The 118,132-nt window shown below is 46.9% G+C and overlaps 2 protein-coding genes and 1 non-coding gene across 4 annotated transcripts; all 3 read left to right on the top strand.

Moving 5' to 3' along the window:
* Nucleotides 1–1,695: 1,695 nt before the first annotated feature.
* On the top strand, nucleotides 1,696–46,014 carry GPATCH1 (G-patch domain containing 1). Of its 2 annotated transcripts, XM_025425212.2 has the most exons (20): nucleotides 1,696–3,091; nucleotides 8,376–8,510; nucleotides 10,525–10,610; nucleotides 12,540–12,700; nucleotides 13,793–13,890; nucleotides 15,771–15,829; nucleotides 16,202–16,444; nucleotides 18,071–18,218; nucleotides 22,133–22,212; nucleotides 25,010–25,214; nucleotides 26,532–26,831; nucleotides 27,759–27,937; nucleotides 28,202–28,329; nucleotides 29,539–29,675; nucleotides 30,003–30,169; nucleotides 37,038–37,251; nucleotides 38,572–38,679; nucleotides 41,314–41,411; nucleotides 42,516–42,664; nucleotides 45,734–46,014. In XM_025425212.2, the coding sequence occupies exons 1-20, from the start codon at nucleotides 3,019–3,021 to the stop codon at nucleotides 45,762–45,764; spliced, it is 2,799 nt and encodes a 932-aa protein (XP_025280997.1). In that variant the 5' UTR covers nucleotides 1,696–3,018; the 3' UTR covers nucleotides 45,765–46,014. The 2 variants fall into 2 exon arrangements, with proteins under 2 accessions (XP_025280997.1, XP_048951873.1); XM_049095916.1 differs by lacking the exons at nucleotides 37,038–37,251; nucleotides 38,572–38,679; nucleotides 41,314–41,411; nucleotides 42,516–42,664; nucleotides 45,734–46,014 and adding an exon at nucleotides 31,579–31,764.
* Nucleotides 46,015–48,178: 2,164 nt separating this feature from the next.
* On the top strand, nucleotides 48,179–93,371 carry WDR88 (WD repeat domain 88). The gene is made up of 11 exons (XM_035706655.2): nucleotides 48,179–48,510; nucleotides 61,914–62,024; nucleotides 66,778–66,866; nucleotides 67,798–67,861; nucleotides 69,350–69,488; nucleotides 70,405–70,534; nucleotides 77,349–77,536; nucleotides 79,060–79,142; nucleotides 80,389–80,478; nucleotides 90,766–90,858; nucleotides 92,988–93,371. Exons 1-11 carry the CDS (start codon nucleotides 48,214–48,216, stop codon nucleotides 93,174–93,176), a joined length of 1,473 nt encoding a protein of 490 aa, XP_035562548.1. The 5' UTR covers nucleotides 48,179–48,213; the 3' UTR covers nucleotides 93,177–93,371.
* Nucleotides 93,372–95,099: 1,728 nt separating this feature from the next.
* Nucleotides 95,100–95,173, top strand: TRNAT-AGU (transfer RNA threonine (anticodon AGU)). The gene has a single exon. It is a non-coding gene; the product is annotated as a tRNA-Thr (tRNA).
* Nucleotides 95,174–118,132: the final 22,959 nt, after the last annotated feature.

Raw genomic sequence — 118,132 nt, 5'->3', positions numbered from 1 at the left:
ACTCTCAATAATGGCCTTATTGGGTTTTTCTTGCCTCGTTAGAATCTATAAACTGTAAGAAAATAGGTTGGAGTAATTTAGAAATAAAATCATGGACCTTCATGATTTGTCTGGGTGAATGGATTAGCCACCAATCTTCCTTATTGTCAATATTGACATTTATACTCACAATGGCAGTTGATGGGCAAATAACCCCAGGGTCCTGTGGGGCTTCAAGAAAAAATGATGCCTTTAGTATTAGTACATACTAATATACACACTGAAAACCAAAACCAAGCCACTGACATAAAAATGTTTTGGAAAATTGGGGGGAAAACCCCCCAGGGACGTAGCTACCTGGTTTCCTTTGATGGGTGGGCCAGCATTGTTACTGGTTTCCTTGAGTTTACTGGAGATACATGATGCATGTTGCAATGTCTATGTGAACGTATCCACACTGTATCCACACTGTGGATACAATAGCCACAATAAATTTGGCTATTTGTGTTTTCTTTCAATATTACTGGCAGTACCCCGCCTACTCTGTCTCACCCCGTTTTGCTCATTTAACAACACATGTTGGAGATCATTCCTCACCGACACTTTATTTAATTTTATTTTTAAATTCTGTTTTGTTTCCCCAGAACTTTTTTTTAATGTTTTATACTCTTCCATCATATACGTTGTTCCAGTTCCCTATTGCTGTTAACAAATGACCCCAAATCATAATGGCTTGAAATAAGAACAATTATTTTATTGTTATCTCTCATGGTTCCAGAGGGGACTGAACTCAGCCAGGAGGTCTTGTTCCGGGCCTCTTATGTAGCTGCAGGCCGGTGGCGGTTGCTGGAACTGGAGATATTTTAAATATCCCTCCCTCATGTATCTGGCCAGTGGTGCTGACCTTTAACTGGGGCCTGGGGCCTGTGGCTTGGGGCCTGTAGGTCACATAGCTACACAAAGCCTCTCCTTGTGGTCTGGGCTTCCTCACAGCAGGGAGGTTGGGTTCCCAGGGCCAGCATCCCAAACCGAATCTGCAATTTTCTTTTAAAGCTTGGGTAAGGGAGATGTAATATTAGCACTTTCACTGTAATGTTTTGAATATTTTATTTTTTAAAAAGATTTTATGTATTTATCTGACAGAGAACGCACAAGCAGGGGGAGCAGCAGAGGGAAAGGGAGAAGCAGCCTCCCCACCGAGCAGGATGTGGGGCTCAATCCCAGAACCCCAGGATCATGACCTGAGCCAAAGGCAGATGCTTAATAGACTTAAACCACCTGGTGCCCCTCACTGTAAATCTTTTGGTCCAGGAACCTACATTCAGTGGGAGGGGACACAGACTCTATTCTCAATGGGAGATGTCAAACAATACTGTGGCTATTTTTAAAACTTGTTTTAAAACGCCTTTTGTTTTTAAAATCATGTACCATGATTTATTTAACTATTCATTCCTTTTCTTCCCCAAAATTATTTCTTCAGTGCTTACCATGTGCCAAGCACTGTTTTAAGCTCCGAGGATACAGCAAAGAAAATAAGAAAAATTGGTCTGAATCTATGTCCTTGTGGAGCTTATAGTTTCGATAGAGAGAAAGACAATAGACATAATAAATAAGTGTATCAAATTATACGGTGTGTTAAAGGTGATAAGTGTCCTGGAAAAAATGTAAAGTGGGGTAGGGAATGATAAGGAGTGTAGCAAAATAGGTTTGTTTTTTTTTTTAATTTTTAAAAGATTTTGTTTATTTGAGAGCATGAGTGACCCTGCTCTTGTGCACAGGGGGAAGAGGAAGAAGCAGACTGCCCACTGAGCACAGGGGAAAATAGAAGCTGTTTTCAAAATAGGGTCAGAGAAGCTCTAAGCAGATAACTGAAGAAGGTGAGGGAGTGAGTCATGTGGCATCTGGGAGAAGGACATTCCAAGCCAAAGGAACAGTGAATGAGTGAATGCAAAGGCCCTGAAAACAGACAATGCTGAGAGTGAGCGCCCACGCACCAGCCCCACTCCCAGAGATCCCGATTTGGAAGCCCTGGGCGATGCAAAGGGGATTTTTAACAACATCCTGGTGATTCTGACTCATGCCAACTTCTGACCCTCATTTTCATTTTGAAAACCTGGGCTTCCAGATCTGGTTTTCATCTCAACCTCACCCCCCGCCCCAGTAAGCTGAGCTTCGTGTTTCCCTTCTGCAAAAAGGAGTTTGGGAATGGGATTACAGCAGCCCAGCGGGGACAGGGCTCTCGCTTTAGGTTCAATAGGGACGTCCTGAGCATCCCCACCCCACCTCACCGCAGCCTTGTGCCAATCCTGTGGCTTTTTGTTTCCGCTTTCTTGGCTTCTTTCTTTTAGTCTTCTTCCCCCTTTTTCTTTTCTTTTTCTCCCGAGCCTTGTCTTCTCTCTTTTTAGTCTTCTTCCTCCCTCCCTTTCGTCCTTCCTTTTTTTCTTTTTCTTTTTTTCTTTTTCTTTCCTTCCTTCCTTTCCTCTTCTCCCGAGCCTTGTCTTCTCTTTTTAGTCTTCTTCCCCATCTCCCCTCCCCTCCCCTCCTCTCCTCTCCTTTTCTCCCGAGCCGCCTTAACCATGCACATTGGAGCTCCAGGGTCCCTGAATCCTTGCAGAGGTTTGGGAGGACTGCACCTGTGCCAGCCTAGGAGCGACCTGCACAAAGCGCGCGTGCGTGCGCGCCCCGGGAAGCTCAGGCACCTTCCAAGCAGGTGGCGGGTGGGGGTGGGGTGGAGGTGGGCTGCGAGGTTGCAGGCCGGGAGAGGGGGTCGGGGGCCAACAGGTGCAGGCGGCGGGGCGGAGCCGACGTCCCCCAGTGCCAGCCCCGCGGCGGGACTTCGGGGCGGCGTCCAGCTCGTCCCAGGCGCCTCCTGCCGACGTAGGATGGGGCGTCGCGGCTGCCGGGCCTGGCTCTCCCGCGACGACTTTGCACGCCCCGGCGCAGACCCGGGCCTCATCGGCTCCGCGGAGCAGAACGGGCTGCGGGGTTTGGCCCTTCGAGGCTTCCGTCGCGAGGGGGCGGGGCCCGGGAGGGAGCGCGATGGCGGCGCCGGACAGCGACAGCGACGAGGACCTGGTCAGCTACGGGACAGGCCTGGAGCCGCTGGAAGAAGGTGCGGGCCGCATTGGCCGCCGGGCTCCGCGGGAAACAGACCCCGGGCTCGGCGGAAACGCGCTCCGCCCTGTGCCGCGCCTCGTGCGGTCCCGGGAGCTGCGCGGGCTCAGGGTCTGCAGGGGCGGCTGGGAGACCCCGGAGGGCCGGGAACAGGAGGGCGGAGCGGGCTCGCGTGGGGTGGGGGTGGCCAGGACGACCGAGGTCGGACGTGAAGCCGGGGGCCGGTGGGGTGGAGGGAGCCGCGAGCGCACAACCCCCGGAGTCGGAGACCGCTGTGGGTGGAGCCGCCGGCGCGGGCGGGATGACGTCACAGGCGCGGGGAGATGGCGTCAGAGGCAGGGGCTGCACCTGCTCCGCACGTCTGGGGTGTCTTGGATTCCGCTCCGTGTAGAGGAGCCATTGCGGGTTTTTTTTTTTTTTTTAAGATTTTAGTTATTTATTCATGAAAGACACACAGAGAGAGGCAGAGACACAGGCAGAGGGAGAAGCAGGCTCCATGCGGGGGGCCCCATGTGGGACTCGATCCCGGTACCCAGGGGTCACGCCCTGGGCTGAAGGCAGGCGCTCAACCGCTGAGCCACCCGGGCTGCCCCACTTGCGGGGTTTTACACGAGGGAGAGATGTACGTTTGTATGATTATTCCCCAATATTAAGATTTTGGGGGGGGGGCAGGTGAGTTGGGGGTGGTGGGCAAGACCGAAGGAGGGAGATGGTAAACAGAAGTCTGGAGCCGAGGATGGCTTGGACTGGGGTGTTGGCGGTGGCGGGGACACGTGGTGGTCCGGGTTTGGGTTTGGGTTTGGGTTTGGGTTGAAGGCAGAGCGGACTGGACTTGCTGGTGGGACGTGGGGGCGGGGGCAAGGGGAGGTAAGGCTCTCGCCCATGTGTGCTTCCGTTCTGATCCCTTAATGGCTTGGTTTGTTCAGCGGCGTGCTGAGCGCCCAGTAAGGGCTGATGGCAGTGCTTAGCCCTGTGGGAAGGACATAGGTGGTCAGGAGTCCCTTGCAGGCCTCCTGTGCTTCGGATCTTATTTCCCACCCTGACCACATCTTGTCAGGTCAGTTGTACTTAGGTACTATCCACTGATGACCCTTGTGTTCCCTACAAGCAGTTCTAAGCATTAGAAACTTTTGGGGGGATCCCTGGGTGGCTCAGCGGTGGAGCATCTGCCTTCGGGTCAGGGCGTGACCCCGGCTTCCCGGGATCAAGTCCCGCAATCCAGCTCCCTGCAGGGAGCCTGCTTCTCCCTCTGCCTGTGTCTCTGCCTCTCTCTCTCTCTCTCTATGTCTTGAATGAATAAATAAATAAAATCTTAAAAAAAAAAAAAAAAACTTTTGCCAGACGCTGGCCCTACTTCTACCCTCTGCTTACAAAACACAGAGGGACACTAGTCTCCTGAAAGCTTCTTTTGTGTTTGAAGACAGCTCTTGCATTTCTTCTAAGACAACTCCGTCCTACAGTCTATCGACATCCTCTAATATATTCAGTTAAAAGTCCTTGAGACCTCAATGTGTCGGAGCCTTTCCTCCAACTATGGGACCAGAGTGTGGGTAGAGCAGGGCTACCATTAGTATGACCTTCGTTCTAAATTGTAGTTCTCGAATACAAGCTAAGATCACGTCAGCTTTACTGGCAAACGCATTACCTCATGATCTCAATTTGTTGACAAAGATCCTGTATTTTTTTTTTAAGATTTTATTTACTTATTCATGAGAGAGGCAGACACACAGGCAGAGGGAGAAGCAGGCTCCATGCAGGGAGCCCGATGTGAGACTCGATCCCAGGACCTGGGGATCAGGACCTGAGCTGAAGGCAGACGCTCAACCGCTGAGCCACCCAGGCATCCCAAAGATCCTATGTTAGAGGAGTTTCAAATCTAGCTGAGAACAAAAGTACAAGGTTTGCAAGTGCTGACTTAAGTGATGTAGACAGGAAATAGTCTACACAAGTTGGCAGAGAAGCCTGAGAGGGCAGGGTGGGACCCCTGAAAACCGGTTAGATGTCATTACGCAGGAAAAGGGCAGGGGTTAAGTATGCACAGATGGAGGTTATCCCAGCCTGGTTGGGCAGCCATTTACACATTTCTGTATTTCTGGTCTCACACCTGTTTCCTTGTGAGTGACATATTGTAAGCCATCAACCATTCGACCTACATTTTTCTAATTTTTCCTCTTCAATGATGCACAGAATCTGAAATGAAGCCTAATGGCCTTATCATGCTTTTGAAATTGGGTTTGTAGACCACCCCCCTCCCCCACCTGGGTCTAAGATCATTCTTTATAACTTCTCAGCATTGGCAGTTTTTGAAGATTGAGTCATTGTTTCCTATGCACTTTGAAGTGTAAATGCACTGAGTACACTTTACAGTATAACACACCAAACCAATAATCACTTGTGCTTCTGCTTTGAAGTGTTAGTGACAGGTTGGACAAACATTGGTAGAGGAGGGACTCCACTACTTAATTAAAGTTGCTGGCCCTGATAGAAGGGTTTACTGGTTAAGAGACAGTGGCCAACTGTCACACACAGACCCGTAGGTACATAAGCCCGGAAACAGGGACAGAGTTGTGTTTAGTTTTCTACACCCAGGGTCTAGTACAGGGCTGCTTCCATGCGAAGGGTAGTATGGGTGGTATCCCTGGCTTGGAAGCGGAACTGAGATCTGGTTTCACCTTTGTGCTTATTGCTGTGGACATTACGGCAGTTACTTAATCAGGGCATCCTTATCAGGTATGATGAATGAGATAATATGTGTGAAAGGAAGGGATTAGTCGTTATTAGTAGCAGTAATTATAAGAGGGCCTGGCTAAAATGTCACCTCCTGCCTCGAGTTTTCTCCTGATGTGATTAGAGGTGGCGCCTCCTCCTCATGAGCACTATGGGAGCCGGCTGGCCATGCTGGCTGGCCCTCATTATCTGCCCCCATAGGTTCCACTTAGCTGTCTGCAGATCTTATCTCCCCGTCCCCATTAAGAGCACCTTGAGAACCGGGCAAGAATAGCGCCTAGCGCCTAGCGCGGCAGGTGCTGCCCTCTCACCTTAACCCAGTGGTTCTCAATCGGGGCTGATTTTGCCCCTCGGTGGGCGTTTGGCAATGTCTGAAGACATTTTGGGTTGTCGTGCTGGGTGGGGGAGCAATGCTTACTGGCTGGCATCTGCTGTTCCAGGCCAGGGATGCTGCTAAACATCCTACAGTGCACAGGACATTCCACAGCAAAGAATTATCCAGTACAAACTGCCAATAAATAGTGAAGTGGAGAAACCCCACCTTAGCTAAGAATCATGCCAGGTGCACGAGTGGTGGTGGATTGTGTGTAATGCATTTCTTAGAAACAGTGAAAATCTTGGATGATGGGACCCAGGTTGTCATTCAGCTTTTTAGAGTGAAGTGAGATTGGAGCTGGTATTAACTGAGCTTCACTATGACTGGACACTATGCCCAGGTCTCTGCGTGTGCACCACCCCAGCAGGTAGGTTCTGTTTATTACTCGACTTCTACAGTTGTAGAGGCTGAGGCTCGGAGAGATCGAGTAACTTGGCCAGGTTCACAAAGCTAGCAAGTGGTAGGGTAGGGGGATTTGAACCCAGCTCTCCTGGTCTTCAGGACCTGAGCTCTTGACTGTCCTGCTGTGGGTTATACTCCAGAAATGACTTTAAAGACCTCACAAGCTACCAGTAAGAATTTAGGATTGAGGCTAGAAGTTCCTCTATTTTTTGTTCCATCTTCCAAAAGTAGTAACTGGCTTAATTATTGAAAAAACAGGTACACATGGGCTTACCTTCTGTATATAATAATAATGGCAGCTTGTATTTTATTTTTATTACTTTATTGTGTATCTCTCTTCTTGCTAAATGCTTTATAGGCATTATCTTCCCCAATTTGCATAACAACTGTATGAAATAACTATTAACTATTTGCATTACCCCGATTTTATGGATGAGGAAATCGAGGCATAGAAAAGTCAGACTGAAGTCCTGGTACTGGTGAAGGTGGGGTGGGAGTGCTGTGACTCGCAACTCTGTGCCTTTAACTGCCATATAACTTGCTTTCTGTGTTGAGTATTTGAAAATAACTTGATGGTTACTTTTTGTTTTAAATAGATTCAGAATTCTGATTTGTAGTTGATAAAATTAGGCAGTAATTTGTGCCTGGAAGTTTAAACCTAAGGAACTTTTGGACTTTATTAAGTTCCTTTTTGCTTATGTGTTGTAGCGACTTACCTCTGTTCAGCAGAGCAGGAGAAGGAGTAAGTTTAAAGAGCACTAACTATGGAATCAGGAGATTGCAAGAAATACAGAAACTCTTAAGATTTGGGGAGAATGGGCAATATCAAGTGAAAAATCTGGACTTGGGATGCTCTGAAGTTCTAGAAGAGATACAGAAATGTTCCTTTTGTCACAGATCTCTGCATGCCATGTGCCAGCCCAGCGACTTGCCTCCAGTGCTACCAGTAGAGTTTACCTCCATCTGTTTGAAACCCCACCTCCCACCACCATGTAATTTAGTTATGTGATGGAATTTAGTGGGAATCAGTCCATTCTTGCTAAAATGTTATGTCTAAATATGAATAAGAGATATCTATAATTGTCTTGGAACTATAAAGAAGCTTGATAAAAAAATTAAAAATAAAAATAAAAAAAAGAAGCTTGATACAACGTGTTACTTTCTAAACTATATAAGCTAGTAAAGTCTAGGAATTAAAAACTTAGTTAAAGTTGTTTTTTTGAGGGATGCCTGCGTGGCTCAGGTGGTTGAGCTTCAGACTCTTGGTTTCAGCTTGAGTCATGATCTCAGGGTCATAGAATCGAGCCCTGCATCGGGCTCTACACTGTGTGGAGTCTGCTTCAGATTCTCCCTCTCCCACTGTCCTTCCCCCTTGGCATGTACTCTCTCTCTCTCAAATAAATAAATAAATAAATAAATAAATAAATAAATAAATAAATATTTTGAAAAAATGGTTATATTTGAAATTACAAGAAGAAAACAATTCATTATGTTTAAGAAATGACATTTTCAGGGGCACCTGGGTGGCTCAGTCAGTTAATCATCTGCCTTCAGCTCAGGTCATGATCCCAAGGTCCTGAGATCAAGTCCTGAGTTGGACTCCCAACTCAATGGAGAGTCTGCTTCTCCCTATCCCTCTGCCTACTCATTTCTCTTTCTCTCTCTCTAATAAATAAATAAAATCTTAAAAAAAAAAAAAAAAAAAAGAAATGACATTTTCCCTAAATTTTTTCTAATCTCCCAACCATTCCTCTCTCATTCAAAATATTTTTTTCAGGTGAAAGACCAAAGAAACCAATTCCCCTTCAGGATCAGACTGTCAGAGATGAAAAAGGAAGGTATAAACGATTTCATGGAGCCTTTAGTGGAGGTTTCTCTGCTGGGTACTTCAACACTGTTGGTTCAAAGGAAGGTATGATTTTCCCGCTTATGGCTCTAATATCACTGAAGCAAATGACTGAAATATCATCAGTTTCTCCCCCTCTTCCACCTCTCCCTTTTTTTTTTAAAAAAAAAAACCAAACTTCTTTAAACATTTTAATATACCTTAGACTTTTGTGTTCTTTCAGTGTTTGGCATGTTTGCAGTCTATCGGTATGTTGTTCATTACAACCTGAGAGTGAAAGTTTTCTTTTACTTAAAGAAAAAACAAAGATACATTCTCACCAGATGGCTAGATGATGATAATGACTTCCGTTTTACATCACATCTTGCTACACACAAAGTGCTGTTACACAGATTAACTCAGGGAACCTTCGTCTCACATGACTCAGTGACTGAGGAGGACAGGTATCATAGTTGCTTTATAGATGAGGCCTCTGAGGGTCAGAGCCGCTCTCTCCTGACCCCAGGGCCCACCGCAGCACCAGTCAGTGCATGCTCTCGACCTGAAGAAAAATCAGTTAAAACTTTCACGTTAAAAAAAATACTAATAAAATAAATAAAATAAAATAAAGCTTTCACGTTATACAGTATAATAAATTCTGCATTGTTTAAAGTAATGCATGATTTTGAAATGTTTGCACATAGAAACTGGAAGAACATTGCTTTCCGTGTCAGATCTGAGGGAAAGATGAACCTAGTAACTCATGTAGCAATTGTTAAGAACGAGATCAGGCGCATCTTTTATAGATATACAATAACTTATGTAGACCAATAGTAAAATAAAGATGAGAAAAGCAGTGCAAGAAAGAACAAAAAGCCGTGTAAGAAAAAGAGTTGGGGTAAATAAAGTGGTTTGAAGTTCAATGTCCAGAATGTATGAAGATCAAATGATCGAAGTATTTGAACACTTTACTCCAGAGGAGATGGAAATGCTCTATGGAATATTCAGCGTTATTATTAGGAGAGGCAAAAGTTAACTAAGGCACTACTAAGTTAGCACACTTACAAAAATGTTAAAAATGATGGTAGGATTTATGACGAAGGAAGAACACTAATCCAGTGCTGGCTGTTGCAATTACAGCTGTGCCGTCTACTGTAATAAGACCAGCTCAAATGATTGTCAGGGAGACTGGGATAGGTTAATATACTGGAGTATCTCTTTACCATGAGGAGGACTGTGCAGAAATTGGGCGAAGACTGCAGAAATCCAAAGTGGAGGAAGGCTGTAGCTTGGAAGAGCTGATCTTCACTCCTGGATACCCCAGGGATGTCTCCCAGGCCTGCCCAGAAACCTGCTCCACCCACTGGCCAAGAATAGGTCTCTTCCATCCTTCTTAGGTCCACCAGACTCTTGTAGAATTTCAGAAGGGAGGTGTGTCAGTCTTAGAGAAAACTAAAAAAGTGTGTCTTAGAAGGTTACAGATACATTTGACCTCCAGTGCCTCACACGGTAGGTGTGGCTCAGGCTTGGTGGCCATGGACAGGGAGCAGGAGTGGTAGTTATAGGACTCAGGTGTATGACGGAACTGGGGACCTGGGATGGGCACTGCCTGCCCTTAGACCAGCCAGGTTGAGTCCTTGGGCCAGGGCACCCTGAATGTTGTCTGCACTGCTTCTGTGACTCCGGTTCTAGCCACGCTTTCATAGCTGACTCATGCACCCTGACTTGGTATTTCTGTGCTGTGTTAACAAGTTGGTGTCTACGGCTGTTCTGCTGGTCTCAGAGTGGTCCTGCTTTTTAAAGTGACCTTGCATTTTTTTTGCACACATCTGCTTGTGAAAAGAATGCCAATTTCAGTGTAATTATTTCATTTCTCTTGGTTCCATATTTTTAGGGAGAAACCTCATGGCATCTACTAAGTTCTGACAACAGGAGATGGGGGCATTGATATGTTTATGTCACTTAATTATGTCTATGACCAGGGAGATGGGAAGGAGCTAAGAGTTTATAGGTATTGGGGGTTTCAGGTTCATAATTGCATTATTATTTAATTATTTAGTTATAAACCAAAATTGTAATATTCTAATTCTTTTCTTTCAAGGATGGACACCCTCTTCCTTTGTGTCTTCACGACAGAACAGAGCAGACAAATCTGTTCTTGGTCCGGAAGATTTTATGGATGAAGAGGTGGGTATGCAGAACTTTAACTGCCACTTAGCCAGTGGGAGGTGTGCAGTTGGCTGTTGCAGCACCTTTACTCCCCCCGGAAAGTTCAGTGGACGATGCCTTCTTTGTTTGCCAGGCTTTATCTTTTAGGTATTTGGACTAGTGTGCTCTGTACATCAATGGATTCTTGTTCACTGGGATAACATCTTATGCTGGGGCCAGTTTCTAAAGTTAAGAGTGGAGAGGAAATTTATTTATAGGCAAGTTTCTTTGAAAAAGCTCCATTTGCCCCCAAGGTGCAGTATCCATGGAGCTGAGTCTATAGCCCTTCACAGTAACTGCTGTGCCCCCTGCAATTTAAGGAACAGTGAGCAACTAGACCAGGAAGGAATGAAAGGGAGCCACATGCAGGCATCTACATCATTAAAGCAATGATGACCACCAATTTCTTAGGAGTAATTGAGGGCTGGTGAGGAAGTTCCTGCTGGCCTAGGGATGTGTTCCATTTTGTTCTAAAATTAAACCAAAACCCATTTGTGGACTCATTTGCAGTAAAGATTAAATAAAACACTATATTAACATGCTTTAGGCTGCAGAGAAGAGGCAAGCAGAGGTCCTCTTCCTATTTGACTAGCATAATGTATAAGGAAACGTGACTCATGCTGCGAGAAGTCTATATGTCAGCGAGGCCCAGGTCAGTCGTCCCTTCTCAGCCATCTTGTGTGAGTCAGCTTCTTACATTAGCTCTCCCTGTGGTCCCAAGGTGGCCGCAGTAGTTCCTGATGGCACATCTGCGAGGGCATTAGCCAGTGGAAGGAAGACTTTTCTCTTGTATCTTTTCTTGAGAGCAAGGAAACCATTCACATGAGTCCTGCTGTGGATTTTCCCTCACATCTGCTTGGACAGATTGTTGTTTTGTTTCACTTTGTTTTTTAAGATTTATTTATTTATTTATTTTTAGAAGGGGAGTGTGTGGGGAGTGGAGGGAGGGGAGAGAGAGAGGTAGAGAGAGAGAGAGGGAGGGAAGGAGAAAATCTGGAGCAAACCCCCCCCCCCGCTGAGCGGGAGCCCAGTGTGGGGCTCGCTCTCACGACCCTGAAATCATGACCTGAGCCAAAACCAAGAGTCGGACCGTGACTGAGCCACCCAGGGGCCCCAGGCAGATTGTTTTATGTGCTCATTCTTAAAGCAGTACTTGGCAAAGAAAACGGGATCAAAGGACTGTCATAGAAATGACATGAACCTCCACTCCCTAACCCTTCTCTGATCCCAGCATGCACACCAGGACCCTGCTCCAGGAGTGCATGGTAGCACGGAGGAAGGCAGGGGCCTACACAGCTTCAGGGCTCTGTGAGGAAAGAAGAAGAGGCACTGGGTGTTGGAAAGTGAAAGGCAGCCAACAGGAAATGCAAACACACTTAAAGGAGCACGTAGGTGCTCAGGAATGCTTGTTGGCTGTGACTCTAAGATTTGCCCCCTGCACTCTGACCTTTGAAATATCATCCAAGAGGAACATACTTACTTACTGTAGAAGTAATTACTAGATTTTAATTACTTCCTGTCTTCCTAGCTTGGCTGTACCTGATGTGACCTCACCGAGTGGTTATTGTCATGCCTTGTGCTCCACCACTGGCCTTAGCTTATGTGAAGTTCCAAAGTCAGATGTAAAGTCAGCTGCTCCACTGATTCCTACTTCAGTTGTGTAGTTTTTATTTGTTTTTTAAAGTGTTAATTCATTTATTTATGTAATCTCTATACCCAACATGGGCTCGAAGTCATGACCCTTGAGGTCAAGAGTTGCATGCTTTTCTGAGTGAGCCAGCCAGGTAACTCAATAGTTGTGTAGTTTAAACTTTTTTTTTTTTTTTTAAAGAAATAAAGCTAGGTGATGTGTTATGGTTAATCACCAAACGATGTAAGCAATTCTGTTTGAACTTTTTTTTTTTTCAGGATCTTAGTGAATTTGGGATAGCACCTAAAGCAATTGTTACCACGGATGATTTTGCTTCCAAAACCAAAGATAGAATACGAGAAAAGGCCAGGCAGTTAGCAGCTGCTACTGCCCCCATTCCTGGAGCTACTCTGCTTGATGACCTCATAACACCAGCAAAGTGAGAATTTATTTATTTATTTATTTGAAAGATTGTGTTTATTTATCTGAGAGCATGTGAAAGAGAGAGAGAATAAGCATGAACAGAGGGAGGGGCAGAGGGAGAAGCCGACTCCAAGCTGAGCAGGGAGCCCGATGCGGGGCTTAGTCCAGGATCATGATCTGGACCAAAGACAGATGCTTAACCGACTGAGCCACCCAGGCGTCCCAAAGTGAGAAGAATTTAATTCTTACTTTTCTGATCTTGGCATCAGTGCTTTGCATACATATAATGATCTTAATTACAGATAGTTTGGTTACGAGTAGGAGAAACCTAGCTGGAGTGCAAAAGGAGTTTTTGCCAAAAGGATCTTGCACTTTTATTGCATGGTATGTTCTAGAGCTCCAATGACTAGCTGTGCTGCTGGGCTTGTGGAGGCTGGTGAGCTGTTAGGAACTGGGGTACCTTCCCTCCCACCCTTTCCTTCAGCAGCCTTAAGGGCTCTCTCCTGTCTGCCTCATTCTATCCTCTCTTTCTATGAATCTCCTTGTTCTGCTCCTGGGCCTGTGGCCTGATGTGACAGCTTCAGACTTCTTGTTTTCTTCCTTCCTTTCTTCTTCTTCTTTTTTTTTTTTTTTTTAAAGATTTTATTTATTTATTCATGAGAGAGACACAGAGAGAGGCAGAGACACAGGCAGAGGGAGAAGCAGGCTTCATGCGGGGAGCCCGATGTGGGACTCAATCCTGGGACCCCAGGATCACACCCTGAGGCGAAGGCAGACACTCAACCCCTGAGCCACACAGGCATCCCGACTTCTTGTTTTCTAGATCACAGACTAGACAAGGACCATTTAGAGTCCCCAGGTGGCCATTCCAAAGGCCCAGCAGAGAGGGCATCAGATCAACTTTCCCAGGTCGAGTGTGCACCCAAATCCAGTCAGCTGTGGCCGGATCAGCAGGGCCATGCAGTTCTGAGGTGGAGCAGGGCGGGCTGTGTTTAGGGCTCAGGCAGGACTTGGGTGTTGGCTAGACAGGGACTCAGAGGCTGCTTATTTCTTACTGTCCTCTAGTGATTATAAGAGAAGGTTCACGTTCAGTGTCTTGATATCCTAGATTATCTATTGGTTTTGAATTGCTAAGAAAAATGGGTTGGAAGGAAGGACAAGGAATCGGCCCTCGAGTAAAGAGAAGACCACGCCGACAAAAACCTGGTATGTCTATCAATTGTCATCTGTTCTGTAGTATACTTTTTTTTTTTTTTTTTTTTTGAGAGAGTAAGAGTGAGAGAAGGAACATGAGCCAGGTGGGTGGGGGGCAGAGGGAGAGGGAGAAGCAGACTCTTCGCTGAGCAGGGAGCCTGACCCAGGGCTCCATCCCAGGTCCCTGGGATCATGGTCTGAGCTGAAGGCAGATGCTTAAGGCCCAGGCGCCCCCGTAGTATACTTTTTAATGGCTAGATGTTTCTAGAAATAAAATTGCTGGATCCAGTAGTATGGGTGTACAGTTGACTCTTGAACAAAGGGGTTAGAGGCACTAACCCTGGGGGCAGTGGAAAACCACGTGTAACATTAATTTGTGTATTTTCAAGTATAATTAACATACAGTGTTATATTTCCACATGTTACTTTTTACTTTGTCAAAACTTAACTGTTGGCCAGGAGGCTTACCTATAACAAAAACAGTCAAGGAACATGTATTTTGTATGTAATATGTATTCTATGCTATATTCTTACAATAAAGTAAGCCATAGGAAAGAAAATGTTATTAAGGAAATTAGAAGGAGGAGAAACTATATTTACATTAATGGTACTGTAAAAACTCTGTGTATAAATGGACCTGTGCACTTCAAAGCTGTGTTTTTCAAAGGTCAACTGTATTTTTTTTTTAAATTTAAATTTGAGTATAGTTGATGCACAACGTTACATTAGTTTCAGCTGTACATCCTAGTGCTTTGACAAGTCTGCACTATGCTGTGCTCTGTGGCATAGCTACCTCTGTTGCGACACTTTTACAGTATATTGACTCTATTCCTTATGCTAGGCCTTTTTTTTTTTTTTTTTTTTTTTTAATGCTAGGCCTTTTACTCCTGTGACTTATTCCTTCTGTAACTCCAGGCCTATATCACCCACTTCCCTTCACCTGTTTTGCCCCCTTCCCTCTAGGAATCATCAGTTTGTTCTCTGTATTTATAAATCTGATTCTGCTATTTGTTTACTTGTTCATTTATTTTTTTTAGATGTCACCTATGAATGAAATCATATGATATTTGTCTTTCCCAGTCTGACTTATTTCACTTAGTGTAATACCCTCTGGGTCTGTCCATGTCACAAATGGCATGATCTCATCCTTTTTTATGGCTGTGTAATATTCCATTGGGTATTAGATATACCCCATTTTTCTTATCCATTCATTTACTGATGGAAGCTTAGGCTGCTTCTATATCTTGACCATTGTAAATAAAGCTGCAGTAAAACATACGGGCGCATGTATCTTTTCATATTAGCGCTTTTGTTTTCTTTGGATAAATACCGGTTGTGGAATTATTGGATCATAAGGTAGTTCTATTTTTAATTTTTTGAGGAAAATCCATACTGTTTTCCACAGTGGCTCTACCAGTTTACATTCCCAAAAGGTCAACTGTATTTTTTTTTTTTTTTAGGTCAACTGTATTTTAAGGCTTTTTTGTGTGTCACACATAATGGCCTTCTGGAAGAATTGTACTAGTTTATATTCCTGCTAGCACCACGTGAAGCTGTTTCTTACTCTTGTCAAAACTGTGACACAGTTTAACAGGATTATTTTGTTTCTTGTCCTTGATCTCTCTAGCCAGACAAGGAACTCATGGAGGCAGTAACGGTTTCCTTCAGGTTTTCCGTGATGCTGGGGCGGTAGTGGTTAGTTGTGGAGCACATTATTGCGGAGTGTGGATGGGGTAGGGGCTGGTGAAAACAATTCCTGAGTGAGTAGACTCTGACCGTAAAGCCAGAGCACCTTTCATAAGGGCTGTCGCGAACCCCTAAAGAGTGTCAGCAAGTCAGGTTTCTGGATTTTCTGTGGCTCATGACCAATGTATTTGAAATCGCTTTTATAGATCCTGGAGTAAAAATCTATGGCTGTGCACTACCCCCCGGAGGCTCTGAAGGATCTGAGGTATGGTAAGGCATGACTGACCTCGAGTTTGGTACCGAAACATGTTACTTTACGAACATGAAATTTGAGGGTCCAAACGATGTTAGAAATCAGTTGGATCCCATTACAGTGAAGCACTCCTACCCTAAAACTACCTTCACGTCAGAGAATGTATTCAGCAACATGCCAACACCTTAGATATCCCAAGTCTGTCAGATTCTTAAAGTGGTGTTATTATTTGTGTTAGTATCAAGAACTTGATTTAGTGATTTCTGATAGAGGGAATGGAAGTTTGGTCAATGTTCTGTTTGGAATTAATAATTTGAAAATAGCATTTACAGGACTATGCACCAGTGAGTCACCTTCATTCCACTTTTGCATCATTGTGAATAGGAGGAAGATGATGACTATGTGCCTGAAAATGTGACCTTTGCCCCCAAAGACGTCACACCTGTGGATTTCACACCTAAAGATAATGTGCATGGACTGGCTTACAAGGGTCTGGATCCTCACCAAGCATTGTTTGGAACTTCGGGAGAACATTTTAATCTTTTCGGTGGGGGATCCCAAGGGACCAGCAATCTTCTTGGAGAGATTGGAGTGAATAAAGGAAGGAAATTGGGAATTTCAGGCCAGGTAAAAGTTTCTGTTTCATGAACATGGCACCGCTGATGAATGAGAATGCTTTTCACATCATATTATGTATATAGTAGGTGCTCATTATTCGTTGACTGCATGGAGACTTTGAAGTGGTTCTGTTTTCCTCAGTCTTTTCTGAAGACCTGTCAAGCACACCTTCTTGATTTTTTTAAAAAATATTTATTTATTTATTACTTATGATAGACATAGAGAGAGAGAGAGAGGCAGAGACACAGGAGGAGGGAGAAGCAGGCTCCATACCGGGAGCCTGACACGGGACTCGATCCTGGGACTCCAGGATCGCGCCCTGGGCCAAAGGCAGGCGCTAAACCACTGAGCCACTCAGGGATCGCCCACTTTCTTGATTTGATTTGATTTGATTTTTTAAAAATTTATTTATTTATTTATGATAGACATAGAGACACAGGAGGAGGGAGAAGCAGTCCCATGCCGGGAGCCCAATGTGGGACTCGATCCCGGGACTCCAGGATCGCGCCCTGGGCCAAAGGCAGGCGCTAAACCGCTGAGCCACCCAGGGATCCCCACCTTCTTGATTTTAATATGTACTGCTGACATCCTGTGACCTGATGTTCTTGGAATTTGTGTGTTTCTAGGACTGAGGACTGCTTTCTCACACCCTTGTGAGGCCGAGCAGAAAACCACACCTCCCCCTTTGATTAAGTTAATAGTTGAATTGCAATCTGCCTCTCCCAAGTTCAAGTCCAGATTTTACTGCCTCTCAGACTGTTTCCTAGTGCTGCATGACTCAGGTTGGAAACATGAATATACATTTCACGTGGGAGGCTGGCTTTTTACCTTTAGGGAGATGGAGAGCTTTCATAGATTGCCTGTGCTCTCAAATTGATTCAGAGGCTCTTTCTTAAATTACATTTAGAGTGTTGTCATTACCTTTCTTTCCCCAGGTTTTTTTTTTTTTTTTTTTTTTTTAACAAAAAGTGATACTTGTTAGAGGCCACGTTCCACAAAGATTAGGAGTTCTTACAATAGCAGTTTCAGAAGTGGTGGCCTTCATTTTTTTTTTTTTTTTTTTAATTTTTATTTATTTGTGATAGTCACAGAGAGAGAGAGAGAGAATGAGGCAGAGACACAGGCAGAGGGAGAAGCAGGCTCCATGCACCGGGAGCCCGACGTGGGATTCGATCCCGGGTCTCCAGGATTGCGCCCTGGGCCAAAGGCGGGCGCCAAACCGCTGCGCCACCCAGGGATCCCAGAAGTGGTGGCCTTCAGATCTTGGTCACCAGCCCTGGCCCCAGGCCACACTGAGCAGTAGATGAATATCCTGCCTTTCTCCTTTTGGAGACCCTCTTCTCCTACTGCATTGCTGCTCGGCTGTGTTCTCCACCCCTCCCTGTGCTGGGACCCAGACCTGTAGCTGCTGCTGGGCCCAGAGGGAGCTCCAGCACTGGAGGCATGGCATTCACTTCTGGCCAGTGTCTCTAAGAGGACTTGAGTCTGTGTGTTAAGCTGGTCTTCCACTTCTCTTTTGGTGATCTTGTGGTGCTAATGTGGTCTGTTCAATCACATCCTTAAAGTAGCTTTGTCCTTCAGTGGAGACACACCCTAAAACCTGTAATTATTCAGTTCAAAACCTTGTTTTTGAAGGCTTTTGGTGTTGGTGCCCTGGAAGAGGAAGATGATGACATCTATGCCACAGAAACTTTATCCAAGTATGACACCATTTTGAAGGATGAGGAACCCGGAGACGGACTCTATGGCTGGACAGCACCCAGGCAATATAAAAATCAGAAAGGTAATCCCATAGATTCACAATTGATGATAGGACCAAATGTCGGGGTATTACAGGAAGAAGGGGTTGCAGAACCAACACTGGAGTGTCAGCCTCTGTGGAGTTGGGTTGTTGGTGAAAGATGCAGGGTGAGAAACAAAGTGAGGAGAAGAGAGACTCAGTCGGGGGAGGGGGGTGTAAGGCAAAGGTAGATGTAGACTGGGTCGGAGCCAGAGCCAGTTGTCGAGACAAGGTCAAAGTAAGGAGAGAAAAGACGGCTGGAATCGGGAGGGAGCAGGTATAAGGCCAGGAGCTTGTGCTGCAGGGTAGAGGTAGCACGGGGTCAGAGGGAAGCCTGAGGCCCTGGCCAGCTGGCCAAGGTAGGCCAACTCAAGCATCAGGCCAGAGGCCAGGTGTGGGGACCCGCAGCAGGAGGGAACTTGGCACCCAGCCTGTCTCCTTACTCGAGTCCCTGGCTCTTAGGCCGCTCTTCTTGGGTGAGGAGATGGACACCTCTCAACACAACTTGGATTTCTGGTCAGAATCTATAGGGATTCAGATCCTATGGTTCTAAGTAGTATTTCAGTGTTTCCAGAGAAGGTGTGGGTAGCATGTGATTTGGAGTCATGTGACTGAATTTGGCTCACAGCCGTCTGCTGCTCAACAGCTGGGCCTTGGGTGAGGCTTATGACCTCTCTGGGCGTCATTTGTAAAGTGAGGATCAAATCCACTCTGAGGGTCATTGTGAGGATTAAGTGGCATAACTTCATGCTGGGCACAGTACCTGCCCAAAGACTGAATAAATAATGCTGCTCTTCTTTGGTTATAATAGTAAGAAGCACCTCAATGAAGTAAGGAGGTGGTTGCCGAGATAAAACAGTGTATAGAGATTTCTAGTTGTCTTCACGTAAAATCTGATCAAACTGTAAAATACATCTGAAGCATACGTGTTGAAATAATCTAAGTAATAGAAGCGTAACTTCCCAAAGGATGCCTATTTTGCATGTCTGGCAGAAAAAAAAGGAGGCGCAAAACAATTTTTAGGGGTAGTTTGCTTAATGTCTGTGAACACACGTTCTGAAGACAGACCGCCTCCACTCCGGCCCTGTCATCTACGGCCTTGGGCAGACTGCTTTATCTCCCTGTGCCTTGGCATCCCTGCCTGGACTTGGGCATGACCGTGGCACACCCATGGGCATGTTAAAGTATGAAAATGGTTTAAGAAATCCTGGGCACATAGCAAGCACTCTCTACGTGTCAGTGGCCTCTGTCCTCATCACCAAAAAAAGAATCTAGGGTTTTACACAAGATGCTAGAAGAGTGTGCACCTAAATGTTAGTTGGTGTTACCACTTCCTTTTAGTTACCTGTATTTTCAAAATTTTCTACTAATACTATGTAATTTTATAACTTAAAAGAAAATGTATGGGGTGCCTGGGTGGGTCAGTCGGACTCTTGATTTCTGCTCAGGTCATGATCTCAGGGTCGTGGGATGGAGCCCCAAATGGAGGCCCTGTGCTGGGTGTGGAGCCTCTTAAGATTCTTTCTCTATCCCTTTCCCTCTGCCCCTCCCCACCCTGTCTCTTTAAAAAAAAAAAAAAAAAGAAGAAAAAAAGATGTGTATTAATATGTTATAATAATATCATAGGTTATACTAACATGTTAATTATTGGTTATGTTAATGCACCAACACACTATTAATATATATTAATTACATAATACTAATATATTAGTTATATAATAGTTAATAAACTATAATAAATATATATATATTTAAATTTGCCTCCTGGGCCAAATCCCTGGCTTTTTCTTTATATAACACCTTTGGGCCTGTTGACTCAATTCCACCCTTCCGTTCGTCAAGTCTGACCTCCCCAGGCTCCCCTTATTCCTTCTCCTCTCACACCAGGCACAAATTCTATAGTTTTGACTTGAAGGTTTTTCACTGAGTGAATCTAAATTTAGTCAGTCTTCATGGTTGATTTTTAAACTATTCTTATTTTTTTTCATGATCCATATGGCTATAATAAATATTCTGTGGCTCTGCACATTTGCTTTTTATTTCTTCAGAATAAATTCATAAAAGTAAAATTGCTGGGCTTTAAATGAAAACAAAAATTTTAAGAGTATGAAGGGGTTTTAAATTTTAATTTAATTCTAATTCCAAAAAAAAACAAATTCTAATTCCAGTTTAGTTAACATACAGTGTAACATTAGTTTCAGGTGTACAATATAGTGATTCAACAATTCCATACATAACCCTGTGCTCATCACGACAGGTACAGTCCTTAATCCCCATCACCTGTTTCTTTCTTTTTTTTTTTTTAAAGATCTATTTATTTGAGAGAGTGAGCATACATGGGTGTGGGTGAGTACATGCAAGTCGGGGAAAGGGCAGAGGGAGAGGATTTTCACGCAGACTCCCCACTGAATGTGGAGCCCAACATGAGGCTTGACTCCACAACCCATGAGATCATGACCTGAGTCGAAACCAAGAGCTAGAGACTTAACCGACTGAGTCACCTGGGCACCCCAGTCCCCATCACCTATTTCACCCATCCCTCCATCCACCTCCCCTCTGGTAACCATTAGTTTGTTCTTTGTAGTTAAGAGTCTGTTTCTTGGTTTGTCTCTTTCTCTCTTGGTTTGTCTCTTTCTCTCTCTCTTTTTTTTTTTCCCTTTGCTCGTTTGTTTTCTCAAGTTCCATATATGAGTGAAATCATACAGTATTTGTCTTTCTCTGACTGACTTCTTTTGCTTCACATAATACAGTCTAGCCCCATCCATGTTATTGTAAATGGCAAGATTTCATTCTTTTTGATGGCTGAGCAATATTCATTGTATATATATACCATGTCTTTATCCATTCATCTATCAATGGACACTTGGGCTGCTTCCATAGTTTGGCTATTGTAAATAATGCTGCTATAACCATAGGGGTGCCCGGAGTGTGAAAATTAATCCCAAATTACCCTGGAGAATTTTAAGAACTTCAGAAGCTGGTACAAAAGTTCCACATGAGTTGAGCTGCAAAGAATGACTTTGTGGGGGAGGGGTAGTTACAGGGCTGGGCTATGTTTTACGTGGCTGCAGGGCTTCAGCCCCATCTGCACAGCACGTGGCCACATCTTCTTCAGACCAGCTAGCCAGCTTGTGTAAGCACTCACAGTACTCGTGCAGAAGGAGCTTTTTGCTACAGAAAAATGCAGTCCGTGCTTATGGATTTTTGACATAACCACTGTGCTCAGGAAATCCTTGAGAATCAAGAGCCCCTGCCCATGAGGCTATCTCCGCAACCAATGGCCGATCCCTGGCTCCAAGGCAACAGGGCACTGGTCATTCTGTTCCATGAGTGATCTTTAGCTCTTGTTAGAATTTCGTTTGAGGAAAAGACAAAAGTACCTTTTAATTTGAACGAGATTAGATTACTGGCTGACCTGGTTGTATTGCCTTCTGTGCTTCCTTTGGATGGTTGCTAAGGAAATTGGGGGGGTGGTAGTCTGCCCCTAGGTCCTTGCCTGGTTTTAGGAATGACTCCCTCATGGTTATGATTTTCTTTTTAACCATACTTGTCCCCTTGATGGTTTTTCTTAAGATCTTTTACTCCACAGAGTATATTCTTTGGTGTCCCCAAGCGTAGCTTAAGACCTAAGTAATTTTTCTAAAAACAACATTGAGGCAGTTGTCATGGAGAGCCATAGCCTCACATCCGGGGCCACCTAATCAGCTGAGGGTGCTGCGGGGCGGCCTGCCAGTCACTGAGTCAACAGAGGTGTGAGGGCTTTACTGCCATTCTTCCCTCTCCTTTACTGCTATCTCTGCGAGATAATCACGTGTGACTTGTAGTATGTATGTTCTTGGAGATTAAAAAAACTGACGTCTTTTGTCTTATTCTAATCTTTTCTGCTTCTGAAATTAATCAACGACATCATTTTGTAGAATCAGAGAAAGATCTTCGATACATTGGCAAAATTTTGGATGGATTTTCCTTGGCTTCTAAACCTTTATCTTCTAAGAAAGTAAGGAAAAAATTTATTTTTTAAATTTTTTACTGGTTTAGTACTTAAAATATTTGCTGCTATGTAATCTAAGTTATTATATTACCAATTGAAAGTAAGTAAATTCTGTTTTCAAAAAGCAACAGTATAATTACTAGTGATTGTCCAGGAAAACATACTCTGCATTAGAAATTACAGTTGGTAATCACATTTTACCCAAAATATCTAATTGCTGATCTTTTTTTTTTAAATCACTCATCTTTTTTTTTTTTTTTTAAGATTTTATTTATTTATTCATGATAGACGTAGAGAGAGAAAGAGAGGCAGAGACACAGGCAGAGGGAGAAGCAGACTCCATGCCAGGAGCCCGACGTGAGACTCGATCCTGGGACTCCAGGATCGCGCCCTGGGCCAAAGGCAGGCGCTAAAACGCTGAGCTACCCAGGGATCCCAATCACTCATCTTTTAAATCCAAGCTCCACGTAAGGGGCTATTTCCATTAAAAAAAAAAAAAAGTTGCAGAGATGCCTGGGTGGCTCAGTGGTTGAGCATCTGCCTTTGGCTTAGGGTGTAATCCTGGAGTTCCAGGATCGAGTCCTGCATTGGGCTCCTACAGGGAGCGTGCCTGCTTCTCCCTCTGCCTCTCTCTCTGTGTCTCTCATGAATAAATAAATAAAATCTTAAAAAAAAAAATAAAGAATTGCATTTGAAACTGGTGGGAAAATGGAATTGATAGAATTCCAAGGGCAGTGTAACTTAAGGAAAAGTAGAAAATTTCAGGAAGTCATAAGCCCCGCCCCTGCCCTCCTGCCTCCTGAATGCCATGAAAGGTGTTGACCCGTGTGGACAGGGTTCCCTAAACTCCTTGTCTGGGCAAACAGACGAGAAAGAGGCTGCATGCATGCTGGTCAAGCCCCATGGAGAACTCTGCATGCCTTTCCAGACAGTCCTGTTTTTGAGATTGCCATATGGCCTAGGCCGAGTGGTACTCCTTGTCACCCATCAGAGCCATGTGCTCACAGGCAGGCATCACCAGGTGATAGGTCCTGGTAGCTCAAGTGTGGCTCCTGGCCATTTGCCTTGTTGACATCCCTCTGTAGATTGTCCCATACTTCAGTTCTTTGTTTTTGTATTCAGCAAACGTTTGTTAAGTGCCTCTGTGGCTTGACCTGTTGGTTCTTCAGAATAGGGAAGGATGGGGGTGGTGCTGCTTAAAAAACCATATTCAGGGTTACTGCAGCTTTGTTTAGTTGGTATAATGTGTCATAACAGAAAGTGGAATATATTCAGAACGGCGATGGGCACATAGTACGCTGCTGTTATTTCCAGAAATGTCAAGTAATGTCGAAGGAGAATGTGAGTTTTTTTATGTGTGTGAAAGGAGAGCATAAAAAAGGCTCTTCTCAGTACTTCTGAGTACTTCTGAGTACTTCTCAGTACTCGCTTGACTCTGGGCTCAAGGACTCCCTCCCTCCAGGGCTCAATGGGACTAAGTCCTGGCCCCCAAGTCAGCCCTTTTACAGCAGGGGCACCAGAAGCACAGATTCCCTCTAGTGGGCCCAAGGGCCGTGACCAGGGTGACAGGCACTGGGGGCTCCCGAGGTGCTGCTTGCTGGAGTAGTGCTTTGTGCTCTGGTCACCTAGCCTTTCACAGACAGGTTTTCTACAGGTGTGGCCCAAAGCCAGCCCCTCTGCATCCAGAGGCTGAACAGAACAGTGATTTTGCAGAGGGAGGGAAATGCTTTGAATCTGATGGAGGATATTAAGAGTCGTGGCTGTGCACCCCTCCTTTCTGCCGTGCTCCTCTGGATTTTTGTGTTATGGCCATAAAGAAGTATCTGCCAGCTGATCTGGGAGTCCATGTGTTCACAGAAGGTGGTCAACCTAAGACCGTAAAAAAAATGGGATTTCCCAGCAATGATGACTGTCATTGTGCCAGGTGCTTACCCAGGCTGCATGTTTCAGCCACCTGGGGAGCTTGGGAGACCCCACCTAGTGCCAGCTTTATGGGGTGGGACGCGGGCATCAGTGTCATTAAACCCTCAGGGGAGCCCTGGGGACAGCTGCTCCCTAGAACCACAGCCAGAGAGCATTCGGTGTTGGGTTGGTTACAGAGCTCAGGGTTTCAGGTAGCTGAAAAATCTAGAAAATGGCTTCAATAAGACTGAATTCATGTTTGTTAGACTCAGAGCAAGGTTTAGCGAGTAATTTAAAAGTAGCTAATATAAATAATAAATAAATAAATGTAGCTAATACTTTTCTTTTAATTTATCTGTTCTGTCATCATCAGTGCCTGAATTTCTCAAATATATTACAATTTCAGTTTAGTCTGCTCTTGAATTAAAAAAATCCCTCAGGTCAAAAATATAAGTCTTGAAGCTCTATTTTGGAACTGAAACGTAACCAGAAAAAGAATTTTGAATTTAAAAGCAACTTGTTCAAAGTTATCATTTTTTTTTCAAAGTTTTAATCATACTTTTCTAAGTTTTCTGATTTACACTAAGCCAGTTGTGCGTGTGGGCTAATGCATTGTGATAACTATTATTGTCCTTCTTACCACATGAAACATGCATGTTAGCATCTCTCTGCAGAAGTGGGCAGGGGGACCATTAAAAATGTGTGGCCATTAGAATGATGCGGTCCCAGTGGCCCTCCAGATCCGGAATGGATGTGCCCAGTGTGACCTCCCTGCTGGAGGTTGGCCTGGCGAGGGCAGGGTTAACAATATTCACAGGTTATGGGTTTTCTGGGTTAGGTCAAACGTGGTCATCTTGCAGCCTGTCTTTTCTGAGTTTTTGTTTTTTGGGTTTTTTTGAAGACTTACCCACCACCTGAGTTGCCAAGAGACTATCGACCTGTGCATTACTTCAGGCCTGTGGTAGCTGCAACCTCAGAGAACTCCCGCTTACTCCAGGTGTTATCGGAGTCAGCTGGAAAGCCCGTGCCAGACGCAGGGACGCACAGTAGGCACCAACTGAATGCCTCCAAGCGGGGGGAGTTGCTGGGAGAAACACCTGTGCAAGGTAGGTGCCACGAAGGAGATTGAGAACATCACGTTTATAATAATTGGAGTTGCCAAAGTCAAAATGGAAAGTTGTTTTCTCAGCGACACCGTTTAGCTGGTTTAGTATTCCCACACGGGGAGAACAAAATTGTGTATTGTGACTGGCACACGTAGCAGTGTATGGATCTCTTACTTCTTGAGACTTGTCTTCTAACATAAGTTTGGGTTGTGCCATTGAAACCACAACCCTGGGCAGCCCTGGTGGCTCAGCGGTTTAGCTCCACCTTCAGCTTGGGGTGTGATCCTGGAGACCCGGGATCGAGGCCCACATCGGGCTCCCTGCATGGAGCCTGCTTCTCCCTCTGCCTGTGTCTCTGCCTCTCTCTCTCTCTCTCTCTCTCTCTCTGTCATGAATAAATAAATAAAATCTTTTTTAAAAAATTTTTTTTTTTTTATTTATGATAGTCACACAGAGAGAGAGACTAAAGGAAAATTCAGACTTCCCACTAGGCCACGTGCTACAGACCTATCTCCTCCTTCAGGCCATGTCTTACCCCAATCTGTCTTAAACCCCCTGGGGTGAAGCCCTGTGGTCCCACTTTCTGCCCTGTGCCCTGTCCACCGTGACGTACCACATTGGGCCTTGACGTTCACTGTCTCCTCTGCCCCTGCTCTTTCCTCACGCTTCGGCTCCATGTTTTACTTAATTCACCACAAATTATCTCTTTGGAGGGAACTTCCAGGCTTTCCCTGCCCTCCCGCCCCCCCACACTAGTGATTCCCCATACCCCACTCCCAGGCCTCACTTCTAAGTCTCCTTCAGTGGTGTCACCCTGTTTCCTTTATGGTTCTCCTCTCGTACCTAGCCTCTGGGTTGACTTTGGGCTTTGCTAATGCCCACGCCCCCTGCTAGCAGGAGTGGGGCCTTGTGTGCAGTGTCCCCTGGCCCAGGCCGGGGCTCTGGGGGTGCTGTGACGGGAGTGAACACTGCAGGGGCAGCTGGCTCTGAACCAGGGCTTGTGCTGGGGCTGGCCGCCGAGCAGTGGCTGCCTCAGGCTGGAAGCCCGGAGCCCGGGATGTCAGCTTCCTCATGCTAGGACCATTCACTTACCTGATAAATATCCTAAAGGCCTCCATTTTTGCCCGCCATAAAACTAGAGTCTTATTATTTCATGGCTGTCTGGTTCACAGGGATGCTATGAATACAGGTGAAAAACTAAGTGTAAAAGACTCCGGTGACATGCATTTGTGATATAGAACACGAAGGTACCCCAGGAGTATCAATATAGTTGTCTTACGATACTTTTCATCTCTTCCTATTACTGTTTTTATTTAGGTTCGGCTACTTCAGTGTTGGAGTTTCTGTCCCAAAAAGATAAAGAGAGGATCAAAGAAATGAAGCAGGCAACAGACCTGAAAGCAGCTCAACTCAAGGCCAGGAGTCTGGCCCAGATTGCCTCAAGCAGCAGATCCCAGCCCTCCTCTGCAGACGTCGGACACTGCTCGTCATGGCACATGGCATTGAGTGGTAGGACAGCCACCACCAGAGCCAGCAACTTCAAACCTTTCGCAAAAGATCCAGAAAAGCAAAAACGATATGAAGAGTTTTTAGTAAATATGAAGCAGGGTCAGAAAGGTAGGTGCTAGGCCTGGGTCTCCTCTTTCTGAGCCAAGGGAAGCAATCTTGCTATTCTGGCCCTAGTCCCAGATTTAAAGTTGAAGTGTCCCATTCTGCTGGTGTTTGGCTTTGGCCTGCTGCAAACAGTGCCAAGATTGTAGTCCCTGGCTTTTGACCTTAGAAAGTAAGAACAAGTAGCTTGTGTTTCTCCCTATCTCAGGTCCCAGAGATAGCTGTTTTGAGTAGAGAACATGCTTTGGCAATGGCTCATGTTAACCCACAGACCGTTTACTGTTTGCAAATGCTTGCCTTCTGTAAGTGTTGCATTTCACACCAAGGGAACAAGGTCATCTCCCACTTTATCTTAAAATCCTAATCAACCAGCCCTATATCACGGTCTAAAATTTGATTTAAGAAGGTAGTTGGCTGTTGAACCATTCCAAGGGGAAAAGAAGTCACCCTCCGATCTACTGAGTAAATATGGACAGACTGAGCAGGATTGCTGTCATTCAAGTCGTCAGCAAATCTGAGGCCTTGGTCCTCAAAAGCAGATCTTGGCCTACTGTGCTTCACTCCTTACTAAGAACCCACCCTCTATGTTTATTTGTTAAAAAAAAAAAAAAAAAGGTTAGAAAAAGGAGTGTTTTTCTGCCAAAACTGAGCAATATACAGTTGGGATGAACTTATCACTGGCTGGGAGTGAGAGCAAGTTCCTGGCTTTGAAGATTTAATGAGCATTAGTCCCCAAATGTTTCTCTCTGTTCTGTGCCGTAGACAGAATTCAGTAAAAGAACTATGTTGAGGGGGAGAGCACTGTTACCTGACAAGTACTCCCAGGGTCAGGATTTGTGTCCCCTCTGGTAATCTACAGGCATACAGTGTGGCCCACTGGATAAGCCCTGTGTTTTTCCTAAGACAAGCAATGTTTTGTTCCTCGTATCATAGATGCCCTGGAACGTTGCCTGGACCCCAGGATGACAGAGTGGGAGCGAGGCCGCGAGCGGGATGAGTTTGCTCGGGCAGCTGTACTCTATGTGTCTTCCCACTCCACCCTGTCCTCCAGGTTCACGCATGCCAAGGAGGAGGATGATTCAGATCAAGTGGAAGTCCCTCGAGACCAAGAGGTCTGTGGCCATCAAGTCCCTACCTGACGAATTTTACAATTAGAGCAAATATTTTCGATGTCTCAGTGGAATGATCACAATAGACAAGCATTATTAGAATAAAACTGATTTTATGCTTTTAGCTTCCAATGTCAGTTAGCGAAAGCATTGTAGCATAAGAGCTGTTTTGTCCTTTTGGAAAATTGCTTGAAAGCTTTTCAGTGGAAGAGCAGTCAGGTCAGTGGTGAGACCACTTGATGAAACGGAATAAATGTCTTTTCCCAGAATGATGTCAATGACAAGCAGTCGGCTGTGAAGATGAAGATGTTCGGGAAGCTCACCCGAGACACATTTGAGTGGCACCCTGACAAGCTTCTATGTAAGAGGTTTAATGTCCCTGACCCTTATCCAGAGTAAGTTGGATAAATCTGCCCTTACATCAGTATTCATTCTCCCATATTAAAGCTAACTTTCCCCCTTACCTACTCATATAAACTCCCTGTTTCTAAAAAATTTTTTTAATTTTTATTTATTTATGATAGTCACAGATGGAGAGAGAGAGAGAGAGGCAGAGACACAGGCAAAGGGAGAAGCAGGCTCCATGCACCGGGAGCCGGATGTGGGACTCGATCCCAGGTCTCCAGGATCGCGCCCTGGGCCAAAGGCAGGCGCCAAACCACTGCACCACCCAGGGATCCCCAACTCCCTGTTTCTAGATGAATTTACTTGTAAATGCAGAATTGCAAATTTTACAGATTTAATTTCCATTGATTTGCTACTTAAAAAAAAAAAAAAAGCAAACATCCGGGAAACAAACTGTATTCCATGTCAGATATGAAGCTCAGATATGTCAAGTTACAAAAACGTAATGCTTGACTAATTTGTCACCTTTTTAATGATGCACATATAATTTACACTTAAAATATGACATGCTAATTCTTTTTTTTTTTTTTTAATTTTATTTATTTATGATAGTCACAGAGAGAGACAGAGAGAGAGACAGAGACAAAGGCAGAGGGAGAAGCAGGCTCCATGCAGGGAGCCTGATGTGGGATTCGATCCCGGGTCTCCAGGATCGCGCCCTGGGCCAAAGGCAGGCGCTAAACCGCTGCACCACCCAGGGATCCCTGACATGCTAATTCTTTATAAACGTTTTACATTTGATTATAAACACTACAAAAAAGCATATATGATTGAATCAGAGGTTTTGTCAGAAAATTTAGGTATATTTTTAGCAGTGGAATTTTTCCTTCATGGAAATACATTTTCTTTTTCTTTTTAAGTAGGCTCTGTGCCCAGCATGGAGCCTAACTTGGGGCTTGAACTCACAACCCTGAGATCAAGAACTGAACTGAGATCAAGAGTCAGGTGTTTAACGGACTGAGCCACCTAGGTGCCCTGGAAATACATTTTCAAAGTTAAATTCTCCCTCTTACTATGATAGGAAAAACCTCAGGGACCCTGAAGTCAGCCATTCCAAATTCTTAAACTGCCTTGAGAAGCAAAATCACCTTCGGGGACCTTTTAGCAAGTAGAAGAGCTAGTGGTGAAAAACATGAGATGGAAAGCTTCACAAGAATTAGATTTTAAAATTATATACATGTTTTCTTTTCAACCCACAGTTCAACTTTGGTTGGCTTACCAAGAGTAAAACGTGACAAATACTCAGTCTTCAACTTTCTGACCATCCCAGAGACAGCATCCTTGCCTACAACTCAAGCATCAAATGAGAAAGTACTACAGCACCAAGGTCCTGAAAGTGAGTGGGGCTTCCTCGGGTCCATGTGCTGACTGTGGTCTCAAGCCCTATCCCGTTGGGAAAACAGAAGTCTTAAGGGTACACAGAATATGTGCTTTCCCTCCATTAAGAGACTTGTTCATATGAATACATTAGCTCATGTGGTAAGAGTCCACGTGTATACTGTTAGGGGTTGGTGCTCTGCCTCAGCATCTGCCACATTCTCAACACCTTGCACCGGGCCTGGCCCATAGTAGGTTTGCTTCTGGAATGAATTAAAGAGCCATAATGGAGAGCTTGCCTTTTGCTTGCTCATTCTGATAATTACATCCGTGTTCTGCCTTTCAGAGTCAAGAAAACCATCCAGATGGGATACATCTAAACAAGAAAAGAAAGAAGATTCCCTTAGTGAATTTTTAAGTTTGGCTAGATCAAAAGTTGGTCCACCTAAACAAGAGTCCGGTCCATTAGTAATCAGAGAGGAAGAGCCTGTGACGGAATCACTCTCAAATAAGGTATGTGGGGCTTCCAGGTTTTCTCTGCCAGGCTGACTGTGGCATCATAGTCCTTCTCTTTGATGGTGCTTTGTCATCACATCTTGGAGGGGTCTGCAAACTTTCTGTGAAGGGCCTGGTACTAAGTATTTTAGGCTTTGTTACCATATAGTGTCTCTCGCAACCACTCAGCACTGCTGTTGAATGTGAAAGAAATCACAGGCAATATGAAAAAAATAAATAGGTACATCCATGTTCCAGTATTTACAAAGCAGACAGTGGGTTGGATTTGGCCCATAGGCTGTAGTTGCTGGGTTCTTCCACTCAGTATCATACCTCTGAGATTCATCAGTAGTGTATTATCAATAGCTCATTCCTTTTTATTGCTAAATACTATTTTGCTGTGTGGCTACATCACAGTTTGTTGGTCAATTACCCTTTAAGGACGTATGGTTGTTTCCATATGTCCTTTTGGCTTTTGGCTCTCATAAATATAGCTGCTATGAGTGTTCATGTGCAGAATTTTGTGTAAATATAAGTTTTCATTTCTCTGGGGTAAATACCTAATAACGAGATTGCTGGGTAATACAGAAATGTAGATTTAACTTTATAAGAAACTGCCAACTTTATACCAAAGTGCTTGCTTCATGTATTTTGAAACTCTCTTGTTAGGTGTGTACACATTTATTTGTATTGTTTTATCTTTTTGCCGAATTGAACTTTTTATCATTATGTAATATTACTCTATCTCTGGCAATTTGCAGAGTATGTATTTTTTCATCTTTTTACTTTGAGCCTATTTGTTTCATTGTATTTAAAGTGGATTTTTGATAAAAAGCATGTCATTGTCCTTGGGTCCTTTTTATTTTTTTTATTTTTTTTATTTATTTTTTTGTTTTTTTTTGGGGTCCTTTTTAAATAGTACATTTAGATAATCTATATGTTTTACTTTGTGTGTTTTAACCATTAGCATTTAATGTAATTTGTTGATCTAGTTGGATTCAGGTCTACAGTTTTGTTTTCTGTCTGGTCCCACTCCTTTTTTGTTGCTCCCTTTTTCCTTTCCTACCTTCTTTTATATTGGTTGAATAATTATCAGTATGCTATTTTATCTATTACATTTTTAAACTCTATTACATTTTTAACTCATTATTTTTTTTTTTAATTTTTTTTTTTAATTTTTATTTATGATAGTCACAGAGAGAGAGAGAGAGGCAGAGACATAGGCAGAGGGAGAAGCAGGCTCCATGCACCAGGAGCCTGATGTGGGATTCCATCCTGGGTCTCCAGGATCGCGCCCTGGGCCAAAGGCAGGCGCCAAACCGCTGCGCCACCCAGGGATCCCACTCATTATTTTTTTAATGCTTACTTCAAACAGTTAATTTATTTATTTATTTTTTTTTAATTTTTCTATTTATTATTTATGATAGTCACACACAGAGAGAGAGAGAGAGGCAGAGACACAGGCAGAGGGAGAAGCAGGCTCCATGCACTGGGAGCCCGACGTGGGATTCGATCCCGGATCTCCAGGATCGCGCCCTGGGCCAAAGGCAGGCGCCAAACCGCTGCGCCACCCAGGGATCCCCAAACAGTTAATTTAGAACTGATAACTGTAGCACCCTAAGTGGAATGTGGAATCTTTACTGCTCTCTAGGTCCCTTCACTCTCCCAGCTTTGTGATGTCACCTATATTATGTGCAAACACACTGAAAACCTCATGAGACAGGATTGTAATTTTTGCTTTCAGTTGTTGGACGTGTTTAAAGAACTGATGAGCTGATAGTCCATTTTATTTACTTGGATATTTACCGTTGCTGTTGCTCTTTCTTCCTTCCTAAAGAGGTGGCTTTCCCTCCTATCATTTCTTCTGTCTGAGGATCTCCCTGTATTTAGCTTTTTTTTTTTTTTTTTAGAGCAGTTCCAACCACTGGTTTTCTTAATTTTCCTTCATCTGAGAATGTCCATGTTTTATCTTCATTCCTGAAGGATGTCTTTGCTGGATATAGAATGATGGGTCAACAGGTCTTTCCTTTTAGCCCTTTAAAGAATGTTGTGCCACTTCCCTCTGGACTTCCTGATTGCTGATAAGAAATCTAGTTATTCAACTTGTCCTTCCTCAGGATGACATGACTTTTCTTCTGGCTGCTCTCAAGATTTTTATTTGTCTTTGTTTTTTTGCTGTTTGATTATGATGTGTCTGAGTGTGGATTTCTTTGAGATTCTTTTGTTTGGGGTTTGCTGAGCCTCCTGAATCTTGTCCTTCACCAAATCTGGGACATTTTTAGCCATTATTTTTTCAAATAGTTTTTTCTCCTCCACTTCTCACACCTCTCCTGGGACTCTGGTGACATAAACTTTAGACCTTTCAATATTGCCCCATAATTCAATTCTCTTTTCAATCCTTTTTTTCTCTCTGTTCAACTCAGATAGCTTCTATTGATCAGTCATCAAGTTCACGTACCCTTTCTTCTGTCGTTTCTATTCTATCAATCCCATCCAGTGAATTTCTTGTTTTGGTTACTGAATTTTTCATGTCTAAAATTCTCATTTGGTTTGTCTTTATATCTTTTATTTCTTTGCTGAGATTTCTTTCTTTGCTGAGATCTTTTTATCTTTCCACCTGTTTTTTTGTTTGTTTGTTTTTTTAAGATTTTTTATTTTATTTAATCATGAGAGACACAGAGAAAGAGAGAGAGACAGAGGCACAGGCACAGGCAGAGGGAATAGCAAGCTCCATGCAGGGAGCCTGATGTGAGACTCAATCCCGGGTCTCCAGGATCACACCCTGAGCTGAAGGCAGCACTAAACTGCTGAGCCACTGGGGCTGCTCCTTTCCACCTGTTTAACCTTATTCTTGGACTGTAGCTGTAATAGCTGCTTCAAAATCTGCCATACAATTCTTTTTTTTTTTTAATTCTGCCATATAATTCTAACATTTTTGTCATTTTAGGTTTAGAGTCTATTGATTGTCGTTTGCAAGTTGAGGTTTTCCCAGTTGGTTGTAACCAAGTGGTTTTGCATTATATCCAAGACATTTTGATATTTTGGACATTATGTTATGAAACTTTTTTTTTTTAAGGTTTTATTTATTTATTCATGAGAGACACAGAGAGAGAGAGAGGCAGAGACATAGGCAGAGAGAGAAGTAGGCTCCATGCAGGGAGCCCGATGTGGGGGACTCAATCCCGGGACTCCAGGATCACACCTTGGGCTGAAGGCAGACGCTCAACCACTGACCCACCCAGGCATCCCTATGTTATGAACTTTAAGTCTTATTTGAATTCTAGGGAGAATAGCGAAAGTTTGTTTTGTTTTGGCAGATGGTTGACCTAATTAGGTTTAGGCTATATGTTCCAAGCCATCTGGGTTCAAATGTCATTGCAGTTTTCAGAGTCTTTATAGTACTATTCAAATCTTTCCTGCATGTGTACTTCCCAGCAGCTGATCTGGGACCTGGCTGGTAGTTAATCCCCTAGTTCTGTTATCAAAACCTTTGGTTTGCTGTTTAGAGTCAGATTTACACTTGCATGGCTCAGAGGTGAGCCAGAAGCTCACAGACATTCCATAGGATTACTCTTGAGCTCCTTTTCGTGATCTTCTTGACTCTGTCTGACTTTCAGGCTGCCCCTCACACCCTCCAGTCTGAAGGCTGGCACTTAGTTTCCCTGCTCTGGGTTGTACTTCCTCTGACTTTATCTGTGGCTGGATATTATTTACTTTATCAAGTGGCAAGAGGGCAAGAAGGGGGAAAAAGCAGTGGGGTTTGCTTCACATTGTTGAGACCACAGCTGCTCTGGTCAGAGAAAAAGGTTCCTTTCCTTCAAAGCCTGGCAGTTGCTGCCACCACCTGTGCCACCATGGATTTGGAACCTCCCCATGGGGTTTCTACTGTTATTTTTAAGACAGCATAAAACCTTACTCAGAGATTCTGACTTTGCGATGTGGTCATTGGATTAGAAAGACTTTTAGATTGTCTCAGAAATCATGTTGAGATAGTATTTAGATAATTTTGCCCAGAAAAAGTCTTAGTTCTTTCTTGCTTTTTCACTTCTTAGCCAGGTGACCTTAGGAGTCTCACTTCTAGTCTCTGGGCTATTTAATTTCCTTCCTTGAAAACTTTTTCTGAGTCAGCACAATGTTGATGGCCAGAACTGTCTATAAACACGAATATCAGCCAGCTGCCATTCAGTTATGGCCTGTGCACATGACATTGGTATCTGTGGTTTGTCATAAAGACATCAGATTTGTGAGTTTTCTAGAAGATGTTTGAGTTTGCCGTGATTTCCTGTGCTTCACTGTTAGCCTCTCTCTCCTGACTTCATGTATACCTTTGAATAATTTTGAAACACTGTTAGAAGTTTAAATATAATTTAGATAATTTTGTCTCTGAGCCACTTGAGCATAAGTTGGCAACCAGTATGCCTGGCTGTCCTGTGTTTCCTTCAAGGAAGGGTGTTCCCCTATATAGCTGCAGTACATCCATCAAGATCTGGAAATCAGCATTGATGCATTACTGGCGTGTCTAATCCTTGGACCCATTCAATTTCCACCAGTTGTCCTAATAATGTCCTTTATGGCAGGAAATGCAGCTCAGGGTCACTTGTGACCACTTAGTGGTCACGCCCCTTTAGTCTTGTTTAGTCTGGTACAATTCCTCAGTCTTCCAGGATCTTGATACTTGAAGATTATAAGCCGGTATTTTGTAGAGTGTCCTTAGTTTGGGCCTGTCTGATGTTTCCTTAGGACTAGATTCAGGTTGTGCCCTTTCAGCAGGAGCACCTCAGAAGGGCTCCGGCTGGGCTCTCACTTTATCCTGTCAGGTGGTGCATGGTGTCAACTTGTCCCATTGCTGGTATTCACTTTGGTCACTTGAGTAACGAAGTATCTGCCAGTCTTCTCCATTGTAAAGTTAGTTTCTTCCCCTCTGTAATTAGTAAGCACTTTTATTTACCGATTTATTCCGAATTTTTACTTTATTATTATTTTATTTTTTTTTAATTTGGTTTTTATTTTTATTTTTATTTTATTTTATTTTATTTTTAATTTTTATTTATTTATGATAGTCACAAAGAGAGAAAGAGAGAGAGGCAGAGACACAGGCAGAGGAGAAGCAGGCTCCATGCACCGGGAGCCCGATGTGGGATTCAATCCTGGGTCTCCAGGATCGCGCCCTGGGCCAAAGGCAGGCGCCAAACCACTGCGCCACCCAGGGATCCCTTATTATTATTTTATTTTATTTTTTTTTAATTTTTATTTATTTATGATAGTCACACAGAGAGAGAGGCAGAGACACAGGCAGAGGGAGAAGCAGGCTCCATGCACCGAGAGCCCGATGTGGGATTCGATCCCGGGTCTCCAGGATCGCGCCCTGGGCCAAAGGCAGGCGCCAAACCGCTGCGCCACCCAGGGATCCCCCCTTATTATTATTTTAAAAAAGATTTTATTTACTTGAGAGAACACATGAGAGAGAGAACATAAGAGAAAACATGAATTATGGAGAGAAGCAGAAGGAGAGGGAGAAATAGGCTCCCTATTGAGCAGGGACCCCCCCACCCAGGACCCTGGGATCATGACATGAGCTGCAGGCAAATGCTTAACCAACTGAGCCACCCAGGCACCCAAAATTTGTACTTAATTATTTTTAATAAGTATAAAGGAGCTCTGAAATATATAAGCATCCTGTTCTTCATCAAACTGTGGACTCACAGTTTCCTATTCTCTTTAAAGGCTAAATCAGTACTACCTTTATTTATTTAATGCTCTGTCTTAGTTGGCTGGTTGGAGCACCTTCAGGTTGGCTTCTGTGTTTTTCATGTGTCCCTCTTACTCTGTGAGCATGTCTTGGTGGTCTGGGCACAATGATTTCTGGGCTCATCTTTATGTTTCTCAGCCCCAGCTTTGGAATCAATCCTTTCTCCAAGGTGCCCTGGTTATTTTTAGTTGGGAATGGTATACTTTTCTTCTTTAATTTTTTTCTATGAAAAGAGTTGACTTTAAAACTACAGATGTCATGTCTTGCACTCTTTTCCTCAGTGTGGGTATTTGTAACTCTGCTCCAGAAACTGGAGGTGATATGGTAGGGGAGTGACTCTGCTGAGAGTGAGGAGAACTTTGTGGTGGAGTCCAGACCCACCCCTTGGCAGACATTTGCACTGTTGAGTGCATCCTCGTGTCTCTGGCCGGGTTCTTCAGTTGAACGGTGGAAGGACAGAAGTGGATTCTGATCTAGGCCAGTCTTGGCGCTCTCTCATCACTGCTGTTTGCATTTAGCACATTAGATTACCCCATACCCATTTGGGGAGAAGCTCTTGGCCAGGAAGGAGTCGTGTCTTCTTCATGCCTTTGCTCCCTGTGTATGTAATTGAGTTTGTACAAAGTTACTGCTTGTTTGTTTGGCTAATCTGATTGTCCATAGCTGGGCTTTTTGTACCAATGGTGATATGTAATTGCAAAGGGAAGTTCCGTGACGATGGTATCCATGTGCTCCCGGCTCTCTCCCCACCATGTGGAGGGCTAGTTTTCTCTTCAGCATTTTATCTGAGTAGAGTGCCTTCATTAACCTCTAATCTTGGACCTCTGAAGGCTCCATAGACTCCTGTAAACAGGACAGGCCCTGTGCTAGTTCCTACTGCATTTCTGCGGGTCCTTTGCAAGTCTGATGAAAGACCTATCTCTAGGAGAGGCTTCAGCTGCTTCTACCAGTGGGCTTGTTCTGCAGTTGGTGAATCAGAAACCTCACAAAAATAAATGTCATGTGATCTGTCATTGTGTAGTTTGGCAGTACGTGGGTGTGGAACGATGTCCCTGACCGTAGGTGTGTATGTCTAGACAGTCTGACTCCCTCACCTTTGCTTCTTCATTCCTGACTCTTATTTCATTGTTAATGCAGAATATAAGCAAAGGTGTGGATTCACAGACTGAAGAAGGGAGCCGCCCATCCATGGACTTATTTAAAGCCATCTTTGCCAGCTCTTCTGATGAGAAGTCCTCATCCTCCGAGGATGAGCAAGGCGACAGCGAGGATGATCAGGCGGGTCCTGGGGAGGCTGACTTCAAAAGCTCCCAAGAGACTAACTCAGTGGAGACACCATCTGTGGCACACGGTACATGGATACTTTAGATTTGGGGATCCAAAGAAGAAAATGAAGATGTCTCTAGAGAAGCTGCTGCTTTGTTTCGTGTGCAATTCTAAACCAGGATAATTAGCAAGCAATGACGTTTTAATCTTTTACATTTTTAATTGTGATATCAGATATAATTTCCAATGTATTTTCAGGATAGCTATGTTTGAGAATATTGATTTTCCTATGGATCCTAGTTGAGAAGAATTTAAAACTAGTAAAATTTGTGTTTAAAAAATAGCTTTTTTTTTTCTTCTTTTTTTGACCTGGTTGATGATGAGGTGCTAGGATTATTGGCAAATTTGGTCCCGAGGTATACAGGGCTCTTCCCCGAGCCCAAAGTTTTGCCATGGAAAAGGAGGCCATTTGGCGCTTGCAAGGGTAGGAGACTTTACAGATGGTTGAGTGGGTGGACAGAATTTTCTATCTCAGTCTTTGGGTGGTCTGTTTGCCCCTGTTAGTCTGTGGTAGACTTGAGTATAATTTTTTAATGCCTTTAACCAAAAAGTTACATTGAAATATAAAAAACTGTTTATTCTTAGGTGATTTGCAAATGCCTATTTCATATTTCTATGGGAAAAAAAACTTCCCAACTTATTTTTTATTTCAGTGATATATACTTGAATTTTAAAAGTTTAAAAATATAGAAATGTAAAAAGCTTAAATCCCTTGGCATCTCACTTCCCCGAGATGAACATTATTGATACTTTGATCCATACTTTTTGTGTTCTTCTTTCCACTATCTGAAAACATAGTCCTCTGTTTAAAAAAATGAGATTATTAATATCACCATAATAATTTGTTTATATTCAGTACCCCCTCCCTTTTTAGCTTTCAGTTCCCTCTCTTTTTTTTAAACTTTTCGCCCTCATTGATAATTTATTTTGAGTAAAATTAAACTTTATGAGCTGGGACATTGTCTTAGATCCCTGTTTGTAAGTTTTATTCTTCTCAGAGGACATCTTTCCTTGAGGACATCTTTTAACCCTTCAGGTCTCAGTGGGGTGATGCGGAATGTGTGCTATACACACCCCTGTGTCACAGCCACTGGTGCACTTGGCTGCAGGTGCCTGTGTTGACAGGACATTGCTCAGATGTCCACGAGTTTGGAGGTCAGGTTCGCATGCTCACGGCTGTGTCCTCAGTGCCCGGCGTGAGCTAGTTAAAGTGGTGAAGAAAAGCACACATTATCTGGTGGCATTATCTGGTGGTATTAATTGAAGAATCAAACACATTAATATTAGTATAATATTAATTACTGTTAGTATAAATAGACAAAATTAATACCCTGGTGTTTTTCAGCTAGCGAGCCGGCACCCCAGGAGCCTGCACCTTCCTTCCCGATCCAAAAGCTGCAGATAGATGAAAGAGAAGCATTTGGCCCACGGCTGCCGCCTGTCTTCTGCCCCAGTGAGTCAAGAGCTCCTTGGTTCTCCTGTTTGCATTGGCACCAGCATCTCCCTTGAACTGTGACAACTCAAACCATGTTTTCACCTCTACCCATAATCCAACACAAGGCCAACCTCATACATACAGTTGACCCTTGAGCAAGGCAGTGTTTAGGGGCCCCAACACTATGCACAGTCAAAAATCTGCGTATAACTTGACTCCCCCCCCCCCAAAACTTTACTAATAGCCTACAGTGGACCTGAAGCCTTACCAATCACATAAACAATTAGCACTTTTCATATATGTTATATTGTATTATATACTGTATTCTTAAAGTAAGCTAGGGAAAAGCAAATGTTCTTAAGAAAATCGTAAGGGAGAGAAAATACCTGCACATTACTGTACTTATCGAAAAAAATCCACACGTAGTGGCTTTGCGCAGTTTAAACTCATGTTGTTGAGGGTCAACTGTATACACATTTGTTCCTGGTGTATTTGTTCTCAGCCACATTTGAATCCCATCACTTCCACCTAAACGATGGTTCTTGCTTTATAGCCTTAGAGACCTTTCAGCTTTTTTTCTTTCTAGCATCTCAAATGTTGTCACTTCAAGAAATAAAAAAAGTAAAAATAGGGGCACCTGGGTGGCTCAGTCAGTTAAGCGTCTGCCTTCAGCTCAGGTCGTGATCCTGGGGTCCTGGGATCAAGCCCCATGTCGGGCTCCCTGCTCAGTGGGGAGTCTGCTTCTTCCTCTCCTCCCCACTCTGGTCTCTGTTGCTTTCTCTCAAATAAATAAATAAAGTCTTTAAAAAAGAGAGAAATTACAAATCTAGGACACAAAGATGGGTGAGGAATTACAGGGAGAAGCCTATTGGGAGACTTTTTTTTATACTTTGGCTCATGTAATGAATAAAGTAAAAGTAATTCTTTCAGGAGTAAACACAGTTCATTCTCCTTTCCCAATATCAATCAACAACGTCTGAAGTGGACATATTGTTAAAATGTTTAGACTGGCTTATTATCTCCCTGAAGGCTAGGTTAGCAAACATCTGATAACCTGGCCTAGGTATATAAATGATGTAATTCTATTATCTACTTTATATAGCACCTGCATATTAAATATTGGTTTGGTTAATGAAGCCAGCCTTCAAAGAGGTGATAAAAAAGTATAAGGCTTTGAAAAATGGCAGGGAGTATATTTCCTATTTGCTTTGGTTCAGATCTTCAGCTTAAAATAAGTGTATCAGCATCTAAAAGTTGTTGGTTATTAGTTGCTTAAGTTATTTATGCCCATTTCCCAGACCATCCTCAATGGCCTTGTAATAGTTAACAATTTAATTTTGTCTATGGATTATTGAGGGAAAATGTTTTTTTTTTAAAACAAGCATTAAAAAAAAAGTTTGGGAGGTCAGATTTTTAAAATATCTGACTAGATGGGACTGGAGAGTTATAAGCACCTGTTACCTGGGTTTGGAAAATATTCGTGCTTCTGAAACACCTTTTCTGTAGGTGGAAGAAATTGATTTAATGATCTACATTGCTTCTGCCGTTGTTAATTTTTGCTGATTGGTTACCTGGAAATTAATGCCCTGTGAAAACATTTTGGTCAAGGTTTGGAGGTTGAGAATTTAGGCCTCTGCCCCTTGTTTGGTCTTTTTTTTTTTTTTAAGATTTTATTTATTCATTCATGAGAGACATAGAGAGAGAGGCAGAGGCAAAAGGCAGAGGGAGAAGCAGGCTCCTTGTGGGGAGCCTGATGTGGGACTCGATCCCAGGACCCCGAGATCACAACCTGAGCCGAAGGCAGGTTCGGCTCGCTCAACCACTGAGCCACCAGCCAGGTATCCCTTGTTTGGTCATTTTTAGTGACTATGTACATTATTTTTTTTTTTTAAGATTTTATTTATTTTACTCATAAGAGACTGAGAGAGAGGGAGAGAGGCAGAGGGAGAAGCAGGCTCCATGCAGGGAGCCCGATGCAGGACTTGATCTCAGGTCTCCAGGATCACGCCCTGGGCTGAAGGTGGCGCTAAACCGCTGAGCCACCGGAGCTGCTCAACATTATGTTTTTTTGATGCTAGTTTTCTAGCTTATAAGGCAAATGCAAATATAATGTGCTTTCATTAAGAGAGGATGATGTGAGAAGGGCTGACATTTATTAGCCAGATTCTAGGCTGTGGGATTCATGTGCATGGTTCCATCTAATCCCCTATGTCCCTGAGGGAACAGAGTCTTACTATCTGTATTTGTAGTTGGGGAGACTGAGGCTTGGAAAAGTTGAACAATGAACAGAAGATCATGGAGCCGCCACTGGTGACTGAGGGGAAGTTCAGCCTCTGGTCTGTCTCTGAGCTTGCCCAAGGATGTTAAATTATAAAAAGCTTGTGCAATCTGGTCCACCTTTATCTTCATCTGACTCATCAAGCAGATAAGGCTGTGGCCAGATACTGGTTGGATCACACAGGTCTTGCGAGGTTTCTGGCAATTTCTAAATATAGAGTGACCAGGTGACATGCTAATCCGTGTGTTTATCAGGGAGGCAGGGCAGGAGTTCCGCCTGAATGTTAAACATTCCATCTACGTCACGTTTCCAGTTCAACAATTTAGTCTTTATTTTCCCCAGTAGTTCACGTGTTTGTTACATTTGTGTTTCAGATGTTCGTCAGAAACTTGAGGCGCCTCAAAAGGAGAAACATAAAAAGAACAAAGACAAACACAAGACCAAAAAAGAGCACAGACGGAGGAAAGAGAAGGTGAGTTCCTTCTGGGTGTCTTGGGACAGGAGGCAGGCTCAGGTGTCCCCGCTTCTATCGAGCAGAAAAGCCCCGCCCCCTGCCAGGTGTGATCCCAGGTGTGAAGCCAGTCACAGAGATGGTCTGGTGCCAGGATGGGGGCACGTGGGCCTCTCCATACCTTGGCAGAAATGTTGACAGTCACGTAAGCCTTCGATTTTCTTGGCTTTTCTTTGGGGCAGAATATTTTAATTACTCAGTTGGACCTAAAACAATTTTTATTTGTGAACATTAAGAAGTAGGAAAAAAAAACATTTAAATGCTTTAGAGTAATGGTCGAATATTAAATAATAAAATAGATTAATTGTTATTCAATATTGAATGAAGATATTATTTTGAACATTGTTTTTCAACAACTTTGTCATCACTGCAAGCAGAGATTTGGGTCCATAGCTTGCTATTTGAGGTTCGGGAAATCCCACGTCCTTGTATTTTCAGCGATGGCACAGGCTTCCGATTTGGTTAATGTTGGTGTTGGGTCTCAGAGTGGTCGGGGTGGTACCAGGGTTGATGACAAACAGTTCTGTGATTGGCTTCCTGAGAGAAAGGATTCCTGAGCATGGAAGATGATGAAAGTTCTCTTGTGGTGACAGGTTAAAAACAGGTGCTGCCGGGTTCAGAAACCAGATTCATTTGCTTCTTACCAGTGCATCTGCTCTTTTCTGACCTTCTGCTGGTTTCTCTGTTGTGCTTTTCCATCGTGCTTGCCATCCTGGTCCATAGTTTATCATCATGTGCACCTAATGACATGGACCAGTGAGTTTCATGGGAGGTGCAGCAGTCACCTTGGATAGGATGGGGGCTAAGTGGCGAAAGGCATCCTCCTGCATCAGACTGGTTCTGCTGCGTCTGCCCTAGAGGACTGGTTCTGAGGGGGTGTGCGGTGCAGAGTGCACACAGCTGTATGTCCCGATCTGTCCCATGGGAGGCTTACTCCGAATGAGGAGTTTTTTCTTTGTTTTTGTTTTTGAACGATTCCAGCAAGCACATGCCTCCTTAGCTTGTCATCGCTCGAATCGAGGAGAAACATCCATTTGTCATCCCCGCCCCACTCTTCTTTTTCAGAAAAAGAAACACCGGAAGCACAAACACAAAGGCAAGCAAAAGAATAAAAAATCAGAGAAGAGTAGTAGTTCTGAGAGTTCGGACAGCAGTGATAGCCAGAGTGACGAAGAAGGGCCTGCAGACCTGTCACCCCAGGAACTGCTGAGAAGGTAGGCAATGGGGGATAGGGGTTTTCAGACACTTTCCAAACGCTGGTTGGAATATTGATGTCTTTGCTGAGAGGCAAATGTCAGAAATGATCAATTTGTGTATTGACTAGGCCTTTTAGAAGTTCATTTTTTTACTTAGACAAGAAATATGTGAGTATATTATTACTGTGAAAATTTGAACCTTACAGATAAAGCTTCACGCGGTCCTTGCCCAGTTCCCCAAACCTCTCTCTCCAGCAACCCCTGCCATCAGCTTCATGTGTAACTTTCAAAACTCTTTTGTTCAGTCTTTCTCTCTCTCTCACACACACCCATTTTGTTGCTGCAGACTTTTAAAATAAATATTTTATGTAGCATAAATCTATAGAGTATGAACATGTAGAATGAATAACTGCTGCCAGAGTATTTTGTATCCATTTAAAACATGAAAGCACCTTGTTATTCCATCAGTTACAAACGGTTCAGAAATGATTGCCGGCAGGATGGGCGAAGCATGGCATCTCACTTGAATCTGTATTTCTTGGACTGGTAGTGAGGTGGAGTGGCCTGTGCTGTGAGAGGCTGGAGGACAGCCTTGCCCGGGGCTCTCTTGTGAGTGGTTTGCTCACATTCTCTGCACAGTGTTCTGTTTTCTGTTACATTGTCTGTTTTTCTTGTTTCAGTCAAGGTACTATTTTACTGATTTTTTAGGAATTAAAAAATAATAATTCTGGATATTAATCCTTCTGTTTTAGTGTGTTACCGCTCATGTGGCTTTTAACTATCTTTGTTGCACAGAAGCTCTAATTTTTGGTGCCCTCCCTTTTGCCAGTTTGGCGGGGGGAGTATGTTTTATATTTTTGTCTCCTACAGGCCTTCCCTAACCCAAGATTTTATATATGTATATGGGCTATTCTCATGCCTTCATAGATTTATTTAATCTATTTGGATTTTTTGGTTTTGTTTTTGTGAACAGAGTAGGCACCTAGCTTACTTTTCTCCAAACGACTAGCTAGTTGTACTCATCAAGGGAGTGAGCTAGTGCTGATGAAGAAGAACCTTCACATCCCAGTGGCATGGAGGGTGGGGGGTGCCCAGCCAGCTCTGTCGGTTGAGTGTGCGGCTCTTGATCTCAGGGTTGTGAGTTCGAGTCCTGCATTGGGTATAAAGCTTACTTAAAATAAATATTAAATAATTAAAAAAAAAAAAAAAAGAACACCAAGTAAGTTTCCCAGGACACCAGTTTGTTCCACTTGAGTGCATGGCCCTTATAGGAGGGGGAGGGTGGGAGTGGAGTGCGAGGGGTCATCATGGTTCTGCCTAGATATCACAGTCCTCGCAGCTGCATAGCCTGGCTACCGTGGGGCCGGGGAAGAGGAAGTCCAGCCACAGGCTCAGGATGAAGGGGGAGAGGCACAGGTGAGCTCTGGCCATGTCAGCCCTGCACGCGGCTCATGGAGGGAAGAGTAGCTTGGTCATGTACCGAGTCCCCATATGGGCCGGCTCCTCCAGTCTCTCCTCTGGTTTCCTAGTCATTTGGTATTGTTCTGTCCACACTGTTTTAATGACTCTGGCCTTGTAAGCAAACATATCTTGCTGTCTGGAAATACAAGTGCCACCCCCTGATTCTTTTCCATTTAGTTCTTCAGAATGGACGATATATTTGCATGATTCAAAAGTACAAAGGTGAGCATTTCAGTTTCATTCCGAGCCTCCTGAAGTGGCTGTACCCACTCCTGTTTCCCCGTCCTCCGGCACGCCAGCATGATGGCGGGGGGGCCAGGGGCTGTGGGGGCACCCTGGGCATGGCTCATTTCATCCTCATGCACCCCTGTGAGGCCCGCACCTGGGGCCCCTTATCTCGTAGGTGGGACAGCCAGGCCTAGGGAACCTCGCCCACACCTGAGGCCCTCACCCTTGAGCATTTGGTGCTATCTGATGAATCATTCCTGCAGGGGAAGCCCCTCAGCACCCGCCACCTCCACCTCTTCCCCCCGAGACACTGGTTTACGTCCTGTGTCTATCAGTTTGTCTTATTCTAGAATTACACAGACATAGATTGACCCACGGTTTAGTTAAGTGCTGTAGTGCACACACATACATACATGTGCACAGACCAGAAGCTTCCCCTGATACATTCTTACTGCCCGACAAGGGATACACCAGCACCTGCAGCTGGTTGTGTCTCCTCCACTTAGCATGCCCACCCCCATTCCCAAAGGTACCCCTCTGGCTGGCCTCTGTCACCACTCTCTAGCGCTTGGACTTTACTTAAAGGAACCTGTAATGTGACTCTTAGATCAACTTGTGAGAACCCCTCCCTTATTCCTGCAGCAGCAGCTGGCTTGTCCTCATTGCCATGGGGTGTCCCTTTATGGGATCACACCAGAGTATTCATCTCTTCTGCTGTTGGGGACATCTGGTTTCACTTTGGGGCTGTTGAGCAAGGATCTAGAGCCAGTATGGCCTAGATCCTGCTCAATGAATGCCCCTGTGTACACTGAAGCTGGGATTTAAGACTGCCAGCTCGGGAGTTCTTGGCCCTGGAGCAGATGGTTTTTTTTTAACTCTCTCCCAGAGGTCTTACACGAGACAGGTGAGTGGAACCAGGATTAGAACTTGTTTTATAAGGGATCCCTGGGTGGCGCAGCGGTTTGGCGCCTGCCTTTGGCCCAGGGCGCGATCCTGGAGACCCGGGGTCGAGTCCCACGTCGGGCTCCCAGTGCATGGAGCCTGCTTCTCCCTCTGCCTATGTCTCTGCCTCTCTCTCTCTCTCTCTCTGTGACTATCATAAATAAAAAAATATATATATTAAAAAAAAAAAAAAAAAAAAAAGAACTTGTTTTATAAATAGGTCCTAATATGAGATGTGGGGTGTGAGTCTTCCCATGTGTTTTGGGGGCAACAGAAAAGCATTTTTAAAAGGCAAATTAAATGATGCTTTCGTGGTTTGTGGTCATCCTTTGTGTCATGTGGGTACCCGTGTGCCCCTGTGACTCGGGGAGGTCTGGCATGCTCAGCCCCCACGGAGCTGTCTCGCTTTCAGTTCTTACCTAATTGTCCTTCCCTCTCCTTTATGTCCTTTTCCAGACTGAAAAGTCTCCCACTAAGGAGGCAGTAATTGAATTCTGCACTGACCTGTCCCGGACCAGATCTCCTCCATGATGGAAGCTCTTCGATTGCTCTGTTAATACATTGTACAGATTGTATTTATATGTAAATTCATGCTGTAAAATAATTTTTAAAACCTTGACATTTCAAAGGCTGCCTTGGAAGGTTGTAGAAATTGATTTCTATTTTTAACTTCAGTTGGTGTCAGAGGAAATAATTCAAACTGTACAGTTTAATTAAAAATGGAATTTTTCTATTTTCTTCTTGGTTTTTTATTTCCTGAAACTTTTACAAAGAAATTTAAAGTGAAGGGTTTTCCCTGGTTTTGCCCATGAAGAAGGCCTCGTCCAGATAAGGGCGGTTGGACTTAATTCAGGACCTGTAAGAGAGACGGAATGGGCATGTGGCTGCTGCGTCTGGTGGTTGATGGTGGGGCCAGGAGCGCGGCAGGGGGCCTCAGCCTTTCGGGGTGGATGTCACCAGAGTGTCCCGGACAGTCTGCAAGACCAGGAGCCGGAGCCTGTGCGCCCATGTCTGGATCCGCTCCCACGCTGCCTCCTCTGCCCTGATGACACGTCTGAGCAAAGTGCAGGAGTTCAAAGGATCAGAGCGATTGTAAAAGCAAGAAGGAAGAAAGCCGCTTCTCCTTCTACTGCCCAGAGGTGATAACCCTTAGTATTTTGTAATCTCCACCCCGTCATTTCCTACCGGTGGGGCTGCTACCACCCTAGAGGTGACACTTGTTCTCCGTCACTCACCTTGTGACAACTATTTCCTTCATGCTCTGATACATTAGGTGTCCCCGCCCCTGACAGCTCTATCTTACTTCACCCAGGGCCCATCCTACTCTGGCGCTGGCAGGACAGTGGGGTGGGTCAGGAGCCCCTGCAACCTCCCTGTAGATGCAGCCAGGAGGAGCCGATGGGAGGCCGAGGGGAGGGGGTTGCCGGCGCCACGCGCTTCGTCTCAATCATTCTGTGCCCAGGGCTGGAAGCCCGTTTTTCTGGGCATAAGCGTGCTCGGCGTGGACGGCAGGCGAGGAGACCACAGTGCCTGGGAGAGCGGGGGACGTGTCATTCCTGGGAAGTGGGCACAAGGCGCAGGTGCAGGCCACAGGGCACAGAGCACAGGTGCAGGGCATAGAGCACAGGGCGCAGGCCGCAGAGCGCACGTGTTGGGCGCAGGCCGCAGGCGTAGCTGTAGGGCACAGGTAGGGCGCAGGCCGCCAGTGCAGGGCACAGGCGTGGGCTGCAGGCGCAGGGCACAGCGCAGGTGCAGGGCGCAGGTAGGGTGCAGGCCGCAGGCGCAGAGCACAGCGCAGGCTGCGGGCACAGGACACAGGCGCAGGGCGCAGGCGCAGAGTGCAGTGCAGAGCGCAGGCGCTGAGTGCAGTGCAGGGCGCAGTCTGCAGGTGCAGGGCGCAGGCGCAGAGCCTAGTGCAGGGCGCAGGGCGCAGGTGCAGGGCATAGGCCGCAGGCGCAGAGCCTGGTGCAGGGCGCAGGGCGCAGGTGCAGGGCGGAGGCGCAGAGTGCAGTGCAGGGCGCAGGCCGCAGGTGCAGGGCGTAGGCCGCAGGCGCAGAGCCTGGTGCAGGGCGCAGGCACAGAGCCTGGTGCAGGGCGCAGGTACAGAGTGCAGTGCAGGGCGCAGGCCACAGGCCGCAGGTGCAGAGCACAGGCGCTGAGTGCAGTGCAGGGCGCAGGCCGCAGGTGCAGGGCGCAGGCGCAGAGCCTAGTGCAGGGCGCAGGGCGCAGGTGCAGAGCGTAGGCCGCAGGCGCAGAGTCTGGTGCAGGGCGCAGGCCGCAGGTGCAGGGCGTAGGCCGCAGGCGCAGAGCCTGGTGCAGGGCGCAGAGCGCAGGTGCAGGGCGGAGGCGCAGAGTGCAGTGCAGGGCGCAGGCCGCAGGTGCAGGGCGTAGGCCGCAGGCGCAGAGCCTGGTGCAGGGCGCAGGCACAGAGCCTGGTGCAGGGCGCAGGTACAGAGTGCAGTGCAGGGCGCAGGCCACAGGCCGCAGGTGCAGAGCACAGGCGCTGAGTGCAGTGCAGGGCGCAGGCCGCAGGTGCAGGGCGCAGGCGCAGAGCCTAGTGCAGGGCGCAGGGCGCAGGTGCAGAGCGTAGGCCGCAGGCGCAGAGTCTGGTGCAGGGCGCAGGCCGCAGGTGCAGGGCGTAGGCCGCAGGCGCAGAGCCTGGTGCAGGGCGCAGAGCGCAGGTGCAGGGCGGAGGCGCAGAGTGCAGTGCAGGGCGCAGGCCTCCGTGCAAGGCGCAGGCGCTGAGTGCAGTGCAGGGTGCAGGCCGCAGGTGCAGAGCGCAGGCGCAGGGCGCGGGGCGCAGGCGCAGAGCCTAGTGCGGCCGCAGGTGCAGGGCGCAGGTGCAGGCCGCAGGGTCGAGGCCTCAGCGCGTGGCGCCACCGTTCGCGGCCCCGCCGAGGTGCCGGGGGTGGGCGTCCCGCGGGCCAGGCTCCGAGATGGCCTCGCAGCCAGCGTGCGCCCCCAGCTGCCCGGAAACCCCGGACGAGGGCGGGAAGGCAAAGGTGCCGCTGCCCCCGGTCAGCTCCGGCGACCTCGAGCGGCCGCCCCACGAACTGCCCTGTGCGGCCCCGGTCAAGGCCTACGGGCGCTTAAAGCTGTCGATGCTGGAGGCTCGGCAGGGCCGGCCGCTCGCTCCCGTCGACTCCCTGGGACTCACCCGGGCCTCCCCGCCACCCGAGGAAGAGCCGACGCCTGAGAGGAAGTTCTGGGGCGACCAGGAGACCCTCTCCAAGGTCAGACCAAGGGCGCGAGAACGCAGGCCCCGACCCCGCCGCGGGGAGGGCGCCGAGAGCCGGCCCAGGCAGGGCAGCCGTGAGGCCCCTTCCACAGTGGGGGGTCCTGACCCAACCCACGTGGTGGTCTCGGCTGCGCCTCCCAAACCAAGTGCATGCCCCTGGGTCAGTGAAGGAGCCTCTGCGCCGTGAAACAGCTCCAGGAGCAGCAGAAAACCCAGAATTAAAACAAACAGGGAGGGGCACCTGCGTGGTGGCTCAGCGGTTGAGCATCTGCCTTGGCTCAGGGCGTGACCCTGGGGTCCTGGGATCGAGTCCCGCATCAGCCTCCCTGCAGGGAGCCTGCTTCTCCCTCTGCCTGTGCCTCTGCCTCTGTCTCTGTGTCTCTCATGGGTAAATAAGTAACATTTTAAAGAAAAAAAACCTCACCAACATCATCTTGCCTTGTCGGTGATACTTGAGAGAGACATTGCCTTCAAACAAAGGCTGGGAGGAGGAAATAACCTGTGAACAGAGAATTCTTGGGGATGAAGAAGGATTTTCCAAATCAGAATCCTCCATGGAGGCTTTAAGACCAGAACAGAGAAGTGAAACAGAAAATTAGAAAACAAGCCCTCTGTGACCCGAAGAACATATACAAAGGAATAATATCCAGGAGAGAGAACGTGTGCCAGAGACATGCAGGAGAGGGGGTCTACACGGAGGAGGTGTCGGAGAGGAAGAGGGAGCACAAGGAGGCAAGATACAGAAGGAAACTGAAGAAAATCGCCCTCAGCTCAGGAAGGCGGTGGTGGTGCCCCCTCGGCAAGAGACCATTGAGTTCCGTGCAAGGTTGCAGGCCAGGACAGCCGCGCCCCCCCCCCTCCCCCCCCCCCCCCGTAGGTAGTGAAGGCCTGCATTGCAGGGGTGGGGGCAAGGCATGGTGCACACACTGCAGACGGAAAAGCCTGCGATCAGCTTGGATTGCTCGACCTCCTGGCCAGGCCTGAGAACACACCCGGGAGCAGAGCCCACCGGGAGGATTGCCGGTTGGCTGTGCGATCTCTAAAAGCAAAGCGTCAGGGATTTTAGTCATATGTATAATGATTTTTTAAAAATATTTTATTTATTTATTTATTTATTTATTTATTTATTTATTTATTTATGAGAGACACAGAGACAGAGAGGCAGAGACACAGGCAGAGGGAGAAGCAGGCTCCATGCAGGGAGCCCAACGTGGGACTCGATCCCGGATCTCCAGGATCATACCCTGGGCTGAAGGTGGCACCAAACTGCAGGGCCACCGGGGCTGCCCAATGATTTTTAAGTCAAATGAAAGGACAGCACAAAAATTATTTTCTCCATAGAACCTCCCTAAGATTCAGATTCAATAGATATAAAACAATTTTTTTTTTTAACCAAGTCTCCCTAGCAGCCTTGCCCCCCACCAGCCTCAGTTCTCTCTGCAGAGGCAAGAAACGTTTCTAGTTCTGTAGCCTTACAAAGATAATTAATGCATTTCCCAGCACATACACGTGTATCTCCCTTCCTTTTTTTTTTTTTAACATAAAAGCATACTTTAGACCCATTATGCACCTAGTTTTAAATTATTTAGTGTATTTTAGAGATTTTTCTATATCATAAAGATACTACATCCTTCTTTTTTTTATGGATTGCTCTGTTTTATGGATAGGCTCCCACTGGCTGGCCATCTTCTGATGACTAATCCGTCTCCTGTGGCTGCACATTCAAGTGGCTTAATGATTTTATTTTTGGCCTAAGGTTTTTATGACCCATTAAGATGACAGAAGTTGAGAAGTCCTGTAACTTCTCCCAGAAGAAGGTTTCTGACCTAAGAATTCTCTACTTGGCCAAACTGCTGATCTGCAGCAAAGGCGACAGAAAGACATTTCTTCAGACCTGCAAACACTCAGAAATGATACTTATTTTTGAGGACAAAGTTACTCAGGGGAGCACTCCAGCAAACAGAAAAAAAAAAAAAAATCCAAATGAACTCCTGTAAAACAAAGAGCAGTTTAGAATAAATAGAGGGGACCAGTGACGGAAAACAATACACTCTGGCTAAAGTGTCTTTGCAGCTTAGTGAAGATGTTAACAAATGATCCTTTAAAATGAAGGTGCACAAAACCAAAACTAACAGTGTTCCAGATGATTTCATCGAAATCTCTGAGATGGTTTGCTGAAGCACTTTCTCAATAGATAATGTTTCATTCCTAGTGTTTATTTAGTGCACACTCACACACGGATGTGTCACAGTATTTTAAAAATAATTGGCTCAGGGCGCCTGGGTGGCTTAGTTGGTTGGGCGTCTGCCTTGGCTTAGGTCCTGATCCCAGGGTCCTGGGATTGGGCTCCATGTTCAGCCTGGTGTCTGCTCCCTCTCCCTCTGTCCCTCCCCCTGCTTGTGCTCTTGCTCGCTCACTCTCTTTTAAATACATAAATAAAATGTTTTAAAAAAGGTAATAGTTGGCTCAAGAGCACCCCACCCCCCTTCCTCTTGCTTTTAAGATGAAGTCCAGAGATCTGACCATGACCTCCCAGGCCATTTTGCATCTGGCTCATCTCCCTGTTGCCCCCCTCTCGTAATATGTGGACCTCCAAGCGGGCCCACTCCCCCATCCCCCACCTCTACCCCCACCTGGAGGCGCACCTGCTGGCTGTTGGACGGCCTCACCCACCTGCCCTGGCCAGAGAGGCCCCCCACCCCAGGCCCGCTACCGCTTTGGCCTGGGGTCTTTGCTGGCCCTGCAGCACCTGCTTCAAGGCCCAACGGAGGCCACGATGCATTTGTTGCTCAAGTGTAGTCCCAACTCTACATATATATATATATAAAAACAAAAAACAAAAAACAAACTTTGTTTTTTGGAATGTCTCTCCGCAGCGCCCAGGGTGCCCACTCCCTTGGTGAACCCCAAAAGTACTGTGCCCGGAAAAAAACTCAGAATGGACATGCCCAGAAGGATGATGGGGTTGAGGCATGGCCCCCACTCCTGGAGCCGGAGGCAGCTTCACAGTGGGGAGCTGGGACCTGAGCCGCCCGGCTGGTTCCCCAGGGCCGCTGGACACCAATGCCAACCCCCTGTCCCGCCTCTCAGCACTACTGGGTGGCTGTGCCGGCCTCCTCCTCCACATCCCCACACCCCTGTGCTCCCTGCACAGGTGCGCGTGCCTCCGCTCACCCCTGCACCTGCAGCTGAGCCCGCCTCACTCTGGCGTAGTGCCCATCCAGAGTCCCTGCATCCCCCGCACTACCTGGCGGCGGAGCCCCAAACCCTGGCTGCCGGGTCCCTCATTCCATCCCTCCCCACAGCTCAGCACCCCCACATCCCCAACACACACCCGGGCCAGGGTAATACAATGGGAGGAGGTGGCGGGAGTGAGCAGTGGGCCATTTCAGGCTTGCTCCTTCTATCCCCCCCTCCCTTTAAAAAATACTGCTTTATTGAGATGTAATTCACCCATCCTACAATTCACCTATGTTAAAGTGTGGGGTTTTAGCTCTTGGCAGAGGTCTGCAACCAGCACCACGTCATTTTAGGACAGTTCATTGCCTGGAAAAGAGGCCCCCGTACTCACTAGCAGTCAATCCCCACATCTCCAAGCCGTCCTCCCAGTGCTAGCCAACTACTACTGATTTACTCTGTCTCCACGAATTTGCTTGTTCTAGACCTTTTCCAGGAGAATCAAATGTGTGGTCTTTTGTGACTGGCATCTTTCCCTTCGTGTGATGTTTTCGAGGTTCATCCACATTGCAAGACGTCCCACCGCTTCATTTACTTAAAAGTACATATATATGCATATAATAGACATGTGTTCTATGCATCATAAGTAGCCTGTGCTTTAGAGCAGTGTTGGGTTCCCAGCAAAGCTGAGCAGAAGGTGGAGAGATTTCTCGTACATCCCCCACCTTCATACAAGCGTGGCCTCATTATCAACAGGCTCCACTAAATGAAACATTAAAAAAAAAAAAGATGATCCTGCGATGATACCCAAGTCCGCAGTTCGCATTATAGTTCACTCTGGGTGTTGTACCTTGTATGGGTTTGGACAAACATATGATGACGCGTACAGTCTTTATGTTACCATACAGTTATATTGCCCTAAAAACCTTCTGTGCTCCGCCTGTTATCTCTCCAAACCTCCCAACCCCTGGCAACCACTGATCTCTTTACTGTCTTTATAGTTCTTACCTTTCCCAGAACGTCATATATCTGGAAGCATACAGTATTTGATCTTTTCAGGCTGGTTTCTTTCACTTAGTAGTGTGAATTTAAGTTTCCTGAATATTTTTTTTTTTTTGTCATGGCTTGTGTGTCTTTTCATGGCTTGGTGGCTCATTTTTCTTAGTGCTGAAAAATATTTCTTTCTTTGGGATGTACCTTAGTTTATTTATCCATTCACCTACCGAAGGACATCTTCAGGTTTTTCAAGGTTACTTCCAAGTTCTGGCAATTACAGATGAAGCTGTAAAAACATCGGTGTGCAGGTTTTTCTGTGGACATAAGTTTTAGATTCCTTTAGATAAAAACCAAGGAGTAGATTGTTGGATTGTGTGTTGAGTCTATGTTTTGTTTTATAAGATACTGTCAAACTGTCTTCAAAGGTGGCTGCACCATTTTGCATTCCCAGCAGCAGAGAATGAGAGGTCCTGTTTCTTCACATTTTTGCCGACATTTGGTCTTGATAGGATTCAAGATTTTTGTCATTAAATATGCGTGTAGTGGTATCTTATTGGTGTTTTAATTTGCAAACCCCTGATGACAAATGATGTGGAACACCTTTTCACTTGCACATATATTTTTTGGTGAGGTATATGTTAAGGTCTTTGGGTCATTTTTTAATTGGGTTGTTTATTTTATTATTAAGCTTTCATAATTTTGGATGATGATCCCTCATCATATGTGCCTCTAGCAAATGTTTTCTCCCAAGTCTGTGGTTTGTCTTCTCATTCTGTTGACATTGTCTTTCATAGAGCAGAAGTTTTACATTTTTATGAAGCCCAGCTCATCAATTATTACTTTCATGGATTGTGCCTTTGGCATTGTACCTAAAGCATCCTGGCCATACCCCCGATCACCTAGATCTTCTCCTATGTTATTATCTAGGAGTTCTTTAAATTTGCATTTTACATTTAGGTCCGTGATCCATGTTGAGTTTTTGTGAAGGTTGTAAGGTGGATGTTTGGATTTAGTTCTTTGCATGTGGATGTCCCAATTGTGTCAGCACCATTTGTTGAAAGACTGTTGTTACTTTGCTCCCTTATCAAAGAGCAGTTGATTATGTGGATCAATTCCTGAGCTTTCTGTTCTGTTCCATTGATCTATTTTTCTATCCTTTAACCAATACTACACTGTCCTGATTACTGTATCTTCACAGTAAGTCTTGAAGTTGTGTAGTGTCAGTACTTTGTTCTTCTCCCGAATCTTTTGCCTCTCCATATAAACTTTATAGTCATTTTGTCAATATCCACAAAATAACATGCTGGGATTTTGATTGGGATTGCATTGAATCCATAGATTGAGCTGGGAAGAACTGACATCTTGACAGTATTGAGTCGTCTTATCCATGAACATGGAATATATCTCCATCTACTTAGTTCTTTGATTTTGTTTATCGGAGTGTTGTAGTTTTCCTCATATAGCTCTTGTATGTATTTTGTTAGGTATATGCCTAAATATTTAATTTTGAGGGGTGCAAATGTAAATAATACTGTTTTTTTAATAATACTGTTTTTAATTTAAAATTCCACTTGTTCATTTCTGGTATAGCATAAAGTTATTGATTTTTGTATTTCATGTCAACCTCATTTCCTGCAATCTTGGTAAAACTGCTATTAGTTCCAGGAGTTTTTGTTGATTCTTTTGGATTTTCTACATAGGTGCTAATATCATCTGTGTGTTACAACAGTTTTGTTTCTTCCTTCCCAACTTAATACCTCTTATTTCCTTTTCTTGTCTTATTGCATGAGCTGGAAGTCCAGTACAGTGTTGAACAGGAGTGGTGAGAGGGGAAGTCTTTGCCTTGTATCTGATCTTAGTGGAAAGACTGAGCTTCTCATCACTAAATATGTTACTTGTAGGTCTTTTTTGTAGATAGTCTTTGGCAAGCTGAGAAGTTCCCCTCTATTTCTAATTTGTTGAGAGTTTTTATCATTAATGGCTATGGAATTTTGTCAAATGCTTTTTCTACCCCTATTGATATAATCATGTGATTTTTCTTTTTTAGCTTATTGATATGATGAATTACATTTAATTGGTTTTTGAATATTGAAGGAGCTTTGCATACCTGGGATAAATCCCACTTGTATATGATGTATAATTCTTTCTGTACATCGTTAGATTTAATTTGCTGGTATTTGTTGAGGATTTTTGCATCTGTGTTCATGAGAGATATTGATCTGTAGTTTTCTTTTCTTATAATGTCATTATCTGGTTTTGATATTAGGGTAATGCTAGCATCATAGAATGAGTTAGGGAGTATTTCCTCTACTTACATCCTCTGAAAGAGATTGTAGAGAATTGGCATAATTTTTTCCTTAAAGTTTTGGTAGAATTCACCAGTAAACCCATCTGGTACTGGAGCTTTCTGTTTTGGAAGGTAATTAGTTACTATTTCAATTTCTTTGTTAGATAAATGACTATTCAGATTGTCTATTTTCTCTTGTGTGACTTTTGCCAAATTGCATCTTTCAAGGAATTAGTACATTTCATTTCAAACTTGAAATTGGTCCATTTCATTTCAGGTGATTAAATTTGTGAAAATAAAAAAAATTGTGAAAATAGAGTTGCTCAGAGTATTCCTTGATTATTTTTTTATTTTTATTATTATTTTTTAAAGATTTTATTTATTTATTCATGAGAGACAGAGAGAGAGAGAGAGAGAGAGGCAGAGACACAGGCAGAGGGAGAAGCAGGCCCCATGCAGGGAGCCCAACGTGGGACTCGATCCCGGGTCTCCAAATCACACCCTGGGCCGTAGGCGGCACTAAACTGCTGAACCATCCGGGCTGCCCTGATTATCTTTTTAACATCCATAGGATCTATATTCATTTCTGATATTAGTATTGTGTTATCTCTTTCTTTTTCTTAGTTAGCCCAGTTAGAAGCCTATCAATTTTATTGATCTTTTTTAAAGAACAGTTTTTGGGTTCATTGATTTTCTCTGTCAGTTTCCTGCTTTCAATTTCTTTGATTTATGCTCTAATTCTCATTGTTTCTTTTCTTCTGCATACTTTGGATTTAATTTGCTCTTCTTTTTCTGTTTTCCTAAAGCTCAGGTTTAGATTATTGATTTTAGATCCTTCTTTTTTATATATGCATTTTTATGTTATAAATATTCCTTTAAGCACTTATTTCTTTGCATCCCACAAATTTTGGTAAGTCTTATTTTAATTTTGTCTAGTTTGGAATATTTAAAAACTTCTCTTGAGATTTCTTCTTTGACCCATGTGTTATTTAGAAGTATGTTGTTTAGAGGTGCCTGAGTGACTCAGCTAAGCATCTGACTCTTGATCTCAATGACTCTTGAACTCAATGCAGGGGTGAGTTCAAGCCCTGCATTGGATTCCATGCTGGACATGGAGCCTACATTGAAAAAAAAAAAGTGTGTTGTTTAGTCTCCATGTATTTTGGTATTTTCCAATCATCTTTCTGTTATTGATTTCTAATTTAATTCCATTGTGTTCTGAGAGCATTGTATGATTTCTGTGTTGTTGTTGTTGTTGTTTTTTAATTTGTTAAGGTGTGTTTTATGGCCTAGAGTGTGGTCTGTCTTGGTAAATGTTTCATGTGAGTTTGAGAAGAATGTTTATTCTGCTGTTGTTGGATGAAGTAGTCTGTAGATCTTCATTGTATCCAGGTGACTGATGGTGGTGTTGAGTTCCACTGTGTCCTTGACAATTTTCTGCCTGCTAGGTCTTCCTCACAGGGATGCTGAAGTCTCCAACCATGATGGTGGACTCATCTATTCCTCTTTGCAGTTTTAATAGCTGTTGCCTCACATAGTTGATGCTCTGGTGTTGGGCACATATATGTTAAGGATTATTATGTCTTCTTGGAGAATTGACCCCTTTGTCATTATGCAATGCCCCTTTCGACCTCTGATAACTTCTCTCACTGTGAAGTCAGCTCCACCTGAAATTAATTTGGCCAGTCTTGCTTTCTTTTGATTAGTGTTAGTATGATCTATTTTCCTCCATCCATTTACTTTTTTGTTTGTTTGTTTTGTTTTAGAGAGACAGTGATTGGGGAGGAGGAGCAGAAGGAGAGGGAGAGAGAGAGAATCTTTTTTTAAATTAATTAATTATTTTTATTGGAGTTCAATTTGTCAACATATAGCATATCACCCAGTGCTCATCCCGTCAAGTGTCCCCCTCAGTGCCTGTCACCCAATCATCCCAACCCCTCACCCACCTCCCTTTCCACTACCCCTTGTTCGTTTCCCAGAGTTAGGAGTCTCTCATGTGAGAGAGAGAATCTTAAGCAGGCTCCACGCCAGCATGAAGCCCAATGCAGGACTTGATTTCACGACCTGAGCTGAAATCAAGAGTGAGACACTTAACCAACTAAGCCACCCAGGCGCCCTCATCCATTTACTATATTTTTTTCTTTTTTTCTTTTTTTTTTTTTTAGAGAGAGAATGAATGTGAGTAGGGGTATGGGGTAGAGGGAGAATCCTTGTGATTCTCTCTCTGGGTGTGGAGCCTGATGTGGGGTTCTGTCTCATGACCCTGAGATCATGACCTGAGCCAAAATCAAGAGTTGGATGCTTAACCAACAGAGACACCCAGTTCTCCTACTTTTAATCTCTATGTCTTTATATCTAATGTGGGTTTCTTGCAGACAACTTATTGTTTGGGTCCTGTTTAATCATCCACTCTGACAATCTTTGTCTTAACTGGTGCATTTATACCATTCCAAGTGCTTATTGATATAGTTAGATTAATATCTGCCATGTTTGTTACTGTTCCCTGTTTGTTGCCCTTGTTTTTTGCTTCTATTTTGGTCTTCCATTCTTCCACATTTTGTAGTTTTAATTGAGTATTCCATGTGATTCCATTTTCTCTTTCTTAGCATATCAGATATATTTTTTGTGTGTGTGTGCTTTTCTTAGTTGTTGCCCAAGAATTTGAATACATGTTTATAGTTATCTCAAATCCACTTTCAAATAACACTATACCACTTCATGGGTAGTGTCAGTAACTTAAAATAACAAAATATTTCTAATTACTCCCTCATGTCCATTGTATCATTGCTGTCATTCATTATGTATATACATACACACACATATATAAAATATACATAATTAAATTTTAATTATATAACATATTGCTATTATAATAATATATATAATGTATAATGTTATAGCTATTATTTTGAAAAAAAACTGTTATCTGTTAAATCAATTAAGAACAAAGTTTTTATTTTACCTTCACTTATTCTTTCTTGCGTGCTCTCCTTGGTTTGTGTAGATCTGAGTTTCTGACCTCTCATTTTCCTTCTCTCTAAAGAACTTTAACATTTCATGCAAGGCAAGTTTACTCGTAACAAGTTTCCTCCATTTTTGTTTGTCTGAGAAACAAATTTGTCCTTCACTTTTGAAGAATACAAATTTCTGGGGTTTTTTCCCCCTTCTAGTACCTTAAATGTTTCATGATAGTCTCTTGTGTGCATGGTTTCTGAGAAGTTGGATGTGATGCTTATCTTTACTCCTTTATCAATCAGGCATTGTTTTCCTCTAGCTTCTTTCAGGAATGACCTTTTATCTTTGACTTTTTGTAGTTTTTTTTTCTTTTTTTTTTTTGCATTTATCCTGTTTGGTGTTCTCTGAGCTCCTTGGATCTGTGGTTTGGTATTTGAAATTAATTTGGGGGAAATTCTCAATGATTATTGTTTCAAATATTTCTCTCCCATTCTCTTGTCTCCTTCTGGTATTTTTATTATGCATATATTAAACTTTTGTAGTTGTCCCACGGTTTTGGCATATTCTATTCCATTTCTTTAAGTCTTTTTTTTTCTGTTTTTTATTTTTTGGAGGTTTCTCTTGATACATCCTCAAGCTCGGAGAGTCTTTCCTCAGCTATGTCTAATCTAATAATGAACACATCAAAGATACTCTTTATCTGTCACAGCGTTTTTTATTTGTAGCTTCTTTTTGGTTCTTTCTCTGAACCTTCATCTCTCTGCTTACATTGCATACTGTGTACTACGTTCATTAGAGCTGTTGGCCTATTAACCACAGGTGTTTTAAATTCCTAATCTGATAATTCCAACATCCTTGCCATATCTGGGTCTGGTTTTGTTGTTATGTTTCTGCTTTCTCTTCAAGCTATGTTTTCTGCCTTTTAGGATCATCCTCTTTTTTTTTTTTTCTTGATAGCCAGACATGATGTGCTGGGTAGAAGGAACAACCATAAATAAGCCTTTAGTCATGTGATGCTAAGGTGTAGGACGGAGAGGAGAAGTCTGTAGTCCTACGACTAGGTCTCAGTCTTCTGGGGGGCCTATGCCTCTGGATTGTGAACTTCATACGAGCTTTCCAGTCTGCACCCACCCCCCATGTGCTACCCTTAGGTTAGGTGGAATTGGATGGCTACAGTGGCCGGAGCTGGTGTTTCCTTTCTCCCATGTGGAAGGCCAGAGCTGGCTGGGTTTGGATATTTTGGGTCAGTGAGGCTCCAATAAAACCCCAGCCGGTTATGTCCTGGTTAAATAGTTTCTCCTGACAGTAGACCTTGTTAAGTAGAACAAAATGCTGCTGCGGAATATTTCAGAATGTTTCCTCTCCCCCTTCTCCTAGCCAGAAGCTGGGATTTTTCTCTAATATTCACTGTAAGGGCGAGGTCAGCTATTGGAGGTGATACTGACATAACTGTGAGGGCCCCTCACACTTGGGTCCCCCTGGAGTTTTTAACTTTCAAAGGTATCCACACTGTGCCTCTAGCAATTTGTCAGTTATAGGTCAAAGTTTCCCTCTCCTGGGCCTGGTTCCCATGGAGGTTGCGGCTTCTGGATTTCTGTTCTGTAATTTGGGTTTTCTTATAGTTGCCTGGGTCTCCAATTTGGGGGGGAAGCAGTCAGCTCTGTGACCTCACTTGTCTTAAGAATCTAGGAATAGTTACCAGTTTCTCAGTTTGCTCGGCTCTTGATTTGTTGTGAAGATGGAGTGGTAGCTTCCAAGCTGCTTACATGGCAGACTAGAAATGAGAAGTCTTTCATTCCTTTCGTATTACCCTAGTAATAGTTCATTGTGTGAATATGCCTCATTTTCTCTGTTCATTCATCAGTGGATGGATATTCGAATTGTTTCCTTTTGTTGTTGTTGTTGTTGTTGTTTTAAATTATTCCGGATAATACTGCTATGAGCACCCATATTCAAGTTTTTGTGTGGACATATGTTTTCATTTCTGTTAGGTATACACCTAGCAGTGAAGTTGCTGGATCAGATATGAGCACATATGTTTTAACTTTTTAAGGAATTACTGAACTATATTCCAAAAGGGAGGCACCATTTTACATTCCCACCAGCCACATGTGAGAGTTCTGAGTCCTCTATGTTCTTGCCAATACTTGTTATTATCTGACTATTTGATTATAGACATCCTAGTGGGTATGAGGTGGTAACTCAATATGGTCTTTTTAAAAAAAGATTTATTTATTTATTCATGAGAGACACAGAGAGAGAGACAGAGAGAGAGAGAGGCAGAGACACAGGCAGAGGGAGAAGCAGGCTCCATGCAGGGAGCCCAATGTGGGACTCGATGCTGAATCCTGGGATCATGACCTGAACTGAAGGCAGACACTCAACCGCTGAGCCATTCAGGTGTCCCTATATGGTCTTTTTTTTTTTTTTAATTTTATTTATTTATTTACTTGAGAGAGAGAGAAAGTATGAGCAGAGAGGGGGATAGACAGAGAGGGAGAAGCAGACTCCCTGCTGAGCCGGGAGCCTGACGCAGGGCTCCATCTCAGGACCTGGAGATCATGACCCGAGCCAAAGGGAAACACCCAAACGACTGAACCACCCAGGCACCCCTCAATTTATATTTGATTTATATTTTCCTAACGGCTAATGATATTGAGCACATTTCCGTGTGCTTAGAGCTCATTCATATATCTTCTTTTGAGAAATGCCTATTCAGATATTTTGCCTATTTTAAAATCAAGTTTTTTTTTATTGTTGAATTTTGAGTGTTGGTTATGTCTTCTAGATACAGAGCTCTCATCTGAGAGCACCTGGGTGGTTCAGTCAGTTAAGCGTCTGCCTGTGGATTAAATCTTGATCCCGGGTCCTGGGATCCAGCCCCACGTCGGGCTCCCTGCTCTGCGGCGAGTTTGCTTCTCTCTCTCCCTCTGCCCCTCCCCACTGCTCATTCTCTTTCTTTCTTTCTCTCTCAAATAAATAAATAAAATCTTAAAAAAAAACAAATCATTCATCTGATACATGATTTGCAAAAGTTTTCTTCTGTTGTGTGGGTTGTTCTTTCACCCTCCTGATGCTGCCTTCTGAAGTGTAAGAGTTTTTAATTTTGATGATGCCCAGTTTCACATTATTGCTGCTGTTGCTGCCTATGGCCTGTGTGTGTGGTGTCGTAGCTAAGGAACCAATGCCTAATCCAAGTTCCCAAAGATTGACAACTATGTGATCTTCCAAGAGCCTTGTGGTTTTAGTTCTCACATTTAGGTTTTTGATGCGTCTTGAGTTAATCTTTGTAGATGGCATGAGGCAGCGGTCCAACTTCATTCTTTTGCAGGTAGAGTTTATTTGCCTCAGCATGATCTGTTGAAAAGACTAATCTTAATCTCTCAATTTTTAAGTGTTTGGCACCCTTGTTAAGGAAGCAATTGACCTAAAATATGAGGGCATATTTCTGGATCCTGAGTTCTGTTCCATCGATCTATATGTCTGTTCTTATGCCAGTACTATAATGCTTGATTCCTGTCACCTTTTGTATGTGGTAAGTTTTGAAATTGGGAACTGTGAGTACTCCACCTTTATTCTTTTTCAGGGTTGTTTTAGCTATTTTGCTTTTGTTTAGTAGCCATATAAGTTTTAGGATCAGTTTGTCAATTTTGGAAAAGTGATGGGATGCTGCTGAATCTGTAGATCATTCTGGAAGGTATTGTTACCTTAACAACAGTAAGCTAGTAGTGAATCCATGAATATGAGATGCTTTTCCATGTATTTGGTTCTTCTAAAATTTCTTCCAACAATGTTCTATGGCTTTCGGTGTATATGTTTTGCACTTTTTTGTTAAATGTATTTCTATTTTGATGCCTTTATAAATGGATTTTGTTTAATTTTTCCCCCAGAGTGTTCATTCCAAGTGTATAACAAGACAATTGATGTTTTGATATTAATCTTGTGTTTTCTAACCTGCTGAACTTACTCAATCTTTTTTTCAGATCCCATTTAAAATTATGAAGGGACACCAGCACATTGTCACTTCCTGTAACTTCTGTGTGGATGACACAAAGCTCCTCAGTGGGTCCTATGACTGTACTGTGAAGCTGTGGGTAGGTGGCCTGGTGTAGCTGGAATGACAACATCCCAGGAGGGGATGTATCTTGTGGAGAGTGCGCCAGTACTGAGTCCCCAGATATTCAAGGATCCAAAAGATTCAGAGAGAACTTTCTGAGCAAAATGCAATAAGGAGAAGCCCAGGGAGGGTCCAGCCCTAGTGTCAAGTCACTGGAGAGAGATGGGTTTAGTGTAGTTGCTGCCAGCCTGTTGACTTGGAAACAGTGGGAAGGGGGAATGGGGATCTCTTGTTGGACAGGTCCAGCTGTGCCTAGAGCTTACCTGGGACCTCTGACCTGTGACATCTCTTTGGGTCTCCTCCCCACTTTAGAAAATTCACTTCCATCCCCAGAGATGGTCTGGCCAAGCCTAAGTGGTCACAGTGGACAGAGAAGTGGCCAGGACTGGGACCTGTCCATGAGGGGTGGTTGGGAAGGGCAGGCTTAAGCATGGGTCAGTGCCCCCAACATGCAGGAAGCAGTGGTACAAGGAACAGGGGTGTGATGAGCAAATGAGGTTGCTGAGACGTGACCCCTGAGAACTCTTCCAAAGCCACTGGGCATAACCCACAGATGCTGGAAGGCCTGTCCGGGGGTTTTGCTGGTCAGTCAGGGGAGAGTGATGAGGGAGTGGAGATGGGAGATGGCAATGGCCATCAGGGGCTGGGCCACAGATGGCTGTGTGGCTGGGGCTGGGCCCATGGGGGACGACAGTCCATTCTGCATTTTGCCATCTCCTCTGGCTTCAGGGGGGGAAGGGAATAGAACCTGAATCTGGGCTGGTTCCTGGGTTCAGGTGAAGGATATAGCTCCTCACTCTCCAGATGACCACAGAGGTCATCTTCTGTGTCATCAGGGGGTACCAAGGCCAGGCACACTAGACAGGAAGGTTTGGGGGTTGTCCAAGTGGTTCAGCTGTGTGACTCTGGGTGGTTACATGACCTCCTGGGCCTCCTTGAAACTCCCCAGGTCCAGCTGCATGCTGGGGCTACCGTGGGGCGGGCCTGCCTGGCCCGTACCTGGCTCTAACAGGCATCCATCCTCACCTCTGCTGTGGCTCATGATCTCCTTCTGGAGCCTTAAACCCTTTCCCAAACTTCTGGGGTGACTGAGAAGCCAGGGGCGAGGGGACTTTGCTGGTTGTCATCACCCAGGGGAGGGAGAGGACAGCTTCCCCATGTGCATCCTGCTTGGCCAACTCAGATCCCCCTCACATTCTTCTCTCCGTTTGAATTCACAGAAGGACTCACAGGGTTTCTATCTGTTTGGGCCAAAAGGCTCTTGACTCTAAAAAGGGAAATCTGCCTGTTTTCTCCTGTCCCAAAATGAGAGACCATCCACCGAGATGTCCCTGGTTCCCCACAGTGACCTGGCTGCCTCGTCCATGCTGCTGTATCCAGGATGCGGTCACTTTGGCCTTTCCAAGTGTCCTGATACCAGCCTTGCTCATGGCCTTGCCTGCTTGTGCCACTTTCTCCAGGTCCCTCCCTGCACCCCTCCCTGCCCAGAGTCTCCAGTTGTCTACCTTGGCTGATTGCACTTCCTCCAAGAAGTCCTCTTTCCTCCTCCTGGTTCTTTTTTCCCCAATTTTGCCCTTTGGCTGGCTCCCCCTGTGGCTCTCCCTGCCCTGGCACAGCTGCCATTCCCGAGCACTCCCTGGAGAGATGACTCAGCCATTACCCAGCATACTGCCCTCTCCTGTCGCAGTATCTTGGCCAAAATGTCCCTTTGCCTCTCCCTCCACTCCCCACTCCTGTTACTTCCCATCACCTGTCTCCTCCTCTTGGGTCTCCCCTGGAGCCCAAGCATCTGATTTAATCTTTTGGAAGTTCCCTTCACCCTCGCTGTGGACCCCTGTGAATGATTTGGAAAGTCCATACGTGTGTGAAGAAGCTGGGGGGAAAATCTTTTTTTATTTTGAGAGAAAGTGGTAGGGGGAAGGGACAGAGGGAAAGAGTCTCAAGCAGACTCCGTGCTGAGTGTGGAGCCTGAAGCAGGATTCAGCCTCATAATGGTCAGATCGTGACCTGAGCTGAAACTAAGGGTCAGATGTTTAACCAGCTGAGCTCCCCCAGGAGCCCTGCAGAAAAAAATCATTCTTAATTCTGCACCTAATATCCCTCTACGATATCAGCATGCCTCTTCCAGTCATTAAGAAATAGCAACTTTGGTGGATTTTGTCACGGCACAGAGAGGAAATGAGAGCCATCATTTCATGACCCTGAAGCTAAGTGCTGTGAAAATGTCGGAATATATGTTTATTTTTCTTGTTTTCCCACGTATACATGGGTTCACAAAATTGAGACCATAAAGGAACACTGTTTATATAACTGTGATAAGCTTGGCCTGGGGATATTGTCACATTTCCCTATTTTCCCAACTATTCGTTGGAGCCACTCTTTCCCATTCATTTAAGGTCTGACCAGCACCCCTGCCTTGAATTATCTGAGTCCACAGAGGGGTTCCTGGCTCCAAGTGCCAGGTGAAGGGGGAGCGTCTTTCACTTATTTATTTCAAGAAATATTCAATACAGGGACACCTGGGTGGCTCAGCGGTTGAGCATCTGCCTTTGGTTCAGGGTGTGATTCCGGGGTCCTGGGATTGAGTCTCTCATTGGTTTCCCTGCAGGGAGCCTGCTTCTCCCTCTGCCTGTGTCTGCCTCTCTCTGCGTCTCCCATGAATAAATAAATAAAACCTTTTTTAAAAAAGAAACATTCAATACAAAACAGAGACATTTCCACTGCCTCTGAAATTTGCTAACAGAATCTGGCTTGTTTGCCATCCATCTCCTGTGGAGGGATTCCTTGACAGCAGTGCACCTGTTCTGGAGGGTGCTCCTCTGCGGGCGCTGTTCCTTCTCTTGGCCATAAGGTGTCACTATCAGATGCTGAAGATGCCCAGGATCCCTGGTGGCAGTTCCTTTCCAGGGCTGCCCTTAGCCGGCCCGGGGGTGGGCTCCCCGCAGACTGCGGTTCTGGGCCCCACAGCGATGGTTTTCTTAGTTCTGTGTTCGTGCTGGAGCACGAGCCAGGGAGGCCGGATCGCAGGCTGCCCGGACCGGTTCTTTCCTCCAAAGCCACTAGACTTGTGAGTCCAGGCTCGCAGTATGGATGTGTCCTGTCCTGGTGAGCTCCTCCTTGGATTCCTGCTGTCCCCTCATACTGCTGATCAGGGCCTGCTGTGCTACCCAAACGTGACCCCACTCTTTGATGTCTTAGGGAAGGAGGGTTGAGGGCCTGGGTCGTGCAGAAGAGTTCACCTGGCGGATCTGAGGCCACCAGCGAGGATGGCATTGGCCAGCATCTGGGAGCTGGACTGACCCATGGTGTCCTGCAATCCACTAAGAGATAAAGGGGGCTCAGCATACCCAGACTGCGGCATAAGCCATGTGGTTTATGCTGAGCACCTGCTTTCCTTCTGGGAGTCTGCATTTTGGTGTACATGAGAAAATCCCCCAAAAAACCCTGGGCCCCAAGGCTCGGGCACATCTACCCAGTAGAAGACACGTCACAGGTGGCTGGAGGAATTAGTCGTGTCCCATATGTCCCCCTGGGAGAGACTCTTGGAAGCTTGCCTGCCCCCCCCTCCCGCCCCCGGTCTCCTCTGGGCTCCACCCCAGGCTCCTTTCCCTTTGCTGATTTTGCTCTGTCCTTTGCTGTAATACAGCTCAGCTGTGGGTCTGTCTGTGGGTCCTGGAGAATCACCCAGCCTGGGGGGCGGTCTTGGGGACCCCTGACACAGGGTCCTTCCCACCCCACCCAGCACGATTGGGCTCCTAACGCGGAGTGGTCTGTGCCGTCACAGGCCCGCCCGGCTCGGCCAGAAGCTCCTGAGCCCGGGGCACCGCATTCTTACCCAAGAGCTTTCTAGGAATTCATTGTCTTACCAGCCACCCGTTTTTCAAGGGGACTTTTCCACCCCAGCTTATCCTGAAAAGCTCTTGGCACATTTCTAACTGGAAATACTTCATCTCTGCCGCAGCGGGCACTTTTCACTTTGGCACTGTGTTTTATTCTCTTCACCTCATTCCCTTCATCTTATTGAGTTATTCCCTGGCGTCGATCTCGGCACATTCTCTAGGTACTAAGGGCCAGCTCGCTCGCAGTGGCTGTCACCCCGCTGTCGCCCCGGTGCCGGCGTTTGGTTCACCTGCTGCCTCGAGGTGGCCAGTGCCAGCGTGTCTGCTGTCCTCCCGAACACGTGGTGAACCTTCCCACGCACAAGCCTTTGACCTCAGTTCGTTAGGAGAGACCCCTCGGAGCAGAGGTGCTGGGTCGAAGGGTGTGAATTTTTTCTTTTTTAAGATCTGATTTATTTATCTGAGAGAGAGAGAGAGAGAGCACAGGGAGGGGCAGCAGGAGAAAGCTCTCAAGCCGAGTCTACGCTGAGTGTGGAGCCTGACGCAGGGCTCGATCCCAGGACCCCAGGTTCATGACCTGAGCCACCCAGGTGTGCAAGGGGTGTGGACTTGTAAGAAGTTCTTGAGAGCTCTTGCTGGATCCTGCAAAGCCTCTTCATCCAGTAGAGATGGACAGAACTGTCAGCAGCGCTGCCCGCAGAGTGGCCTGGTCTGGGCTGTGCTGGTGCCCTGGAGGGGGCGCTCTCCAGGGACCCCACACTTGGGGAGGCCAGGAAGCCCTTGTGGCCTTTGGGGTGGAGCGAGGGTTGAGGGGCCCGTGGGTTGTCGCACTTGGCTGTGCTCCACCGGCTGCTCAGCGGCCTCCTGCCCCCTGTCCCCCGTTGCTCCGAGGATGCTGTGGATGGCTCGGTGGTCCGGGATTTTGAGCACAGGCCCAAAGCTCCTGTCTTAGACTGCAGCGTGACGGCCGACAGCAGAAGGTGACCTTCCCCGCGCCTCGCCCTGGGCGGGCGGCCTCTGGCTCCCACCTGTGTCCCCAAGGTGTCCACGTTCTGTGTGAGCGTCAAGGGGACGTGACCGCTCTTTGAAAACATAAAGTGCTAAAAAGACAGCACGCATCGAGGCTGCAGTCTGCCTTTCCTTCGTGGACCTGCCTTTCCGTGGCCCCCCAGTGGCCTGCTACATGGCAAGGGGCCCTGGCGCTGGAGGCCCAGGTGGCATCTCACAGGGGAGTCGGAGGCCCAGGGGTGCCCCCCCCCCTTGGGAGGCCTTGGCTGGAGCTCCTCGTTTTCAATAGGACACAAGGGCTTTGCATGATAATAGATTTGCTGGAGCTTCCCGCCCCTCCCTGCAGCTACTACAAAGCTAAGAAAGACTTGGGTGGGAATTCATCTCACACGGGGGGGGGGGGGGGGGGGGGGGGGGGGGCACTGAGGGCCGTGGAAACACGCAACGGGTGGGCGGTACACGTACAGTGTTATGTACAAAGGCACATGGCTGCTGTGTTGCTAAGCGTCCAAGAAAACATTCCAGAACAAAGGGAGCTGCCCAAGTGTTTCTGTAAAACAGACAGGTGAGCAGAGAAGGAAGGGGTCGGTCCGTGTGAGCCGCATGTATCTCCTCAGCAGAAGACGGTCGTTTGCAGAAGGGAACGGTCCCATTAATGCCCCGAATGTGGGAGAAGCTCCCTGGGTGGCGGGGGGACTTAGCAACGGCGGGCAGCGGTGCCTTGGCGTTAGGTTCCATCCGTGTCCAGGGAGGAGCATGGAGGGGGCTTGGGGAGCATCTTGAGAAAAATTTGGGTATTTACGTACAATCTTGGTCCTAAATTAGAGAGATTTTCTATGTTTTTTTTTTTTTCTTTTTTCATAGAACCCATAGCTATAACTGTCTGGATCATTTTCTTGGCAGATTTGTCACAGCGTCCCACGACAAAGCGGTGAGGGCTTGGGACCTTGAGACAGGCAAGCTGCTGGTGAGTGTGGCCCCCCTAGCACGCAGCGAGGTCTTGACTGGGCATCTTGGGGGGGGAGGCTTGGGCCAGGCCCCTGGGGGTAGGAAGGGAAACCAGGCTCTCAGAAGAGGAGAATTTTCTCAGGGACACTGGGTGATGGAGGTCGGGCATTGGGAAAGAGAGCTTCTTGGGGCAGGCAAGGGAGGGCTTTGGCTGGAAGGACTGGATACACGAGAGGGGGCGGAGAGGGCACGGCATTCCAGGCTCAGGGAAGTGCATAGGATCAGAGACCCGCCCTGTGGGGTGTTGGGATTCGATGGGACAAAGACCACGTGGTCAAAACACCACGAGTGTTCTGGGGAGCGGCCTCTCTGCAGCAGCCTGGAGGGGCCTCCGTCCATCCATCTGTCCAGTCCATCGGGGACCAGGCTGACACTCCGTCTGTCTGTCCCTTGCCCAGGCAGCCCTGGTTCTGTCGGGGTTTGGGGAGGCTCCCCAGGGAGCTCCTCATCACCTCCCCTTTCTCCTCTTTTCTTCTCACTGCAAAGAGCAGTTTATATTCACTGTAAGGAGCCCAGAAATTATAGTCAATACCTTGGCATCTCTTTTCCTACATCTGTGTGCATTTCCCTCTGAGCACAGGTGAGTATGTGCTGCTAACAGCCCAGTGTCCTTCTGTGCATCTTTTCTGGATCTTGACTCTGTTTTCACTCAAAAATAAATGGTGGGTAGGGTTACATCCGTGTCATCCTTTTTCAGGGATGCATAGATATCAGGCTGTGTTTCACTATTTTTTTAAAAAAAGATTTTATTTATTTATTCATGAGAGACACAGAGAGAGAGAGAGAGAGGCAGAGACATGGGCAGAGGGAGAAGCAGCTCCCTGCAGGGAACCTGCTGCGGGACTTGATCCTGGGACCCCGGGGTCATGCCCTGGGCTGAAGGCAGGCGTCCAACCCCTGTGTCACCCGGGTGTCCCTGTAGGCTTACTTTAAAACGGTGACAGTGCCAATACCGTAACAGTAACATACAGAGAGGCCCTCCTTTCCTGGAACGTTGATCGGCTTGTTGTCCCCTCCCCGAGGTCGGGTGCCAGCCACTCCAAGGGGACAGTGAGTGACCTGAGGGCCTGGGCTGCAGGGTCTCATCTGTGGTGCGAGGCGCAGGGAGGTACTTAACGAACCCCCGTTTACTGAACTGGGTAGGAGGAAAGTTGGCCGTTGCCAGAACTGCGCTGCCCGTCCTGCCAGGTGCTCTACTTGGCCTCGTCGCTCTGGCCTGGGCACAGCCTCGCTAACTACATCTACTAGTCAAACTAGGTGAGAGGAAACCAACTTTGAAATTGGGCTCCTTGGCTGCCCTGGCCCATTACGAGGACTCAGAGGCCATGCGCAGCCAGAGGCTCACGGACTGGACGGTGCACAGATGGGGCGTTTCCATCATCACAGAAAGTTCGCCTGGACGGCGGGGCTAGAGAGAAAACAACCTTTTGATTGTTGCCCCATTCAGTGGAAGATCAAACACAAAACCTTCATAGCCTCCTGTAAGCTTTCTCCCGACGGCAAGTACGTGGTCTCGGCCTTGGACGTGGACCGCGGAATCTGTATAACAGATGCGGAAACTGCCACCACCGTGTCCTACGTCAAAAGTGAGTCTGCACGGGCTCCCCGCTCTGTTCCACCTGCCGGGGCAACAGCCTCTTGTCACTTGACTGACAGTGGCCTGCCTGCCTGCCTGCCTTCTTTCCTTCCTTTCTTTTCTTTTTTTTTTTTTTAAGATTTTATTTGTTTATTCATGAGCGACACACAGAGAGAGGCGGAGACAGGCAGAGGGAGAAGCAGGCTCCTTGCAGGGAGCCCGATGCGGGACTCGATCCTGGGACCCCGGGGTCACGCCCTAGGCCAAAGGCAGGAGCTAAACCGCTGAGCCCCCCAGGGATCCCGGGATGTCTGTTCTTAATGACACATCACTGGATGGCCTTCCTGACCTCCGAGAGAGTGTGCACACCATGTGTGTGTGTTCGCACGCCTGAAGCCCCCTCCCATGTGTACCTTCTGTTTCTGCTGCTGAGCACGGACCTGTGACACGGGTGCTGCCCCACGGCCAGCACCTCTCCTTCCTGGGTCACCTCACACTCCACCTGCTCTCATGCTCCAGGGTTTAGTGGCACACCACACTCCTGCACACGCTCTGGCCCACCTCCGGGCCTTTGCACGTGCTGCTCCTGCTGCTGGGGGGCCCTCTTCCTACTCTGTATCTCCTGCTGACTTTGGGGGCCACTCCTCGACCTCTCAGGGCAGGGCCAACCTTCTGCGGGGCCGGGAGCCGTGACCTACAGCCCCCCTCCCCCCCGCTGTGTGGCCCCCTGTGTGCTGTGGATGGTTGCTGGCACCAGGCCGTCCCCGTTGGACGGGAAGCTCTGCGGGGACAGGGAGCGGGTCAGCTGTGCTTCTCGGTCTGAGCCTGGCATGTGGCTGGCCCCCCGGGAAGATGTCTGGGCAAGAGTCCCCAGTGAAATGCGGGGCCGGAATGCTGGGTGACCAGCTGCTTTCCCTGTGCCGCAGATCATCACGCCCGCTCTCTCACCGCGTGCTGCTTCGACTCCGACAGCCAGAAGGTGGCTTCTGTCTCCCTGGACAAAAACATCAAGATCTGGGATCTTGCGTCCCAGGCCACGCTGCTCAGCATCACCAAGTGAGGAGGGGCCCAATCCTGAGGCGGGGAGGGCCCTCGGCGCACCCCCTGGCTCGGCCTGCATGCCCTCAGCGACCTGGTTGCCGCGCGGGGCATCCCCTGGCTTGGTCCCAGGGCTCAGAGGAGGCCAGAGCTGGAAAGGTGAAGGAGGGAGGCAGCTGGGGGCACAGCATGAGCCTGGCTCAGGGGCATTTGTTTCCATGTGAGCCAACCCTGGGACACACGGCACAGGGGTCCCCTCCTGCCTCCCAAACATGAATTTCCAGCATCTTCTGTGAAGTGGTAAGATGTGATAATCCAGGGCCATGTGAGGATTACAAGGCAGGTGGCTGCCCCGAGCGCGCCGGTCCTCTCCAGCAGGCACCTGTGCCCCGTCACCCTGCCTGCAGCACTGTCACGAGCCCTGCTGGCCCCTGGGGATCTGGCCAGGGATTAAGAGGGCGCAGGTACCTATCCCGAGTGACCTTGGACCTTACGTTCTGCACCTGCAAACGGAGCACAGGTGTGGTCTGAGCAGGTTAGCACAGGCAGGTCCTTGGCTGGGGCCACACAAGCTCTGTTACTGAGAGGGACTCCCAGGGCCACCCGGATGGGGGGTGCCGGCGGCCACCTCCCTAGGGTAGCGAGGGGTGTGGGCCACAGAGGTGGTCACAGTTCCAGCGGTGGGCAAGCGTCACAGTCCACTGTGCTGTTTTCCCCACGGGGATGGAAGGGGAGATAAGCAAAGTGTGTATTGGTATTTCCAATCAACCCAAATGTGTGATTTTTATTTTTTATTTTTGGAAATGTAGCTTTCAGGGGCAGCCTGGGTGGCTCAGCGGTTTGGCACTGCTTTCAGTCCAGGGTGTGATCCTGGAGGCCCGGGATCGAGTCCCACGTCGGGCTCCCTGCATGGAGCCTGCTTCTCTCTCTCTCTCTCTCTGTGTGTATGTGTGTCCTCATGAGTAAATAAATAAAATCTAAAAAAATAATAATAAAAATAAAATCAAAATCTTTAAAAAAAAAAAAAGGAAATGTAGCTTTCAGAGGCAGAGGTTTTGGGTGCCACATGACAGGGCTGGCTTCATGGCCTGCAGCCTCTGGAGTTACCCAGGGCCCCCCCACCATGGAGTTACCCACACGGGATTTCATGCTCTGCTGTCAATGTCCCGAAATTCTTAGTTTTTGAACAAGGGGCTTTGTGTGTGTTTATTTCGAAAATATGTAAGTTACTTTAAAAAAAAAGATTTTATTTATTCATTCATGAGAGGCACAGAGAGAGAGAGAGAGGCAGAGACACAGGCAGAGGGAGAAGCAGGCTCCATGCGGGTAGCTCGACGTGGGACTCGATCCCAGGACCCCGGGGTCATGCCCTGGGCTGAAGGCAGACGCTACACCGCTGAGCCACCCGGGTGCCCCCTCTAAATTACTCTTTGAAAAGGCAAAACGTGAAACATGGAACAAAATTAAAAAGCGAAAGGATCTCTAGTGAACAATCTCTCTTACCTGCCTCATGGTCATGCGCTTCCCGCTTTTCCTCCTTCCTGCCTGTCTTCCGTTCTCTCTTGGCAGCTTTATTGAGAGATAATTCACACATCAGAGAACGCGCACATTTCAAGTGAACAGTTCAGTGGTTTGGAGGATATCACATTATGTTTTAAATTTCAGCAAAACTAATATACAAATGTAAACTTTTCCTTTTTTTAAAAGATTTTATTTATTCATGGGAGACACAGAGAGAGAGAGAGAGAGACTGAGGCAGAGACACAGGCAGAGGGAGAAGCAGGCTCCATGCAGGGAGCCCGATATGGGACTTGATCCCGGGACCTCAGGATCATGCCCTGAGCTGAAGGCAGACACTCAACTGCTGAGCCACCCAGGTGTCCCAACAACGTAAAATTTCATTTTGACCATTTTTAAAAAATATTTGTTTATTTATTTTAGAGAGTGCATCAGGGAGGACCACAGGGAGAGGGAGAGAATCTCAAGCTTGAGTGTGGAGCTGACACAAGGCTTGATCTCTCCACCCTGAGATGGCACCCTGAGCAGAAACCAAGAGTCGGATGCTTAACCAACAAAGCTACCCAAGTGCCCCTCATTTTAACCATTTTAAAGTTAATCCCTGGCACTAATGACATTTACAGTATTGTGCAACCATCACCACTGTCTATTTCCAAAACCCTTTCATTACCCAAGCAGGAACTCTGTGTCCACTAAACCATAACCCCCACTCCCTCCAACCCCAGAGCCTAGTAACCTCTGTTCTACCCTCTGCCTCTGGGAATTTGCCTAGGCTGGATGTTCCATACAAATGCCATCGTACATAATTTGCTCTTTCGTGTCTGGCTTATTTCACTCAGCACACTGCTTGCAAAGTTCACCCATGTAGCATCTATAAGAAAGTTCATTCCTTTTTATGACCTAATGATATTCCGTCGTATGGATCAACCACATTCCGTTGATGTGCTCATCTGTCGAGTGACCCTTGAGTTGCTTCTGTCCTCAGACCATTGTGAACAGTGTTTCCAAGAACATCAGCAGACGGGTATCGGTTCAAGTCCCCACCTTCAGTTCTTTTGGCCTAGGAGCGGACCTCCAGATCAGATGGTAATGCTATACGTGGCTTTTTAAGGAACCAGCGCCTTGCATTTTAATTTTTCCCTGGGTCCTGTCAATTATAGAGCTGGAGGATTTTCAAAATTCATCATCTTAATGGATTTGGAAGCTTGCAAGAAGTAAACATAAAATAAAAGAATGAACATAAATAAATGATTTTGGGGGGTGGATTTCAAACGTCAAGCACAATTTAGAAAACTCAAGAAGTCTATTGTATTTACCCATACTTTCGCTTATGTTCTTCCTTTCTGATGTTCCAGTTTTCCTTATTTCACCACTTCCTTTCTGTCTAGAACAATTCCTTTCAGCTATTCTTTGAGGGTACTTCTGAGAGCAACAAATTCTTAGAGCTCTCTATTCAGAAAATGTCTTGATTTTTCCTTCCTTCCTCCCTCCCTCCCTCCCTCCCTCCCTCCCTCCCTTCCCCTTTCTTTCTTTTCTTTCTTTCTTTCTTTCTTTCTTTCTTTCTTTCTTTCTTCCTTTCTTCCTTTCTTCCTTTCTTCCTTTCTCTTCCTTTCTCTTCCTTTCCTTTCTTTCCTTTCTCCTTTCTTTCCTTTTTTCCTTTTTTTCCTTTTTTCCTTTCTTCCAAGAGAGTGCATGCACAGGTGGGGGGAGGGGTTGAGGGAGAGAGGAGGGGGGAGGGGCAGAAGGAGAGGAGGAGGGAGAATCTCAGACTCCATGCCCAGTGCAAGCCCCACGCAGGGCTCGATCTCACAACACTGAGATCACGACCTGATCCAAAATCAAGAGTGGGACACTTACCCACCCAAGCACCCCTCTTCATTCCTAAAGGATATTGTTGCTGGATATAAAAACTGGGGTTGACAGGTTTGCTTCTTTCATTATTTAAAATCTGTCCTGTCACTTCTCATCTTAATGGTTTCTGATGAAGAATCCACCGCCATTCAAATTGTTTTTCCCCAAGGTAAGGTGCCATTTCTCTCCTGCTGCTTTCAAGATTTTTTTTCTCTGTTTTAAGTTATCAGAAGTTTATGTATTTAATTTCATTTTAAAAACATAATCTCTACCCCCAACATGGGGGCTCGAACTCATAACCTAGAGGTCAAGTGTTGTATTTGAAGTTTAATTATGATGTGTCAGGGTGTAGATTTCTTTGGGTTTATCCTACTTTAGTTTGTTTGTTTGTTTTGTTTTGTTTTTTAGATTTTACTTATTTATTCATGAGAGACACAGAGAGGCAGACACACAGGCAGAGGGAGAAGCAGGCTCCCTGCAGGGAGCCTGATGTGGGACTTGATCCCGGGACTCTGGGATCACGCCCTGAGCCGAAGGTAGATGCTCAACCACTGAGTTACCCAAGGTGTCCCCCTACTTTAGTTTCAGATGGCTTTTTGAATCTATAGGTTTATGTCTTTTGCCATATTTGGTAAGATTTCAGATATAGTCTCTGATTACTTTTTCAGCGATACCTACTTTTCCTCTGGAACTCTGATGACACAAATTTCAGATCTTGTGTTATAGTCCCACAAGTCTTTCAGGTTTTTTTTCCCCAGTCTATTTTTTGGACTGTTTAATTTATATTGTCTGTTTTGATATTTACTGATTCTTTCCTCTGTCCATTTCATTGAATATTTAATTTTGGATATCATATTTTTCAGTTCTGAAGTTTCCATTTGGTCCTTTGTCACATCTATGTCTTCACTGAGGCTTTCTATTTTTTCATTTGTTTCAAGCATGATTATACTTGTTGAAGTATTTTATGGTGACTGCTTAAAAATCCTTGTCAGATAATTCTAATGTCTGTGTCATCTCATTGTTGGGGATCTGTTGATTATCTTCTCATTCACAATGAGATTTTCCTGGCTCTGAGTATGATGAGTGATTTTTCTTTTGTGTCATGGACGTTGTGTATTAATTACATTAGGAAATAGTCGTATTTTTAAAAAGATTTTATTTATTCATTCTTGAGAGACACACAGAGGCAGAGACAAAGGCAGAGGGAGAAGCAGGCTCTATGTGGGGAGCCTGATGCGGGACTCGATCCTGGGACTCTAGGATCACACCCTGAGCTAAAGGCAGACACTCAACCACTGAGGCACCCAGGCGCCCCAATACTCAGTCTTAAAGCCTGTCCTCGCAGGCCACTTAAGCAGAGCCTAGCAAACACGGCATTCTAGGCTCCCGTCTTGGCCCTTGCTGACCTGGGTGGGATGGGAGGCAGGTTTTCCTGAGATGTTTGGCTGGAATATGGTGGGTAGTGTCTAAAGGTTTTCCATCTTGCTCAGCTATCCATTTGGTTAGGGAGAACAGGCTTTTCTTGAGGGCCTTTTTATGGTCCCCATTGTTTTGGGGGTTACAGGCTTTTCACTACAGGATATATGAAGAAAAATAAACTCTAGGGACTCCCAGCACACCATTCTTGGGTCCCAAGATATCTTGCTGGTCTGCCTTTTTGTCTCCATCTTTTCTAGTCTCCTCTTTGCTTTATAAATGCCCAGGATTGTTGACTGCTCTTAGCAGGAGGTATAGGGAGAAGTGCATTGATTCTCCCTATACCTGTCCAGAAACAGGTACAATGTAAGCTCTTTCCTCAAACTTTTGTACTAAGTACAACAGTCTCTTATGAGAAGTGGAATTTATTTGAAATGAGAACCCCATCCTGGAAAATAGAGATAGCGCTGGCTTAAATCCCAACAACAGTGTTTGGATTCTGGGGAAGGCTTTTTATCCATCTCCAGTGAATGCTGGGATAGCTCTTAGCCTAACAGCCACAGGAATTTGGAAAATTTTACCCTGGACACCCCTGGGACATTGACGTTTCTTCTCCTTTGCTCTTACTCAGTCTGTGCATTACAAAGAACTGAAACAGAATCCAAAACTCTGACCTGAGCTCTAGAAAAAAGTTTTTTCCAAGCCTGCTTTCAAGTAAAATGATTGATTTTATGATCCAGACTACTCAGAGATGCTCATTTATGTTTATAGGTTCTCTTGAAAGCTGTTTATAACAGAAGATGAAATTCACAGGGAAAATACTTTGAGGATCACAAAGAAAACAAAAATAGCAAAGTTCTGGGATTTTTTTTTCTGTCATAAAAAGAGACATAAAAATTGAGAATGGATGACTCAAAACTTAATTGAACACACAGCATTAAGCTATGCTTTAATTACACTGAATACAGATGACGAGAGAGGGAGTAGTTGGGAAGGGAAGTAGGAGGGTGTGGTAAGAGAGGGCTGGGGCAGGAGTACCGGGTAGAAGGAGCCAAGCCCCCACGTCTCGGAGAGAAATGAGGCAGAGGGTGAGCAGGAGAAGCCCACCTATTAAGTGTGGTCACAGTACCAAACCTAACATTATTCTTTTGACCACCACTAACGGATTTTCTGACGCTCTTTTTTCTCAAGGGTGAGGTAGCTCTAAGTAGTGCCGTGGTTCTCAATCAGGGGCAATTTTGCCCTCCGCCCCCAGTGGACAATTTTCCAATGTCTGGAGACATTTTTAGTTGTCACAGCTAGGTGTCAGGACTACTGGCATCTAGTGGGTAGAACCCAGGGTTGCTGCTAAACATCCCACGATGTACAGGGCAACCCCCTACCGCAAAGAATTGTGAGTGGCACAAAATGTCAATATAACCATGATTGAGAAATCCTGGGATAGTGTGGCACAGTCAGAGCAATTAAGATCTGGACCATGGTAACATATACATAATGGAATATTACTCAGCCATCAAAAAGAATGAACTCTTGCCATTTGCAATGACGTGGATGGAGCCAGAGTGTATTATGCTAAGTGAAGTAAGTCAGCAAAAGACAAATACCATAGGACTTCACTCATGTGGAATTTAGGAGGCAAAACAGATGAACACAGAGGAAGGGGGGAAAGAGAGAGAAAGAGGGAAGCAAACCATATGAGACTCTTAAACTGAAGGTTGATGGAGGGAGGTGGGTGGGGGATGGGCTAAATGGGTGATGGGTAGTTCTAAGGAGGGCGCTTGTTGTGTTGAGAACTGGGTGTTGTATATAAATGAGGAATCACTAAATTCGACTCCTGAAACCAATATTACACTGGATGTTGACTAACTAGGATTTAAATAAAAACTTGGAAAAAAAAAAAAAGATCTGGACCACGGTAGGCAGAGATGGAAGGAATGATGTCCATTCGGTCATAGGGGATCAGCTACAGGGCCCGTCATCCTGGGTGTGTCCTCACATCCTCCAGGCATGAAGTGCTAATGTGTGCACCCTTCCATCTGTGTTTCAGGGCTCATTCCAGTGCAATATCAAACTGCTGTTTCACCGTCAGTGGCCATTTCCTATGTACAAGCTCTTGGGATAAAACCTTAAAAATATGGAATGTGCACACAGGGGAGTTTCGAAACTCTGGAGCCTGTGTGACTCTAATGCAGGGCCATGAAGGTTCTGTGAGCTCCTGCCACTTTTCCAGAGACAGTGAGTAATTAACCCGTGGAAAGATTTCACACCTGTGGGAATGCTGGGGGTGGCTCTCTTCACGTTCCACTCACACGGGTTTTCCGTAGGGTGGACAGGCAATTTTTAATGATGCCAATGGCGAGGGTGGATTTATTTTCAAACAAAAAAAGAACAAAAACCGAAAGGGACATTCACAGGCAGAAATGTGCAAGTAACAGAGACTCAGCTTACTGTGGCTTAGCGGCCAAAGATAGCTGTTCACCCCCATAATGGGAAAGTCCAAGGGCAGGTCTCAGTTCAGGTGTGGCTGGGTCCAGACACCAGACAATGCTGTCAGGGAGCCAGTCCTGGGAAGAGCGAACCATCTTTAAGATGCTCCCAGCACAAGTCCCATGGAAGTTTTTCATTGGCTCAGCTTGGGACACACCCACCTCTGAGCCAATCACTTTAGCAGGGGAGGCCTCTGATTGGCTAGGATCGAGCTCCCCCCCCCATCGGAGTTTACCCTCCAACCACAGGGACTTTCCCCGTGGGAAATCGGGGCGCTGTTGCCAAATGAAGGGTCGGGAATGCCAACGGGTGATGACGGGAAGCGCCCTCGGGCCACTAGCCTCGGCGAGGGAAGCGACTGCTCCCGACACTCAGGACCCAGTGGCTTTACTCCTCCTCCATCGTCAGGAGTGGGGTTCGCTCTGTGTGTGTTTCAGGGGCCCCCAGCCAGCACAGAAGCAACCAGAGCCTGGCTGGCGAAATGCTGGGGCGCTTTTGAACAACTTCTCTCCCCCGGTGGCCTCTGTGTGAGTCAGGCCCCGTTATGAGGGCTCCCACCAGTGTCCGTCCTTGCAGTTTGGGGGGTTCGGGGCTGCCTACGGTCAACCAGCACTATCCTCACATTGCACATTTGTGCATTAGCATCCTGGGTAAAATTTACCCGTGACCCTGAAATCAGCAGGTGCGGCGCCGGCGGGAGGCCGCAGGGCCCGTGGACCCGGGCCACGCTGCAGGCTGCCTGCCGCCGAGCTGGGCGGCGCCCCGTCTTCTTGTTTCAGCTCTCTTCTTGTAAAGCGTCCCTTCTGCGGCCTCTGTGGTGCCCAGTCGTTTTGCATGTTGTGGCGTGGGTTGCTGCTCCTGCTGCTTACGGAGCCCCGAGCCCGCCGGGTGCGGGGGGTCGGTCCGGGGGGGGGGGGTGGCAGCTGGAGCCCTGAAGGGCACGCACTTCATGGTGATGGACACACAGTCCGGATCAAAGAGAGCAGGTTTCAACAGAAACAGACCCCGAACCAGGTCACGTACCGCTGGCTTCACGGATCGTCACAGCCCTGAGTACTGAGAATTGGCTGTGACGGGCTGGGGGTCATGGAGCTGCCCCAGGAAGGGGCTGGGGTGTCCTCGGAGCCAACCACGGTGGCACCTCACAAATGCAACCTCTCAGCCTGCTTTGACCTCGCGGAGGGAGGAGGCGCTTGGCTGGGGAGGATGAATCCCCCCTCCCTCCCGCCTCCCCCCACCACCCCCTGAAACTCTGTCATTTTGTGTCCTAGCCTCTTTTCTCGTGTCTGGAGGGTTCGACAGGACCGTGGCCATCTGGGATGTAGGAGAAGGCTACCGGAAGCTCTCCTTGAAGGTATCGATGGCAGTACCAGGTAGAGGGTCAGGTGGGGTGCTGGGTGCTGGGGATACAGCAGCCAGTGAGACAGGCCTAGAGGCGCCCACTGGAGCTGACCCCTCTGTGCAGAACTGACGAGGAACCGACAAGCAGATCACTGACAAGAAATCACAACAGGGTGATGTGATAGCAACAGACCCCAAGGACTAATCCACAGAGGGTGGGCAGGGAGGGCTTCTTGGAGAAGGTGGCACTTGAGCTGAGAACTCGATGGTAAGGAAAGAGCGGGTGAATGGGGGAAGGGTGTTCTAGGCAGAGGGAACAGCAAATGCAGAAACTCAGAGGTGGAAAAGTGTGGGCTCCAAAGTGATGGCGACCCACCCAGTGCTTCTGCCTCCAATTAGAGGAGACAAAAAGCAAAGTGGCTCTAACGAGGGGATGGAGTCTGACACTGCGAGAGTGCAGACGGTAGGCGGGCCCAGGGCTGGCTTCAGCTGGGCCTCGGTGAGCGCCTGGCCCGCTCGCCCGAGGTCCCGCATCCTCCCTGGTCTTGTGATCTCGTGGTCTGGCTGCGAATGCTTGCCTCCACCACTCAGGCCCCTCTGTCCCCGTGGCCCCAACGTAGACTGTGTCCCCTTGATCACCACAACATTTGGGCTCCCAGGCCGGGTCTGTCTCGAGTGCTGTTCTGCAGGGGTTCTGGGGGGGCCAAAGGGAGTTCACATCACTGCAAATAAATGGCTTAAAGCTGAGCATTCAACCTCCCCGTGTTAAAAAGTCCCTTAAAAGACCTCAGTAAGTGTCTGAACCCACAGTGGTACCTCCCTGCTGAGCTCCCTTTTACCAGAGGAAAACCACCCCCCATTTGCTTCCTCTGGCTGCAGCGGATAGGTTTGCAGTGACTTGAAGCAAAAGCCCCCGCACCAGGAGGGCCTCAAAGAACGCAAACAAGAGCCTGCAAGAGGCCTCTGGACCAGCTGGGAATATAGTCATCGACCCCCGCCCCCGCCCACCCCTGCCCCACGTTCCTGCTAGACACTTCAGACAGTACCATTTAACACACACACACACACAGTGCCAGAATGCACACTTGCATCAACCACCTTTACCCTTCCCGTTCCACCTTAGATGTCATCGGTGCCACCAGGGAGGCACAGTGAGCAGCTCCTAAATGTGTGCATCCCCGGGGGCCCGACTCTGTTTTTTAGTTGTGCTCACCGAGGTTTTTCCTCTAGGTGCCTGTTAAAATTTAATTTTTCTTCAGGGCCACAGTGACTGGGTGACAGATGTTGCCATTAGCAACAACAAGAAATGGGTCCTGTCTGCTTCAAAGGTAAACGTGGCCAATCTTCGGGTAACTTTTTTTTTTTTTTTAATTTTTTATTTATTTATGATAGTCACAGAGAGAGAGAGAGGCAGAGATACAGGCAGAGGGAGAAGCAGGCTCCATGCACTGGGAGCCCGATGTGGGATTCGATCCCGGGTCTCCAGGATCGCGCCCTGGGCCAAAGGCAGGCGCCAAACCGCTGCACCACCCAGGGATCCCCAATCTTCGGGTAACTTACAATTTCTCTCACATTTGTGAGATAGGTGTTAACCGAGGTGTTCCTGTCAAGCAGAATTCCTGGGCTGGCACAGTCTGAGCACCCCTCCCCCACCCTCCACCACCCTCCACCACCCTCCTGGCCAGGCCAGGCCATCCTCATTCAGGGAGCTGGCGGGGAATGTGGAAAGCGGGTCCCTATGGCTGCTCATGTGGGGGGTTGCCGGGTATTTCTGGGTCTGCAGCCGTTGGCATCTGAGCTTTGCTGGAGCAAAGGCCTGCCCAGGCTGGTGAGTGATGGAGCCAGCAGGGCCCGTAGGGGGCAAGGTGTGAGCTCGCTGGCGAGCAGAGGCCACCCTGAGCTCCCAAGTGAGCCTTCCCTCTCTGCATCACTGCGTCCTAGAATTTCCATGCCAATGGTACAAAAGAGCACACCCAGGGTATCCCGGGGTATGAGCGCAAGTGGGGGTGCCACCTTGCTCCCCTGCTGGCCTTGGTTAGTGCCATGTCATTCTCTAGCCTGTACGGGACTGTGGGCAAGAATCTGCCTATCGTGACCAACTTGTCAGCCAACCCAGACGCTGCCAACTGGACCCAAATACCATAAAAATATAACACATAATGAAAGTTCTATGCCATGTGTTATTGTAACTTAAAAATAGGAAAAATGGGGGCGCCTGGGGGGCTCAGTGGTTGAGCGTCTGCCTTCAGCTCAGGGCGTGACCCCGGAGTCCTGGGATCAAGTCCTGCAGGCAGCCTGCTTCTCCCTCTGCCTGTGTCTCTGCCTCTCCCTGTGTCTCTCATGAATAAATAAATAAAATCTTTAAAAAAATGTGAAAAATGACTATGGCAACTATATCTCAGTAAAGCTGGAAACAAGTAAAAGTGCAAACCAAAGTAAGAAAAATGAAGGTTTATTTGAAATGTATGTCTTATTCTGTATTTTTCACTTCTCTGTTCCATAAAGGCTAGTATTGAAACAATAATAATTGGACTACTTGACGGGGGCAATTGGTAGTACTTAATAATAGATAGGACTCATTAAATATGTTTTAAAAATATAAAAGTATTTTATAATGTTTCTGTCTTATAGCAATTTATTTAGACTTTAAAAAACTCTTCACTGGACACTGAAGGTTTGTGGGCTATCTATACCATCATGTATGCTTAAGATACATAAACATAAGATTTTAAAAAGCGACTACAAATACAACAGGATTGATTAAAGAGGTATTACCTCTATTTGTGTATCTATTTCTCCAGCTTTACTGAGCTATAACTGACATATAACATGGCCTAAGTTCAAGGGGGGGACTGTGTTCTCTGAGCTGCTGCAGCCTCGGGAGGCCCTTCTTTGCTGTAGCAGTAAAACGAAATACTGACCAACGTAAAATCACTTTGGCCTGCAGCTCTGCTCTCAAGCCCACTTTTCACCCATTCTCGGTGTCAGGCCACGAGATGTCATCAAGCTAAACAGCCTCTCAACAAAGGCTGCTGATCATGGAGCACTCGGGGTTTTACTTACTAGACACCAGCGGTTTTTAGATTTGTGGGAATTCATTTCTGGCTCTCCAAAGCCGTCTGGCTGCACTAAGTCTGCAAACCTCTCTTAGTGGACGAGCGGCATTTGTCGCCAGGTCGTTTGCCATGGTTATTGCACCGGCTAGGCCAGCCCTGCCGAGAGTGGCCATTATTGTAAAGCCCTCGGAAGTACACCGGATGCCGTCGAAACTCGAGCTTCTCCTTCTCAGGGAAATGGCTTTAGCACAGGGGTGATTTGAATTTGTGATAATAAGGCTGGATTCCAAATAAGGTTTGATTTTAGTACAGACACTGAGAATGTCCTCGCTGGTGTGACTGTCATTTTCTGGTGAAAAAATTTTTTTAATATTTTATTTATTTGACAGAAAGAGGGAGAGAGAGAGAGATCGAGAGAGAGAGCACTGCAGAGAGAGGGAAAAGCAGACTCCCTGCTGAGCAGAGAGCTGGACCTAGGGCTAAACCCCAGGACCCTGGGATCATGACGTGAGCCAAAGGCAGACGCTTAACCCACTGAGCCACCCAGATGCCCCAGGTTTTTTTTTTTTTAAAGTACTGAAGCAGTCCTATTTCCAAAAAAAAATGAATCCTGTTTTCACTGTATGAATTTTTGTCACAACCTGCAACCGAGGGGCAGTCACTTCACCCACCTACAGGCTCGCCGTGGCCTCAAACGCTGTTGGAGAACAGTGTATACCTTTCTTGTAATTCTGTTGTCGCCTTTCCTCCACTCTCGTCCTCAGTGCATTTCAAAGCCAGAGGACATTCCTCTTATGCCACACTTTGAAAAAAAATATGATTCTGTGGCAGGCCCACATTTTAAATACCTTCTCTAGAGCCGGTTATGCTAACGGCCATCTCAGAGGTACATGTTTAAAGAGTACATCTTCCTCCATTTCTACAAAGTCATCATCTTTAAGTGCTTCTGCACCTTTTGATGAAGGGGAAAAGCGACTAAAAACTTAATTTATTAAGAAAGACCACAGGGGTCCCAGCGGAGTCGCAAAAAAAAAAAAAAAAAAAGAAAGAAAGAAAGAAAGACCACAGGGTGGCCCGGGGGGGGGGGGGGGGGGGCTCGGTCAGTTACGTGTCAGTCTCAGTTTTGGCTCAGGTTTTGATTTCAGGGTCACAGGATCAAGCCCCTCGTCGGGCTCCATGCTTAGTGGGGAGTTGGATGAAGAGTCTCTCCCTCTGGGACCCCTGAGTGACTCAGTGGTTGAGCACCTGCCTTTGGCTCAGGTGGTGACCCTGGGGTCATGGGATCGAGTCCCACATCGGGCTCCCTGCATTGAGCCTGCTTCTCCCTCTGCCTGTGTCTCTACCTCTCTCTGCGTCTTTCATGAATAAATAAATAAAATCTTAAAAAAAATTCTTTCCCTCTCCCTCAGTTCCTCCTCCCAACCCCTTGCTCTTTGTCTCTCTAATAAATTAATTAATTTAAAAAAATACCTGGAGCAATTGGGTGTCTCAGATGGTTAAGCATCTGCCTTTGGCTCTGGTCATGATCCTAGGGTCCTAGGGTTGAGCCGGGAGTCCCCTTCTCCCTCTCCCTCTGCCTGCCGCTCCTCTGCTTGTACTGTCTCTCTCTGTCAAATAGGTAAATAAAAATTTTGAATGAAAAAAAAAAGGACCCAACATTACGGGTGTGCAAATCACACTCCTTTTTGGTGGGTGGTGTGCAGGATGTGCTGCTGCCGTTTAACAGGTGAGATCTTTTCATTTATTTGGGAGGAAGTTAGTAGGCTGAATGGAGTTTGCCAGAATTTACATTTGCATTGTCTGCTGAATATGTAGATAGATGAGCAATGTCTAGTTAGTATTCAGATAAGATGTCAACACGCTTTTGTTTTAGGTTTTCTGCATTTTCACTAAAATCTTCACAGAAACCAAGAAGATGATTTGAAACTCCCAACTTTTGAATCAAAGTATTTAAAGGGTAGGTGGTGGGGATTCGACAAGTCACTTGATATACTGTGGAGTGTGGAGTGTATGATCATTTGTGGAACCTGACAGCTCCACTCGGCGAGGGGCCAACAACGATGTAATCGCGTGCCCCTTCTGTTCTCCCGCAGGACATGTAGTTGTACCTGCTGGTTCAGGAAAGGTAACATTACTCACGGTCTCTTATTGCAGCTGTAATACGTCACCATACCCTTCATCCCTTACACGACAAAAACTGAAGATCTTACAGTTCTGTGAGACAGAAGTATGACAATGTCTTGCTAGGCTAAAATCCAGGCACCCACAGGACTGTATTCCTTTCTGGAGGCTATAGGGAATTATCTATTACCTTCCCCGCTCTAGCTTCTAGAGGCCACCCACATTCCTCGGCTCCTGCATTTTCTCCCATCCTCAAAGCCGACAATGTTGTATCTCTCTGTTCCTTTCTTCCATAGTCTCATTTTCCTCTTACTGTGTTGTCCACTTTTAAGGACATTTGTTATTATGTCCAGCCCAGCCCACCTGCATAACCCAGAACATTCCCCCTATTGTAAGATAAGCTGATTAGCGAACTTTGTTCCATCTGCAACCTTAATTCCCACCTTTTAATTTAATTTTTTTAAAACATCACATTTTAAAAAATTTATTCGAGAGAGAGATAGGCAGAGACACAGGCAGAGGGAGAAGCAGGCTCCATGCAGGGAGCCTGACGTGGTACTTGATCCCAGAACCCCAGTATCACACCCTGGGCCGAAGGCAGGCGCTAAACCGCTGAGCCACCCAGGGATCCTCGCTCCCTCCCCTTTTTAAAAAAAGATTTTACTTATTTATTCACAAGAGACACACAGAGAGGCAGACACATAGGCAGAGGGAGAAGCAGGCTCCCTGCAGGGAGCCCCATGCGGAACTTGATGCCAGGACCCTGGGATCAGGCCCTGAGCTGAAGGTAGACGCTCAACCCCTGAGCCACCCAGGCGTCCTCCTTAATTCCCCTTTGTAACCTGATATGTTCACGGGTTCTGGGGATTAGGAGGTGGACTTCTGGGAGGTGGGCATTGTTCTGCTGACTACACTCCATTTCATAAGAACAATCACAGGAATGATACGATGATGGATGTTCATTTGAGCAGTATTCCCACTACTGTCTCAGGAGTACTGGTGTCTTTTTTTAAAAATAGATTTTGTTTTGTAGAGCAGTTTTGGGTATACAGAGTTAGGCTAATAGTATGGAGCGCTCCCTTCCAGCGACCCTCAGTTTGTTCCCTAGAGTTAAAAGTCTTTTATGCTTTGTCTCCCTCTCTGATTTCACCCTATTTTTTCTTCCCTTCCCCTATGATCCTGTTTTGTTTCTTAAATTCCACATGAGTGAAAGCATATGACATTTGTCTTTCTCTCACTGACTTATTTCACTTAGTGTAATATCCCTAGTTCCATTCACGTCATCACAAATGGCAAGATTTACATCTTTTTGATGGCCGAGTAATATTTATTTGAGAAGACAGAGAGAGGGAGGGGACAAGTGTGCACTAGTGGGCGCAGAGGCAGAAGAAGAGGGAGAGAGAATTCCAAGCATGCTCTGAGCTCAGTGTGGAGCCCGATGAGGGCTCCACAACCCTGAGATCATGACCTGAGCTGCAATCAAGAGTCGGGTGCTTAACCAACGGAGCCACGCAGGTGCCCCTAGACTGTGTTTTTGGAGCAGTTTCAGGTCCGCAACAAAATTGAGAGGAGGTACAGAGATTTCCCATATGCTCCCTGCCCTCACAAACACGTGGCCCTCCCCCGTTATCAAGGTCTCCCCACCAGTGAGACATTTAGAGTAACTGATGAGCCTACCCTGGTCATTATAATCTGGAGTCCAGAGTCTACGGTAAGGTTTACGCTTCATGGTGCACATTCCAGGAGTTTGGACAAATGTAGAATGCCATGTATCCGCCACCACGGATATCATATCATACAGAGCAGCTCCACCGCCCTAAAAATCCCGTGTCCCACCTGGTCATCCCTCCCTCCCCAAAACCCTTGAGATCACCGATCTTTTTTACTGTCTCCATAGTTTTCCCTTTTCCAAAATGTTATACAGCTGAACCCATATAGTGAATGGCCTTTTCCAGATTGATTCTTGGACTTAGTAATACGCATTTAAGGTTCTTCTGTGTCTTTTCATGGCTTAACAGCTCTTTTTTAGCATTGAATAACAGTCCATTGTCCAGTTGTACCACAGTTTATCCATTCATCTACGGAAAGACATCTCGGTTGCTTCCGCCTTTTGGCAGTTGTGAGTAAAGCTGCTCTAACCATGCTTGCGGAGGTTTTTGTGTGGACATAAGTTTTAAACTCCCTTAGACAACATCGAGGAGTTTGATTGCTTGAGTGTATGGTAATAGTATGTTTAGTTTCGCAGGAAAGCCAAGTGGCTCTAGCATTTTGCATTCCCATCAGCAGTGAATAAGAGTTCTTGTTGCTCCGCATGCTCATTAGCACTATCGTTATCCCATGTTCTCGATTTTGGCCATTATAACAAGTGTTTAGAGGCATCATTTTAATTTGTGAATTCCTGCTGACGTAGGATGTGGAACATCTTTCACATGTGTATTTGCCATCTATATGCCTTTTTTTTCTTGGCGAAGGGCCTTTTAAGATCTTTGGTCTATTTTTTAACGGGGTTCTTTGTTTTCTTATTGTTAAGTTTTAAGAGTTCTTTATAGATTTTTTGATAATAGGCCTTTATCAGCTATGTCTTTTGCAAATACTCTGTGTGTAGCAGAGCAGAACATAGTGTCTTGCAGAGCAGAAAATTTTAATGAAGTTTAGCTTATTGATTCTTTCATGGATCATGTCTTTGATGTTATATCTAAAAGTCATCATCAAACCCAAGGTCATCTAGATTTTTTTCCTATGTTATTGTCTAGGAGTTTTATAAAATTTGCATTTTGGTCTGTGACCCATTTTGAGTTAATTTTTGTTAAGGATGTAAGTAAAGTCTGTGCCTAGACTTTTTTTTTTTTTGCACATGAATGTTCAGTTTTTCCAGCACCATTTGTTGAAAAGACTATAATTCTTCCATTGTATTTCCTCTGCTCTTTTGTTGATTATATTTATGTGGGTCTATTGCTGGGCTCTCCATTCTGTGCCAGTGATCTCTCTGTTCTTTCACCAATACCATAGTGTCTTGATAACTGTAGCTTTACAGTAAATCTTGAAGCTGGGTAGTGTCAGCCTCCAACTTTGTTCCTGTCTTCATCATTATATTGGCCTATTCTGGATCTTTTCCCTTTCCATAAAGACTTTAGAAGCAGTTTGTCAATATCCACAAAATAACCTGCTGGGATTTTGATTGGGATTGCACTGAATCCATAGATCAAGTTAGGAAGAACTGACAGCTTGACAATAATCAATCTTCGTATTCATGAAGAATTTCATAGTTTTCCTCATATAGATCTTGTAAGTATTTTGTTAGATATAAACCTAAGTACTTCATTTGGGGGTGTGTGTAAATACTAGTGTGTGTGTGTGTGTGTGTGTGTGTTTTACTAGTGTGTTTTTATTTTTTATTTTTTTTATTTTTATTTTTTTTTACTAGTGTGTTTTTAATGTGAAGTTCCCACTATTCATTGCTGGTATATAGGAAAGTCAATAGACTTTTGTATATTATTTTGTATGTATTGTACATATACACACATATGTAGATTTTGTATATATATTTTGTACATTAACCTGTGTATCCTGCAACACTGTTGTAATCACTTATTAATTATAAGAATTTTTTGTAGTTAATTCTTTTGGATTTTCTACATAGACCATCATGTCATCTGTGAGCAAAGAGTTTTATTTCTTCTTTCCCAATCTGTTTATCTTTTACTTCCTTTTTTTGGTTTAATTGTGTTACCTAGGAACACTAATCTATTTTTGTTTTAGTGGGTTTTAAGATTTGATTTTACGAGAGAGAGAGAGAAAACAAGCAGAGGTGGGGACAGAGGGAGGAAGAAAGAAAGCTGACTCCCTGCAGAGCAGTGAGCCTGATGTGGGGCTCAATTCCAGGACCTTGAGACGCTGCCCTGAGCTGAAGGGAGATGCCTAACTGACTGAGACACCCAGGTACCCTTTGTTTTAGTTTTTATTCATTTATTCTATTATTGCTTCTGATTTTTCCTATTATGGACCTTTCACTTAAATGTAATCATACAATATATGGCCCTTTGTGACTGGTTTATTTCACTTAGCATAGTGTTTTCAAGATTTATTTATGCTTTAATTTAAGTAATTTCTTTTAACTGCTGAATCATATTCCATTATACGGATATATCACACTTTATCCATAGTTCTTTTCACCACCTGGCTATGGTAAACAATAGTGGTATGAATGTTTGTGAACAAGTTTTTGTTTGAACACCTGTGTTTTATTCTTTTGGGTTGTACTGAGAAGTGGAGCGGCTGGGTCACAATGGTAACCCTGTATGTTTACTCACTTCAGGAACTGCCAGACTGTCTTCCAAAGTGCTGAACTCTTTCATTTTCCCACCAGTATGCAGGAGGGTTCCAACTTCTCCACAGCCTCTCCAGTCTTGTTATTTTCTTTTTTACTTTAGTCATCCTAATGGTTCTGAAATTGTATCTTGTTTTAATTCGCATTTCTCTGATGGCTAATATGTTGAGCATCTTTTTATGTAATTATCGGCCATTTATAGATCTTCACTTTCTTGATGCATATCCTTTGAAGCACAAGTTTTTAACTTTGGGAAAATCCAATTTTTCTATATTTTCTTTTGTTGCCTGTGCTTTTGGTGTCAGGTCAAAGGAACCACTGTTTTATCCTGAGTCACCAACATTTACTCCTAAGTATTCTTCTAAGAGTTTCATAGTTTTAGCTCCTGGCACCCGTCAAAAATCCACCTGACCATAAATGAACAGTTTTATTTTTAGTTTCTCAATTCTTTTGAACTGTGTCTACACTATCTTGATAACTACTGCTTTGTAGTAAGTTTTGAAATAAGGAAATGTATATCCTCCAATATTATTGCTTTTTTTTTAATTTTTATTTATTTATGATAGTGAGAGAGAGAGAGAGAGAGAGGCAGAGACACAGGCAGAGGGAGAAGCAGGCTCCATGCAGGGAGCCCGACGTGGGATTCGATCCCGGGTCTCCAGGATCGCGCCCTGGGCCAAAGGCAGGCGCCAAACCGCTGCGCCACCCAGGGATCCCAATATTACTGTTCTTGTTCAAGACTATTTTGGCTATTCTGACTCCCCTGAATATCCATATAAATTTTAAGATCAGTTTGTTTATTTCTGCAAAGAAGTCATCTGGGATTTTCATAAAGATTGTGTTGAATCTATAGAACATTTTGTGGATTATTGTCATCTTAGCAATATTACGTTCTCTGATCTATTGAACATGAGATCTCTTTCTGTTCATTCACATCTTTAGTTTCTTTCAACAATATATTTTTAGTTTTTGGTCTAAGTTTTGCACTTCCTTTGTTAAAATCATCACTAAACATTTTCTTTTTAATGCTATTCTAAATGCAATTGCTTAAATTGTGCTTTCAGATTGTTCATTGCAAGTATATAAAAATACAATAGATTTTTGTGTCTTAGTTTTGTGTCCTGCAACCCTACTGAACTTACTTGTTACTTCTAATAGGTTTTTAGTTGATTCTTTACGATTCTCTATTATACAAAGTTAAGTAATCTTCAAATAGTTTTACTTTTTTTCCAATCTGGATGGCTCACATTTCATTTTCTTTCACATTGGTGTCTTTTTGGGATATGAAAAAACTGATTTAGAATTTGCCCATCTCATACTAGGCTTGTGAGACTCATTCTTGTCTCCACCATACCCAATTCCAAATTCTTTTCCTCATATCCTGCAGTAGGATGTGTTCTGGTTATTTACCACCCCACCCCTGCCCCCACTCTAGTTTTGTCTGTCCAGCTGTCATTAAACACAGCTGTTTAGCCTCTGCTTCTGGTGATGTCTGTGCCATGTTGGCATTGGTCTTGTAATTATTCTTACTTTCATGATCTGAACTCTTAGAAAACACAATCATAATATTCACAATGATAAACATTTTACTAGCAATATCTTGAAACAAAGCACAACAGTTGCACAGGTAAAATCAAAGGCAGACTGTTAACACTTGTGTTAACGCAATGCAGTCACATGGAATGCTTAAATCACATCAAGAGGGGGTGAATCACAGTAACGGATGGCCCATTTTTGGGAACTTAACGTGAGCTGCAAGGTATGGAAAAGTGGCAGCAACTATGGAAGGCGAATCATCTGTCTACGCATATCCACTTGTCATTAAAAATAGTTTTGCTCTTGGCTCCTCTTTTGGAGGCCACTGTATGGGTTTTGTGCTTTCCTCTCAGACTTCCACGTCCATTGCTGACAAGTGGGACTTTATGCATCCTGGAATGGGTTTGCGGGGATGTGGGACTTGTACTAAAGGCGCAGTGGTCCTGGACAAATTGGGACAGTTGCTCACCCTAATTCTGCTCCTCTGCAGGGTGAAGTTCTTCACACGGGAACCTGGATGCGATGCACCTCCCTAGGGCCTCCTGGCTGAAGAAGCCTATTTGGTGACTGCTGCTTTGCTGTTTAATTTGTTTTAGGACAGGACGGTGAGACTGTGGAATATTGAAGAAATTGACCAAATTCCTATGGTAATCAAGTACAAAAAGGCCCTGGGCTTAAAGGTGAAACAGGTTAGTACTGGGTAATATTAAGCTTAATGAAGGCTTTCATTAGTTTCCTCCACAAATTAATTTATTCTTTGAACATTTATTGGGCAGGTGGGGATAAAAACCATGAACAAACAGATTGAAATTCTTGCCCTGAGGGAACTTACATTCTAAAAGAGGAGACCATGAACAAAGAAGCCAGAAAAATATATAGTGCGTCACACGGCAATAAATAATTTGGAGAAAAAGAACAGGGGGAAGGGGAATGGGTGGGAATGTTGGTGACACATTATTTATTTGAGAGAGAGAGAGAGCGCGTGTGTGGGCAGAGGGAGAGAGAATCCTCCAGCAGACCCCCCACTGAGGGTGGGACTTGATTCCGGGACTCTGAGATCAAGACCTGAGCTGAAATCAAGAGTCCAGCCACTCAACCCACTGAGCCACCCAGGGTCCCTGCTGGTGACACTTGAAAGGGTGGTCAGGATAGGTCTTACTGAGAAGGTAGCTTTTGTTAAAGACCTGAAGTGGTGAGGGAGTGAGCTGTGCAGGTGTTTTGGAAAGGACTTCCCAGCAGCGGGAAAGCCCTCTGTGTGGAGACTCTGAGGCAGGAGCTCTCTTGAGGTGTCTGAGAAGTGAAGTGAGTCAGAGGAGCATAGCGAGGCACACAGTTGGACATGATATTAGCTTCTGTCGCTTCAGGAGACCCCCTGGCCAGGCCCCCAGTGCTTTCCCATGGAAGTAGCCCAGGTACCTGTTTTTCTCTAGCAGAGGGTGGTGGTGGTAGGGTGGGCACATCCGGTTCACCAGGTATAGCCAGGGCTGGCCATAGAGTCCATCCCTGGGTACTGAAGGCCAGTCCCTATGAGGGCCTTGTGGTATAGACACTTGGCTGCACCCTGAGAGGCTTGAGGAGTCTATGCTGGGTCCTCGCAGTCCTCCTTCCCTGGAACCACCTAGGTTCTCTTCTTAGAAGGCCCAGCTGGGAGCTACTGCTGGGAATGGCTAATTTGGAACAGCACTGTAGGGCAGGGATATGAAGGGAGGGACCAACATGGACCTTGTCTTTGTGGCCAGCTGGTCCTCATGGCCTGTGTGGCCATGTGGGCCCTTAGGCCCTAAGGCCCTAGAAGCTGACTAGCTACAGAGCAGTGCTTGCCCATGTCCTCCACCTGCCACCTGAAACAGGGCCCCCACGCACTGCCTCCTCTGAGCCCTGCCGTTTTGGGGTTGGGTCACGGGAAATTATGCCATAGGATAAGGTAGGTAAGGACCAGATTTCTTTCTTGCAAAACAAAGAAAGAGACATACTTGAAACTGTTCCAAAGATGAGCCCTCCGCATTTGTCTTGCTCAAAATCAATATAAGAAACCTCAAAGCCTGATTTCCCAGAGGGCCTGCCCTGGGTTGTGTGTGGCTGCCTCTCCTACAGGCCTCAGTGCCCTGAGTGGGCAAAGGGGGCAAAGCACAGGGGCCTGGTGTGCCAGAGCAGGGCATGCCATCTTGCAGGGGGATGGTGCTGTGGTGAGTATCCCCAAGACCTCTGCTCATGGCCTGAGAGTACCCCCTCCCCGTGGTATTGCTCACTTGTTTGTGGGAAGCTGATATGGTGGGTGAGCTGTGCCACTGTATCCACTGCTCTCTGTGTGCCTTGGCCAGAAACAGGCTGAGAGGGAGGAGGATGCTCAGCACCTTCATCATCTAATAATTACTGCTCTGTTTAGAAATCTCGCCTACTTGCTTCTCTTGGTTCTGTAAGTTAGGTCCCCAGGCCATCGTGGAATTAGGAGAGCCCCTCAGGGCCCACAGCTGTGCTCTACAAAGGACAGAGGGTGGGGTCAGACACCCCCCCACTCCCCGTCCTCTCCACTGTCAAGTGGCTCCCCACTCCTGCCCCCAGGCTTCCCATAGCAGGGGACGAGCTGCTGCAATATCTGCACAGCTTCTGCGGGGGGCGGGGAAGGGGGGAGGCCCGGGGTGGTTCCCAGGGGTCCGCAAGCTCCACCCTTGTGGGGTTAGAGACCACAGGGAGGAGGGCAGCGCTTGCTCTGGCCCAACCCCAGGTGGTTGGATCTGGAGGGAGCACTGTACCCTGGATGCCTTGGTCCCCTCTGACCAGCACTTGCTTTTTGCTCTTTTTAAATATTTCATGTCAGTGTGAAGTATGTGAGAAGCCTTTCTCCACCTACGAAAGTGACATCTTTTCTGAAACAGTCACCAAATGTGTGTTCTGCCGAATGAGCGAGGACTTGTCAGCAGAAGCCTTGTCAGCAGAAGCCTTGTCATCATCCTCAGGAGGGGAAGATATACGGTCAAGGGAGTGCAGCCTGGGCACAGACGACTGACGGCCATTGGGCCTGCTGGCTGGCTTGAGTAAGGTGACCTGTCACGCAGGGACCTCCGGCTAAGGCCCCCGCCCTGGCCCCGGAGGTGGGCGGTCACACCGGGGCACAGCGTCAGCTCCACAGCGCGCTGGGGAATCACACACCTTGTTCTTAGTTTTCACACAGAATAAATATCTAGATTCCTTTCGAAAACAAGCGTGCCTGTGAATTCTAGAAGGCTTTTTGCTCCGTCTAAGCCTTGTGTCCCGACGTTCACTCCGTCTCAGTGTTGCCCTGTAAGGCTCCTCGATTGATGGGGTTCATCAACTGGGCAGGAAGATGCGCGGGGGCCCCTTGGGCAGCCGGGCACTGCGGGCACCTCCCCGGCTAAGGCTCCCCGGTGCCAGGGGGCTGAGCAGAGGGAGGACTGGTGAGGCGGTGGGGCCGAGGGCATTTCCATCACAGGAGGCTTCGGGCTCTCCACCGCAGGCTTTCCCCTTTCCAGAAGGCCCAGGCAGGGGTACGGCCCCCTTCCCGCTTCCAGAGCCCACCACGCCACACCCCTGAGTGGCCCAGAGGGACAGAAGTCTCAGGTAGCGGGAGGGCTCCCTTTCCCACCCGCTACGGCTCCGTGACTTAGCTCGGGCCTCGGTTTGGTTAAGCCCCATCGGGCTTAACTGCAGGCCTGATGTCCCGTCAGCGCGTGGGCCTCCGCGGGCTCTGCGGCCGTGGGCAGGGCTCCCGAGGCCCTCACCCGGCCCCAGCCCTGGGGCCTGGCCGCTCAGGCTGGAGCTGCGGGTCACCTACGAGGCGGCGGGAACCAGTGGAAGCTCCACTTGGCGCCCTCCCAGCAACTTCTCTTTCAATGACATCCCCTGGGGCTAAGTGGTCCCCCCAACCCCCCCAGGACACGCACAGATGTGTTCCCCTCCTCCCATCCCCCCCAGGACGCGCACAGATGTGTCCCCATCCCCCCCAGGACGCGCACAGATGTATTCCCCTCCCCCCACACGTACAGGTGTGTCCCCCTCCCCCCAGGACGCGCACAGGTGTGTCCCCCATCCCCCCCCCAGGACGCGCACAGGTGTGTCCCCCTCCCCCCAGGACGCGCACAGGTGTGTCCCCCTCCCCCCAGGACGCGCACAGGTGTGTCCCCTCCCCCACCCACCCCAGGACGCGCACAGGTGTGTCCCGTCCCCCACCCCGCTGCGGGGCACGGCCGCGCTGCAGGTGTCCCCCCCCGGGGCCCCACTGATGGGCACACGGGTCGCTTCTCGGGGTCTTGCTACGACAGGTGATGCTGTCACATCACAGGTGATGCTGGACAGGTGTGTGCAACCTGGAAGCTGTGTGTCCAGGAAGGTTGCACACACACCCCTGCCGAGACTTACGTTTCCGTGGCCGAGGCGCCCCCGCGAGGCCCCGCTGCTGCTCACAGGCGCCCTCGCAGGTGTCGGGGCGGGGGGGGCGCCCAGAAGCAGCCGGCGGGGAGCCGGGGTGCAGGCGACACCCCCCGGGCGGAGGCGGCGGCGGGAGCAGCGGCACAACCGAGGGCCGAGGGCGCCCCGGGAGGGCAGGGCCGCCCCCCACGAGCTGCGGGCGCGGGCGCGGGGGCTGCTGCGAGCTCCGCGCGGGGCCGCGGCGGGATGCGCGCGCCGACCGACCGGACAGCCTGCGGGGCTTCCTGCGCCAGGTGTGGAGGGCGGAAGGCGCGACCCTCGCGCGGCCTCCCCGGAGAGCGGCCTCCGCGGCTCGGCGCCCGGGGGAGAAGCCAGCGGGGCGCGGACACCAGCCCGCCGGGGCCCCGCGCAGCCGCGGGTGGGAGCCGGGCCGGCCACCGCGCATGCGCCGGCTGCCCTCCCCCCCAGCTCCCGCGCATGCGCACGGCCGATGGCGCAGAATCCATGGTAATGGGGAGCAGATTCTCGCGGTACCCGTGCGGGCGGCGCCGTGGCTTAGTTGGTTAAAGCGCCTGTCTAGTAAACAGGAGATCCTGGGTTCGAATCCCAGCGGTGCCTCAACCGAGCGTCCCGGCTCTCTTTTTGGGGGCCAGGCCTACGCAGCCCCTCCTCCCTTTGAGGGGTGGGTGGGGGGTCCGCGCTCCCGGGCGGGCGAGGGCAGGTGCGGCCTTGGGGTTCCCGCCCCGAGCTCCGCTCGCGGTCGCCCATTCTACAGACGCGCCCGGCGAGGCCCAGGTTGCACCCAGCCGGCGTGCCCCGGGGCCTTCGGGGACGGGGACAGCTCCGGGGAGGGGACGGTCCCGGGGAGGCTGGGCCCCGAGGCCGGGGTCGGCGGCACGTGGAGGCTGAACAGGCCCCCAGGAGCGCTCAGGGCAACTGCGGGGGGCACGACGGGGGCGCCCGGACGGCGCGGGCGCGGCGGGGGCGGCGGGGGCGGCGGGGTGTTCCCGCGGGGCGAAGGTAGCTGCGCCTCCCCTCCTCTCCCCTCCTCTCCCCTCCCATCCCCCTCCCCTCCTCTCCCCTCCTCTCCCCTCCCCCTCCCCTCCCCCTCCTCTCCCCTCCTCTCCCCTCCCCCTCCCCTCCCCCTCCTCTCCCCTCCCCCTCCCCTCCCCCTCCTCTCCCCTCCTCTCCCCTCCTCTCCCCTCCCTCCCCTCCCCTCCCCCTCTCCTCTCCTGCGCGACTGGGTTCCTCGTGCTCCCCCTCTCGTTTGGGGGCGTGTTGCGCCTCCACCTCCGCAGGCCGACGGCTCACAGGGCTGCTTGGTGGCCCAGGGGGAGACCCTGGCTGGCGGCGCAAGCCTGGGTGTTAGGGAGAGCCAGGGGGGGACAAGCGTTGGTGGCCGAGCAGCAGGTGACCCCGCAGCACCCCCAGGCCGTGAGCAGAGCCGGAGAAGACAAATAGGGCCGCGGTTAAGTCTACCCCTCCCCTTCTTTAAAACCGCCAGGCTGTTTCTGCCACAGGGCCTTTGAACTTTCTGCGTCCTGTGCTTGCAAGGCTGTTTCCCGGGCCCTTTGCAGAGATGGGCCTTCCTCATTCTCTGGCCTTCCTAGATGGATCACCTCCCCTCACCCCAGAGGACGCCTTGCCTCCCCCAGGCCAGCCTCCAGGACCCTATAGGGATTATTTCCTTTAATTATTTCCTTTAATTATTTCCTTTAATAGCCTTTTCATAGTCTTACTATTTACTGGTCTATTGTCTGTCTCCTCAATTAAAATTAAGCCCTAAGGCATGGGGAGCCACCTGCGCCTGTTTACCTCTGGGCCCCCAGCACCTAGGGGTGCTTGACACATGGTAGGTATTTGCGGACACCTGACTTTTTAAAAATTGAACATATTATCTTGATTGGATTACGTGACCTGAGGTTTTGGGAGCACTTCTCAAAGTGTCCCTAAGAGTCCCTAAGACTCTTCCAGGTGGTCACATCGACCTTCATAAGGATACTCGGAGGTTGGGTTGCTCTTCTAGTCTGTCGACATTCCCTGGGACGTGCGGAAGCAGCGGTGAGTAAACTTGCTGGCACCTGAGCTGGACTCAAGACAGTGGCACTAAAGGGCCCTACTCCTCACTGTTTATTCTTTCTTCAGCGCCACTTTTGCAGGGAAAAGAAAAAGCCGGTTTCACCTAAGAATGTCTTTATGAAGCAGTAAACATTATTAATTTTGTGAAATCTAGACACTCGCATACACAACTCTCACCCTTTGTGTGAGCAGGTGGGGAGGAAAGTGTCTCCCACCGTGAGCTGGGCAACCTTCCGGTGTTCAAAAAACTTTCTGATGACATTGGTGGTTGTATTAATGAATGTATTTTTTTGATATTGCGTAACAAAATATGCCAGCATTTGGCAAACTTGCATGGTTTGGTGAACCGATATTTTCCAAATGATCGATGCATGATCCATGAAGAGCAAACTACACCAGTATATTTTAAGGTAACAGAGTATGAAATGTTCGTCGGTATGGTTTCAGATTCCACACCACCATTTATTCAGTTTTGGTGTATTATGAAAGAAGAATATCCACCATTTTTTGGAAAAGCCCATTGAAATACTCTTCCCTTTTCCAACTATATATATGCTTGAGGACAGATTTCCTTCTACTTCAATAACATTTTCCCAACAGGCCGAATGCAAGAGTAGACATGACAATCCAGTTGGCATCTATTAAACTCAACATAAATGAGATTTGCAAAGCTACAAAACAATGCCTGCTGCTCGGTAAATTTTGTTTCACAAGTAGTTTCATAAAAAATGTTATTTATGTTAGCGTGAAATAGGTTTATTATTGTTATTTAAAAATCAATTAGATAAATGAGATATTTGTGTGTTTTTCTCAGTTTTCATTTCTAGTATCTCAAATACTTATAGATATATTCCTAATAAACAAAAGCTTATTTGGGATCCTCACTAATTTTTTTAAAAAGATTTGTTTATTTATTTGAGAGACAGAGAGTGTACAAGGAGGGGAGGAGCAGAGGGGGAGGATTCCAAGCAGACTCCCCACTGAGCGTGGATCTCAGGACTCTGAGGTCACAATCTGAGCTGAAATCAAGAGTCAGACGCTTAACCAACTGAGCCACCCAAGCGCCCCAGATCCTCAATAATTTTTGAGAGTGCAAAGAAATATTGAGCATTTTTTCATGTGTCCATTAGCCACTTATATATCTCCTTTGGAGAAATGTCTGTTCATTGCTTCTGCCCATTTCTTGACAGGATTTTTTAATTTTTGGGTATTGAGTTTGATAAGTTCTTTATAGATTTTGGATAGTAGCCCTTTATCTGATCTATCATTTGCAAATATCGCCTCCCATTTTGTGGATTACCTTTTAGTTTTGTGGATTATTTCCTTTGCTGTGCGAAAGCTAACAGGCACATGAAAAAATGCTCAACATCACTCAGCATCGGGGACACATACATCAAAACCACAAGGAGATACCACTTCGCACTGGTCAGAAGAGCTAAAATGAACAACTCAGGAAACAACAGATGCTGGCAAGGATACAGAGAAAGGGGGGCCCTCCTACACTGTTTGTGGGAATACAAACTGGTGTAGCCACTCTGGAAAACAGCGTGGAGGCTGGTCAAAAAGTTAAAAATAGGGCTACCCTATGACCCAGCAATTCCCCTGCTAGGTATTTATCCAAAGGATACAAAAATAGTGACCCAAAGGGGCACCTGCACCCCAATGTTTATAGCAGCAATGTCCCCAATAGCCACACTATGGAAAGAGCTCAGATGTCCATCGGCAGGTGAAGGGATAAAGAAGATGTGGTATAAATATACAATGGAATATTACTCGGTCATCAAAAAGAATGAAATCTTGCCATTTGCAACAACATGGATGGAGCTAGAGGGTATCGTGCTAAGGGAAAGGAGTCCATCAGAGAAAGACAAATACCATATGATTTCACTCACATGTGGAATTTAAGAAACAAAACAGATGAATAGAGAGGAAGGGAAGGAAAAATAGGATAAAAACAGAGAGGGAGACAAACCATAAGAGACTCTTAACTCTAGAGAACAAACTGAGGGTTGCTGGAGGGGAGGGGCGATGGGGTAACTGGGTGACGGGCATTAAGGAGGCACGTGATGGAATGAGCACTGGGTGTTACATGCAACTGATGAATCGCTAAATTCTACCCCTGAAACTAATAATACAGTATATGGTAACTAAGTTGAATTTAAATAAAAAATTTAAAAATAAATGAGAAATTATATATATATATTTAAAGATTTTATTTATTTATTTGATGGAAAGAGAGAGAGAGAGCACAAGCAGGCGAAGCAGTAGGCCGAGGGGGAGGGAAAAGCAGACCCCCTGTGGGGCAGGGAGCCCGAGTCTGGGCTCCATCCCAGGACCCTGGGATCACGACCTGAGCTGAAGGCAGATACTTAACCGACTGAGCCACCCAGGCGCCTCATAAATAAGAAATATATTAAAGGTTTACACAACAACAAAAACAAAGAGTTCGAAGAGACCTCAATATCAAAAAGGTTGTAAAACCACTGCTTTAATGCAAAAGCTTTTGGGACCTCGAAGGGTTTTAGTAGAGGCAGCATAAGTGAGAGTACTGGGGGGGCGGGTGCATGGATTCCCCTCAATGGGACAACTTCTCTGAATTCTGGAGACAGCTCCATTTTCACTGGTCGGTGACTCATTGGATAATGTTGGGCGGGTGATCTTGATTAGATCCCAGAACTATGATTTAAATAGAATTTAAGGATCATACCGTCATGCTCGTAAATCCTCATGATGACAATTCAGATAAGAAATATATAGACCGAGATACAGGAGCAGCAGGGGAGGAACGGTAAGAAGGCGGACTCTGGAGCCGGCTACCTTGCCAGGTCCTGGCTGAGTGTGCTTGTTGCCGATGACAAACACGGGGCACATTTGTCAACCTCTCTGTGACTCCGTTTCTGCACATGTAACACGGGGACAATGGTAATAAAGATGTCATTTTGATGCAGGCTGGCTGGGTCCGAGGACCCAGAGGTTCCTCTGGCTTCGTGCGGGATGGAAGTCAAAGGTGAGCAGGAGGTGAGGGCAGGGTTTATCCAAGATGTGGAGAGAGCAGATGTGGATGGACTGTCTGGGAGACTCGGAAAGGAAACGGGGCGTGAGTCTTGTCTTTCCTTGGGGGTCTGGAGTTTTTACTGAGGACGGCGGTCCGGTGTGTGTCCTCAGGCCCCCAGAAACGGGTCGATCGAGGCTGGGAGCTCGAGGGTCCTCCACAAGGTACCTCTGCCCAGGGGTCAGGAGCCCTGGGGTCAAGGGGTTTGGAACCTGTGGTCTTAGAGAACGTTCCCGATGGCCCAGGCCTGCCACTCCTTAGATGTTACCTGTTGTGCTGGAAGGCTCCGAAGAAATCACGAACCCCTGGACCTTTACAAGGAGGACAGACCCGAAGGCAGGTGTGAGGTGGGTGTGCAGGTCCTGGCAAGAAGGGAAGCGGGAACAGAAGCAAAGGAAAAAACAAACAAACAAACAAAAAACAACCCACAGCTTTTTCTTTCTGAGGTCCCTTCAGTTTCCTTGTCTCAGCTTGACTGTCCCTAAGGGCTACACGATCGTGGTGGCCCTAACGGCACGCAGGTGCTACAGGGGGTTCACCGTTCTGTTTAGGTCTTTGATGGATCGACTGAGGCCTGTCCCATTAGGGAGGGCGGTGGCCTCCTCTGGCTCTCCCAACTCAACGTCACCTTCCTCCAGAAACACCCTCACGGGCACACCCAGGGTAATGTTTGATCAAATATTTGAGCACCCCGGTGGCCCAGTCAAGTTGACATGTAACACTAATGCTTTTTCGGGGCGACGGAAACGTTCCTTATCTTGGTAGGGGTGTGGGTGTGTATTTGTCAAAACCCATTTGGTTGTACACGTGAGATCTAGGCAGTTCGCTGCGCGAAAGTCCATCTCAATGAAACTCTAAGACAACCAGAGTCACGTTGACAGCATCAGATCTGTCACGTGTCACCCCCGCCGCCCCCACCCCGTGCAGGTTCAACTCCTCGTGCCCTGTTGCCTGGGCCCTCCCAGCACGGCCGTCCCATCACCCCCGATTTCTACCTCCGGTGCCATTCCAGCCTCGGGGGTTCCGGCTACAGGTGCTTCTGGGCGAGGCGGCCCGGGATGTGCACCTGCTGTCGGTTGCTTCCTCGGAAGAGCTTCACATCTGACTGTCTGGACAGTGGCCTTGGCCTCGGGGAAGAGCGCGCCCAGCTGCCAGGGAAGGGCCCGGGGAGAGTCTCCACCGTGCTGGGTTGGGGGGAGTAGTGGGGGGGGGTTGGACACAAAACCACTCGTGGATTTCTCTCACCCCATCCTGACTCAGTCATGTGGTTATGATCATTATTTTTTTAATAAATCAAACCATAACATTGAAAGTATTAATACATATGCTACATTTCTCACCACATGTGATTTCTTATAATTAATTAGATTATACATTAATACAAGAGACTCATCAAAATTCAACATAAATTGAGCAAACATGGAGTGAAGGTGTCTATTAGGTGCAGGACGATTTACCACACGCTCTGGGGCTGTAAATACGAGGCTAGAAGGTCTGAGGGCGCAGGTTCTGGCTGGTGGGGCATGAAGGTGGTGAGCCAAGGGCCCAGGCAGGAATTAGCACGGGCAGGTGTCCAGCCTTTCTGTTTTGGTTCCTCGGTGGTCTGAGCTCCTGAGTTGGTCTTGCCTCCCTCTGAATGGAGGGTGGCTCCCAAGAAGGCTGTTGTAAGCAGTTGTTTAAAAAATAAAATAAAATAAAATAAAATAAAATAAAATAAAATAAAATAAAATAAAATAAAATAAAATATAAAATAAAATAAAATAAAATAAAATAAAAATAAAATAAAATAAAATAAAATAAAATAAAATGGTGCCAAGTTGGCCACGAGCTTCGGTCACTCTGCATGTGTGGCCTATTCCCTGGTGTACCTGCATGTACCGGGGGTGGCGTTGCATCAAGGAGCTTGGGAATCTGGCTTTAAGGAGGGTTCTGGAAGCTTGTTGCTGCTCCAGGAGCGAGTCTGCTTGTGAAGGCCCCAGCAGAGCTTCCGTGGGGCAGCCCCAAGGGCACACGGCTGGGTGGCCCGGAGGGCGGGATGGTTGCCAGGCTGGTGGCTTTCAGTAAATCCACACCTGTGAGAATCAAGCCTGGAGATGGCCAGGTGACCAGATTCGAGGTGGGACATGTACCCCAGATGTCCCTTTTTTTTCAGTGAATCCCAAAGCTCTTTTCAGTGGATCCTCGTGAAAGAATTTTGTTTGAATCCAGATAACAGTAGCACAGAAATATAGTTGTACGAACCTATTTCATCCGACAAATGCTTCTAGACCCCATAAAATCTCATTATGGAGCTAAGAATTGATTCTAGATCAACCGCATTTCAAGATGAGATTGCAGGCAAACAAATGAAGAGGCCGCCCGTTGTGCTCGTTACTGCGGTCTTTACTCCCTACCTACTAAAACAAGCGAACCTGTAACCAGCGAGTAGTAACCTATGAGCTACACCAACATCTACGATGTCTCCCAGTGATTTTGAGATAATGCTGGATTTTATATTTGCAACCAACTAGCACAGCAAGTCATGTGTACTTTATTGTTGCATCATTTGTGTAATGGTTTAAAAATAATAATATAATTTCTTAAAACTACTTCCACCACCAAAAAGCTAAACATGCAACATGATGGGAAGGGAGGTGATCTCTTGGAGGGGGGAACAAGCGACCTGCAGTAAACGCTTGGTCTCTGCTCTGCGGTTGGTGCTTGGGGATGCGTGCTCTTCAGGATTCCTTCAACGGAAGAAAGAGACTTTCACTGGCTCCTGGCACTGGGAAGTCCAAGGGTAGTGCTGGCTTCTGGTTGGGGTGGCTCCAGGGTCTCTGGTGATGCTTCCAGGACCGATTAGCTCATTCTCCACCCCTTGGCTCTGCTTCCTTTGGGGCTGCTTCCACGTCAGGGGGCAGTGGGCCGCTGGGACCTCCACGCCGACAGCCCCAGCAGCCCAGGGTGGAGTTTCCCAGTGCTCTGGAACCTTGGGCTGAGTCTTGTGAGCAGAGTTGGGCCTCAGAATGCAGCCTGAATGTGGCCTCTGAGACCAAGGGAAGGAATAGAAAATGTGCAGTGATTGGCTCAGGCCTGGGTCACAGGCAGGTCCCTGAGATGTGGCTGAGGGGAGCTGGCCAGCTGCACTTACCCCCTGGACTGAGCCCAGGGGCCGTGACGGCCCAGAAATGCTGTTACTGGGAGGGAGAGAGGGTGGCTGGAGTCCACAGTGTCCTCTCGTGGTCCTGTTGACACATCAGCATCTCCTCTCAAATGACTTTGGAGAGCTTCCGAAGGGACCCTTGAAAATGCCCCTGACTGCTGAGGGAGGAAACTAGAGGAAGAAAGATATATGCAGTGTGATAGTGTTTATTATCCTTTAAAAAACCCACAAATGGTATATTTTCTATGGGAATACCTATAAGTACGTCAAAAAAAATCTACATTAAAATCATTTTCGTGGTTACTTCTGGAAAGGTAGGAAGGAGACCGGGAAGAGGTGTTAAGAGGGCTTTGGGTTTATATATACTGGACAAATTTTAAAATTTAATTAAAAATAGTTTACATATAATAAAATTCACTTTTTTGGTATATAGTTTTGAGTTTTGGCAAAGGCATAAAGTCATATCACCACTGCCACAATCATGATAAAGCACAAGTTTCATCAGCCCCCCAAAATCCCTTGTAGTTAACCCCTTAGGAGTTAGTTAACCCCTCCACAAATCCAGCCTCTGGGAACCATCGATCTACTCTCCACCACTGTTTTGTCTGTCAAGGAGTGTCGTATAAATGGACTCATACAGTTTGTACCCTTTGGAGTCTGGTTTCTTTGCTCCATATTGAGATTCATCCATGTTGTATGTACTGGTAGTTTGCTCCTTGTTTTCTACTGGGTACTATTCCATTTTGGAGTGTACCACAGTTTGTCTTGTTGAAGGAGACTTGAGTTATTTCCAGTTTGGGGCCATTATGAATAAAATGCTATAAATATTCAAATACAGATATGTATATACCTAAGGTTTCATTCCTCCAGGGGAAATACCTACATGTGGGATGGCTGAATCATAAGGTACGTGTGTGTTTGCCTTTATGAGAAACTGCACACTGTTTTCCATAATGCCACGTCAGTAATTTTGAGAATTCAAGTTGCCCTACAACTTCACCAGAGTTTGGTATTGCCAATGTTTTTATTTTAGCCATTCTAATAAGTGTGTGCCGGTTTCCATTTGTGTGTTTAAAGAGATTTTTTAGTTTGAAACAATCTTAGATTTACAGAAGAGTTGCAAAAATAGCACAGAGAGTTCCTGTGTCCTCTTTACTCAGCGCCCCTGATATTAACGTGTTACATAATCATGGTACGTGTATCAAAATGACAGTAACGTTGATGCAATACTAGTAACAGAATTATAGACTTTTATTCACCAATGTCCACTTTTGTTTCCGGCATCCTATCCAGGATCCCACATTGCATGTAGCCTTTGTGTCTCAGTCTCTGCTGATAGGTGATTGCTCACCAGTCTTAATGACTGTCTTTTATGGTTTTGATGCTTTTCAAGAGTACTGGTCAGGTTTTTGTGGAATGTCCCTCAATTTAGATTTGTCTGATGTTTTCTCCTAATTAGGATGATATTATGGATTTGAGGGAGTGTGTCATACAGGTTTACTTATTTATTTATTTATATCATTTTATTATTTTCTGGCTTTGCCAGCCAGCTCATCTCTGTATTCTCCATCTCAGCCCTAGAATAATCAACCCTTCTCCCAAGATCCCAGGTTCCTTAAATGAGAGAACAGCATTTAGAGATCAAGATCCTGGGAGTGCTTGCTGCTACTGGGGTGTCACTGCTTCTAGGCTCTCTCAGCAGAAAGAGATAAGGAATTTGGTTTTTTTTTTAGATTTTATTTACTTATTTGAGAGAGAGAGAGAATGAGAGAGCATGGGGGGAGGTGCAGAGCAGAGGGAGAGAGAGAAGCAGGCTCCCCACTGAGCAGGGAGCCTGACTTGGGGCTTGATCCCAGGATCCCAGGATCATGACCTGAGCTTAGGGCAGATGCTTACCCAACTGAGCCCCCCAGGTGCCCTGAGTCAGGGAATCCTGTGTATCTATTCTAAACATGTAAATGCGTATATCTCTATTTCTGTCTGTGTACATACTTTAACAAAAGTTCACACTGGTATTTCTGACTCAAATCCAGCACCAGGGATGCATTCTGGCATCCCCCCAACCTTGCTTTTTTTTTTTTTTTGTAACTTCTTTCTTAGTCAATGAAAAACCTCTTTTTATCTCCAATATCTTCTCCAAATATCTCCTTGTTTGTTCAACTCTACTGTACATGTAACATAGCTTTGGAATTTGTAGCCTGTATCTGTTTGAGAAACATATTTACCAACCGGCACATGAGTTTATGTGTAGTTCTTTTTTTTCTTTCTTCCTAGAGAATCTATCAAAACACTGTCTTAGCTCCTCCCTGCCTCACCAGGTTGAGTGTAGGGAAGCCATCTGTTTGCAAACAGGTTCGTTGACCACTCTGTGCATTCCATCTTGGATTTCCCTGATATTCTGGGTGATTTCTAAAAATTGGCACACAGTAAAATTTATTCTTTGTGGTACTGATCTATGGATTTTTGGCAAATTATACAGGCTGATTTTCCAGTGTTGAACCTTCCTTGCAAACCATGAGATAAACTCCATGTAGTTGTAATATATTATCCTTTTAATAGATGGCTGGACAAAAAAAAAATAATAATAGATGGCTGGACTAATCTGCTACTGTTTTGTTGAGGAATCTTGCATCTACATATGCCATGTTTCTTGTCTTGTAAAGTCTTTCTCTGGTTTTGGTATCAGGATAAATTCACATAGTGAATTGGGAAGTTTCTCTCCTATTTTGTGTTCCTAAAAAGGTTGTATAGGATTGATATGATTTCCTCTTTAATTGTTTATAGAATTCACCAACAAAACCGTCTGGGTTTCAAGCTTTCTTTGTTGGAAAGGTTTCACTAAAAATTCGATTTCTTTAATAGATGGAGCACTGTTTGCTCTATCTATTTCTTCTTTGGGGAGCTCTGGTAGCTTCTTATAAAGTTAAACATACATTTACCATCCAGTCTGGCAATCCCACTCCTAGGTATTTACCCACATGGCTTGAAAACTTGTGTTCACACCAAAAACTTTCATTTCAGAAGTTCATGGCAAGTTGTAGGACACACTGTGGGAATACCTAGGAAAGGCTCCTGCTTGATGCCAATTCCCAGGACTTCAAGGCCAGACAACCCTAGCCCTTGCCCACAGCTGGACACCTGATCCAGGATGGCCTACAGAGTAAGCAGCTGGCCAAGCTGGGCCAATCAGAACCCCTTCATGGAATTTAGAACTTGAGTGGCTGGCCTCTAATGTACAGACCCAGGTGCTGTGGGTGATGGTGATAGTGGCCCTGGGGTGCCATGTTCCTTGCCGTGTGGTTTCAGGAAACAGAAGATGCTGGAGAAGAGACCAGATCAGGCACAGGGAGGGGGGCTGGGATGAGCCACCCAAACCACACAGTTTGCCGCCAGGTTTCTCTAGCATTCCTGTGTTAAACTTTGGAACACACCCCAGGCCTGAGTCCCGGAGGAAAAGTTGAGTTGGGTTTCTGTGACTTGCAGCTCAACGTATTCTAATGCTCAAATGTCTCTCATTAGACGCTTTCTGTTTTCTTCTAGAGAGGCTGGTTTTCCCACATCACCTGCCGCTTTCCTTCCTCTTTAGTCTAAGTGGTGGGCCACTGTGGCCAAGCCACACCCTGTTATTCCTCACCTTCACCTTACATAAAGTGAAGAAAAGTCTTTCTGACTTCCTGCATGCAGGGATCTTGCATGGGGAGGGTGCTCAAAGGGCATCCAGGACAAGGATGTTGTTAGGAAGGACACCAAGATTTGCCTTGAGATGATCTGAATTTTGGGCTGAGATACATCAAAGAGTGACAATGACAATGGGGATGACGACTCGGGATTTTTGCCTACCTAGGAGCAGAAAATGAACTTGTTGCCTTGAAGGCATCACAACTCTCCCGAGAGCAGTTATTACTGGTGTTGTTGTCATTGTCATCACTGTTGCAGTTCAACTTGACAGAGTGCTCTGAGTTCACGGTGGTTCTGGGTCTGCCCTTGTTCTCCCTGCCTCCTACCCCTGACTACTTCAAACGTGGCTACCTGTGGCCACACTGCAGATAGAATCCAGTTGGACTTTGACTCTTGCTGACAAAATTAGGAAAACTGGGCTTATTTTCTCTTTATTTATAAAAATTAGAAAAAAAAAAAACAAAGAAAAATATAAAGAATATTACCTCTTGGCTTTCCAAGTGACATAGAATGTTATCTCAATAAATATTTGTTTTGTCTTTTTTAAAGATTTTATTTATTTTTTAAAAAAGATTTTATTTATTTATTCACGAGAGACAGACACAGAGTGAGAGAGAGAGGCAGAGACACAGGCAGAGGGAGAAGCAGGCTCCATGCAGGGAGCCCGACGTGGGACTCGATCCCAGGACGCCAGGATCACACCCTGGGCTGAAGGCGGTGCTAAACCCCTGAGCCACCCGGGCTGCCCTCAATAAATATTTCAATGAACTTTTGGAATGGACATTTCTGATGCTCATTCTCTGGGGAAAAAAAATACATCACTCCCTTGTGTTTGCACAATTCCCTTTGTTAACAGTATAGGGATTCAAGTGGAAGAAAGCACACCCCAAGGATCTCGGGGACTTCCTCCCTGCATACAGCTCACCAGGTGCCAGCGTGATGTTAGGTTGCACTTGGCCTCAGCTACCTGAGAAAATGTAAATTTATATTTCCCCGTGCTTGATAACTTGCTTTTTTTCTTTGTTATCTGAGATTTAGGAGCTAGAAAGAAACCTTTAAGCCTCTTGGCTCTGATTATTTCAGCTGCTGTGATGCTAATGATTCACATATTGAGCAAATAAAATGCCCTGGAAACCTGCTAAATGAGGAATTTCAAGGCACACACTTTCATTCTGTTGACAAATGTGCCCTTCTGAGAGGCTAAAGGAGGCCCAGTTTCGTTTGGTCTTGTTCCTGAAGGTAGCACACATACCTCTCTATTTCTGAATATTTTTTTTCCTTGAAAAAGTTGTAAAAAAAAGTAGAAGCAGACAATTCACAAAGGAAGAAAGGCAAATGGCCAAGAAAACATATGAAAAGATGTTCAGTTGAATAGAAGCAAATTGAAGCAGTGAGATTTTTTTTTTCCTCCAGCCACATAAGAAAATATTATATAAAGGCTGATGGTAACTCCCAGAGTTGCTGAGAAAATGAGCATTTTTATATTCCACCTTCTAGGTACATTGGCAATGTGCATCCGTGTTTAAACTGCTCGCTTTGGCTCAGAAACTATACCTGTGGGCATTCATTTTACAGACCTGACTGGAGGAGTGCCTGAATGGCTCAGGGGTTGATTGTCTGCCTTTGGCTCAGGTCATGATCCCGGGGTCCTGGGGCCGAGTCCCACATCGGGCTCCCCACAGGGAGCCTGCTTCTCCCTCTGCCTGTGTCTCTGCCCCTCTCTCTCTCTCTCTCTCTCTCTGTGTCTCTCATGAATAAATAAATAAAATCTTAAAAAAAAAAAAAAAGGCCTGACTGGATCCCTTTGTGGGGATGAAGACTGAGGTCATTTACTGATTGCTCAGCAAAGAGACTAGAAACAACCTAATGTCCACCAGCAGGGATGGGTGAGACAAACGACACGTATGGCTCTCTGTGGGGTGTGGGGCTGGCGCTGAGAACGAGGGTGCAGAGCTCCGTACGTGAATGTGGAGACGTGTCACCCAAGCACTGTCAAGCAAAAACAGTTCCAGAACTGTGTTTATTTGTGATTCCACTTCCGCAAAGACATCTGTATATGCATCTAGAAAAGTAGCCTGGCCAGGCACAGAGGGACAAATATTGTATAATTCCACTTATACGAAGCATCTGGAGTAGTCAAATTCATAGAGACAGAAGTAGAACGGTGGTTTCCAGGGCCTGGGGCGGGGGGAAGGAGGAAATGAGAGTTTTTATTTCATGGGTACAGGGTTTCAGTTTGGGAAGATGAAAAAAAATACCGGAGGTGGATGGTGGTGATGGCTGCACAACAGTGCGAGTGTGCCGAATGCCACTAACTGCTTAAAAGTGGTGAAAGTGGTAAATGTCATATTACATATATTTTACCACAAAAAATTTTTTTAAAAAATATTTCTTTATCTATTTCAGAGAGTGAGAGAGAGAGTGATGGGGGAGGGAAAGAGGAAGAGGGCGAGAAGCAGACCCCCCTCTGAGCAGTGAGCCTCATGCAGGACTCGATCCCAAGACCCTGCGATCATGACCTGAGCTGAAATTAAGATTTGGCCACATAACCGGCTGAGCCACCCTGGAATTTTTTTAGGTAGCTGAACAGCTATTTGCCAAAATAACAGTGTTATTTTCTGTGTGGTTAGTTTTTGTTTGTTTTCTTTGCAGCAAGCATATATTATTTCTATATTCTGTGAGTCAGTCCGGCCAACCAGTGAGCTGTGAATTCACTGAATGGCTGTATTTTTGTTTACATTTTTAAAATGTTGCTATGTGGACTTGGAGCCTGCTTCTGCACCTTCCCTCAGGTGTTTCTGTTTGTCAGATGTTCCCTTAAAAGCAAACAGCTAATTCTTGCTCCCCCTTACCATTCCACCCTCCCCAAACTTCCACACGACAGTGGCTGAGGGGACAGACCTGGGACAGACCTGACGCATGACCCAGTAGAACTTCGGTCTCAACCCCAGGAGACTGGTTTTACCCACCTGGGCACCACCACCCATCCCAGCCACTGGGGGCATTTGTCGGGGAGGGGGAGGAGGACATTTGGGGAGCGGTTCTTGGAAAGCACAGCAACCATGCTGGCACCACCAGCTTGGCACTGGTGGAACCAAGGGCCGGTCCCAAGGGCCAGCTGCCAAACTCCTTGTCCCCGCTGCCCCTGCCCTGCCCCACTTTCTGTCCCCACTTCCCACCCTGCTCTTTCTGCTCTAGAACCAGCACCTGAGAGAGGATGACTGCTTGACCTTGGTCACATGCATGTCAATGCTCGCGGGGAGCAGGACAGAATGTGTAGACCAAGAGGCTTCTGGACTCCCTTCAATGGCAAGGAGCAGAGCATCCTCAAAAGGGAAATGAGGCATGGGACCAGGATGGGACCTAAGCCCTGTACCTGTGCAGCCTGTCCACTCGGCAGTCATCTTTCAGGGCCCAGGACTTCTCCACAAGCTGTTCCCTCTGCCTGAAGCGCTCTGTCTCCAACCCTTTGCCTGACTAGCTCCTCAGTATTTGGCTCTCAGTTTGAAGGCCGCCTGCGCAGGCTCTGCCACCTGGTGCGTCCCTCGGCCAGGCCACCTGAGAGCCCTCAGTCCTGAGCCCGTGTTTTATTCTCTCTAGTGTCCTATCTTCACCTGAGGGTATGGGCATGGTTGGAGCTTCCTCTCTGTTAGTCCCTGTACTCATCAATGAGGGCAACATCGCAAAAAACCACAGACCGGGGCCTAAATCATGGAAATGTGTCCCCTCCTGGTTCTGCAGGCTGCAAGCCCAAGCTCTCAGTGTCAGCAGGTTTGGCTTCTCCTGAGGCCTCTCTCCTTGGCTTGCAGATGGCCATCTTCTCACGGTGTCTTCACGTGGCCCTTTCGTCTATGTGCTCACACATCTCTGTCCAAATCCCTTCTTCTTACAAGGACACAAGTCCGATGGGATCAGAGCCCATCCCAATGGTCTCCATGGAACCTAACTACCTCTTGGGAGACCCCACCTCCAAGCATAGTCACATTCTGAGGCATTGGGGGTTAGGGCTTCAACATTCAAGTTTGGGGAGGACACAATTCATCCCATAGCCGTCCTGAGCAAGATTCTGGTCTGCTCCTCCATTGCTGTGGAAGACAGGACTTGCTAGAGCATTGCCTGGTGCATGATGAGGGTTCAAACATATTTGGAGAATAATGGAAAGAAAGGAGAGAGAGGGAAAGAAAGAGGGAAGAGGGACGGAGGATGGTGGAAGGAGGAGAGGGCACCGGGAAGTTAAGATCTGACAGGCGTGTCCAATGTGGCGATGGTGCCGCCTCCAGAAGCCTCTGAGGCTGAGTGAGGATGAAATAAGCCTGTAATTAGAAGAGGTTGGTGGTCGTGCCTCATCACAGGCAAGAGCCCAGGCCCCATTGCCAGCTGTGGGGTGGGGGGACCTGGGCGGATGTTATGAACACATCTAGAGATGGTACTAGTTGGATACTGCTGCACGACCCGTTGCTACAAAGCTTAGTGGCTTCAAAACCGATAGGCTTTTATGTTTCATAGTTTCTGTGGCCAAGGATCCGCTTGGCTGGATGCCTCTGACTCAGAATCTCTCAGGAGGTTGCCATCAAGGGACTGCGGTTTCATCTGAAGGCTCCACTGGGGTAGGATCGTCCTCCTGGCTCACGCACGGGCTGTCCGTGGGATTCAGTTCGCGATGGTTTTGGCTGGGAACCCTCGTCTTCCTTACCACGTGGGCCTGTCCCCGGGCGGCTCCCAGCCCCGGAGTAGAGTGGGCGAGTGCCTGGGTGAGAGATGGAGGGAAGAGGACAGCCCACGATGGTACCTGTGATGACTTTTCGTGACCTAATCTTGCAAGTGACAGTCATTGCTTTTGCTCTTGGTAGCCAGGAGTGTGCAGGCACCGTCATGCTCAAGGGGGCAGGGGGGGGGTGTCCCACAGGAGCGTGACTGCCAGGAGCCTGGGATGGGGGGGCCACTGTGGGCCACAAATCTCCTGACACCAGCTAAGGGGGAGGGCCCAGCTGTGCATCTCCACGGCTCAGACACCGTCCGTCACATGTACCAGCTCGGTGGCAATAGCAAAGCCCCGAAACGGTGCGCGTGTCCTCCGCACGTGCCGCAGACGGGACGGTGGCGTTCTGCGTAGTAGAACAAGAATGAAAAAGTTAAAAGGAATTGCATGTTTGGGTTCTTTGAGGAGCAGACGCTACAATGGGATTAGATCTCCCAAGATGTTTCCAGGGAGAGGACGCCTGAACAATAAAGGGGGGACAAGCCCCCGCACCTAAAGGGAACGTGACCCCTAATGAGGGAGGAGCGGGTAGGAAGAGGCTCCCATGCAGCACATTTCTAGAAAGGTTTGGCTAGGCTGTCGGGTGCCCTTGAGTCGAAGCTGCCCCTAAGCAGTCCCACGTCTCACAGCCGTGGACGGGCACCTGTCCCCTGCCAGGCCGGGCGGGAGCAGCACGGGCCAAGGGCACGTTCATGGCTCCTGGTTGAGTAGACGGGCCTGCGCACATCGGGGTGCATAAACCCTGCAGGCAAATGCTGGGTGCAAAGAGCAAGTCGTCAGAGGATACGAGCTGTATGTTGCCGCTCATGTGAAAGGTTAAAACCCTTTTAAGCTTGTGATGCACCGGCCATGGGTACAAGGTACAGTAGTAAAAGTAGAACAAGGAAGAAGGGAGGGAGCGTGGGACGGGGTAGGGTTACCAGTAGGACGCCTGGTTCTCGAGGATGCTGGTGGCACTACCCCCCCGCCCCGCCCGAGACAGGATGCAAGAACCCTATTCCTGGACGCAGCGGAGCCACGCTGTCCTGGGCCTCAGTCAAGCTGGGAGACACCTGCTGATGGTCTCCCGCAGGGCGGGGCCGAGCTGCCCCGGGTGATGGGGAGGCGGAGGGCTGCTGACACCCCCGGGAGGGAGCTGGTGGCTGAAGGACACAGACAGCCGTGAAAACGAGCCCACTAATCACAGAGGATGATGTGTGCAGCCCCAGAAGCCCATTCAAAGTAGAGCAGGGGCGGTGAGGTGGGAGGGCGGGGATACTGCTGGCTTGGGTTCTGAAACCTGAATAGGAGTTTTCCCGGAGAAGAGCGTGGACAATGGCTGGCACTTACTTACCTCTGTGCCCGGCGCTGCTGTACGTGCCTCGCAGGGATCAACACTTTCAGCCCTTGCCGTGACCTGACGAGGTGGGTACTGTCGGGCCCCTATTTACAGGTAAGGAGGTCAAGGCTCATAAAAATTAAAAAAGCCTCTCGCATGGAGAAGGAGCGGGGAAGCCAGACTGAGTCCTCCCCTCCGCAGGTCAACTCCAGTGTCGGTGCCTAATCACGCCACGCTTCCTGGGGTGGGACGGTTGCGGCGACTCTCAGTGGGACCAGGAGGATCTGGGTCGGGACAATGGCACCTCCAGTAAATACCACGAAACCACAGTATAAGCACATTATTTGATCTTCAGTTCTCCTCCAGTTTTTCTCATTTGATAGAGGAGTCTCGGGTTTTTGTTTTTTTTTTTGGTAGGGGACTTTAATACCCCACTTTCTTTTCTTTTTGAAGATTGTATTTATTTATTCATGAGAGACACAGAGAAAGAGAGAGAGAGGCAGAGACCCAGGCAGAGGGAGAAGCAGGCTCCATGCGGGGAGCCTGACGTGGGACTCGATCCTGGGTCTCCAGGATCACGCCCAGGGCCGAAGGTGGTACTAAACCGCTGGACCACCCGGCCTGCCCGAGATGCTCAGTTTTGATGCTAGTATGTCTTGAACGCTCCGGACTACTTCCCAAATCTCCCTGGTAGAGATTCACACACACACACACACAGAGGCAGACAGACAGACAGAGAAACAGGCAGACAGAAAAAAAGGGATGCAGGAGGCAAAATGTACAATGTTTCGTTAGGGTTGTGCTTTTATTTATGGTTATCTTTTTATAGCGAGAGTCTGGATCTACTTTCAAGGCAATGACATAGAATTTCCTTTTGAAGTAGGAAATGCTTGAGTCGAATAAAATGAGTCGATTCAAACACAACCATTAAGTCCGTAATAAAGGTTTGCTGCCCAGCATGTGGAGGAGGGGCCCTCTGAGCCCTGGCGAGTGGGGCACGCTGTTGCTGCTCTCGTTGTCTCGTGTCCCCTGGGGTGTGGGGCGGTGGGGTGCTGCTTTCACCTCCTGCACGTGCTAGAGGGGAGCTTGGCCTCCCTTCTCACCCACCTGACCGACTCCTTGGGGTGTGAGGGCCTGTCCCGACGGCTTTCCCAGATCTGCACGTGCTGCCTCTGGACCCGGCCCCTTTCAACCTGTCACTTTTATTCCTCTGGCAGCCACAGGGTTAAAGAACAAACCTATATCCGTTAACCCACCTCGGGGCTCTGATGTGCTTTGCTCCATTAATAATTTAGTGAGGTGGACTGAATTGGATTGATTCTCCCCCAAATCAATACACAAATGATTATTGTTTCAGAGCCCTTCTGAGTGCTTCAGAAAGGCCGAGGGGAGCTTTTTGATTGAAAATTGGAACTGCGCTCATCATTCAAAATTACCGTGGAGAGGGTTATGTAAACCAAGGGGTGACCCGGTGCTAACATTTTTATTGCAATAAAAGTCTTCTTCTTCTTCTTCTTCTTCTTCTTCTTCTTCTTCTTCTTCTTCTTCTTCTTCTTCTTCTTTTTTGGAGTGGTGCTTTTACGACATACTTACCATCACTGTTCCAGGCCTATAATTTTAAAATTACTGCTCAATACTGAAGGCGAAATGATTTTACTGCCCCTGGTCTATTAAAGCTGTAAGAATCAGGACTTGGAGAGTGTCTGTGGCTACATGTGCTTGACCGCACCAAGCCTGGACTTGCTCTTCCCCCAGCACCCCCTGGCAGACCAAGGCTCTGGGGGTGGAGGGGGTTCAGCGGCAGCCGGGAGCCACACGAAATCCCAAGCAGCAGCCCACACTGGCTGCTTCACCCCATAGGGCGCAGGTGGAAATGTTGTCACAAACCCCACCTTTGCCACTTTATGTGGAGTAATTTTTTTTTTTTTTTTGCTATGGTAAAATATACTTAACACAGAATTTACCATTTTAACCACCCGCATCGTGTGGCTTTAAGTGGCATCAAGTACATTTTCACTGTTGGGCGGCCTTCGCCATGGTCCGTCTGAAACCGAAACTCTTGTGCCCATTAAACAGTAACTCCCCATTCATTCCTCACCCCAGCCCCTGGGAACCACTATTCTCCTTTTATCTCAATGAATTTGATCCCTCTAGGTGCCTCCGTAAGTGGAATTATTACTTGTCCTTTTGCCACTGGCTTATTTCACTCAGCGTAATGTCCTCAAGATACAACCACGCAATAGCACCTGTCAGAGTGTCCTTCCTTCCTAAGGCTGAATAATATATTCCATTGTGCGTGGATTCGCCACATCTTGTTTACCAGCCATCTGTCCGTGGACACTTGCGTGGCCTCCCATGACGCTGCTGTGAATCTGAGTGTGCAAGAATCTTCTGGAGCTCCTGCTTTCCGTTCTTTCGGGTAGATACTCAAACGTGGCATTGCTGGGTCCGTGGCGGTTCTATGTGCAACCTTTCGGGAAACTAGCCCACCTGTTTCCACGGCAGCTGCACCGTCACACATCCCCATCAGCGGCGTGCGAGGACTCTAACTTCACGTTCCCGCCAATACTTGTTTTCTCTCTCCCTTTTTTAGTGATAGCCATCCGAATGGATGGAAAGTGGTGTTTCACTGTGGTTTTGATATTTTTAGTATTTTTTTCTAAGCAGGCTCCCTGCAACGCCTGGCCTGAACTCAAAACCCCGAGATCAAGAGCTGAGCTGAGATCAAGAGCGAGACGCTTAACTGACTGAGCCACCCAGGTGCCCCCTGATATTTTTAGTATTTTAAATTCAAATAAACTGTAACTCCCTTTCTCTAAAGCTATTTTTTGTCCTCTGAGCTCCTTTCCGGTCCTCCTGTCATCCCATTCCAAAAGTTGTATATGAGCTGCCATTCAGAAATCCCTCAGATGGGGGTTTTCATGCCACTTTCTACCTACGTGGCTGAGATTTTAAAATGTCATTTGAGAAACAGGGATTCTAATGTATGTGGGAGCAAAATAGTCATTTAGGAGCCGCTGTCCTGCGAGGCTCCTCTGGGGTCCCAGAAGGGATCTTAGATCGCACCCAAGGACAGTTTCTGTCCAAGGAGAGACTGGCTCAAAATACAGAAGCAACTGTCTTCTCATGGCTTGAGTGAGTAGCTGGCCTGGGGGGCTTGAGTGCTTCTCTCCAAGGGGGGCCTGAAGCCTGGGGGTCAGTCAGTATGTCCACATCCTGGAGAGGCTGCTCACAGGGCTGAGAACATCTCTCCAAGTGCTCTCTGGCTCTGTCTCCTGGCTATCCTCCTGGCACAACGAGGGAAGAGTAGAAATTAGCTCTGGGAAGAGTGGAAATGCTCCAAGGCCAGGACGAGTTGGGTGGAGGAGGGGGTGCTTGGAGAGGATGACAGGCAGAGCTGGTCATCCCAGGGGATCATGAAGCTCAGGGTAAAAACCTTGAGGTCGGGTCTGGAGTATTTTCTGCAGGGGGCATGATCCATTTTGCACGCTGCAAATGTGAGCTGCTGACTGAGAGGCAGGGGGCCGTGCCGGAGGCTTCTTCGAGACCTAAGGGATCGGAGATAGATGATGGCTGGGACCAGGAAGGCGCCGTGGTGATGGAGAGAAGTGGCCGACTGAGATACATGGTAGGGGCTAGCTGTCAAGACTTAGTGATGCATTGTGGTTGGGGGGGGTCAGGGTGGGGGTCATTGACTCAGGAAATGATGTGACCGTGACCTGACCTGAGCGGGGCCCAAGGGGAAGGCGCAGACTGCAGCGCAAGAAGTGTCCGGGCTGGAGTGCAGTTTGGACAAAGAAGGGTTGGCCCTCCTGGAAGGCACCTGCAGTAAACCTGGATGAGGTGGTCATGAGCTTTGTTATACTTTTACTTGCCGAAGTCACCGTTAGCCTTTGATCCCCAAGTAAATTCTAACTCTTTAAAATCAAGAAAGACAGTGACCGTCCAACTTGGCGACCGGTTGGCTAAGAGCGGGCTTGCATTTGTGTCTGGCCGCAGGCGAATGACGGAGGAAGCTCTGGGGAGCTTTCCAGCGGCCGTGGCGGCCTCCTTGTCCTGCAGGGCTCTTGGGGAGTGTGGCTGTGAATGAGCATTGGCCGTGACCCCGTTCTTCTGGACAGAAGTTTCTGTGGGACAACTCTGCCCCTTCCCTGTCCTTACTCCTGGAGCAGATTGGCCGAAGGCCTCGGTGGCCGACACTCCGCATCTCATGAAACACACGTGAGTGTCAGCAGCTTTGCTTCCTCCTATCTCGGGAGACCTGCTTCCCGCCAGGAGGACCCTGAGCCCCTGCCTGGGCCCCCCAACCCTGTGCCTCCCTCATCTGCCCCTGCCGGCCTGCAAGTCCTTGGGGCCATTACTGACATCACCCTCTTGCCAGCACTAAATTCTCGACTAGTTGGAAGAGTTTGGGTGTGATGGAAAACTCCTGGTTACAACGGACGCTGGAGCTCATCAGGATGTTTGTTAAAAAGTTGCAGGGTCATTGAGGTGGGGTGTTGAGTCCCGCAGCAGACACTGGGCTGCCAGGAACCATTCCAGAAGTGGTTAGCTGGGTTGGGGGAGAGGACCAGGCGGGGGCTACACTGGGGAACCGAGTCGGAGCCCTGTCCCAGGTGGCAGCCTCTAGGGGGCACTAAACTAGAAATGGGGCACCAGGTAGCTATGATCTGGATGTGGGCAAGCAGTCGCTTTGTGCCAAAAAACTCATTAATTAAACCATGTCTTTAAAAGTTATTTTAAGGGCACTTGGGTGGCTTAGTCGGTTAAGCGGCTGCCTTCAGCTCAGGTCATGACCCCGGGATCCTGGGATCCAGCCTTGCATTGAGCCCCAGATCGAATCAGGCTCCCTGCTCAACGGGGGGTGGGGGGGTCTGCTTCTCCCTCTCCCTCTGCCCCTCCCACCCTCTCACACACACACAGACACACACACACACTCTCTCTCTCTCTCTCAAATAAATGAATAAACAATCTAAAAACAAATCTTAAAAAAAATAGAAGTTATTTAAAAAAACAAATGCAAAAAATCCACAATGAACAAAATATCAAAAGTTTAACTACAGATAGGTGGTGGCTGTTTGTTTTCGGATCCTGAACTATCGTGCAATGGAAACAGTTGTTTTTAACCAGTCCAAAGTTCCCAGGTAGCTGGGCTGTCCCCCTGCCATGCAGGTTTATGAGGGTTGACAAAGGGGTGTGGACAAATGGGGCAACTTTGTGAGCTTTTATTCATCTTTGCACTTAGTTAAAAATATGGGAGGGTATTTTGATAAATGTATATAGGGGCTCACATCTTCCCTTTTGCCTCAGGCTCCCATAGGACCCCCCACAGCCTTGCTCTCCACCACGGATTCCTTTCACAGCTTGGGAAGACACGCGTCTGGAAAGCATCCTCAAGTGGAAACGCAACCGTGGACATTCCCCGCCAGTTCAGCAATTCTGCTGGACATTTTTGCCACGCGTAAATGCTCATTATTACGTGAGCGGTCCGCGGTCTCGGGGAAATTCTGAAGCCAGATTATTGTAGGCTGGTGCTCTTTACCATAAAC

This window comes from Canis lupus, chromosome 1 (assembly GCF_003254725.2).
Source record: "Canis lupus dingo isolate Sandy chromosome 1, ASM325472v2, whole genome shotgun sequence".
Taxonomy (NCBI): domain Eukaryota; kingdom Metazoa; phylum Chordata; class Mammalia; order Carnivora; family Canidae; genus Canis; species Canis lupus.
Note: the sequence above shows the minus strand (reverse complement) of the source record. Positions and strands in the feature narration are given on the sequence as shown.

Excerpts from the sequence above, each read along its gene's own strand:
- GPATCH1 (XM_025425212.2), top strand. The coding sequence starts at position 3,019 with ATGGCGGCGCCGGACAGCGACAGCGACGAGGACCTGGTCAGCTACGGG. Across the intron at positions 12,701-13,792 it reads GACCTCATAACACCAGCAAA|ATTATCTATTGGTTTTGAAT; the intron begins GTGAGAATTTAT and ends TTGATATCCTAG. Across the intron at positions 13,891-15,770 it reads ACCACGCCGACAAAAACCTG|ATCCTGGAGTAAAAATCTAT; the intron begins GTATGTCTATCA and ends TCGCTTTTATAG.
- WDR88 (XM_035706655.2), top strand. The coding sequence starts at position 48,214 with ATGGCCTCGCAGCCAGCGTGCGCCCCCAGCTGCCCGGAAACCCCGGAC. Across the intron at positions 66,867-67,797 it reads GTGACGGCCGACAGCAGAAG|ATTTGTCACAGCGTCCCACG; the intron begins GTGACCTTCCCC and ends TTTTCTTGGCAG. Across the intron at positions 70,535-77,348 it reads ACGCTGCTCAGCATCACCAA|GGCTCATTCCAGTGCAATAT; the intron begins GTGAGGAGGGGC and ends TCTGTGTTTCAG.